This window comes from Taudactylus pleione, unplaced genomic scaffold, assembly GCF_031769625.1.
Source record: "Taudactylus pleione unplaced genomic scaffold, aTauple2 ptg000465l, whole genome shotgun sequence".
NCBI classification, from domain to species: Eukaryota; Metazoa; Chordata; class Amphibia; order Anura; family Myobatrachidae; genus Taudactylus; species Taudactylus pleione.
In genome coordinates this window covers 662,424-806,602 of record NW_028284867.1, presented here as the reverse complement: position 1 = coordinate 806,602, position 144,179 = coordinate 662,424, and the positions used below count along the sequence as shown (strand labels likewise).

Genomic DNA, 144,179 nt, shown 5'->3' with positions numbered 1-144,179 from the left:
GGAAAGTGGAGACTTGTTTAAAGTCTATCTACTCTCTCTCGGGGGCGGTTGCCCGTCCGTCCATGGCCATTTCTTGGGTGGCTTAGGCCATCGAGAGCTGGGACAATGCTTTGGAGGATACCTTTCCAGAAGATGCTCCGGAGATCCAGAGAGCGTTGATAGGACAAATGAGGGATGCGGCTTCCTACATTGGGGAAGCATCGTTAGATGCAAGCCTGCTGACCTCTCGGGTGTCGGCTGCAGCTGTGTCGGCGCGTCTGTCCTTGTGGCTGAGGTCCTGGAGAGCTGACGCAGACTCCAAAAAGGGACTGGAGGCCTTACCTTTTAATGGGGAGTTGCTTTTTGGTCCAGACTTGGACAAAATTGTGGATACTGTGGCTAAGTCTAAATCAGCCTTCCTCCCTTCAGCTTCGGCACCTACCAAAGTACGGAGGTCTGCCTTTCGGTCCTTTCCAGTTCAGGCCAAGGCCAAAGGTCAGTCCTTCCCGAGGCAATCGGCGACCAAGGCCGCTTCTAAGACCAAGAAGCAGGCCTGGAGTGCCAGGCGCCCTTCTTCCAAGCAGGAGGATAAACCTGCCTGATGGGACGGGCCTCCCTCTGGGGAACCCCAGAGTGGGAGGCCGACTTCTTCTATTTGGCCAGTGCTGGCACAATACCACCATGGATGCCTGGGTTCGAGAAGTGGTCTCCCAGGGGTACGCCCTGTCTTTTCGGCACAGACCGCCCCACCAGTTTTTCTGCACGAGTCCTTCTCAGGATACGACCAAGACTTTACAGATTCAGGAAGCTATAGAGTCCTTGCTAAAAGCAGGGGTCATTGTTCCCGTTCCTCAATTACAACGAGGGACGGGGTACTATTCTTCTCTGTTTCTGGTGCAGAAACCCAATGGTTCTCATCGCCCTATCCTCAACTTGAAGTCTCTGAACAAATTCCTCAGAGTTCCCAAGTTCAGGATGGAAACGTTACGTTCCATCATTCTGGCGATGGAACCGGGGGATTACATGGTGTCCCTGGATATCCAGGACGCCTACCTCCCTGTTCCGATAGCACCTTCGCACCAGCGGTATCTGAGGTTCGCTATCCTTCAACATCATTTTCAGTTCCGGGCGCTACCCTTTGGCCTCTCCACGGCACCGAGGGTGTTCACGAAGATTATGGCGGTCATGGCTGCACATCTTCGGAACCAGAATGTACGGCTGCTGCCATATCTGGACGACCTCCTGTTGCTGGCGAGCTCCCCGGAGGTACTGCTTCAACATCTCCACCTGACGATCGCTTGCCTGCAAGCGCACGGGTGGCTGATAAATTGGAAAAAGTCCTCCCTGATTCCATCACAGCGGATGGTTCATTTGGGAGCCCTGCTGGATTCTCGTCAGCAACAGATTTTCCTGACTCCGGAGAAGGTCTCCTCCCTGCAGCTGCGGATACACAGTTGCCTGAGCAGTTGCCGCCTGTCGGTCCATTCGGGTATGAGAGTTCTGGGGTCCATGGTGTCGACATTCGACATGGTGGAATTTGCCCAGAAGCACTTCTCCCCATCAACATCCTGGAACTTCGGGCAGTATACAGGGCCCTGCAGTCGTCCGGCCCCGCTCTTCACGGAAGGGCGGTTCAAGTGCAGTCCGACAACGCCACCACGGTGGTGTACATCAACCACCAAGGAGGAACTCGCAGTCGGGCAGCGATGTCGGAGGTGTCTCGCATTCTTGCTTGGGCGGAGTGTCACATTCCAGCGATCTCGGCAGTCTTCATTCCCGGAGTCCTCAATTGGGAGGCGGACTTCCTCAGCCGTCACGACGTGCATCCCGGGGAATGGTCGCTTCACCCAGAGGTGTTTCAGCTACTCGTGGACAGTTGGGGGCTGCCGGAGCTGGACTTGATGGCCTCCCGTCACAATCACAAGTTGCCCGTTTACGGGTCAAGGACAAGAGACGCAGGCGCCTGTCTGGTAGACGCGCTGTCGGTGAAATGGACGTTTCACATGGCGTATCTGTTTCCTCCGATATCCCTGCTTCCTCGGGTTCTGCGGAAATTCAAGCAGGACGGCGGCACGCTCGTGCTGGTAGCTCCGGCGTGGCCCAGACGTCCTTGGTACTCCGATCTGAGGTGCCTCTCCATCGACGCTCCGTACCTTCTTCCTCAGCGTCAGGACCTATTGTCTCAAGGGCCCTGCCTTTACCCGGATCTGGGTCGGCTGTCTTTGACGGCGTGGCTCTTGAGACAGCCGTCTTAAGGTCTCGGGGTTTCTCCAGTTCGGTCATTGGTACCATGCTTAGGGCACGCAAGCCTGCTTCCGCACGGATTTACCATAGGGTGTGGCACACTTACTTTCGGTGGTGTGAATCCAGAAGCTATGATCCTCAGGTGTTCCGGGTTTCCAGAATCTTGGAGTTCCTTCAATCAGGTTTGGACCTCGGCTTACGCCTTGCCTCTCTGAAGGTTCATGTGTCTGCTTTGTCTGTGTGGTTTCAGCGACGGATTGCTACACTGCCAGATGTTCACACCTTTTTCCAAGGTGTTCTCAGGATCCAGCCTCCCTTCGTGCCTCTGGTGGCTCCTTGGGACTTGGCGGTGGTACTACGGGTCTTGCAGGGTCCTCCTTTTGAGCCACTTGAGTCAGTGGAGCTCAAGTGGCTGACGTTTAAGACCGTTTTTCTCCTGGCAATTGCTTCTGCCAGGAGGGTGTCAGAATTGGGGGCGCTTTCCTGTCGCCCTTCTTTTCTGATTTTTCACCAGGACAGAGCGGTGCTCCGCACTCGTCCTGAGTTTTTGCCCAAAGTGGTCTCAAAGTTCCACATTAATCAGGAACTTGTTGTGCCAGCTTTTCAGTCACCTGATCTTTCAGCTGGTGAGGCTTCCTTAGATGTAGTCCGGGCACTTAGAATCTATGTGGACCGGACTGCTTCGGTTAGGAAGTCTGATTCATTGTTTGTCCTCTTTGGTTTTCACAAGAGGGTTTAGCCCGTTGGCTTCGTTCTGTTATTTGTGAGGCTTATGCACAGGAGGGTTTACCTGTGCCAGCCTCTGTTAAGGCTCATTCCACTCGCTCTGTGGGTCCCTCTTGGGCTGCTAGACGTGGCGCCTCCGCTGTTCAGCTGTGTAAGGCGGCCACTTGGTCTTCAATTCAAACGCTTTTGAGGTTCTATGCGTTTGACACCTTTGCCTCTCAGGATGCATCCTTTGGGCGCCGGGTACTCCTTTCAGCACAGGAGCGTCCCCGCCCTTAGTTGAACTGCTTTGGGACATCCCCAAGGTCAACCCTGTGGACCCCCTATGGACCCTGAAGTAGAAAACAAGAGATATGGTAAGAACTTACCTTTGTTATCTCTGTTTCTACGAAGTCCATAAGGTCCACAGGGCGTCCGCCCTGACGCACCTGGCTTCAAATGGGCTGTGTGGCTGGTCACCGGTTTTCCGTCTCCCATTTCTGTGAGTATGGTTTCTTGTGTGTTCCAGTCTTCCTTCTCTCTGTTTAGTCTCCTCCTCCGGCCTTGGCTGCTTACCAACTGAGGTGCCTGTGGCTCGGGGGCGGGGTATAGAGGAGGACGGACCCAAGTGCATCCTGGGAGCAGCAAAGCTTTAACTGCGTGGTGCCCGTGGATCCAGATCCAGCTATACCCCAAGGTCAACCCTGTGGACCCTATGGACTTCGTAGAAACAGAGATAACAAAGTTAAGTTCTTACCATATCTCTTGTTTTTCCTCTGAATAGCAGGAGAAAAGAAGGGCATTTTTTTTATTTTGGGGTGCAAAGGTGGGGAAACCTCTCAGCACCCTGGGGACAGCCCCCCAAAGGATAACTGCGTAAAAAAAAAGAAAAAAAAAGTGAGGAACGCCCCAAAAAAGTACTTTGAATTTGGGGGCGAAATAGCACGAAGTGGGGGGACAAATTCGCAAACTAGTGAAATAAGGTTCTGGGGGTGCACTAAGAAGGGGTCAAGTGTTTTTGGGACTGCTGGTGCTTTTATGAGGGAGTAAATTCACTTTTATTAAAACTGCACTTTAGAGACAATAAAATATGCTAGCACCCATTTTCAGGTACCCCAAATTTGCCAGGACTATTTATTTTCTGTAAAAAAATACTGCTTTATGCCATTCTTCACCACTTGTGCAAAGACGCTAATTAACCCAAACAGTTGTATTAGGACTAATCGGGCTCTATTACATTGATCCCCAATGTTTCTGCATATTTTTGGGGGGTTCAGGCTGACTTCCCCGATTCTGACGCCACTTTTCGCCCGTTCTGACTTCGCGTGTCTCCGTTTTCGCGTCTTTTGGAATTGAATAGGGTGAATCGCGGGTACGTGCACGATAAGTTTCCGCGGCTAAAATACGCGATGTAGGTGAAAAGTCCGACAGGCAAAACTTTATCGCATACGCAAAACTAATTGAATCCTCTTTTGGTTTTTACAGAATCATTTCTAGCAATAAAATATGGCAACATTTAAAGTAAATCAGGATACTATGACAAACAAATGTCAAGTGTACATTTAAAAATAAAATATATATATATATAATATGTATGAGAAAGGAGCAAAATTATAAACAAGTTTTTTTTCAAAGGTGATGGAAATGTGTTGCATATTTTATTCTAATCTCGGTATTTTGTGTTAATTCGACAGTTACTTAAACTGGGCAAACACGGCCAGATAAAATGCCTGTTGGAACGACAGACATTTTATCTGGCAGCCTGCCAGCCGCAGATGTCCGCGGCATACACCGAGATTTCTCTCACAGTATATTAGCCCGACATCTGCGCTCCGCTCCCGGTGGAGGAGACATTTCCCTGTTCCTTCCATCGGAAGGAACACAGGAAATGTCTGTCTGTCTGTCGGCCGTGGCTGGGCATACACTGCCCGATGCGGCCGACAGTTTACCCCATAAATATCGCATCGGACGGGCATGCTGGACAATCCGGCATGCCCGACCGAGCAATATTTTACACACGGTCACCCGCATACATGCTACAATTATCGGGGCGACCCGCGGATATCGGGCGGATCGCCCCGATAATTGTAGCGTGTATGGCCAGCTTTAAATTTTTTAATGTGCAATAATAAAATGCTCTAAATGAGACTATATTAAAAATGACGAATAGAAGTAAGACAGTGTAACACAATCAAAAGATGCTTAATTTTGTATAAGTGTACATGCTAATGTGTTCATACCGTACTAATGACAATTGCCCAGCGGTATTGTCTGCACCTGTCAGCTGCTGTGATTGCTAGGTTCCGATATCATCAATTGCTGCACAGAGGGCCTGATTCAGACCCGCTCGCGAGCGCTATGCGCTCGCAAGCGGGTCGATGGTGGCCCAGAGCGCATGCGCGAGACCCGGATAGCGCCATCTCACATAGGGGTCTATTTATAAAATAACATTTTGGGATATCCCTCCCAAAAAAAAACGTTTTCGGGGGCTACCTGCAAATATTAATGGATGTACCATGGAGGCATTGCAGAATAGGATCCCTCTCTGCTTGTGCCCGTTCACACATGTGCCGCCAGATATCGCATAAACAGTAGCGCAGCAGCTGCCCGAAATAGAAAGTAAAGTGACTAATAATACACTTAGGCTTCCTTATTACTGCAAATTGTGTTGGTATATTAATAATAATAATAATAATAATAATAATACAATAAAGTTGGCTGTGAGAACAACTAGCTGCACAATACACAACATGACTAATTTACAGGCTGCACGTGTCAGAAGGACATAATGATCCTTCTAGTGTGATAAGACTGTGCTGTCAAATCGTGCGGGATCTCAGCAGTCAGATAATGCTGCAGTTACAGAGTTTACACTACAAAACGCTGCCGTGCCTGTACAGTCAGTGTACACTGCAAACGCTGCTGTGCCTGTACAGCGCCCGCTCTGAATCAGGGCGTGTTTTTTTTTTTTTTTGTCAGGCGGCCTCGTGGACGCTCGCATAGCTGTGGGTTACCACCCACAGCTTATGCGAGCGTCCATGATGATGCAACGAGACCCTTGCAGTAGGGTATCGTCTGCTGCAAGCCCTGGAGTGATTTTGGCTCTATCAGAGCCAAAATCACTCCCACTGACATCGTGCGCATGCGTATTTGGGAAACATCGACCCGCTCGCGAGCGGGTCTGAATGAGACCCAGAGGCCCTGATTCAGAGCCGGACACTCTGACAGAGCGCTCGCTCTGAATCAGGGCTGGCCTTCTTGTTTTTTAGAGCGGCCTCCTGGCTGCTCGCATAGCTGTGGGTGACCACCCACAGATATAGTGAGCGGCCATGACGGGCTTGCGACGAGACCCATGTGGTAGGGTCTCGTTACCGCAAGCCCCATAGAGATTTCGGATGTCACAGAGCCAAAATCCTTCCCACTGACATCACTCGTGATGTCAGTGGGGCCGCCCCCAAACGGAGGCGTTCACATGGGAATGCCTCCGTTTGGGCAAGCACTCCCCTAGACCGGCCACCAAAGGGGGCGTGCTGTCACTCAACATCGACAACACACCCCCTTTGGTACGAGACCCAGAGCGACGGTTTGCCCGTCGCTATCCGGGTCTCGCGCATGCGCACTGGGCCACCATCGACCCGCTTGCGAGTGCATAGCGCTCACGAGCGGGTCTGAATCAGGCCCAGAGTTCACTGCAAAATGCTGCTGTGCCTGTACAGTGTACACTGCAAAACGCTACCTTGCCTGTAAAGTATACACTACAAATGATGCTGTGCCTGTCTAGAATACAATGAAAATCCTGCTGTGACTGTACAGCGTACACTGAAAGCACTGCTTGCCTATAGTGTATACTATAAAATGGTGCTATGATTATACAGTGAATGCTGCAAAACACTGTGGTGCCTGTACGATGTACGCTGTAAAAATGGACAAATAAGTTAATTTATGTTTTAAATCTTATAGATGTGTTTTTTAGCCATTTGTATGTCACTGCTGAATCAAAACTATTATCCATGACTGTATGACTGTGTATTATAATTTACAGGACTAGTATGTTCCTAATAAGGTTATATGCAATTATGTTTCTAAGTATGCAGTGTTAAAAATGGTACATACTGCTGCATTCTATTTCAGTCTTTATTTCATATACTGTACCATGACCCAAATGGTGGTCACCTGACCGAAGACTTTACAACCAGATATGTGTATATATATATATATATATATATATATATATATATATATATATATTACATACACACTACCGTTCAATAGTTTGGGGTCACCCAGACAATTTCGTGTGTTTTACATGAAAACTGACTTTTATTTATCAAATGAGTTGCAAAATGAATAGAACTTATAGTCAAGACATTGGCAAGGTTAGAAATAATAATTTTTATTTGAAATAATAATCTTGTCCTTCAAACTTTGCTTTCGTCAAAGAATGCTCCTTTTGCAGCAATTACAGCATTGCAGACCTTTGGCATTGTAGCTGTTCATTTGTTGAGGTAATCTGAAGAAATTTCACCCCACGCTTCCTGAAGCACCTCCCACAAGTTGGATTGGTTTGATGGGCACTTCTCGCGTACCATACGGTCAAGCTGCTCCCACAACAGCTCAATGGGGTTGAGATCTGGTGACTGCGCTGGCCACTCCATTACAGACAGAATACCAGCTGCCTGCTTATTCCCTAAATGGTTCTTGCATAATTTGGAGGTGTGCTTTGGGTCATTGTCCTGTTAGAGGAAATTGGCTCCAATCAAGCGCTGTCCACAGGGTATGGCATGGCGTTGCAAATTGGAGTGATAGCCTTCCTTATTCAAAATCCCTTTTACCTTGTAGAAATCTCCCGCTTTACCAGCACCAAAGCAGCCCCAGACCATCACATTACCGCCACCATGCTTGACAGATGGCGTCAGGCACTCTTCCAGCATCTTTTCACTTGTTCTGCGTCTCACAAATGTTCTTCTGTGTGATCCAAACACCTCAAACTTCAATTCATCTGTCCATAACACTTTTTTCCAATCTTCCTTTGTCCAATGTCTGTGTTCTTTTGCCTATATTAATCTTTTCCTTTTATTGGCCAGTCTCAGATATGGCTTTTTCTTTGCCACTCTGCCTAGAAAGCCAACATCCCGGAGTCGCCTCTTCACTGTAGACGTTGACACTGGCGTTTTGCGGGTACCATTTAATGAAGCTGCCAGTTGAGGACTTGTGACGCATTTATTTCTCAAACTAGAATCTCTAATGTACTTGTCTTCTAGCACAGTTGTGCACCGGGGCCTCCCACTTCTCTTTCTACTCTGGTTAAAGCCTGTTTGTGCTGTTCTCTGAAGGGAGTAGTACACACCATTGTAGGAAATGTTAATTTTTTTGGCAATTTCTCGCATGGAATAGCCTTCATTTCTAAGAACAAGAAAAGACTGTCGAGTTTCAAATGAAAGTTCTCTTTTTTTCTGGCCATTCTGAGAGTATAATCGAACCCACAAATGTGATGCTCTAGATACTCAACTAGCTCAAAGGAAGGCCAGTTTTATAGCTTCTCTAACGAGCAAACCCATTTTCAACTGTGCTAACATAATTGCACAAAGGTTTTCAAGGGTTTTCTAATCATCCATTAGTCTTCTAATGTGCTTAGCAAACACAATGTACCATTAGCAGGGCCGTAGCTAGGGTAGTGCGGCCGGTGCCATCGCACAGGGCACCACAAGTCAGGGGGCGATGTTTGGGCCTGTCAAATTTCTGTTTATTATCATTCTTGCTTGTAGCTTCCTGTTATTTCATCCCCAGCATCTCCTGGCCTCCCCTATCTCTTCCCTGGCCCTTCCCCATGAAGCCATGGCCCTTTTTTGGGTGCATTATGTCCCTTTGAAAAATTAGGGTGGCGCCAATGCTCTTTCTGGCACAGGGCACCAAAAAGTCTAGTTACGGCTCTGACCATTAGAACACTGGAGTGATGGTTGCTGGAGATGGGCCTCTATACACCTATGTAGATATTCCTGTAAAAAGCAGACATTTGCAGCTAGTATAGTCATTTACCACATTAACAATGTATAGAGTGTATTTCTGATTAATTTAATGTTCTCTTCATTGAAAAAAACAGTGCTTTTCTTTCAAAAATAAGGAAATTTCTAAATGACCCCAAACTTGTGAACGGTAGCGTATATATATATATATATATATATATATATATATATATACCACACATTATACTTTTTGGACACTTTTAGGAGCTCAATTTCCTCTCCATTGTTGGTTGTTTTTGTGTTATGTGCTCACCAGCACATACTGTACTTCACTGAGTAAGCAGCTACCACTCTTTTATCACATGAGGAGTGTCAATTAATGATATTACTTGCTTAAAATAAGTCATGTCCTATCAGCATCTGGACGATTGGCCTTAGCACAAAACAGCGTGGAAACATATGAAACACACCCACTGGTATCTGAGTGTCAGAGACTTTCACTTTCATTTCTCTCTCCTGCTGCCAGCGATGGCATCTGCTGATCTGAGACAGGAACTGGACTGTTCCATCTGCCTGAACATTTATACAGATCCTGTAACCCTGAGATGTGGCCATAACTTCTGCCGGGTCTGTATTGATCATGTGCTGGATTCACAGGAGAGGTCTGGAGTTTATACTTGTCCTGAATGCAGAGCACAGTGCCAGGAGCGTCCTGCCATGATACGGAACATTCCTCTGGGTAACATAGTGGAGAGATTACTATGTACTCGGCCAGATCAGGAGGAGACTGGGATCTTCTGCACTTACTGCATTCACTCTCCTGTACCTGCTGCCAAATCCTGTCTGCTGTGTGAGGCTTCTCTGTGTGATAATCACCTGAGAGTACACAGCAAGTCAGCAGAACACGTCTTATCTGATCCCACCACTTCCCTGGGGAACAGGAAATGCTCCGTCCATAAGAAGATCCTGGAGTATTACTGCACTGAGGACGCTGCCTGTATCTGTGTGTCCTGCTGTCTGATCGGGGAACACAGAGGACATCAGATGGAGTCACTGGATGAGGCCTCTGAGAAGAAGAAGGAGAAGCTGAGAAATGATCTGCAGAAATTGACCACAAAGAGAGAGGAGACTGAGAAAAGAGCCCAGAGTCTGCAGGAGCGCAGGAGAGAAGATCAAGGAAAAGCAGCTAGTGCAACAGAGACAGTCACTGCCCTGTTTAGAGACATCAGGAGACAGCTGGAAGACCTGGAGAAGAGAGTCCTGAGTGAGATCTCCAGGCAGGAACAGCACATTTCACTCTCAGTCTCTGATCTGATCCAGCAGCTGGAAATAAAGAAGGACAAGCTGTCCAGGAAGATGCGTCACATTGAGGAGCTGTGTAACATGCGTGATCCAGTGACTGTCTTACAGGAACCAGACACAGGTGACTTGTGTGATAATGAGGACACAGAGAGACATGATAACCAGGTCCATGGTGCAGGAGATCTGGATATGGGTCTCATCTCAGGGACATTACACACATTATCTGATATAATAACAGGTATAAATACAGGGATCTATGTGCAGGAAGCTACAGACCTATTACTGGATGTAACCACAGCTGGTAATAAGATAAAGCTATCTGGTAACAGGAAAACTGTTATCTGGTCATCAAACCAGAGATATCCAGTAACACCAGAGAGATTTCAGTATAATCAGGTAATAAGCACCAGGAGATTCTCCTCAGGGCGACATTACTGGGAAGTGGATGTCAGTAAATCAGAGAACTGGAGGGTGGGGATGTGTTATCCCAGTATAGACAGGAGAGGATGTCAGTCAGTCATTGGATATAATAACAAGTCCTGGTGTGTGTGTTGGTGGTATAATCAGCACGCATTGAGACATGATAATACAGAGATCCGGTTACCTGACAATATCCCCTGTGACAGAGTGAAGATATACCTGGATTATGAGGCAGGACAGCTGTCCTTTTATTCTCTGTGTGACCCCATCAGACACTTACACACCTACACTGCCACCCTCACTGAGCCCCTTCATGCTGCATTAGGTGTATGGGAAGATTCTATAACTATATCTGGAGGAATCAGAAGATGGGAGGAATTACCATAAGAAATCTGCCCAGAGACTGGTGACATCACAGGGAGGGGATTCTGATTGGTAGGGCATTTAGCCTATGGAATGATGCAGTGGGTGGGGCTACATCTGAGCTCTTGCTTCACTCTAGGAGGGGTATTCAATATGAAACGTTAACTTCACTGTCGAAGTTAACGTTTCATATTGGCGTTTTTACCTGCATTAATGTATCGGGCGCGCGCCCGCTTATCCCCGTATTCAATATAAATTTAACGAAAACGGGAGCCTCCAAAGTTGGATTTGCGTAAAGTTACGAATTTTTCCTTTAAATAGCCGCAGCAGGTGTTTTTTCCCGACATTGAAGAAGTGTTGCAGAAGAGCACTTAGGTTATTTTTTTAATTTTTTTAAGTGGTCCCATCAAATTTGGGGTACATGAAAATGGCTACTAGCATATTTTTAAGTCCCTAAAGTAAGTTTTTAAAAATTCTGCATTTGTGCACCTGCCGCTATAAATCTATTCTAGAAAACACGTGCCGCATACTTGCAGAATAGACCTGAACCTATTTCCCTATTGTTAATAATTTTTTTCCCATTTTTTTTTTTTCACCCCAATTTTAAAATTAATTTTTTGGGGTGTCCCTATTTTTTTAAAAACCTTTTTTTGACACAGTTCTTTTTTAAATGTCATTCCCAGGGGTGCAGGCTATTTTTTTTAAGCCTGCACCCCTAAACCCCAATTCTGCACTTTATTTCAACACCTATTCAATGGTGAAAAGTTATCACCGTTTTTTATCAAAGACTTTTCAAAACTGCGATAAGTCTTTGAAATTGAATACGGTGTAAAACTAAAACCTGCGATAATGACGTCATAAGTGTGATATTAACGCAAAAACGAAGTTATCGCTCCCATATTGAATACCCCTCTAGGTGTTGGGTTACCAGGTGCCCAATTCCCCAGCACTTGGCCTCTGGCTGTGTTACATGTGTGTCCAGCAGGTTCACATCAACTATCTGAGAGATTTCCAGCTTCCCCGTATCTGCGCGCAGCTGTAATAACTCTTAGCCAGTGTGTGACCAGCCTATTATATGGCATTATACTTGTTGTAGCTCTCAGATCACATTGTATTCTAATATAAAATAACTATAAGGGGTAAATTTACTAAGATGGGAGATCTATTAAGTGATGTTGCCCACAGCAACCAATTAGATTTAAGGTATTATCTTCTAGAAGGTGCGAGATAAATGAGAAGTAGAATGGGATTGGTTGCTATGGGCAACATCACTTCTTAAATAGAACTCCCATCTTAGTAAATTTACCCCTAAGAGTGTCTGTATAATAACAGTGTAACTGTAACTTCTGATTATACCAGTCAGTGACTATAATGTACATTTTTGTGTAACCGTTACACTGACTTGCAGAAATGAATAAGGTTATACACATAGTGCTGGGAGCTTGGTGTGCTGGGATTTCCTGTGCGCTTGGGGTAATGACACAAGAGACAACAGTCCCTGTATATTTCCTCCACACAGGTTCCCCACAGTATCCCCGAGATGTAGTTATGTGACCAGCGGCCACAAGGGTTAGGGGGGGAGAGGGGAGGGTTAGATCACTTACCTGCCACTGTCGGGATTTCCTGCTGTCGGGCTCATGCTGTTGGGATTTGAACCGGCAGCTGGATTTCAATCCCATTCCGTATCCCCATGTGGAGGAGGGACATAATATCAGTGACGGCCAGGACTCATCCTACAAGGATTATTATGGTCATTACTAGGCATGTCGGTGATACCCAGCTTGGTGTGAAAGGACATACCTGGGTATTCAACCCTGGTAGCTACCAGTGTCAAACCTGGCACAGTCATGGAGGAATGGTCCATCCCTGGTTATCCAACCTGGGTCACAAAAAAGCCTGTTTGGAGTTTCTGGTGTGCTCAGCGATGATGTCATCTCCAAGCTCCCTGCAGTGGGCACAGCATGGCTAATCGGGTGGAAATATTAGCGTTGAGTACTAGCCCTCCTCCTTTTCAAATAACTGGGCGTTCCTGGGAGGTACCAGTGGGGCGGCTGGCCAGACGCAGGTGCGTCACAGGCGTTTCATGGCCAGCAACTGCGGCATTTGATGCAGTTGCAGCGGAACCAGCGGCCATGTTGAGACATACATTCCGCGCCTCCATAGGACTGGTGCAAAGTCTGATGGTGTGCCTTTGTACGTAGAGTGGCCGGTGGGCATCTCAGGCCCATTGGCTGTTGCATTAGCATGAAGATGTAATCAGGGTGCATAAAAAGACGTTCATGGCTGTAATAGCATCCACCACTCAATTAGGCCCATAATCCACTTTTATGCCTATAGCCTAGTGATCTATCGTCTCTACAAGTGCCTCCACCCAAGCATGGGGGTTTTATTATATTAATTTGGGCCTGCTTGGAAAATACCACATACAAATGTTTGATTACCCTTTTTTTTTCTTTGCCAATGCAACGTGTATATTATTACATACAATTAAGTGATATTTATAACCACTTACACCACATCTGGAACGTTTAGTATGAGGTTATGTTTCTTTCTGCTGTACGATCACCTGCTTTACCACAATCACTCAAAATGGAGAACAGTTTTATTGTTACATTTAGCCTGGGGCGTCTTTAGAGAGGAAGAGGCCCGTGTGCCTCACCTGTTACGGGCCCCCTCCTCTTACTCTGGTGGCCGGCAGCCGACTGACTACTCTGGGCACTAGAGGGTGCCAAGTCTATTGCGCATGCGCAGATCACCGGGGAACTGGCGAGGCTGACATTTTCTTGGAGATCTCCTCACAGCGCATGCACAAAACACTGGAAAAATGGCTGCGGCAGTCATTTTCCGGCATTTGAACAGTGCTGGGAGACCCAACGCAGGACTTCGGAGAGGTAAGTATTACAAAGTTTATTTATACATGAGAACAGAGATCTATGTATCAGAGGTGTCACTAGGGTTCTAAAGCACAGTGATACCCCCCGGCTCCTCCACCAAAAAAGAAATAAAAAAATCGGGATCAAGGTGCGCAGCTCCGTGAACTCTCCCCCCTTACCAGTCCAGCAGTCACACTGTGCTCCTCCCAGAATGCCAGGCGCACCTGGCGGGAATGATGTCATGCCCGGCATTCTGGGTAGCAGTGCGCAAAGTGGTCCTAAAGAGGCGGTGCAGAAAAGGGAGCGTGGTCTCGAAAGAAAGGTGCATGGTCACACAATAGTATCCCCAATTCATGTTATGCCACACAGTAGTCCCTTATTCATGTTATGACACACAGTAGTGCCCCTTTTATACAATGCTCACTGTAGTAGTGCCCCTTATACAATACCCACAGTAGTGGTGCCCCTTACACAGTGCCCACAGCAGTGGTGCCCCTTACACAATGCCCACAGCAGTGGTGCCCCTTACACAATTCCCCCAGTAGTGGTGCCCCTTATGCAGTGCCCACAGCAGTGGTGCCCCTTACACAATGCCCCCAGTAGTGGTGCCCCTTATGCAGTGCCTGCATTAGTGGTGCCCCTTATGCAATGCCCCCATTAATAGTGCCCCCAGTAGTAATGTACCCATTAGTAGTGCCCCAATAGTAATGCTCCCATTAGTAGTGCCCCCAGTGGTAATGCACCCTATAGTTATGCCCCCAGTAGTAATGCCCCCATTAGAAGTGCCCCAGTGTTAATGCCCCCAGTAGTAATGCCTCAAAAAAAATACAATTAAAAATACAAATAAAATACTTACCTTAAGCCCCGCTCCTGCGTCCGCTGCCATCTGGTCCGACTGCTCCTTGGATCTATGGCAGAGACATCATGATGTCCGTGTGTATGCACCATTATCTGACCGTGTGTATGCACCATTAGCTGACCGTGTGTATGCACCATTATCTGACCGTGTGTATGCTCCATTATCTGACCGTGTGTGTGCTCCATTATCTGACCGTGTGTGTGCACCATTATCTGACCGTGTGTGTGCTCCATTATCTGACCGTGTGTGTGCTCCATTATCTGACCGTGTGTGTGCTCCATTATCTGACCGTGTGTGTGCTCCATTATCTGACCGTGTGTGTGCTCCATTATCTGACCGTGTGTGTGCTCCATTATCTGACCGTGTGTGTGCACCATTATCTGACCGTGTGTGTGCACCATTAGCTGACCGTGTGTGTGCTCCATTATCTGACCGTGTGTGTGCACCATTATCTGACCGTGTGTATGCACCATTATCTGACCGTGTGTATGCACCATTAGCTGACCGTGTGTATGCACCATTATCTGACCGTGTGTATGCACCATTATCTGACCGTGTGTATGCTCCATTATCTGACCGTGTGTATGCACCATTATCTGACCGTGTGTATGCTCCATTATCTGACCGTGTGTATGCTCCATTATCAGACCGTGTGTATGCTCCATTATCTGACCGTGTGTGTGCACCATTATCTGACCGTGTGTGTGCTCCATTATCTGACCGTGTGTGTGCTCCATTATCTGACCGTGTGTGTGCACCATTATCTGACCGTGTGTGTGCTCCATTATCTGACCGTGTGTGTGCTCCATTATCTGACCGTGTGTATGCACCATTATCTGACCGTGTGTGTGCACCATTAGCTGACCGTGTGTATGCTCCATTATCTGACCGTGTGTATGCACCATTACCTGACCGTGTGTATGCACCATTATCTGACCGTGTGTATGCACCATTATCTGACCATGTGTATGCACCATTATCTGACCGTGTGTATGCTCCATTATCTGACCGTGTGTATGCACCATTATCTGACCGTGTGTATGCTCCATTATCTGACCGTGTGTATGCTCCATTAGCTTTCAGTCATCATGCAACTCAGATAGTCCTTTGCTTTTAGTTACAACTGAACTCACACAGCTGCTCTCATTCACTACTTGCTGCATGTGAGTCCTACACTGAAGTCTGAGCTGTAATAACCTGGCACACCGGGGCCTATTTATAATGGTTGCAGGATGTGCGGGGCACACGGGCCCCTGGGCCCAGGGGGGCCCACACCGCACACCCAGCACCCATATTATACTCATCTCTCCGGAGTCCCACATCGGTGCCGGTGTCTGCGCTGTAAAAAACGGCTGGAAAATGGCCGCCACAGCCTTTTTCCCGTCATTTGCGCTTGAGGTTAAGTTTGCAGCATGGGTTAGGTCTAGAAGGAGAAGCTTTACTGGATCTGTGATGTCGCAATCATATGACCCGCGATCAAAGGGGGAGGGGCAAGGTTTAAAACTGGGGGCCAAAAGTGAACGCTCGCCACGCATCACTTGCCACAGGTTTATATTCCCCTTCTATGCCCACGTGGATAGTAACACTAGTAGCAGTCCGGCCCCTGCTGCAGCGGTCACGTGGTTGTGACGTCACAGGTCCATTCTTCAATTTGGATCTAGCAACAACCTTGCAGCCTGTGTGGAGATACTTATGGGGTAACTGCTGAAAGTCTCGTCCCTGTCCTCAGTCTGACATGCAGAGGTGCAGTGTTATTATACTGACCAAACTTGCCGGCTGTGCTGCTCTCCTATGAGCTGCTAGAACAGCTCCCCCAGCTCACAACTCAGCCTCCTCTAGGAGGGAACTCCTGGCTCTCAATCCCTGGCTGTCATTGGCTGCTCTTCTGCCTGTCACTTCAGCCCTTTCCTGCTGTGGCTGGGCTCTCCTGTCTCCTCTCTGTCCCTTGTTTGTCACAGAGTCAGACCAGGCTTCACCACAGCTTCCGTCTCCCCCAGCTCTGTAGGTGAGATCAGCTCCCTCACTGGCTTCTCTCCCCTGTGCCTGGCTGCCTCTGTGTCTATAGCTCTGGTCACAGCTCGGCAGCAGAGAGAGGTCAGGTGAGCACTTGGTAGGAAGGATGCACAAAAGACCCAGGATCTCATTCAGAGTCGGTCGTTGCGGCCGCACGGTCATACGCCACCGATGTTCGCTAAACTGCGCATGCGTAAAGTTCGCAATGCGCGTGCGCAAACTAGCGGCTATGATCAGAAATTTCTATCTCCTTGAACACAGCCAGGTCGGTAGTTTGAGTGACAGAATGAAGCGCTTGTGGGTGGTAACTGGGGAAGGTGCTTGAAAACGGGGGAGTGGAGATCCGAACGCAGGCGTGTCTAATTATGCGAACGGCGTTTTATGGGAGTGCATAATTAACAAAGTAGTGTCATAGCACACGTGACATGGGAGGTTTGTACACTGACTTGATCGTAGTGCTTAAGAGAGGGTATGGTCAAACTTAAGCACTACGACCAGTTCCGATAGTTCCCGATGCTCGCGATTAATCCTTATATCCCAGGAGATGACGTGTGTGGTGAACGAGAAGGGGGCGTTATTTAGTCTTACGGCCACTTCTTACCCTCGGTCGTTCAGCTAACGATCTCATCTTAGGACTGCAACTTGGGATCGCTTAATATGCATATCGGGCCCCTTTCCCCTACGACCGAGCGGCCGCAACGACCGACTCTGAATGAGGTCCCCTATCTATCTATCTATCTATCTATCTATCTATCTATCTATCTATCTATCTATCTATCTATCTATCTGTCTGTCCCATATCTATCTATCTGTCCCATATCTATCTATCTATCTGTCCCATATCTATCTATCTATCTATCTATCTATCTATCTTTCTATCTATCTATCTTACCCATATCTATCTATCTATCTATCTGTCCAATATCTATCTATCTGTCCCATATCTATCTATCTATCTATCTATCCATCTATCTATCTAATATATATCTATCCCATATCTATCTATCTATCTATCTATCTATCTGTCTATCTATCCATCTATCTGTTCCATATCTATCTATCTATCTATCTATCTATCTATCTATCTGTCTGTTTGTCCCATATCTATCTATCTATCTAATATCTATCTATCTAATATATATCTATCCCATATCTATCTATCTATCTATCTATCTATCTATCTGTCTGTCCCATATCTATCTATCTGTCCCATATCTATCTATCTATCTATCTATCTATCTGTCCCATATCTATCTATCTATCTATCTATCTATCTATCTATCTATCTATCTGTCCCATATCTATCTATCTGTCTGTCCCATATCTATCTATCTATCTATCTATCTGTCCCATATCTATCTATCTGTCCCATATCTATCTATCTATCTATCTATCTAATATCTATCTATCTAATATATATCTATCCCATATCTTTCTATCTCATATCTATCTATTTATCTATCTATCTGTCCCATATCTATCTATCTATCTGTCCCATATCTATCTATCTATCTATCTATCTATCTAATATATATCTATCCCATATCTATCTATCTCATATCTATCTATCTATCTATCTATCTGTCCCATATCTATCTATCTATCTATCTATCCCATGTCTGTCTATCTATCTATCTATCTATCTATCCCATATCTATCTATCTTACCCATATCTATCTATCTATCTGTCCAATATCTATCTATCTGTCCCATATCTATCTATCTATCTATCTAATATATATCTATCCCATATCTATCTATCTGTCTATCTATCCATCTATCTGTTCCATATCTATCTATCTATCTATCTATCTATCTGTCTGTTTGTCCCATATCTATCTATCTATCTATCTATCTATCTAATATCTATCTATCTAATATATATCTATCCCATATCTATCTATCTATCTATCTATCTCATATCTATCTATCTATCTGTCCCATATCTATCTATCTATCTATCTATCTAATATCTATCTATCTATCCCATATCTATCTCATATCTATCTATCTATCCCATATCTATCTATCCCATATCTATCTCATATCTATCTATCTCATATATATCTATCTATCTTTCTAATATTTATCTATCTAATATATATCTATCCCATATCTATCTATCTATCAATCTCATATCTATCTATCTATCTATCTGTCCCATATCTATCTATCTATCTATCTATCTATCTATCTAATATATGTCTATCCCATATCTATCTCATATCTATCTATCCCATATCTATCTATCCCATATCTATCTCATATCTATCTATCTCATAACTATCTATCTATCTAATATCTATCTATCTAATATATATCTATCCCATATCTATCTATCTATCTATCTATCTATCTATCTGTCCCATATCTATCTATCTATCTATCTATCTATCTATCTAATATCTATCTATCCCATATCTATCTCATATCTATCTATCCCATATCTATCTATCCCATATCTATCTATCTATCTATCTATCTATCTAATATCTATCTATCTATCTATCTATCTAATATATATCTATCCCATATCTATCTCATATCTATCTATCTATCTATCTATCTATCTACCTCATATCTATCTACCTCATATCTATCTACAGTATCTATCTATCTATCTATCTACCTATCTCAGCAGCCTCCTGTCCCCTGTCCTCTGCAGTCTCCTGTCCTGTGCCCTCACACAGCCTCCTGTCCTGTGCCCTCACACAGCCTCCTGTCCCCTGTCCTCTGCAGCCTCCAGTCCCCTGTCCTCTGCAGCCTCCTGTCCCCTGTGCTCTGCAGCTTCCTATCCCCTGTCCTCTGCAGCCTCCTGTCCCCTGTCCGCGAGCGGGTCTGAATCAGGCCCACAGCCTCCTGTCTTGTGCCCTCACACAGCCTCCTGTCCTGTGCCCTCACACAGCCTCCTGTCCCGTGCCCTCACATAGCCTCCTGTCCCGTGCTCTCACACAGCCTCCTGTTCCATGCCCTCTGCAGCCTCCTGTCCTGTGCCCTCACACAGCCTCTTATCCTGTACCCTCACACAGGCTCCTGTCCTCTGCAGCCTCCTTTCCCATGCCCTCTGCAGCCTCCTGTCCCCTGTCCTCTGCATCCTCCTGTCCCGTGCCCTCGCACAGCCTCCTGTCCCCTGTCCTCTGCAGCCTCCTGTCGCATGCCCTCTGAAGCCTCCTGTTCCCTGTCCTCTGCAGCCCCCTGTCCCGTGCCCTCACACAGCCTCCTGTCCCATGCTCTTACACAGCCTCCTGTCCCGTGCCCTCTGCAGCCTCCTGTCCCGTGCCCTCTGCAGCCTCCTGTCCCATGCCCTCTGCAGCCTCCTGTCCCGTGCCCTCACACAGCCTCTTGTCCTGTGCCCTCTGCAGCTTCCTGTCCCGTGCCCTCTGCAGCCTCCTGTCCCGTGCCCTCTGCAGCCTCCTGTCCCGTGCCCTCTGCAGCCTCCTGTCCCGTGCCCTCACACAGCCTCTTGTCCTGTGCCCTCACACAGGCTCCTGTCCCCTGTACTCTGCAGCCTCCTGTCCCCTGTCCTCTGCAGCCTCCTGTCCCATGCCCTCTGCAGCCTCCTGTCCTGTGCCCTCACACAGCCTCCTGTCCCGTGCCCTTACACAGCCTCCTGTCCCCTGTCCTCTGCAGCCTCCTGTCCCATGCCTTCTGCAGCCTCCTGTTCCCTGTCCTCTGCAGCCTTCTATCCCATGCCCTCTGCAGCCTCCTGTCCCGTGCCCTCACACAGCCTCCTGTCCCGTGCCCTCACACAGCCTCCTGTCCCGTGTCCTGTGCAGCCTCCTTGTCCTGGCAACATTTCCTCACTCCCAGATATGTGAGCCCATTGGCCGCATAGAGTAGCCATTATTTAGCAGCCTATATTATGAAGGCACAGCAGTGGCACGTCAGCGGGCATACGGAGCATGGGCAATACTATTTAGAGAGGAAATTCTACTTGTATAAATGAAAAGAATGCAGAAAGGGACTTCACAGGGACAGCGTGTTTACTCATAGTACGCAGTGAGTCACAAAACTAGGTGTACCCTTCAGTACGCACTGCACCCCCCATTATACCACTCAGTATACACAGCACCCTCATAACACCTTTCAGTATACACACAGCACCACAATACTCCTCAGTGCACACAGCACCACAATATAGTTCTCCAGTATTGACACCAGAATATAATTCTCCAGTATTGACAGCCCCCCCATACTACCCATCAGTACACACAACAACCCACTAATACACACAGCACCCCATATTACTCCCCAGTACACAATGCACCCCCATGGCACCCTGCAATATACACCATGTGCCCCATATTATCCCCCTGTACACAAAGCGCTCCCATATTACCCCCAGAACACATACCCACATATTACCCCCAGTACACACAGGACCACCATTCGCCCCAGTACACATAACACCCCATATTACCCCCAGTACACACAGCGCCCCCATATTACCCACAGTACACACAGAACCCCTATATTACCCCCTAATACACAAAGCACAATGTGATCTGTATGCAGGGGACGTGGGCCCTGAAGTCGGGCCTCCTAACGCCCCTTTCAGAGAGTCACCAGCCCTGGCTGATCTGCTGACAGCTATGCCCTCCTGGCAGCAGCCCCTTCATCAGTGTGGGCCACAGTGTGTTGCATTGGATGCACCGCCGGTTTCCTGTGGGGTATGTAAGGAGGAATATGACCACTTTTATAGAGGATCAGCAGTAGGAACAGACAGCAGGGAGAAGTTGGGGGAAAGGAAGACATTCCAAGGAGTTGTGCACAACAAGTGCACAAACAACATTTTGTTGCGCAACATTAATTCAATAGATAACGTGGCGGAGAGGGCACATTTTCAGGGAGCATAGCTTACCGCCAGGCTTGGACTGGCCTACCGGGGAGTTGGGTAATTCCTCAGTGGGCTCCTTTCTGTGAGGGGGTGGGGCTTAGCTGACCACTATGGGAGACAGGGCTGACCAGCATGTTCTGACTGACTCACTGTCAGAACATGACAATCCCAGTCTGTGCCAAAACTCCTTTTGCTGGTGGTGGTGGGTGCAGGCCGCAGCCTCCGTGCAGTGGACGTCCGCCTCCTCCCCTTCCCTCTCACTCAGTCATGCAGAGAATAAGTTCCGTCCCCATCAGACAACGTGGAGTATGGCTGGCCATCGTTGGGGTGTCCCAATCATAAATGGGGCGGGACTAAGCTCCGTCTTACCTAAAAAATACCATCGGTTCCCACTCAAAACTAGTTGACATCGGCCTAGGAACCATCAATGTTTTGGAAACATCGATGGTCGATGGCCATCCCTAATGTGGAATTGATCAAAATGGGGCTTAGCAGTGCCTGGAAAGAAGGGAGCTTTGAATGAAGATGAGTTCACGCAGCTCTACCTCTGCAGCTGCTACGTACAGTAAGCTATTGTTTTTTCTGTTTATTTTAAAGTATCATATTTTGATATAAGAGCCTAAGGATACCCAAGGGTCAGACTGGCAAGGTGGGGGTATGTGCCAGATTAAGGTCCACATGGGCCTTGAGCTGAAATTTATCAAGGGCCTATTGTGCCACTGCAAAGGGTATGATCAGCGCTGCAGAGATGTTTTCCCGGGCAGGCAGTGGGGGTGTGGTGGTGTATTTGGTGTATTATATCACTGCACTACCTCCCTACACTATATCACTGCACTACCTCCCTACACTATATCACTGCACTACCTCCCCACACTACATCAACACACTATATCACTGCACTACCTCCCCACACTACATCACAACACTATATCACTGCACTACCTCCCCACACTACATCAACACACTATATCACTGCACTACCTCCCCACACTACATCACAACACTATATCACTACACTACCTACCCACACTAGCACTGCATCCCCCATTATACCACTCAGTGGGGGTTAGTACGCTCGCAATTGGGTCGATGTTCCCCACTGCGCATGCGCATGACGGAGGGAGCTCCGTCGTGCGCATGCGCGAGACCCGGCGAGCGACGGGCTTTCCATCGCTCGGGGGTCTCGCACCAAAGGGGGCGTGCTGTCGATGTTGATTGACAACACGCCCCCTTTGGTGGGCGTGCCGGGGGCGTGCCTGCCAGACGGAGGCATTCCCATGAGAACGCCTACCGTCTGAAGCCGGCCCCACTGACATCACTAGTGATGTCAGTGGGAGTGATTTTGGCTCTGATAGAGCCAAAATCACTCCAGGGCTTGTGGCTGGGAAACCCGACCGCAGGGTTTCCCTCGCAAGTCCGATGGTCGCGATGGTCAAGACCATCGCGACCATCTTTTTGGACACTCGTATATGCTGTGGGTGGTGACCCACAGCATATACGAGCGTCCAGGAGGACGCTCCATTTTAATGGAGGAGGGCCCTGATTCAGAGCGAGCGCTCTGGTCAGAGCATCCGGCTCTGAATCAGGCCCAGTATACACAATACTACCTTCTCACACTACATCACTGATACATCCCCGCACTATATCACTGTACTACCTCCCCACTCTACATCACTGTACTACCTCCTCACACTACATCACTGTACTACCTACCCACTCTACATCACTGTACTACCTTCTCACACTACATCACTGTACTACCTCCCCACTCTACATCACTGTACTACCTTCTCACACTACATCACTGTACTACCTTCTCACACTACATCACTGATACATCCCCACACTATATCACTGTACTACCTCCCCACTCTACATCACTGTACTACCTTCTCACACTACATCACTGTACTACCTTCTCACACTACATCACTGTACTACCTTCTCACACTACATCACTGTACTACCTTCTCACACTACATCACTGATACATCCCCGCACTATATCACTGTACTACTTCCCCACTCTACATCACTGTACTACCTTCTCACACTACATCACTGTACTACCTTCTCACACTACATCACTGTACTACCTTCTCACACTACATCACTGTACTACCTTCTCACACTACATCACTGTACTACCTTCTCACACTACATCACTGTACTACCTTCTCACACTACATCACTGTACTACCTTCTCACACTACATCACTGATACATCCCCGCACTATATCACTGTACTACCTCCCCACTCTACATCACTGTACTACCTTCTCACACTACATCACTGTACTACCTTCTCACACTACATCACTGTACTACCTTCTCACACTCTACATCACTGTACTACCTTCTCACACTACATCACTGTACTACCTTCTCACACTACATCACTGTACTACCTTCTCACACTACATCACTGTACTACCTTCTCACACTACATCACTGTACTACCTTCTCACACTACATCACTGTACTACCTTCTCACACTACATCACTGATACATCCCAGCACTATATCACTGTACTACCTCCCCACTCTACATCACTGTACTACCTTCTCACACTACATCACTGTACTACCTTCTCACACTACATCACTGTACTACCTTCTCACACTACATCACTGTACTACCTTCTCACACTACATCACTGTACTACCTTCTCACACTACATCACTGTCATACCTCCCCACTCTACATCACTGTACTACCTTCTCACACTACATCACTGTACTACCTCCCCACTCTACATCACTGTACTACCTTCTCACACTACATCACTGTACTACCTTCTCACACTACATCACTGTACTACCTCCACACTCTACATCACTGTACTACCTTCTCACACTACATCACTGTACTACCTTCTCACACTACATCACTGTACTACCTTCTCACACTACATCACTCTACTACCTTTTCACACTACATCACTGTACTACCTCCCCACTCTACATCACTGTACTACCTTCTCACACTACATCACTGTATTACCTACCCACTCTACATCACTGTACTAACTTCTCACACTACATCACTGTACTACCTTCTCACACTACATCACTGTACTACCTCCACACTCTACATCACTGTACTACCTTCTCACACTACATCACTGTACTACCTTCTCACACTACATCACTGTACTACCTTCTCACACTACATCACTATGATTCATCCCCACACTATGGCCCTCATTCAGAGGCAGTCGCAAGAAGCGGACGCTCGTTCTGAATGAGGGCGGCCGCTTCTTTTTTTTATTGCGGCCTCCTGGTCACTAGCTACGCTGTGGGTTACCACCCACAGCTTAGCTAGCAACCAGGGTGATGGTCGCGATGGTCAAGTCCATCGCGACCATTGGGGCTTGCGACAAGACCCTAAGGTTGGATCTCGGCAACCGCAAGCCCCAGGGAGCTACCTGCTCTGATCGAGCAGGAAGCTCCCCACTGACATCACGCCTCCGTTTGTGTAAATACCCCCCCGCCCCGCCTACAAAACGGGGCGAGCTGTCGATCAACATCGACAGCCGCCCCTTTTGTAGAGAGCTCTGGAGCGAGAGAATTTCTCTCTCGCTCCGGGGCTTGCGCACACGCAGTGCGGCCGCTGCGCGTGCGCAGGACCAAAACATTGAGTCGGTTGCGAGCGCCAGTGGCGGGCTGGGCCGGGGGGCAGGGTGCCATGTGCCCCCCGGGCCGCAGCGTCATACGGGCCGCGGGCAGTCTGTGTCACTGTGACACAGACTGCACCGCGTGTATAGCGCTGACCGGACGGAGTTCGGTCAGCGCTACACAGCACAAACACACAGCCGCCAGAGCCGGCAGCTGTGTGTTTGCTGTAATTAGCAGCCGCTGAGAGTCTGTCAGACTCTCATCGGCTACTGCTGCTCCCACTGCGGGAGCCATCTTCCGGCTCTCGCAGTGGGTGATGGGAGAGACGTCATGAGTAATGACGTCTCTCCCATGCAAAGTGGCCGGAGGAGCTGTTAGCGGCGGGACCAGGACCGGGAGTTTCAGGTAAGTGATTTTTTTTTTTTTTTAATTAAGTCTCTCTCTACTGGGGGGGGGACTACTGGGGGCACTACCAGGGGGGATTACTATGGGGGCACTACCAGGGGGGGATTACTACTGGGGGCACTACCAGGGGGGTGGATTACTACTGGGGGCACTACAAGGGGGGGGACTACTACTAATGGGGGCACTACAAGGGGGGGACTACTACTACTGGGGGACCTACAAGGGGGGACTATTACTACTGGGGGCACTACAAGGGGGGGCTACTACTGGGGGCACTACAAAGGGGGGGACTCCTACTACTGGGGGCACTACAAAGGGGGGAATTACTACTACTGGGGGAACTACAAAGGGGGGGACTACTACTACTGGGGGCACTACAAGGGGGGACTACTACTACTGGGGACACTACAAGGGGGGGACTACTACTACTGGGGGCACTACAAGGGGGGGACTACTACTACTGGGGGCACTACAAGGGGGGGCTACTACTGGGGGAACTACAAGGGGGTACTACTACTACTGGGGGCACTACAAGGGGGGGACTACTACTAGGGGCACTACAAGGGGAGGGGACTACTACTAGGTGCACTGCATAGGGGGGAGGGGACTACTACTAGGGGCACTACATAGGGGGAGGGGACTACCACTGGGGGCACTGCATCGAGGGACCACTGCTGGGGGCTCTATATAAAGGGCAATACTGGGGGTACTGCATAGGGGGGAGACTACAACTGGGGCCACTATTTAAGGGGCATTGCATAAGGGTTACCACTATTGGGGTCACTGCATGGGGGGTGGACTGCTACTGGGGGCACTATATAAGGGGCACTGCATAGGGGGTACCACTATTGGGGGCACTATATAAGGGGCTTACTACTGGGGGCAAAAGGGGCACTGCACAGGGGGGACCACTACTGGGGGCACTATATAAGGGGCTTACTACTGGGGGCACTGCATAAGAGGGGATCACTACTGGGGGCACTACTGGAGGCCTGCATAAGGGTGTTCTCTCCTGTGGCACACGGGAGCACTGCATATGGGCACTACGACAGGGGGCTGCCCCATATCTTTATTTTTACCTTACATTAATCCCATATGGACCCGCCTCCTCCCTGAAACATTTGAGGGGGTGGGCGCCGTAGCACGCACGTTCTTCGGGCACCCTGGCTACACGCTACTCCTCTGCCAGGGCCGCCTGCATGTATTTGCCCCCCAGGCTAAAAGTTGCCAGCCAGCCCCTGGCGAGCGCTTAGCGCTCGCGACCAACTCTGAATCTCTGAATGAGGTCCTATATTCCTGCACTACATCCGCAAACTATGTTACTATACTAACTCCCCACACTATATAACTGCACTACCACCACACACTATATAACTGCACTACCACCACACACTATATAACTGCACTACCACCACACACTATATAACTGCACTACCACCCCACACTATATAACTGCACTACCACCCCACACTATATAACTGCACTACCACCACACACTATATAACTGCACTGCCACCCCACACTATATAACTGCACTACCACCCCACACAATATAACTGCACTACCACCACACACTATATAACTGCACTACCACCCCACACAATATAACTGCACTACCACCCCACACAATATAACTGCACTACCACCCCACACAATATAACTGCACTACCACCCCACACAATATAACTGCACTACCACTTTGGTTCATAATATGGACTTTTTATTTTGATATTCTTGAGATATATTTGTTGTTTTTTTTTCTTTAGTTTCTTTCTATTTAGGGACTGACTATTCCTTTTTACCAGCTGCGTTGTGACACCGCGTTTACACCCTCTGTTATTGAGTTTCCTTTAGACCTTTTCTTTATTCAGAATAAATAAAAATGATTACCTGTATATATGGCTCCTCATTTAGTGACCAATTTGATTAATGACCTAGTCATAGGAACGGAACTCGGTCGTTAAGTAAGGAATGTCTGTATGTGTGTGCGTATTTAACACACATGTGTGTATATATATATATATATATATATATATATATACTGTATATAAATATATACATATATGAAACCCCCAGAAAATCCTATATTTGCCACTGCCCGCACAGGGTAGGTGTGACCCTGCGTAGAGCAGGTGTCCAGTGTCCCCTGTTCCCAGATGGGGGCTAAGCTGCCGCTGATCTGTGTTCTGAATGCAGCAACACAGTCAGAGCGGATCCGTGTCCCCTCATCAGTGTCACATGACACATCATGTCCGTGACGCTGATCACTGTCGGGCTTCAGGAACCGCTCTGTGCTCAATGCAGCAGTGCTCTGCATTCACAACACAGAGCCAGAAGGTAAGTAATCAGGGGGGGTGAGGTTAGGCTCTATGTGGCAAGGGAGAGGGGTAGGCTCCATGTGGTATGGTGAGGGCCCCCACGATTTAGTTGCCCCAGGGCCCCCACAAGCCTTAATCTGGCCCTGTGCTCTGATATAGCAATAAGATCCCTATAGGGCCCCATACACAGTGCGATGTGCACCCAGTGATGCAATCCACGATCCGACGGCCGACATATCGGGGCGGTCCCCACACTCTTAGCGATCCGGTGCCTAACCGCCCGATATGCTGCCCCCCCATAGACATGCATAAGATCGTCCGTCGATTCTCCAGATCTCTCGTGCATGCAGAAATATCTGGGGGAGCGACGGACGACCCCATGAGAGCGTGCAGCAGATGATATCATGCCCACAAACGGAACAATATAGCTGCGATACCGTTCCAATCTGTCGGATCTGCCGCTATATCGCTCTGTGTGTGGGGGCTTTATTCTGTGATTGGGTACGTGCTGACCATTTTGCCACCCCGAAAGAAACTCATTCATAAATAATTTATTATTTTGTGCCACCCCACTCATTCCCTTATATATAAATGTTATGATTGTGTACCCCCCTTAATAATAATTAAAGTTTACTTTAAAAATATCACTTGGTTTAACAAGAGACATCAAATGTATCATCTTGATGCTCAAAATGCACTGCATTGATACTAAGGGGTCTAGTTACTAAGCAGTGTTAGGAGACAGAGTGAAAAGTGATAAGGTGCCAGCCAATCAGCTCCCAACTGTCATTTTTCAAACATAGCCTGTGAGATGACAGTTGGAAGCTGATTGGCTGGCACCTTATCACAGACATCACTTTTCACTCTGTCACTTATCACTGCTTAGTACATAGACCCCTAAATATCAGTAAAGTGATCAGTGCTAATATGTGTCACTTTCTAGATACACTGTAATGAAATTGTACAGACCCGTGTTAAGCTCCATGGAGCAAAGTTCTAGGGTTTTATGAGCAGTATACAGTAGGTGCTCTATGTAACAAGAACCTGCTATTTTCTGTATCTTAAAGTCTCAATATGGGGTACACCTTTGCCCTGCTAATCATAGGTGCTGAATACAGTCTTCTGCAGCATGTAGTGCTGATGTCTTCCGCTTCGTTTGCAACCTGTAGGTTACCTTACCTGTAGGTTACCTGTTGTGTTTCCTCTGGTCAGCTGTAGACTTTCTCCCTCAGCTCCGTGAGTCCTGTCAATGTGCCTGGGTCCTTTTTCCCAGTGTGACTGTGGTAGGTTCCTGTAGCTGTATGCAGGGTTAATTAATACTTGTGGGGGCCCCGGGACAACTAAGTTGTGGGGCCCCCCACCAATAAAAATGACAAAGACCCCCTCTGCCACAATTATGCCCAATGCATAATAGTAGTAATAAGATAGATATCTACATACTACAGATGGTACTTTGGGGAGCAGTGGGGCCAGCGTGGAGGGTTGTGTTTGGGCAGCCAGGTGCCACCTTGAAGTGCCAGGTTGTTGGCTGGACCCCTCCATCATAGCCACTGTCATTGCAAAGGGCAGGGGGAGGGCAGAGTGCGCACACACAGAAGAGGGCCAGGAACTGGGCACTGGTGCGTTACTTGTCAGGACCATGTTGGTCCCGATCTTCCTTCTCCTGGAGCTGCTGTCACCGGCCATTTACAGAGCAGCAGCAGCCTGGGTTGGGAGAGCTGGGAGCAAGGCAAGAGGGCCGAGCGCCGATCATATCCACCCCGGCCGAGCCTGGGCAAAAAGACACTGGACTGGAAGGTAAGGAGGTGGGAGGGGAGGGCTTTTGCAGTTAGAGAGACTGCAATGCTGCCGGGAGTTGGGCAGGCCTGGGAGGGTGCATTGTGGGTGGGGTAGGAGCAATATGTAGGCCCCCCCCAATTTGTGGGGGCCCCTGGGCAACCACCCTGTCCACCCTGCCTATAATCCAGCCCTGGCTGTGTGGTTGGTAACGGACCCGCTTAGTTCCAGTTGTTAGGCTCGGTGGTTCTCTGCTGCTAAATTAATGAAGGTGTGTGTGTGAGGAGGGGCTGATAAGTGACCTACTCCTTTCACCCAACACTGGGCTTCCTCAGGGTCATGGGTCATGACAATGTATCTAGGTAGTGACACATATTAGCACTGGATCAATGCATTGGATTTTGAGCATCATGCTAATACCATCGATGTCTCTTGTTAAACAAAGTGATATATTTTTTTTTTTTTTAAATATCTTTTTATTGAACAGCAATAAAACAATTATACATTGCACAATCCAAGAATTAAAGAAAATAAAATTATCTGATAAACGACTAGTCTGTTTCTTGGAACAAACAATATACAAACTACTGTTAATCTTTTCAAACTTTTTTGGAAAATAGTACAAATATAGATTGAAATTATGTCAAAGTACAAAGAAACAAAGTACTTGAATATAATATAATGTAGAAAATTACAAAATTACAAATACTGTATAAAAAAATCGATATAGTACACCGTATAGAAATGCAAGTAAATATACAATCAATGTCACTCAAACTATGCAACTTATAGAGCCAGTGTAAGCAGCGATTGAATTTTGAGTTAACCAATTATCACATCAACTTCGGTATATCAGTCAATCGTTGCGTCAATATAATCTACATCAATGCAGAATTATATTAGAAAAAGGGGGAGAGTTAGAATAAAATGATAAAAGAAACAGAAGAAGAAAGGTGAAATAGAGGGGGAACCACTGACAGAAGGTGAGAGATACCTTGTCTGGGGGGATTCACAGAGAGCTACATATAAATAGCAACAATAGGGGCATTTTAAGTGATATTTCTTAGCATAAACCATTCCGTGTGATCAAAGACTTTCCATATGTTATTCCGAATCTGGACCGGTAAACATTGTATGTATGGTTCCCATTTTTTGGAAAAAATCCGTACCCCTCTTTCGATGTTAAAGATAGCCATACGTCTCTCCGCATAAATTACCTCCAGCAGCGCAGTTTTCCATTCCATTAGTGTAGGTGCTGATTTTGAGATCCAGTAATTAAGGATAAATTGTTTAGCTACTGTAACCATGACTCTCAGAGCAGGTTTCCATGGGCCCAAGGAGGACTCAGACTCCCATATTGAAAATTCTGCGAAAATAAGAGCTGCCGCATTTTTGGACAATTTAAGATGTATTGTATTATTTAGATAACACAAAATTTTATTCCAAAATCTATGGATCTTTCTGCAGTACCAGAGGTTATGCGAGAGAGAGGCATTAGAGCAGTCACATTTCACACAATTTCCCTCCTCCAGTGGCACAAAATGTCTCCGTTGGGCCGGGGACATATATGTACGATTTAAAATTCTAAGATGAATTTCTTGAAGTCTCGCTGACTTAAGGCAGGGTAAAACACAATCCAGATTCGCAACAAATGGCTCCAAGTCACATAATTCGGGTATCTCTGTGTGCCAAGCTTCCGCAACTGGTGCCCAAGCATGTATAGGAATTTCAATCAGGTATTTATATAAATGAGCTATTCTGAATTTGGTTGAGCGACATAAGAGTAGAATGCGACCCATTGTATCTGTGTTAATTGAGATCCATAAAGGATTATCTAAGGATTGAATGAAATGACGTACTTGTAGAAACATAAAAAATTGTGTACGAGGGATGTCATATTTATCCTGTAATTGTACAAAGGAGAGCAAATTGCCACCCGGATCAAATACATCTTTGATGGACATGATTCCCTTTTGATTCCACATTTTAAAAAGAGGAATGTCAAGTGAAGGGGGAAAACAGGGATTACCCCATAAGGGGATGTACGGGGATGAAAAAGGATTTTTCCCCAAATGTGTATTAACCTTCAACCACGTAGTGTAAGTGTCCCAGAATAAAATATTAGAACGAAATATCTTAGGAATGTGTATTTTAGGGGTGTGTAACAAGGCTGCTGGGGCATATGGGTGAAATAATGCTTCCTCCAAGTCAGGATTAGTATAGTGATCGGTATGTAATAACCAATCAGTTATATATCGGAATATGGCAGCTTTTGCAAATGCAGAGATGCTTGGGATGCTCAGCCCTCCATCTTTTTTCAATAGGTAAGCTCGGGAACGCGGCATTCTGGGTTTCTTGTACTGCCAAATGAATTTAAAAAAGATCTGCGTAAACTTCAGTACATCCGCTCTTGTTAAAGTAATGGGTAAAGTTTGTAAAAGATAGGCTAGTTTCGGGAACACCACACTCTTTATTACAGTTACTCGTCCGAGTAGAGAGAGTTTAAGATCTTTCCAATTCTGGAGTTGGGAGTTTAATCTATTTAGCAATGGAGAGAAATTAAAAGCATATAGAGAGGATAATTGAGCTGGTATAAATATACCTAAGTATTTTAATTTATGTGTTGCAATTGTGAAAAGAGAGGCTATGTGGGGATGTGTAGCTAAAAAAGTAGCTGCATCAATAGGGAGCAACTCAGATTTACTCACATTGATGCGATAACCTGCAAATGATCCAAATGTGGTAATTAGATCCAGAAGTGTAGGGATGGATCGTAGGGGATCAGATATAAAAAGCATCATATCGTCTGCAAATAAAGACAATTTACATGTTTGGTTTCTGATAGTAATACCCTTTACCTCCGTTTCCTGTCTTATTGCTATCGCCAATGGCTCTAGCGCAATTGCAAACAAAAGTGGAGAAAGCGGGCAACCCTGTCTCGTCCCTCTCTGTGTACAGAATACAGGTGACAAATATCTATTAGTGAGAATCTGAGTAAGGGGAGAAGTATATAAGGATCGTATGATCTCAACAAAAAGGGCGGGCATACCAAACCGACGCAGAGATTCAAACAGGTGATCCCAGGTTACCAGATCAAACGCTTTTTCTGCGTCTAAAGACAACAAGAACCGGGGATCACCCGTCTCGCCCATATGCAGAGACTGCAGCACCGTAAGGACTTTCCTAATGTTTGTGACAGAATTTCTGCCACAAATAAACCCGGTTTGGTCCGGGTGTATGATAGACGGGAGAATCAACTTCAACCGCTCTGCTAAAATTTTTGTCAATAATTTATAGTCTACGTTAAGTAGAGAAATGGGTCTATATGATGAAGGCAAAAGGGGGTCTCTGCCTGACTTCGGCAGAACTTTTATAATGGCTGAATTAAAATAGTGAGGGATTATTTTACTATCCATTATGGAGTTAAATACATTAGTTAAAGTCTCTGTGATTTGGGGACGTAATATTTTGAAAAACTCCCCACTCAGACCATCTGGGCCTGGGGCCTTGAACGTCTTGAGAGATTTAACAGCCTGATCTACCTCTTCATGTGTAATTTTGCCAATCAATATATCAGCCTGTGCAGATGAAATCTGTGGCAGGGTGTGTGATTCCCAAAAAGCCTCCTTTTTAGTGATATCTATTGGGTCTTGGGAATAGAGGTTTTGGTAGTAACGGAAAAAGATATTCGCGATATCTTTGCCATTGAATTGTATGGCAGAGCTTTCATCTTTGAGAGCTGCAATATTATTATGTGGCTTGGTACCTCTCAGCATGTTTGATAGGAGTCGGCTAGGTTTGTTGCCGTATCGAAAGAAATGTAATTTACCTGAGTATACATATTTATCATCCATTTGAGTGAGGATTTGATCAAAGTGTAACCTGCACTCACCATATGCGGCTCTAGTCACCGGTGAGGATGAAGCTTAGAGCTTGAAATGCGGATGTTAAGGCCGTCTGTGCAGATCTATAAGTGGCGTCCTGTTCAGCCTTATATTTTGTCATAAAGGAGATAATTTCCCCCCTAATCACCGCCTTAGCAGTTTGCCAATATAAACCTGGGTTATCTTTATGTATTTGGTTGTTCATTTCGTAATTGGCCCAAGCAGACTCTAGCATTGACTTAAATTTAAGGGATGAGGCTAATTTTGCCGGAAATCGCCATTGGGAGTATGAACCCAAAAGGAATTTCCCCTGTACATCCACCCACACCGGCGCATGATCCGAAATAGCTATAGTTTCAATCGATGTATCGATAATCATTGGGGATATTGAGTTAGATAAGTAAAAATAATCAAGCCTAGAAAAGGCGTTATGAGTGGCTGAGTAGTACGTGTATTCCAGATCAGTGGGGTGTCTCATTCTCCACACATCTAATAAATTCAATTCTTTGGCCATATAATTTAAACCTATTTTTGGTTGTTTGGGGGAGGAATGAGAGAAAGTTTTCCTATCTAAGGTTGGGGAAGCGACCAGATTGAAATCACCCCCTAATATAATCTTAGAATCTGCAAAAGAATATAATTTGTTAATCAATCCTAGGAAAAAAGATTTATCATATATATTGGGACCATAGACATTACACAAACAATATCTAGTGCCGTCTAGCGTGACATCCATAAGAATGTATCGGCCCTCTTGGTCTACATCAGAGGAATGAATATCGAATTGAATACCCTTGCGTATTAGGATTACCACTCCACGTGACTTAGAACCAAATGATGATGACGCCAATACATGGTGGTGCAGTGTGTTTAGCTTGGCGTGTTCTGTGGGAGTTAAATGAGTCTCCTGCAAATAAGTGATATCAGATTTAAGCTTATTAAGGTATGTCAATATGCGCTTTCTTTTCACTGGTGAGTGAATCCCCCTGACATTCCAGGTGCAAAACCTAAGGTGGGAATGCATCACAAGGTGTGGAAATTAGGTAATGCAAATAGTAAAAAAGTGTAGTATAAATGTTAATATACTCCCCATAATACCGGTTGGTGCTAGGTAGGTTCATAATAATATGAATGTCGGCTCTAGTATAAGTCATAAATAAGCTATGAAGGGCATGAGCTTCGTGATTCATACAGTATAAAGAAACAAATAAACAAATGGACATAGACATAAAAAGAAAATAAAGATAGATACTTATATGCAGAGATTGCGAATCAAATGCAAACATATAACCAAAACTATAGTCATTGATCTCAGCCTATTGAAAAGAAAAAAAAAAAAGACAATAGTCTTAATAATAACTATAAAGCAACGTCACAAGTATATATGTAATTATAATCCTAAATCAGATTATAAACATATTTTTGAAGAAAAGGGTAAAACCTGGTAAAGGCATCAAAATAGGTATGGGACATCTTCCCGTAATCAATCATTATGATCCATCGTGGAGGGGTCCGAGGACTCTTTTACTTCATTAAGGAAAGCCTGGGCGTCAGCAACTTCTGTGAAATCTTTAGGGCCTTAAGATGAGAAAATGCGAAGTCTAGCTGGGAATAAGAGCGCGAAGCGAGTCCCTGATTGGATGAGCTGAGAGCAGACAGGGGACATATTTCTGCGTGCTCTGGCAACCTCCGCGGAGTAGTCCTGGAACAAGAGGATACGTTGGCCATCCCACTGAAGAGGGCCCTTCTGTCGAGCAGTTGACCATATCAGATCCTTGTGACGAAAATTTAAGCACTTGAAGATAACAGCTCTAGGGCGTGAGATGTTAGAATCGCGAAAAGGACCTAATCTATGTGCTCGTTCTATCTCAAAATTATTCAGTTCAGCCGAGATGCCGAGTAGCTCAGGGAGATCGGTTTGAAGAAATTTAGTGAGATTGTTGCCTTTAATCGTTTCCTTAAGACCCAGAAGTCGCAGGTTGTTGCGTCTGGACCTATTTTCCAGATCGTCTACCTTGGATAGTAATTGTTGTTGAGTGGTCGACATGGTAGCAACTTGTTGTTTTAGTTCCGAAAGTTCATGAAAGTTGACTCCGATCCTGTTTTCATTTTCACGCACTTGTTGTGAGACAGAAGACATTTGCGTCTTAATATCCGCCAGTGCCCCCATGAATTTATCCGCTTGGTTTTGCAGTAGTGGTTCCACTGTTTCTTTAATGGCTCTAACTATCTCTGCATATGAGAGAGGAGCAGGAACCGGGCCCATTGTGTTATGGGTAGTAGCGGGTTCGGAACTATGTGTATGTGGCATGTTTTCCACAGAGTCTGTAGGTTGATCTGTACGTTTGCTACTACCCCTGGCTCGATTTGCCTTGGGGGTGGGCTGTGGAGCCATGAACTTATCCATGTAGAGATTGGTCCTAATTTTCACCAGGTTATGATAGTACTGAGGAGTGTGTTGCTTAGAAATGGCTGTGATCACAGACAGAAGATCCTTTACATTTCAAATAATTGTGAAGTAACTTGAAAAATAGGGCTGGAGCACCATCTGGTGGTAGAAGCTGGCACTGTAACTATTCCCCAGAGTAAAGGATATGTACATAAATATTGCCAAATTTATCATCAGCTATAGCTGGGGATTCAAAAGAAGTATAGAGTTGCAAGACTTCTGTTTATAAGCAGCTGTACGTTCTCCAGTATAGGGCTTTAACTGGTAACACACAGTACCTTGTCTCCTGTATATGCAGTGTCTGCAAAATGGCGCCGTCTGTAAAAGGACCTTGAAGGGAGCCAGCGTCTGCCTTCTGCAATTATGATATGCGGTCGCGGGGACCCGTCCAGCGGCGTCCCCGTGTGTTCCCCTCGCTGCTCGCGCCCACCAGCTGACCGTCTGTGAGCCAGCGTCGCGGGGTTTGGCAGTGGACCAGGCGCGATGCAGGAGCCGGGAGGCGAGGGCCGGAACCCAGCACCACGCACCGCGTCTGCAGTAGGCCGTGAGGTCCGGCAGCCCGAGTCCGGGAACCAGGATCCCGCTAGGCAATGGGAACACCCGCCTTGGGGGCAGAGATGGCTTGTGGCGGTAGGAGAGCCAAGAAGCACCGCGCACGGCCGGAGGGACTGGATCAGCAGGCTCAATCGTAACGGAGCCCCGACTCCATGCAGCTTTCCTCCTCGGCTTCCAGGCCACGCCCCCACAAACACTAGGGTTTATATTTTCAAACAAAGTGATATTTTAATGTGATACTAAATTATTAAATTTCATATTGCTCTTAAACAAATAGCCCGTTTGTATCTAAAATAAATGTCTGTTCATTTTTAGAAGCTTTGAGTAGTGGGTATTTAATACAAAAATAGATTTATTTGACATTGGACATACATACACATAGTGCATATAAAGTGCCAGGTAAACTAAAATCTATATTATTTACCCTGTATCGAGATCCTGGGGGAACACTTGACCACTTTTCCTTTAAAGGCAGCTATGTATGCAGATCTATCACCTGCAGGAGAAGCATCAATATATAATTACACTACATTTAACTTTGGCTTACTGTGACTGGAGTGAGCTGGCTCGGGTCAGGGCGTGCTGCTAAGCTCTCTCTTCTTGCATGCCAAGTACCTGACTCTACTGCAGCCTGGATCAGCTGGGTGCCGGCTGCAGGACCATTAGGGCTGTGTGTGGGGGATAGAGAGTGCACCCTCCAGGTACTTGGATACAGGGCTGCTACTGTTCCATGGATACTTCCCCCGGCTCAGAGCAATGGGCAGAGATGTCATGATGTTATGATGTCTCTCCACATAGTGCAGGAGGTGGACCAGGGCAGAATGGAAGAAGAAGGGGGTTCCGGGGACAGCCAGGGCCGGGCACATCTAGCATATCATACAATGCAGCGGGCACCCAGCAACTGTACTTGTGGCGGTGGCTAGCAGGTAGGGGTCAGGCAGGAGAGCTGAGAACATATTGTATGATTTGCTATGGCAGGTGTCTGGCGCTCAGACCGGTTAGGCAGCATTGGAGCAGAGGCCATCCCATCCTCTCTGCAGCCCCAACTGTGAGAGAGGGAGGCCTGGGGCACATCTGAGCCAGCCCAGGCCCAGCGGGAAATGTCCTGACCTCCCAGTGGGCCAATTCATCCTGTGGATACTGCAAACACTGTGGTGCCTGTACAGTGTACACTGCAAATGATGCTGTGCCTGTATGGTGTACACTGCAAATCGCTGCTGTGCCTGTACGGTGTACACTGCAAATCGCTGCTGTGCCTGTACGGTGTACACTGCAAATCGCTGCTGTGCCTGTACGGTGTACACTGCAAATCACTGCTGTGCCTGTACGGTGTACACTGCAAATCGCTGCTGTGCCTATACGGTGTACACTGTAAAATGATGTCCGCGCCATGTTCCTGGTGACTTCTCTACCACACATGCGAATCTTTGAAGGAATCGGTGCTGCACCAGTTTCCCGATGATTGTTGTTCCTGCAGCACCAATGTGGGACTCTGTAAAAGTGAGTAGAATTATCTGTGTGCAGTGTGGGACCTCCTGGACCTGGGAGCCTGTGTGCACCTCACACCCTACAACCATTATGTAATATATATATATGCCAATTTCCTATCAGTACCTGTACAATTGGCCCCAGCACAAAACATCAGTGTGGAAACATATGAAACACACCCACTGGTATCTGAGTGTCAGAGTTCACTTACATTTCCCTTTCCTGCTGCCAGCGATGGCGTCTGCTGATCTGAGACAGGAGCTGGACTGTCCCATCTGCCTGAGCATTTATACAGATCCTGTGTCACTGAGATGTGGCCATAACTTCTGCCGGGTCCGTATTGATCGTGTACTGGATACACAGGAGGGGACTGGAGTTTATACTTGTCCTGAATGCAGAGCAGAATGTCAGTAGCGTCCTGCACTGATACGGAACATTCCTCTGTGTAACATAGTGGGGAGCTTCCTGTCTACTCGGCCAGATCAGGAGGAGACTGGGATCTTCTGCAATTATTGTATTCACTCTCCTGTACCTGCTGCTAAATCCTGTCTGATGTGTGAGGCTTCTCTGTGTGATAATCACCTGAGAGTACACAGCAAGTCAGCAGAATACATCTTGTCTGATCCCACCACTGCCCTGGGGAACAGGAAATGCTCCGTCCATAAGAAGATCCTGGAGTATTACTGCACTGAGGACGCTGCCTGTATCTGTGTGTCCTGCTCAGCTGGAAAACATCGGGGACACCAGGTGGAGTTCCTGGATGAGGCCTCTGAGAAGAAGAAGGAGAAGCTGAGAAATGTTCTGCAGAAACTGACCACAAAGAGAGAGGAAGCTGAGAAAAGAGTCCAGAGTCTGCAGGAGCGCAGGAGAGAAGTTCAGAGAAAAGCAGCTGGTGTAACAGAGACAGTCACTGCCCTGTTTAGAGACATCAGGAGACAGCTGGAAGACCTGGAGAAGAGAGTCCTGAGTGAGATCTCCAGGCAGGAACAGCGCATTTCACTCTCAGTCACTGATCTGATCCAGCAGCTGGAAATAAAGAAGGACGAGCTGTCCAGGAAGATGCGTCACATTGAGGAGCTGTGTAACATGTGTGACCCAGTGACTGTCTTACAGGAACCAGACACAGGTGACTTGTGTGATACTGAGGACACAGAGAGACATGATGACCAGGTCCATGGTGCAGGAGATCTGGATGTGGGTCTCATCTCAGGGACATTACACACATTATCTGATATAGTAACAGGGATCTATGTGCAGGAAGCTACAGACATATTACTGGATGTAACCACAGCTGGTAATAAGATACAGATCTCAGGTGACACAAAATCTGCATCTTGGTCACCAAAGCAGAGATATCCAGTAACACCACAGAGATTTGAATATCCTCAGGTACTAAGCACCAGGAAATTCTCCTCAGGGCGACATTATTGGGAAGTGGATATTAGTAAATCAGTGATATGGATGGTGGGGATGTGTTATCCCAGTATAGCCAGGAAAGGAGATCAGTCAGTCATTGGTAATAATAACAAGTCCTGGTGTGTGATTAGGAGGAATAATCAATACTCAGTGATACATGACAGTACAGAGATCCGGTTACCTGACAATATCCCCTGTGACAGAGTGAGGATATACCTGGATTATGAGGCAGGACAGCTGTCCTTTTACTCTTTGTGTGACCCCGTCAAACACTTACATACCTACACTGCCGCCCTCACTGAGCCCCTTCATGCTACATTATGTGTAGGTAGAGGCTGTATAACTATATCTGGGGGAGTCAGGAGCTGGGAGAAATTATCCAAAAACTGGTGACATTTACAGTGTGACAAGTGTATTGCTCCAGCCAAATATACATCTATATATCTATTATTAATTATGGGGATACACACGACTTGCTGACAATCAGTGTCGCACAAGCATAAAACCGTTTGCATAAAACCCTGAATCAGGCTCTATGTGTTTTGCCTGTGTTGGATAATTTAATACTGTTGGTGCAGATCCAGTTTTTGCTCATACAACAGAATAGTTTGATTAAGTAACCAAGAGCAACTTTTTGCATTTTCAGAGTGTGACCAGCCTATTATATGGCATTATACTTGTTGTAGCTCTCAGAATCACATTGTATACTAATATAAATATTATTAGGTCTGTATAATAACAGTGTAACATCTGATTCTACCAGTTAGTGACTCTAATGTACATTGCAAATGATGGGTTAGAACTGCGCTCTGCTGTATGGGCAGATGGGATGTGAGATGTATTGTTTGTGTCGGGGTGCTGCACCTTCCTAAAAGCAGGAGTACTGGGTCCTGTGTAACGATATAATGGGGTAGAGGGTGCGGAGGGTGCGCTCGCCCTAGGGGTGTAATGCTGGAGTAATAGTGTGTTGTGGTCTTTTGTGTTCGATGTTGTTTGTGGAGTGATGGGGTGTAGGGAGGGAAGGGGGTCTAATGGACTGGAGGTGGTGGGTGAGGAAATGAAGACAGAGGCAGAAATGGGGGCCAAAGGGTTTATTGGAAAAAAACAGTACTAATCCTGTTTGGTCCCAGGCACCCAGGTGGGGTGAGCGATCCACTTGGGGGTGTGTGTGGGTGGAGACTGGGGAGGTGAGTGGACCCTTTTAGGGGGCTCCTTTCCATGCAGTTCAATAGATCGGCACGTTACCCCTGCTGGACCTTTGGTCAACAGTCTTAGGATGTCTCGGGGGGAGGGGAGTGGTGGGTTGGCAGCGGGTCTGGCGGTTGTGGATGTACACCCTGGCGGCGTCCCGCGCAGGGGTATAAGTCTCGGAGTCACTTACCTACCGGTAGGATTTGTTGGTGAAAAAGGCTTGGGCTGCTGGTAGCTGGTGTTAGTTTCCTTTTGCAGATGCGGTGTTGGATGGCTGTTGCGGTGTCAGCGGTTGGAGGAAGCTCTGTGTGTGGTAGTGGCTTGCTGGTGCACTGTGGGGCTTGGTGCACCGCGTTGCTGGCGTTCTGTTCCCGCTGCCTGGTGGGTGCCTGCTGGTGTGGATCGCTTAGGGATTGCTGCTGGACGAACAGCTGTGAGTGGAGCTGGTGTTGGTGTTGGTTGCTCCCAGGGGGCGGTGCGTGGTCGCCTGGGTCTAGCAGGTGGAGTGGTGATCAAGAGGGGTGCGAAGGGCTTTGCTAGGTGTGATGCCCAGCGCGGCCCTGCGGGTGGTGGGTGGAGAGGGTTCTGGAAGCAGCAAGGCTCGACCGAGTTCTCCGCAGGAATGAAGCGCTCTGGTGTAAGCTGGCTGTGGTGTCAGAATGTAGGGGGTCTCCAACGCGTTTCGGCAGGGGCTCTGCCTTCTTCAATAAACCCTTTGGCCCCCATTTCTGCCTCTGTCTTCATTTCCTCACCCACCACCTCCAGTCCATTAGACCCCCTTCCCTCTAATGTACATTGCTGTATGACCAGCCTATTATATGGCATTATACATGTTGTAGCTCTCAGAGTCACATTGTATACTAATATAAATACTATTAGTGTGTCTGTATAATAACAGTGTAACATCTGATTATACCAGTCAGTGACTATATTATTATTATTATTAGCATTTATTTATATGGCGCCACAAGTGTTCCGCAGCGCCTTACAAAGTACAAAAACAAATTGTATACAAGTGACTTACAGAACAATACAATACAGGACATGGATAATATATATTGCTACATTAGTGACCATATCACCCAGATAAGCAACAGAGCATAAGCAACCAAGTGTTAGGTGCCCTAGTGGTGAGTAACAAGTAAATGACACTATAGTAAGGAGAAGCACAAGAGGGTAGCAGCCTATTATATGGCATTATTCATGTTGTAGCTCTCAGAATCACATTGTATACTAATATAAATACTATTAGTGTCTGTATAATAACAGTGTAACCTCTGATTATACCAGTCAGTGACTATAATGTACATTGCTGTGTGACCAGCCTATTATATGGCATTATACATGTTGTAGCTCTCAGAATCACATTGTATACTAATATAAATACTATTAGTGTCTGTATAATAACAGTGTAACCTCTGATTATACCAGTCAGTGACTATAATGTACATTGCTGTGTGACCAGCCTATTATATGGCATTATACATGTTGTAGCTCTCAGAATCACATTGTATACTAATATAAATACTATTAGTGTCTGTATAATAACAATGTAACATCTGATTATACCAGTCAGTGACTATAATCTACATTGCTGTGTAACCAGCCTATTATATGGCATTATACATGTTGTAGCTCTCAGAATCACATTGTATACTTATATAAATACTATTAGTGTGTCTGTATAATAACAGTGTAACATCTGATTATACCAGTCAGTGACTATATTATTATTATTATTAGCATTTATTTATATGGCGCCACAAGTGTTCCGCAGCGCCTTACAAAGTACAAAAACAAATTGTATACAAGTGACTTACAGAACAATACAATACAGGACATGGATAATATATATTGCTACATTAGTGACCAGGGCCGCAACTAGGGGGGGGCTAGAGGTGCACGTGCACTGGGTGGGGATTGCGGGGGAGGAGAAAAAAGCTGACTCAGCTATCCGGCGGCCATCCGAAAATGTCCGCCGCCAAAGAGGAGACAAATGCTAGAGGTCCTTACTGGACCTCTAGTGTCCGTCTCCTCCTTGGTGGCAGCCATTTTTGGATGGCCGTTTTCAGCAGATTCCAAACGGACTAGCCATCCGCATGGACTCTGCTGAAAACGGCCATCCAAAAATGGCCACCGCCAAGGAAGAGACAGATGCTAGAGGTCCTACTGGACCTCTAGTGTCTGTTAGCAGAGCGCAATGCACACAGCATTCCCAGAAGTGCCGGGAATGCTGGCGCTGCCTGGAGAAGATGCTGAAAGCTGCATCTTCTCCCGTGAAATCCCCTGGCAATGAGCATAAACCCCCCTGGAAATGAGCATAAACCCCACTAGAAACGAGCATAAACCCCACTGGAAACGAGCATGTAACCCCTGGAAATGAGCATGAAACCCCTGGCAACGAGCATGGCACCCCTGGTAATGAGCATAAATCTCCTGGCAATGAGCATAAAACCCCATGGCAATGAGCATAAAACCCCATGGCAACGAGCATGTAACCCCATGGCAACGAGCATGTAACCCCCTGGCAACGAGCATGTAACCCCTGGCAACGAACATGGCACCCCTGGCAATGAGCATAAGTCCCCTGACAATGAGCATGAAACCCCCATGGCAATGAGCATGAAACCCCATGGCAATGAGCATGTAACCCCTGGCAACGAGCATAAACCCCCTGGCAATGAGCAGGTAATTTTAAAGTAATTAGAAGCCTTACTGTAGGATATAAAATGATGTCGGGCAAATATGTAAGTGGCACTTTGGTAATAGACATTACAGTGTGTGGCATAATGTGTAATGAGCATTATGGTGCATGGAATAATGTAAGTCACTATACCAGAGACGTCTGGGTAGTGCACTGCCTTATGGAGGAGCAAGGACAAAATCCAGGTACAGGAAGGGAGGGGGCGCAAAATTGCTGTCTTGCACCGGGTGACGGATATCCTAGTTTCGGCCCTGTAGTGACCATATCACCCAGATAAGCAACAGAGCATAAGCAACCAAGTGTTAGGTGCCCTAGTGGTGAGTAAGAAGTAAATGACACTATAGTAAGGAGAAGCACAAGAGGGTAGCAGCCTATTATATGGCATTATTCATGTTGTAGCTCTCAGAATCACATTGTATATTAATATAAATACTATTAGTGTCTGTATAATAACAATGTAACATCTGATTATACCAATCAGTGACTATAATGTACATTGCTGTGTGACCAGCCTATTATATGGCATTATACATGTTGTAGCTCTCAGAGTCACATTGTATACTAATATAAATACTATGAGTGTCTGTATAATAACAGTGTAACATCTGATTATACCAGTTTGTGACTATAATGTACATTGCTGTGTGACCAGCCTATTATATGGCATTATACATGTTGTAGCTCTCAGAGTCACATTGTATACTAATATAAATACTATTAGTGTCTGTATAATAACAATGTAACATCTGATTATACCAGTCAGTGACTATAATGTACATTGCTGTGTAACCAGCCTATTATATGGCATTATACATGTTGTAGCTCTCAGAGTCACATTGTATACTAATATAAATACTATTAGTGTCTGTATAATAACAATGTAACATCTGATTATACCAGTCAGTGACTATAATGTACATTGCTGTGTGACCAGCCTATTATATGACATTATACATGTTGTAGCTCTCAGAATCACATTGTATACTAATATAAATACTATTAGTGTCTGTATAATAACAATGTAACATCTGATTATACCAGTCAGTGACTATAATGTACATTGCTGTGTAACCAGCCTATTATATGGCATTATACATGTTGTAGCTCTCAGAATCACATTGTATACTAATATAAATACTATTAGTGTCTATATAATAAGTGTAACGTCTGATTATACCAGTCAGTGACTATAATGTACATTGCTGTGTGACCAGTCTATTATATGGCATTATACATGTTGTAGCTCTCAGAATCACATTGTATACTAATATAAATACTATTAGTGTCTGTATAATAACAGTGTAACGTCTGATTATACCAGTCAGTGACTATAATGTACATTGCTGTGTGACCAGCCTATTATATGGCATTATACATGTTGTAGCTCTCAGAATCACATTGTATACTAATATAAATACTATTAGTGTGTCTGTATAATAACAGTGTAACATCTGATTATACCAGTCAGTGACTATAATGTACATTGCTGTGTGACCAGCCTATTATATGGCATTATACATGTTGTAGCTCTCAGAATCACATTGTATACTAATATAAATACTATTAGTGTCTATATAATAAGTGTAACGTCTGATTATACCAGTCAGTGACTATAATGTATATTGCTGTGTGACCAGCCTATTATATGGCATTATACATGTTGTAGCTCTCAGAATCACATTGTATACTAATATAAATACTATTAGTGTGTCTGTATAATAACAGTGTAACCTCTGATTATACCAGTCAGTGACTATAATGTACATTGCTGTGTGCCCAGCCTATTATATGGCATTATACTTGTAGCTCTCAGAATCACATTGTATACTAATATAAATACTATTAGTGTGTCTGTATAATAACAGTGTAACATCTGATTATACCAGTCAGTGACTATAATGTACATTGCTGTGTAACCATCCTATTATATGGCATTATACATGTTGTAGCTCTCAGAATCACATTGTATACTAATATAAATACTATTAGTGTGTCTGTATAATAACAGTGTAATGTCTGATTATACCAGTCAGTGACTATAATGTACATTGCTGTGTGACCAGCCTATTATATGGCATTATACATGTTGTAGCTCTCAGAATCACATTGTATACTAATATAAATACTATTAGTGTGTCTATATAATAACAGTGTAACGTCTGATTATACCAGTCAGTGACTATAATGTACATTGCTGTGTAACCAGCCTATTATATGGCATTATACATGTTGTAGCTCTCAGAGTCACATTGTATACTAATATAAATACTATTAGTGTCTTTATAATAACAATGTAACATCTGATTATACCAGTCAGTGACTATAATGTACATTGTTGTGTGACCAGCCTATTATATGGCATTATACATGTTGTAGCTCTCAGAATCACATTGTATACTAATATAAATACTATTATTGTCTGTATAATAACAATGTAACATCTGATTATACCAGTCAGTGACTATAATGTACATTGCTGTGTGACCAGCCTATTATATGACATTATACATGTTGTAGCTCTCAGAATCACATTGTATACTAATATAAATACTATTAGTGTCTGTATAATAACAATGTAACATCTGATTATACCAGTCAGTGACTATAATGTACATTACTGTGTGACCAGCCTATTATATGGCATTATACATGTTGTAGCTCTCAGAATCACATTGTATACTAATATAAATACTATTAGTGTCTATATAATAAGTGTAACGTCTGATTATACCAGTCAGTGACTATAATGTACATTGCTGTGTAACCAGCCTATTATATGGCATTATACATGTTGTAGCTCTCAGAGTCACATTGTATACTAATATAAATACTATTAGTGTCTGTATAATAACAGTGTAACATCTGATTATACCAGTCAGTGACTATAATGTACATTGCTGTGTAACCAGCCTATTATATGGCATTATACATGTTGTAGCTCTCAGAGTCACATTGTATACTAATATAAATACTATTAGTGTCTGTATAATAACAGTGTAACATCTGATTATACCAGTCAGTGACTATAATGTACATTGCTGTGTAACCAGCCTATTATATGGCATTATACATGTTGTAGCTCTCAGAGTCACATTGTATACTAATATAAATACTATTAGTGTCTGTATAATAACAGTGTAACCTCTGATTATACCAGTCAGTGACTATAATGTACATTGCTGTGTGACCAGCCTATTATATGGCATTATACATGTTGTAGCTCTCAGAATCACATTGTATACTAATATAAATACTATTAGTGTGTCTGTATAATAACAGTGTAACCTCTGATTATACCAGTCAGTGACTATAATGTACATTGCTATGTGCCCAGCCTATTATATGGCATTATACTTGTAGCTCTCAGAATCATATTGTATACTAATATAAATACTATTAGTGTGTCATCATCATGTAACAGAGGGCCAGATAATACATAGTAACATATGTTTTGGGGCTGGACAAAATGTGAGTTTCCCTTATTAAAATTTGCATCATTAATATGGTTTCTTTAGAATTGTTGCCTTACTGAAGATTACTGTCCTCCAGTCTTTTCTTCTAATAGTACCAGTGGTCCTACCATCCTATTTGTGTGTCTCCAGCCCATTCCCCCCATGTGCCCCTCCAGTGCTATTCCCCTGCTTTTTTCCAGTGCCACCCCCTGCTTCTCTCCAGGACCATCATCCTGTGTCTCCCCAGTGCCAGGGGCGTATCTATAATGGGTGCAGGGTGTGCGGGGCACACAGGCCCCTGGGTCAAGGGGGGCCCCGCACCGCACACCCTGCACCCATAGTTTTACTTACCTCTCTGGAGTCCCACGTTGGTCCTGGGCTGAAAAAACTATTGGAAAATGGCCACCGTGGCCATTTTCCCGTTGTTTGCGCATGCGCAGTAAAGGAAAAATGGCTGCCACGGCCATTTTCTCGGTGACCTGTGCATATTTTATAGACTCTGGGTGCACTCTAGTGCCCAGAGTCTATAACTCCAGCGCTGGGCGCGCACAACTCAGTGCGCTGCCGGCTGCCGGATAGAGAGGAGGGGGCCCATGTCGGAGACTGCACACGGGTCCCCTCCTCTCTAGAAACACCCCTGCCCAGTGCCATCATCCTGCATCTCCCCAGTGCCATCATCCTGCATCTCCCCAGTGCCATCATCCTACATCCCTCCCCAATGCCATCATCCAGCATCTTCCCTGCGCCATCATCCTGTATCCCTCCCCAATGCCATCATCCAGCATCTTCCTTGCACCATCATCCTACGTCCCTCCCCTTGCCATCTTCATGGTCTCCCCAGTGCCATCATCCTGCATCTCCCGAGGGCCATCATCCTGTATTCCTCCCCAGTGCCATCATTCAGCATCTTCCCTGCGCCATCATCCTGCATCCCTCCCCAATGCCATCATCCAGCATCTTCCCTGCGCCATCATCCTGTATCCCTCCCCAATGCCATCGTCCAGCATCTTCCTTGCACCATCTTCCTGCTTCCCTCCCCTTGCCATCTTCCTGCATCTTCCCAGTGCCATCATCCTGCATCTCCCCAGCACCATCTTCAATCTCCCCAAAGCCATCCTCCTGCCTTAGAACATAATAGCAACCTCCCAAGGTAGATCATAATCTCCCCTTATCAATATATAACCCCTCTCCACCTCAGACAGATCATTTCCCCCAGGCTGCACTACTAGCTGTGAGAGGCAGCCAGCGGGCAACCTGTCATGCAAGAAATGACCGGGTGATACGCTAAGGGGGCAGGGCCACAGATGACAAGTGGCCTCACACACCAATCGGCCCACTGATTGGTACAGTATGTGTGGCCACTTGTAAATAATGGCCAATCCACCCCTGTACATAAATATAGTATAGTATTTTATTTGCACATAGATACTGTATATATCTATCTATATATATATATTTATACACGGGTTGGAGCTCAGGTGCACAGCAGTCAGAATCTCGATGCTGGCATCCTCAACCCTCCCCCTAGTGCCTAACCTTAACCCCTAACCATTCCCCTAACCCCACTATTCACCTCATACCCGAATTTCAACTACCTCCCACTACACACATATGTAAGAGGGGTGCGGTGCCTGCTGCCGTGCAGGCGTACTCTCGTGGCTTACCTGGCATCGCATCATTCACCTTCAGGTCGTATGATGACCAGATGGTCCTGGTATACCAAACTGGACAAGGACACAATGATCTAGGAGGAAGGAGATGATGTGAGAGCCGTCCTTCCTCAACACAGACCGACGCAACCTACCGAACCGAGAACCACTTGAAACAGGGATTTGGGTTTTAAGTGAAGATCATCACTAGCACTTTTGGTCTGAGATCCCGAGTTTCACCTCTAGGTGCTCGAACACCAGTTGAAGACTCGTCCTTGCACCAGAATGTAAGGTCCTCTGACCGCCCCGAAGGAAGAAAGACAGGAAGAGACAGACAGTAAGAGCCAGTACACACATAGATGTTTCTCAATCGTGTCCTCTCTTGTTCTTCATCTGCTTACTTGCTTACAGGTGGCTGTAAGAAGATAACCAAACACCACAGCCATGCAGGGACTAAACCTAACTTAAGTGTGTCACACCACTACACTAACCACAACAACATCACCCTCAACCTTCTGTGTGTGTTGCGGCACAACATTTAACATCTATCAGTTCTAACACGTTTGCCCTGCATGTAATAACAACCACAATAATAGACGGGACCTTTACAACAAGAGTAAATCACAGTACTGTCCATTTAAGTGTTGTCTACTGTACCTGCCTAACTAGAGCTGGCCAGTTCCTCTTCTAGCTGTTAAAAAAAACATTGCTTTAGTGGGAGCCTGACAACTTTCCACAGGGTATAGGTTTCCTATGGGTGCAGGGGGCTGGGCCACTCCTCCACACAAGGTATACAACCAGAGGGTGGGAGCCGCAGAGGTGATGACACACCTCTGATACATGTATATATATTTATGAAGGCCCACTATCCAATTATAATTTTAGCAACCTGTGCCCTCTGCCCAGTCACTCTCAAGGGCTCAGTGCCCTGGGGCTAGTGCCCAGGGTCTTACAGGTGGCTTTGGTTATTAGCCTACCTATTTTTACCATTGGTCTGGGTCTAATGCCCAGACCCACTCACAATGGGCTCAGGCTCTTGGGGCTGCCTTGTGGCGTGGGCCTAATGCCCAGGGCCACTTTATACCTTTAGGGTGGACACGGGCAGGACCACCCACCTACTTACACAATTACTGACCTGGGCCTAATACCCAGGCCACTCACACCTAGTTGGGGCAAAGGCCTTCTATAAGGTCTAATGCCCTCTACAGAGCCCGGGCCTAGTGCCCGCCTATCAGTGGCACAAACAGTACCCTGGGCCTAATACTCAAAACACTATATCATGTGCACGTGTGGAAGGCTGTGCTGGGATCACGTGTTTGATCCCAGCATCAGCCAAGGTGCAGGGGCAGGCAGAAGGGATGTGTCCTCTGCGGGACACATCCGTTGCCGGCGCTGGGACAGTAATGTCCCTAGCGTCGGTACAGATACCGCGGGCACCTGGTGAAGGGACCGCCTGGTCCCTTTCACCAGTACCGGCGGTACTTTGGCGCCGGGAGAGGCTTGGCTCCGGGCGCAAGCTCAGCGGAGCTTGGCGCCTGGCAGCCAAGAAGCGGCGGGTAGCCGGCACCGGGAGAGAGTACCTGCTCCCAGCGCCGGTCAGGCGTTCCGTGCGACGGGCGTTTGGCTCTGGCCACGAGCCAAACCTGGCTCGCGGGCCAGCAGCCAATCAGAGGCGGACGCGACAAGCCAATCGCGGCTCGCCGCGTCATAGCCCCGCCCACTCGCGCCGTCTTGTATTAGACGGCGCCGAGCGGGAAAAGTCAGTTCGGCGGAGAGGGAGGAGAGAAGACCTCCCGAAGAGCGGAAGATCGGCGCGGCAACAGGGGCGGCAGTCGCGGAAGAGGCCAGAAGACGCCGCTGTCAAGAAAGAAGACAGGCGGCGCCGGCTGGAAGAAGAGAAGAAGAGGCGGCGCCGCTGGCCAGGACGGGCCAGCGGCCAAAGAATGCAGCTGGGGACTGGAGAGGACTGCGGGGGAGGAAAGTAAAAGAGCATCACGAAGTTCCCCCCCGCAGCCTCTTCCAACGTAGCAGGTAGGCCCTCCGTGAGGCCCACCATATACCCCCCTCCCTAGACTGCCAGGATTGTCGGGCGCTAGGCCCGTGGAGCATTGTCGGGCACTAGGCCCGTGGGCAATTAGTCGGACACAAGGCCCGGGGGACAGTAGCTGGCATTAGGCCCAATAAAAGGATTGGCCCGTAATAAGGTGTGAGTGGCCTGGGTACTAGGCCCAGGCCACTAAATGATCGAGTAGGCGGGCACCAGGCCCGTGGCCATAAATCAGGCGTAGGCCTGTACCCATACAGGAGGGCACTAGGCCCTATATCTGAGCCCCAATAAAAGTGGTCTGGACATTAGGCCCAGGCCACTACCAGAGCCCACCGTTAGGCAGGCCACTAGGCCTGAGCTGCAAAATAGAGCGGGACTCTGGGCAGTAGGCCCAAGTCCCTTGAGTACCCTGCAGTAGGCAGCCATAAGCCCTGAGCCGCTGGTAAGACCCTGGGCGTTAGGTCCAGGGCCCTGAGCCCATTAGGTAGCCCCCGCATAGATGATTAGAGGTGTGAGCAGTGGTGGAGAGCTGTACGGCTTCCACCCATGAGGTAGTGGTTTCCCCAGTCACCGAGAAGAGGAGCTGGCCAGCTCTAGGTAGGTAGCAGACATTTAAAGAGACAGTACCGTGTTTTGCTCTTGTATATTTGGTCTGTGATTGGTGTTCCGTGCAGGGCAAAAGTTTAGTTGTTGTTATATCTGTCGCACTACACACACCGTAGGTTGAGGGTGATGACGTTTAGTATGTGTAGTTGCTTGACATAGGTTTAGGCCCTGCACGGCTGTGTGGTGTATCTCCTTACAGGGACCTGTAGGCGAGTGAGCGGACGAATAGCAAGAGTGGACACGGTGAGGAATATCTGTGTGTACTGTCTCTCCCTGTTTGTTTGTCACTATCTATCTCTCCTTCCTTCTGGGCGGACAGTGAAACTTGCAACCCGGTGCAAGGACGGATCTTCACCTGGTGCGTGAGTACCGATAGGTGAAAATTCGGGATCTGAGGCCAAAAGTGCCAATGATGATCTTCACTTAAAACTTGAATTTATCCCCCGGTTCGGTAGGGCGCATCGGTCGACGTGAGGAAGGACGGTACTCACCTCGTCTCCTTCCCCCCCCCTAGGTCATCGTGTCCGTGCTCTATTTGGAGGTTCCAGGACCGTCTGCTCAACACACGGCCTGAAGGTGAGAGGGTGCGACGCAAGGTAAGTAACAGACGTACACCTGCACGGCAGCAGGCTTTGCACCGCACCCACCCCTCACACACGGGCCCATGATATAGTGTTTTAACGATGGCACAGGCCTAAGGCTTGACTTTACCCCCACGGGCCTAGTGCCGACACCTGGTGGTTTAGAGAGGGCTTAATGATAGGCCTCTCAGAGGGCCTACTTGTATGGTGGGAGAGGCTGCGGGGAGAAGCTTCTTTACCTATTTTACATTCCAGCCCCGCAGTCCTCTACGGTCCTCAGCTGCATTCTTCTGCCACTTGCACATTCTGGCCAGTGGCACCGCCTCTTCTTTTCTGCCTCCAACCACCGGACTAACTGCTCCCGCTCTGCAGTGTCTAATATAACACACCGTGACTGGGCGGGGCTATAATGCGGCGAGCCATGACTGGAACGCTGCAGCTGCCTGCTATTGGCTACTGGCCTGCAGCTTCCTCCACTGGACCATCACTGGCAACAAATACTCCGTCCCAGTGCCGGCTTCCCACCGCCTCAACTTACCCAGGGCTGGGAGCAGAAGCAGATACAGGTGGCAGAGGCACACAATGGGATGGTAGGAGCAAATGTACAGCTGAGGAACTGAATGCTATTATATAGTCCAGCCAGGTCAGCAGGGGGAGGAGGAGAAGGGAGGAGCTGTAAGGTACCTAGGGGTGGGGCAACATGTAGAGGCTTTGGGAGAGGAAAGTGAAACTAAAGGCTCATACACACTAGATCAGGGGTGGGGAACCTTTTTTCTGCAGAGGGCCATTTTGATATATATAACATTATTTGCGGGCCCGATGCAGACCACGCCCCCTCCTTGTGATGTCACACGGGGACATGGCCACAATTGCCAGTGATTACAGCAATGCCAGGAGCATCCTGAGGATGCTCCGGGGAGCTGTATGGGCAGCGGTGTGACATCTGTAGCATCCTAAGGACACTCTAGGTAGCACCGCTGCATAGATTCTGGCTGCTGGGTACCATTCCAGGCACACTGCTAGCCAGATGAGGCTAGCAGAAAAAAGCTCCGAGGGCCAGACCAAATGATTCCGAGGGCCTTATACGGCCCCCGGGCCTGAGGTGCCCCAACCCTGCCCTAGACCTTGTGCTGTATGAACGAAATTGGTGAAAGATTTCCCTTGAACTTTCTGTAGTGCAGGACAAATGATATTAAGTGTACACACTGAAAGATATCTTCAAAGATATCTTTCAGTGAAGTCATCATACCACATCTCTGAACAGGCAATTCTTGACGATATCATGTACGGACGACAAAAAACATCGTTAACGACCTGCTGGAGCACGCATCGTTGGTCGTTCACTGCATACACACTGATCGATATGAACGATATATCATTGAACGATATCGTTATCATCCATATTGGCCCTCATTCAGAGCCGCACGTTAACAACAGTACGCTCGTTGCGTTCCGATGTTGACTAACCGCGCATGCGTCGGTGTTACACCGCGCATGTGCGTACGGCAGATTGCGAGCTTTTTTTCTCTCGTTCCTAAAATAGCGTACAGGAAGTGACATGTCAAATGTGATTGACAGAACAGGGCGTTTTTGGGTGTTGACGGGGGTGGAGATGACAAAACGCAGGCGTGGCGAAGCGTTTTTGGGGCGTACATACATTAGCAGATGCGAACGTCAAATGTGTTCGGACCGTCTCATACGTCACTGAAACATCCGCTTTCCCTTCAAAATGCTCGCACAGCTTAGGGTCAGGATTACTCGACCACATTGGCGATGGCCTTCTCCTCCGTCCCGGGACTCCACGATGGTGCAGCGATTAATCGCGGCTGGTCAGTAAAGTAATTAGTGTTGGATTGAAATCCGGCTTGGTATGTGTTTGGAAAGCAGTTTATTGGGATAGCACAAAAGCGTACGCAGGTGGAAATCAGAGCTGCTAATGTCATGATTACATAATCAATTAGCGTACATTTTTGGGCTTTTATTTTGGCCACAATTTGGTGGTTATGGCCTATTGTAAAAATAATGTCATCATCTTTTAATTAGCTCCCCTTTTTTTTGGTTTACTGTGGAATTTGCATCGCTATGTGTTTTTTTAAACGTTCCTTAAAGAGGCCTTTTTTTTAACAAAAGAGGGTCAGTTTTTGCGTTTAAGGCCAGGATTAAATGTAACCCATTTGTACAATAATGTCACAATACAATGTCAGTTTTTTTTTTTAAATTTATTGTTTACACACAAACAAATTGGCATAATATTGTATTGCCTTTTTTTGTGGCCAAGATATTTGATAAAAAAAAAAAAAAAACATAACTACTAACATAATCGTAAATACAAAATTTAAAAACATTTCACAAGAAAGGAGAGGGAAGTTTTGACCAGAAAGGAATATGAGCCAAGCACAGAAGGAAAGTGGGAAAAGTCGCCATTGCTGTCACCGTTTTCTCGCCCGTTTGGCTGGGTGAGGGTGGGCGCCAGACCGGGTCCGGGATGCCATCGGGCTGGCCTGTCCAGAGGCAGATGTTGTGGCCTCTGGACTAGGCACAGGGCTAGGCACATTTGGAGGATTGCCTGATGTTGTGCCAGAGGTAGAGGATCTGGATGTTCCGGCAGGAAGGGAGGTCGGCTCCACCATGTGCTGGCGAACGAGCTGCTCCAGGGCATCGGCGATGCGGATGTTGGCCCTGGTATTTTCCGCCAGGGCCTGAGCAATGGTCACGTTGGCCGCAGCATTTTGCTCCAGGGCCTCAGCCACCCGTATCAGACTGGCGTCCATCCTCTGCAGAATCTCCGTATGGCAATCCGATTTAAAATTGAGTTCTGTGAGGAGGCCCACTGCCTGCGAGGGGGCACGCCCTGGACTGGCTTCTGCAGGGTCCTCAGCCGGATGTACTGGTTCCTCCCCTGCAGAGTCAGCAGAAATTCTGCGGCCAAGGCTCCCCTCTGGAGCAGACTCATCCGCCTCTGTCTCTGTTAGGAAATTGGAGAAAAGACTCACATTAGAATCTACATATTGGCACAATAGCATTTCTGAGTTGGTGACATCACAAAACTTACCTTGGCCAACATGAGGAGCCGCAAAGTCTGGCATGTCCGTATCCATGTTGGACACGCCAAACACCTCCACAGCCTGCACACACCCCTGTGCCATCTCTTCTAAGTCTGTCAACTCCAATGACACAGGGGTGGGACCCCCACCTGTCCCCCTTGCATGCCTAGCCCTGTCGGCAAGTTTTTGTTTTAGACGATATTTGAAGTCTGCCCATCTGTGGAATGAATTTGGAACCATTATCCTTTTTTTTACAATGGGGTTTGTTTATAGGATGGGAAAGTGTTTACTTACCGCCGTTTGACATCCCGGGCTAGACGGACATAATCACCCACCCTATTGACAGCAACGGCGACCTCCTCCCACATTCTCCACTTCTGGCTTTGGCTCCACTTCTGGCTTTGGCTCATATTCCTGGCTGCCTGGGGCAGGATGTCAACGCACTTCTGGATCAAAACCTCCATCTCCTTGCTTGTGAAATGTGGCTGCCTTTTTTTTTTTGCAGCTTTGGCGGGTTGACTGGGGCCAGCAGTCTCTTCCATGTCATCCTCCTCACCTATTTGGGTAAATATGCAGATTTAGCCACTTCACAACTTGCACAATATTATGTTTTAAAATACTCATTGACACAAAATGCATGAAGGCCTTACCGCCGCAATTTTGACCATTGTTTCCCTGGTTTGAAGCCATGTCTCTGCTTCCAGCATGAAATCATCCAGAAATTCTATGTGATTTCGTGACGTATTTATACATGCGTCGTTAGTTTGCGGCCGCATCATTGATTGTGCGTCCCTATGATTCATCCTTAATTTGTGCGGGAAAATAAACACTATTTATGGCTTGGTGTGTGTGGATTCGAGGTGGGGTTGTTGGAGTGTTGTTGGTTAAGTGGTTTGGATTTGGTTGGTTGGTTGCGTTTGGAGGATTTTGGAGAGTTGTTTTTTTGTTTGTTTTTGCTACATTTCTTTGGTTTTTCCGTTCGCATTTTTTTCATTTTTTCAACATCCTTTCCTGATTTGGTAAGTTTTGTGCATTCAAATTTGTGGCCAATTGGTGTATTCTTCTGTTTTGTGGTTAGTTAATTTGTTTAACACTCATTTCATCTTTTTTAGTTTTTTTTTGTTTTCGGACCCAAAGAAGTTTTTTGAGGACATCTTATATATTCGAGTTGGGTAAGTCCATTTTTTGTCTTGCATTTGCGAATGAATTACGGCATTTTTGACTGTTGGTGTAGCGCCTTGCATTTGCGAATGAATTACTGCATTTTTGACTGTTGGTGTAGTGACTTGCATTTGCGAATAATTTACCGCATTTTTGACTGTTGGTGTAGTGACTTGCATTTGCGAATAATTTACCGCATTTTGGACTGTTGGTGTAGTGACTTGCATTTGCGAATAATTTACCGCATTTTGGACGGCTTATTCATCATATAATCCAGTTTTGCTTTTCCCTTTTCCATTTTTTGGGTCCATTTGAACCCTATTTGACGTACGGTGTGCAATGTAGTTTTCATCGATGGCCAAATGTGTTTTTCCGTTATTTTCTGTGTTGGCTTGCAACAATTTTTAACCAAAAAAAAAACCCTTTAAATTTTTGACGTCTCATTGTTGCCTTTTTTACAGTTTATACGTATCATGACAATACCCCGGCATGTAAGCAGCTATGGATGGTATCAGAAAGCTAAGTTGTTTTTTCTTACTTTTGGGGTGGGTCAAAAGCCTTACATTGTAAACTTTGAATTTCAGGTAGATCTGGGGCGAATTGTTCTGGCCCTGCTCCCGGAAGACGACCAACCTCAAACTCGTCCCAGGCGTAGGCATCGTAGGCATGCAAGGCCCCAGATATTTCGAACACGTGTCACCCTTTTTGGAATGCCCGATGATGAGGTTTTAAGACGCTACCGTCTACCTCCCAAAATCATCATAGACACTCTCTCATTAATAGAAAGTGATCTTGAGCGGCAAATTGACAGTCCAACAGCAATACCACCACTGACGCAATTTATGGCGGTGTTACATTTCTGTGCCTCAGGATCGTTTCAAACAACGGTCGGAATAGTGGCGGGCATCTCCCAATCCTCCTTTTCCCGGATCCTGAGGGCAGTGATGGAGGCACTTTTCAAGCACCTCCATCATTTTATTAAAATGCCTTTGGATATGGGTGCCCTTAGTGTGGCCAAGGCCAATTTTTACCAAATAGCTGGCTTCCCACACATCATAGGGGTTGTGGATGGTACTCACATACCACTTCAGCCTCCAGCACGGCTGGAGGCCATATTTAGAAACAGGAAACACTATCACTCCCTGAATGTAATGGTGGTATGTGATGCCTCCCTCCAGATCCTGTCCCTGAATGCTAAATTACCCAGAAGTGCTCATGACTCCTTCGTCATCCGGCAATCAGGGATATGGCAGAAATTAACCAACCTACAAGCTGGTGATGCGTGGCTTCTGGGTAAGTGGAGACCTTTAGTACATAACAATGTTAAGCTTGATACACAGTGTTCCTGATGTGGTCTATTTTTGTTCACAGGAGACAGTGGATACCCTTGCATGTCCTGGCTGCTCACTCCTTATTTGGCTCCCACACCAGGGCCACAAAGTGCGTATAATTCCGCACTTACAGCCACCAGGCAAGTGGTGGAGCGCTGTATCGGCCTTTTAAAAGGCCGATTCAGATGCCTCCACCGCTCTGGTGGCGAGCTCATGTATGTGCCGGATATGGTGTCTAAAATTGTGGTCCTGTGTGGGATATTTCACAACATTGCCATAAGGAGTGGTGTCCCAATGCAGCCAGAGGATGCCTTACCTGAGGATGGCCCCCCCGAGGTTGGTCGAAGGTCAGTATGTGGGGGGGCCATACGCGATGATGTGGTGGCCAGATTTTTTAGGTAAGTTTGTTCAAAACTCCAGTGTTTATACCTAATGTGTTTGTTTTTTTTGGCAAACATCTAATTTATTTTTAATTTTCTCACCATCTTCTGTTTGTTCACATAATCTTTGGCACTCCAACGCTCACTACTTCCTGCTACCCTTACCAAACCTGGATCTGGTCCTTTTGGGCATATATTCTGGAACCCATATCGCAACGCCATGTTTGTGGAATCATGTTGGCATGGTCCTTCGTCAACCAGTTCTTGATTTTGTGTTTTTATTTATTTTTTTCTTGGTATGTGTTGTATTTGAATTTATCACTGTGTATTTTTTTGGGGAGTGACCACTTTGTTTTCTCTGTTATGTGGTGAATAAATGTTTGAAGAGTGAAATGGTCTTCCTTTTTTGGGACGTTAACAGCAAGTGTAACCAGGTTAACACAAGTTACATTTGACTAAGGGGTAAACCAGTACTGACGCCAGATGAGCAAAACTGAAATATGTTTTCAGCTTTCCAATCCACACCAAAAGGAAGCCTGGCCCAACCTTGGGATTTGTAAGATTGGCCTAAGCAGCTTGCGCACCAAGTAGGAACCTGGAAAATGTAGAAATCTGACATTGACACTACACCCAAAAAGGGAAATTACATTGTTACTGTTATGTGTTTCTGGTGTCTGTTTGACATACAAAGACAAAACACAATCTAACTTTTAAAAAAGGGAAATCCTTGCAGGAACTTATGTCAGGCTAAACTATCTTGGTTTTGGTTTTTAAAAATGAGCCACAACGTATATTTGTCTTTAAAATTTTATTGGGAAAATACAACAAAAAAAAAAAAACTAATGCCGAAGGAGGCCAGACAGCCGGTCGAGGGCCACCAGAAGGCCGATTACATGGTGGCGCATCTGCCCCACAACATCCGCCACCTCTTGCCGACGCCTCTGTTCCTCTGTGGGTGAGAAAAGTGTGTGGGTTAATACAACAATAGGGACTCCACAGAAAAACATTAATTAAAAAACTAATCACTCCTAAACCCAAAAACATAAATAAAAAGGGGGGGCTGGCAAAAATACAAGGCCTAGGTACAAATTCCCACAGGTATGATATGTGTATGCTTAAATCACCAGGAAGAGGTAAAGGCAAACCTTCACAATCAACAAAAGTCAAGCCACAAAAACACGAAGAAAGGCACGACACATGATTACATACAAACAGTTTGTGCTTTAAAAAAAAATAATAAAAAACATACCGGGAAACAAATCGGGAGCTCCGGCAAAACCTCCATGATCCTCCTCGGAGGATCCGTCATTCCCCAAAGAATGGGGCGGAGTTATGCAGGACTCCGGGGAGGGGGTAATTGGAAGAGGGGTGGGTGGAGGAGAGGGGGAAGTGGGACGGAGGGGAAGGAGTCCCGACATTTCCGGGAGAGGGTCTGGGAAGGATGGGGAGGAGTGGGGAATAGGCGAAAGATTTGGGGTGGAGTGTTGGCTGGGGGTTGGGGAGAGTGGGCGGGAACGCCGACGTTGACGGCGGAGTCTTGGCTGTCCCCCTAAAATATGTCAAATAAATTGCGTTTAGTTTATGGACAAATCCGGCCAAACAAACAAAAAAAACAAAAAAAAAAAAAAAAAAAAAATAGCAGTAGAATTAAAAATTCATAAAAAGAGGGAAAACATGCAGACGCAGATATGAGTACAAATAATAAATAGAACAGACAGGAAAACATGCACACGCAGATATGAGTACAAATAATAAATAGAACAGACAGGAAAACATGCAGACGCAGATATGAGTACAAATAATAAATAGAACAGACAGGAAAACATGCAGACGCAGATATGAGTACAAATAATAAATAGAACAGACAGGAAAACATGCACACGCAGATATGAGTACAAATAATAAATAGAACAGACAGGAAAACATGCACACGCAGATATGAGTACAAATAATAAATAGAACAGACAGGAAAACATGCAGACGCAGATATGAGTACAAATAATAAATAGAACAGACAGGAAAACATGCACACGCAGTTTGCCCCACAAACACAAACATTAAAACCACAATACATAACACTTACTTGCCAGGATCTGCATGCGAAAGCATGCCAGCAAGCGGGGCGTTCGCCGTTGCAGGTCGGACCACCTGCGCTCCAGCTGCCCGATGTTGCGGCGTGATCCAAAGGACCGCAGGCGGGACCGTACCTCCGCATACGCGGAGCGCTTCTGCCGGTTGGTCATGGGTTCTGGCTGGCTGGTGATCCGGCGATCCATGACCTCCGTAAGCACCAGCAGCTCACGCCTGGTGAATGCGGAGGCTCTCATGATGGCAATGGTGTTTTTCTTAAAAATCATTTTTGATAAAGTGTGTAAAAATTTTCTGATTGGCTAATGTATTTTGGAAATTAACAGGAGCAATTTTATTGGTTAGTGTATGAGTCATGTGTTCGACAGGGCCAGAAATCTATGGAGAGTTAGGATAGGCTTGATGCAGTGACATGCGTAAGCAAATTTAAATAAAGAAATGAACCCAGGGAAATATGCGGGGATACACAGCAATAGTACAATTGTTTAATTGTGGTTCACATGTTTTTTAAACAATACAAGCGAATGTTTCATCCGTACGTATTCTGCGGGTAAACACAAACACAGACAAGAGTAAAGTTTCTTGCATTGTGTTGAAAAAAAACAAACAATTAAGCTAATTGATACATTGATTGGCATGATACGATTGATGGAGGTAGGCAGAATAAAGGAGCAGGTAATCGACATCTGACAAGGCCACTTCCTGTTTATACTTGTGCGTGCGTTCCTTTCAAGCCATTTCGGAGATGTACGCTCGCTATTTCGTACGCTCGTTAGTTAGAGGAGGGGTCGTCAGAGTTTAGGGAGGAATTTTAGATGCGAACGAAAATACGAGCGAGCCATTGAATTTAAATATTTTTGTACGTACGCCTAACGTACGTGCGCCCGCTTGCGTGCGGCTCTGAATGAGGGCCATTGTTCATAAAAATCATCTATTGTGTATACGGCTTAAGCTAGCCCATACTCTGGACAGACTGATGTCCCCTGCAAGAGTGGGGGAGGGGAGATCACACCACCAATGCCCCCATTATATAAAACCTGGCTGGATCTAATGAGCAAAACTGACAGAAGGGCCGCTGGTGCTGATGATCCCAGCCCCAAACTGCTTGTGACTCACATGCAGAGACCTGTGTCTGTGAGGGAGAAGCAGGGTGCACCAGCGCCTTCTATGTCAGATCTGTACACTGGTACTTCCTGTACCTTCCTTTATGCCCCTCAGCCCATCTGCCACCCGCCTCTTCAGTCAGCCTGGACTCTCATCCCAGTCAGCTGACTTGGTGCTCTGCCCGGCCCCTCAGTCCTGCAGGCTGACAGAGTTATCATCTGCCTAGCCTCATACTTTAGCCGGCTGCCTGTCATTTAACGCGGTCCGGTCCGGCAGTATAGTGGAAGTGCATCCCCCCCAAAAAAGTCAGCGGCTGACAGGTTGCCCCACAAGCGCATCGGCCCACCGGGAATCTTCCCGCTGACTTCAACGGCCAATAACCCTTGTTAGCAATGCTGTAAATAGGCTTTTTTACTTTTTTCTAAAGAGGTCGTGGCTAAGCATGCCATGATTAGGCTACACCCCTTCTCCCGATACGGGCCGGCTCTATATGGCCATGTTCTCCAGCACCATCCCACTATGTCTCTCCATCACCATCCCCTTGTGTCTCATCAGCAACACACCATCTCTTTCCAATACCATCCGCCTGGGTCTCTCCAATACATCCCACTTTCCAGCTCCTCTTCGCCCCCAGGGCCATCTTCTTTTTGACCCAGCACCATCTCCTTGGGCCCCCAGTGTCTACCCCGCTGTCCCCCCAGCACCATCTCTTCTCTGTGCCCCGAGCTCCATCTCTTCTCTGTTCCCTCAGTGCCATCTATTCTCTATAACCCAAAGCACCACTTCCACTGTTCTCCCATCTCCTCAGTTCCCCCAGCTCTATCTTCTTTGTCCCCTGATCCATCTCCTCTCCACCTCCACATGTTTCTATCCGGCCCCATTCTCCGGGTGACAGGTCTTGTTCCGCGATCAGATAGATTAAGATTACTGGCGATGTGCTGCCAGTGCTCAGGAGTGGAGAAACTTCTGATGTGCTCTACTCTATTTCTGACGTATACATAGAATTGTTTAGTTTGGTTGTGTATATATAACCAAGCACGACGTTGCTATCTGTGTAGAATAAATCAATTGGAACATCCATTTAATCTTTTATAAGTTCAGCAATTTCTACTGCTAACACAGCTGCACAAAGCTCGAGTCTTGGTACAGAGGGCCTGATTCAGACCCGCTCGCAAGCCATTGCGCTCACAAGCGGGTCGATGGTGGCCCAGTGCGCACGCGCGAGCCCTGGAGCGAATGCAAAAAGCACTCGCTCTGTGTCTCACTACAAAAGGGATGGCTGTCGATGTTGATCGACAGCTCGCCCCATTTTGTAGGTGTGGCGGGGGGTGGCTTCACAAACGGAGGCGTTCCCATGCAAACGCCTGCTGTTTTTGGGGGCGGCCCCACTGACATCACCAGTGATGTCAGTGGGAGAGCTTCCGGCTCTATTAGAGCCAGAAGCTCTCTGGGGCTTGCGGCCACGAAACCCTACCACAAGGGTCTCGTCGCAAGCCCGATGGTCGTGATGGTCTTGACCATCGCGACCATCATCCTGGTCGATCGCTTAAGCTGTGGGTGGTAACCCACAGCTATGCGAGCGGCCAAGATGCCGCAACTAAAAAAACAAATGCCTGCCCTGATTCAGAGCGAGTGCTCGCAAGCGCCTCTGAATCAGGGCCAGAGTGTGCAGATCTTGGGGTTAATTTGGCCTTGCCCAGGACAAAACCAACAACAAACTACATGGGATTTGGAGTTGTTCTAATATCTTCAAAAACTTCTTCCACATCTCCCACCTTTGTTGTTGATCAATAGGTAATGGAGTATCCCAGTCTAAGTTCTCCTTGGTAAACTGTCTCAGCAACATCTTGCCATGGATGGTGACTGGTGCTACAAACCCAAGAGGATCATAGATACTGTTTGTGACAGATATAACTCCTCGTTTGGTGAAGGGTTTGTCATAGGCTGGTACTTGGAATGTATATATGTCCTGTTTGATGTCCCAGAGTAAGCCTAGGCTGCGTTGTATGGGAGGAACATCAGAACCAAGATTAAGATCCTTCAAGTTGGTGGCATGATCATCAGAGGGAAATGCTTCCATTACCTTCTGGCTGTTGGAGATAATCTTGTGGAGCCTGAGGTTTGCTACAGAAAGCATTTCTTGTGTTCTGGTGAGAAGATCAATTGCCTCATCACTTGTTGGTAAGGATTTTATTCCGTCATCAACATAGAAGTTCTTTTCAACAAAATAATGAGCATCAGATCCATAGTCCTTCTCACCTTCCTGGGCTTTTCTCCTGAGTCCATAGATTGTTACCACAGGAGAGGGGCTATTGTCAAATACATGCACCTTCATCCGATAATCCATGACTTCATTGTTGACGTTGTTGTCTTTGTACCACAGGAACCCCAGGTAGTTCCGATTGTCTTCCCTGACTATGAAGCAATGGAACATTTGCTGGATGTCAGCTACTACTACAACAGGTTCTTGTCTAAAATTAATTAGCATTCCTATGAGGCTGTTGTTTAGGTTTGGCCCAGTAAGGAGCCACCATCATACTGAGCACTGGAATCATAAACCACTCTAATTTGGTTGGGTTTCTGCGGGTGATACACTCCAAAGGATGGAAGGTACCAACATTCTTCCTCTTCCTTTACTGGTGGTGCAGGTTCTGCGTGATCTCTGTCCACTATGTTTTGCATGAAATCCACAAAATGTTTCTCCATCTCTGATTTCCTCTTTAGGGTTCATTTTAAAGAGGAAAATCTAGCAACTGCTTGCTGTAGATTGTTTGGTAGTTTCACTCTTGGAAAGCTAAAGAGTAAAGGTGCTACCCAGCTGTTGGAATCGTCCTGAGTGAAATTATCTTGAGAAATTCTTTATCTTCTCTTGCAGATGCTAACTTGTTGTCCTCACTTGTTGAATTGAACACTGTCGATCCAAAACTGTCATCCCAAGACAGGACCAAGTTCATGTTATCTTGATGGTCAAGCTGCAATTTACTGCTGCCCAGCTTTTCTTTCATCCGTAATGATGTGGGCATGGCTGAAAACGAGTGCTGCAACCATTAGGCAAGATGTTTGTCTTGTATAGGAAAGATTCCTGGGCTGCACAACCTGAATATATATAATGGGAGGTGCTACCTGTTGAGACTTCTTGTAGGCACAGAAACCGACAAATCACAGATGCACAACAAGGAGTTGTGCATCTGTGATTTGTCTGTTTCTGTGCTTGCAAGATGTTTGTCTTAACTGAGGAAATCCTGGTAGGCTTCTTCATCTTGTCTATACAGACAAGCCAGCCTAGATCAAGACGTTGGGCAAACGGAGCATCATTTGGTCCATTGATCTGCTGGCGTACTTTATGAACCCTGAGAATGTCTCTCCTGAGCAGAAGTAAGATCTCTGCTTTTTTTGTCAAGGGCTGGTATGTCATTGGATATAGGCCTTAGGTGAGTGTGATGAAGAGCGACTTCTGGTGTAGGAATCTCCTCTTTGTTGGATGGTATCTGGTTACACTCAACAAGTGTGGGTAAGGCTATCTCAAGATTGTCCTTGAGAGAAGCTACAACCAGTCCACTGGCTCTTCTTCCAAAGACCTCTGTAAATCCACTACAGGTACCCAAGGTGTAAGGGTAAACATCTCCCTTTATGTTTAACAGATCAAAGAGTTCTGGTCTTGCAAGTGATCAGTTGCTCTGGTCATCCAAGATGGAGTACACCTTTAGAATCTTTTCTGGCTGTCCCTTGGGGTATACATTGACTAGACATATCTTTGCACAAGACTTGTCACAAAGATCTTCCCCAGAGACTTTAAAGCATGAAGAAGATACAGTAGTAGCACTTGCAGTTTGATCTGCATTCTCCCTGCCATGCTATGGTGCAGAAGGGAAATGTGCAGGCAGTGTAGGATTGGATTGAGATGGGTGAAGTGCCTGCATGTGGTCCTCACAGCCGCACTCTATGAACTTAATAGTGATTTTACAGTCCTTAGCAAAATGTTCAGTAGAGGCACAACATCTGAAACATACCCCAAATTTCTTTAGAAGCTCCCTGCGTTTCTTGAGTGGTTTCTTTCTGAAACCAATGCATTTCTTGAGGGACGAGGCTTCTTATGAATGGGACACAGGCAATTGGGGTTTTCAATCATTTCACCTTGGTTGCTCTTGTCAGGAGCTGATGTTGGTGTGGGAAGGATTTCAGTCTTTTTCACTGACACTGGACCTCTGTGGTTCTTGTAGTTAGAGCATGGACTGTCATACTTGGGAGTAGATGAACCATGATGACTTGACTCACTGTAGGAGATGTTTGGGTCATTCATGGATTCTGTGATGTTCCTGACAAACTTCACAGAAGTATGAAAAAAGAGGAAAGGAGACTCGATTTTCCCTTTTGTATCTTGACCCAAGTGTAGTCCACTTTTCTTGAATACCGTATGGCAGCTTGGAAACTATTGGGTTTACCCCATGAGCTGTGTCCAGGTAACTGAGGCCAGGTAAGTGAGTATCCATTTTGGCCAGCTGGAGCTCAAAGAGTAGGTCACTGAGCTCTTGGAATTTCTCATTATCCTTGATATATTTTTGGAAAATCTTGCAGCCTTTTGAACAGAGCATTCTTTATGGCTTCAGGACTTCCAAAGCTTCGTTCTAACCTTTCCCAAGCAGCAATGAGATCTGTCGCAAGATTATCAATGTGAACAGATCTGAGTCTCTTGACACGTTCTGTAGACTCTGGGTCGAGCCATGTGATCAGCAGATTTAGTTCTTCAGCAGCAGTAATGCCAAGATCACTAATTACGGTTCTGAAGGCACATTTCCAACCTCTGTAGTTCTCAAACCTAGTGAGGCTGATCTTAGTAAGTTCACGGCGAACCATGTATCTTGCAAAGCCTGACATGTCTGTTTTCTCTGACTTTGGGCAAGGATTTGCTGGCTGAGTAGTGCTGTTCATATTATTTGTGGTGTTCTGGGTAAGAGACATAGGGAGATACGGGGGTGCATAGGCATTCAGCCTAAGAGCTGGTTTAAAGTTTATTAGTCTCGCTGCATGTGGAACTGTGTGGTTGCCAGGTACCTGGTGACTTACTGGCATATTGGTTTGCGACCAAGCATTTGTAAATTGGGCTAGTTGAGGTGTTGGGCCTTGGTGCACTATGGTGTGTGAAAATGGGTCAGGATGACAAAGTGGTTGTGCATTATACTGACCTTGGATGTGGCGTGTTGCATAGGTATCTGAGTTTCTTTGTTCTTTGTCCGCACTGTCAGGAATGTTTGCAGCAACCAGGGGTTCACTGGCTTAGGACTGCTGTCCCTTTTGCTTCCACTGGCAGCTTGTTCCAAAACCTTTAACCGTACCATTGCTGTGGCGTGCTCACATTGTTTTTCGAAAGCTTCTATTTCTGCCTTTTCTCGTGCTGCTCTGGCTTCCATTTCTGCCTTTTTTTGTGCAAAGTCGGCTTGACAGACATCTAAAGTAAACATCAGTAGCACCAATGTTTTTAACATTGGTCAAAATACATTGTTTAATCCTAAACATCAGTTTGGAAACAGATCCTGCAGCTGGCAATGCAGATGATAGACATGGACAGAGTCGCCTCTGACACTGTCACCTTCATGATTGTGGTGAAGCCCATGAAGACACTGGCCACATGTGTCCCCACTGCCACAGTTCGAATGCACCAAGAGCCGGTCCTACAGCCACATGCCCCATAGGTTTCTATTGGGGATGCGATGCTGCCAGATTTACAGACATCCGGAATGTGATGCATTCAGGATATTGGCCCCCGCAGCTGATGCCATCTGAAGATGGCGTTAGCCCATTGTTGCTAATGGACTACACATCCAAAAACTTACTGGGAACCTATGGAGCCCTCCCCTGGCAATAGTGGCTGCGCATGCACAGTAGCCCTGACTACATGACGGGCACATCGCAAGGCCAGGCTCCTTTTCACGGGCCTGTAAGGCTATTTTAGTGAGTATTTCTACTCCTATCCCTAATCCCTATGCCTCCCTCTGGTGCCTAACCCTAACCTTGTCACCTCCCCATGCAGCCTAATTGTAACTTCCCCCGCATCCTAACCTTCCCGGCACAATGCCCCCACAGCCACATACACTGCTCCCATAGCCACACACACTGCCCCCATAATCTGCTCCCATAGACACACACACTGCCCCCATAGCCACATACACTGCCCCCATAGCCTGTCCTCATAGCCACACATGCTGCCCCCATAACCTGCAAACCATAGCCACACACACTGCCCCTATAGCCTGCTCCCATAGCCACACACACTGCCCCCATAACCTGCTCCCATAGCCACACACACTGCCCCCATAGCCACATACACTGCCCCCATAGCCTGCTCCCTTAGCCACACACACTGCCCCATAGCCACATACACTGCTCCCATAGCCACACACACTGCCCCCATAACCTGCTCCCATAGCCACACACACTGCCCCCATAACTTGCTCCCATAGCCACACACACTGCCCCCATAGCCTGCTCCCATAGCCACACACACTGCCCCCATAACCTGCTCCCATAGCCACACACACTGCCCCCATAGCCACATACACTGCCCCCATAGCCTGCTTCCTTAGCCACACACACTGCCCCATAGCCACATACACTGCTCCCATAGCCACACACACTGCCCCCATAACCTGCTCCCATAGCCACACACACTGCCCCCATAACCTGCTCCCATAGCCACACACACTGCCCCCATAGCCACATACACTGCCCCCATAGCCTGCTCCCTTAGCCACACACACTGCCCCATAGCCACAGACAGTGCCCCATATCCTGCCCCCAGAACCACACACACTGTCCCCATAGTCTACCTCCATAATTACCCATACTGCCTCCATAGCCACACATATTGCCCCATAGCCTGCTCTCATAGCCACACACACTGCCCCCATAATCTGCTCCCATAGCCACACACACTGCCCCCATAGCCACATACACTGCCCCCATAGCCTGTCCTCATAGCCACACATGCTGCCCCCATAACCTGCAAACCATAGCCACACACACTGCCCCCATAACCTGCCCCCATAACCTGCTCCCATAGCCACACACACTGCCCCCATAGCCACATACACTGCCCCCATAGCCTGTCCTCATAGCCACACACCCCTGCCCCCATAACCTGCAACCCATAGCCACACACACTGCCCCTATAGCCTGCTCCCATAGCCACACACACTGCCCCCATAACCTGCTCCCATAGCCACACACACTGCCCCCATAGCCACATACACTGCCCCCATAGCCTGCTCCCTTAGCCACACACACTGCCCCATAGCCACATACACTGCTCCCATAGCCACACACACTGCCCCCATAACCTGCTCCCATAGCCACACACACTGCCCCTATAACTTGCTCCCATAGCCACACACACTGCCCCCATAGCCTGCTCCCATAGCCACACACACTGCCCCCATAACCTGCTCCCATAGCCACACACACTGCCCCCATAGCCACATACACTGCCCCATAGCCTGCTCCCATAGCCACACACACTGCCCCATAACCTGCTCCCATAGCCACACACACTGCCCCCATAGCCACACACACTTCCCCCATAACCTGCTCCCATAGCCACACACACTGCCCCCATAGCCACATACACTGCCCCCATAACCTGCTCCCATAGCCACACACACTGCCCCCATAGCCTGCCCCTATAGCCATGCACACTGCCCCCATAACCTGCTCCCATAGCCACATACACGGCCCCCATAGCCTGCTCCCATAGCCACAAATGCTGCCCCATAACCTGCTCCCATAGCCACACACACTGACCCCATAGCCTGCCCCCATAGCCACACACACTGTCCCCATAGACACACACACTGCCCCAATAGCCTGCTCCCATAGCCACACACACTGTCCCATAACCTGCTCCCATAGCCACACACACTGCCCCCATAGCCACTACACTGCCCCCATAACCAGTCCTCATAGCCACACACGCTGCCCCCATAACCTGCAACCCATAGCCACACACACTGCCCCCATAGCCTGCTCCCATAGCCATGCACACTGCCTCCATAGCCACACATATTGCCCCATAGCCTGCTACCATAGCCACGCACACTGCCCCCATAACCTGCCTCCATAGCCACACACACTGCCCCATAGTCTGCCCCCATAGCCACACACACTATCCCCATAGCCACACACACTGTCCCCATAACTTGCTCCCATAGCCACACATACTGCCCCCATAGCCTGTATCACTCACTCACTCACTGCCCCGTGGTTCTGGGCATATGTACCTCCTCCTTCAGCTGCTCTGGGCCAGCTCCAAGTCCACTCCCAGCACTCATCTGTGTGGTGAGGTGAGCCGGGAGGAGCCTGCCTGAAGCCGCAGCCTACAATGAATGAATGAATACAGAGGAGGAGACAGGTCATGCTGGAGGTTACAGAGAGGGCAGTCAGTGATGTACTGACAGTGATGTCGCCTAAGGGTGGCCATCGGTAGGTTACCCATCGATGGTACCATTGGTGGATTGCATCCATGGTATGAAACCAATGGCTCTGAACCATTGATGGTTTCTTCTACCGATGGTCGTCCCTGTTTATTACTGGTCAGGCAGTGGGCCAATCAGGGAGTGGGGGTGGGACTTCACAGGTCATATCAGGGAGGGGCAAAGTTAAACCCCATGTCCTGGCACATGGAGGGAAAAAAAAACCTTGCTTGGTTCATCAATGGTGGTGAACCAATGGATCACTGCCATCGATGGCAAAACCATAATTTATCAGTGGTTAACAGTCGATGTTGGTCATCCCTACCTCAGCCAAGCTAAACAGATCAGCAGAGCTTCTGCTAGGGGAGCAGGGCTGCCCAGTCATATATATACATCAAGGGGTAGATAGGGTAGTTTGCCATTATCCCCTATTTCATTGGGTTTCTGAACTTTAGCTGACCCCGATAGCCAGGCTGTCACTGAATCTGTGCTAAGGTGGCAGATCATCTCCTGGCCGGCCAGCAGCAATGCCGAAGAAAAGAATATTAAACCCTGTGTATTGATGGCCAGGTCTCATGGCAAAATTCCCCTGCGGCTGGATACCTTTGGGGAGCCAGATCCAGCATTGAAGAAGGGACCAGGGAGCTGAGGCGGTCTTACAAGTGGAGCAGAGGATAAAGAACAGTGCCGGCATGTGACAAAGCCTGGGCAGTGCAGGCAATACCCCTTCCATCAGGTACAAAAGGCTCTGGTCCTGGACTTTCCACTTAATTTATGATTACCCTCACCTGTGTTTAAACACCCTTCTCATCAATTAACTAGTTTAACATAGGTGACTGCAAACATATACTCTTTTAAGTAGGAAGCCCAGGAGCAGAGCATTTTGTGCCTGATGGATCGGGACATCTTGGAGGGTCTGTGCTGGTGGTCGGGGTGTTGCTGATCAGTGAAGGAGTTGAGAAGCCACCATGGTGAGATACAGGAGGTGAGCTAAGGTTTTCCCCAGTGGTAAAACCCCTCCAATGCTGGTCCATGCTGCAGGGCTAGCAACAGACATCTCGGGGCCTGGTACACTGATGTCTCTAGGGTCCTTCCCACCACCACCACCCCTGATCCCACACATCCCTCCCCTGCATGTGTGATATGTGAAGCATGATAATGTAAACTGAAAGATATGCCAGCATTTACATAAAGTAAAAATACACTTTGACTTACCACACTGCCTCTCTGTCACTGATGATACAGGCTGCAGTTCTTCTCTGCCATCTCTTGCAAGGTCTTCTTGATGTCAGTACTGTGGATGCCTCAGGGGTAGGAGGGATGGTGTCCCCAGGCACAATCACCTTCCTGTTTCCAACCCCTGTCACCTTCTGCCCCCAGCACCTTCCTCTGCCCCAGCCTCCTTCATCTTCCACTGCCCCTTCACATTCCTCCATTCCCAGGCACCATCACCATCATCTGCATCCAGCCCATCACCTTCTGCCCCCAGCCCGCATCACCTTCCTCTGCCCCCAACCCCCTTCATCTTCCTCTGCCCCCTTCACCTTTCTCCATCCCCAGGCACCATCACCTTCCTCTGCTTCCAACCCCCATCATCTTCTTCTGCCAACAGCCTCCTTCATCTTCCTCTGCTTCCAGCCCCTGTCACCTTCTGCCCCCAGCTCTCATCACCTTCCTCTGGTGAACACTTTCAACACATGCTATGATTTCCTCATGTTTCTCATAGACCGAGGTCTGTCTGTGTCACACGTGACACCCCTGAAAGATTCCCCAGGGAAAGCAGGGGTTAATTCCCTGACAGCCTTTCACATGAATAGCACAGAACTGCAGTGTGCTTGGAGGAAGGAGGAGGACTTTAGGACCCAGAGCTGGCTGTAGGAAAACAGCACGTGTAAGCAGCTTGTGCCCTGACTGAGAAAGAGATCTCAGGAAGTGTGAGGAGAGGGGAATGCATGTGGTGGAGAGCAGGAGTGCTGTGTGTTTGGAGCCCCTGTGGTAGCAGAGTGAACCTGTGGCTGCAGTGTGAGAAGAGCCAGACCCCTGGAGACAGGCAGTGGATGGCTAGGAGAGCTGCATTATCCTAACAGCAATCACACCAGGGTGCAGACAGCAGAGTGGATGACACTTCTACAAGCTATCTACAGCAGTCATAGCTGTGAGCCTTTCCCCCTATCTTTGCAACTATTGTACCACATCCAGGGCCGCCGACAGCCGCGTCGGACCCAGGTGACAGGGGGCGTTGCCTAATCACGGGAGGCGTGGCCATGCCCCCTTTAAAAAAAAAACATTTTTGCAGCGACGCTGCGCACTGGGGAGGGGGGCGCTGTGTCCCTCAGCCCGGTGCACAGCCAATGGGGGGCGTGATCAGCGTGATCGCTCCCCCCATAGTCATAGGAGACTGCTCCGGCTACTGCTTTAGCAGCCACGAGCAGTCTCCCAGTGCAGCCCAGCATACAGCAGCGTGTGCTGGGCTACTGTGATGTAAGAGGGAGGGGGAGCGGTGCCGGACCCGGGCTCACGCCTGGCCCCTCCAGCAAGCCCAGGCGCAGGTAATTAGTAACTGCCCCCCGCCCTCTCGGCGCCCCTGACCACAGCAGTGAACGGAGGCTGCAGCTCCTCATTAAAAGAGTCAGCCAGATCCACCAGAGACAGACTACACAGAGATACAGCTAGCAGTGTGGTGAGTTCTGAACTTTGTGACATTAAGCACACTCACATATGCCCAGGACACTATTATTGCCAAAGTACTTCGGGACAGCCTGTTTCTGGAGCGAAGGTAACTTTCCTGGTTAATAGCTATTATACACTATCCCACTAGGACATTGTCACCTGGTAGTTATAACCGGAATCATCAAGGACATATGTCATATAAGGAGAATAAATCACCTCTCATACATACCCTTGGGCCCCAACGTGCTGATCAGCCTAGAGAGTATTGACATTATCCCCGTGCGCACTAGTCAAGGGTTGCGGGATTGTTTATCAGAGTTTTGCAATGTTAACTATTGGTTATGTGTTGTGAAGTAACAATGAAAATGGTAACTATGCAGTATTAACGGTAACTGTGAGATCACTTGAAGTGTATGTTGCACACCATATTTGCCGTCAATGTGATGATGTCATTAAATGACCAACTGTTTGTTGTGCATAGTAAATTGCCAAGTGAATGTACTGTGAACAAGTTTATGTAAAATTATTTTTTTTTTTACTAATCTTTGAGAATTACACTCTGTTTATTAATAAAACCGTGCTCTACGGGAAGAAATTGTTTATCCGTACCTCTGTGTGACTCCCCTCCTTGCCTCTCCGAATCCATCCGAAGAACCTGCTACGGGCATACAGGGTGTAAGATAATCTGTTTAGTATTTCCCTGCTGGGTGCAACACACATTTCACTAAATGACTTTAAAAGTTATAAGGAAAAATTTGGGGCCAATAGCGAGTGAAACACCCTGTATTTAAACTGTGTGATTAAATACTAAACATAATAGGTGACTTTTGTCTTCTCACCTTCAAAGATCAAAAAAACCCAGAATAACAACGGGATATTGCAGATCAGCTGCCACCATGAAATTCTGGGGGGGGGTCTTCATTCCTATATACAGATGCGTCCTCTTACATCTTTGCTGATATCGAGGCATTCCGGCTTCCCCGCCGCGGAATGTAAATATGCGTTATGGCGAGGCATGGCATACAGTACTGTACACCACGATACAATATACGCCCTGCAATACACAGTTTAACCGCTGGGTGGCGAATGCTCCATGGTTGAAAACTACAGTGGACGGTGATCCATGAGAGACTGGCCAATCACGTTCAGGCAGTGTAAACAGTCACTGCTCCAGGGACGCTGCTTGAAATGATCACTTTGTGTCAAGACTAAAACACTATAGACATTATATTGTACTCATTACGGGTCTTCTGTAGTACACTGTCCTTACATGGTGTAAAGACGCCTGGACTAAAGACGCACGGGCCGTGTTTCATAAAGAGAGATCATTTCAGGTTCAATATTCTTAAACTATGTAGAGAAAAAAGATAAATAAAGTCTGCGCTGGGATTTATACTAAATATAAGAACAGTACCGATGTGCTAATAGAAACAATGTATTAATGTGATACTATATATAAACAATTGTCTGCAGTCAACAAATTGCTAATAAATACATAAAAGATGTACAGCCAATGGGGGGCGTGATCATCTAGCCATAAATTTCCTTGTGCAAAGTGTCAATCCACCTATAAAGGGGACAATAAAGGCAGTCTCGTACCAGTTATTAATATGGCTGTAGATATCCCGTCTCACGTTACTGGCCGACAAATCCTGAGCATGGGATATAATATAATCTCTAAACAGAGGATCCGTAAGTGCAGGTATGAAGTGTCCCATCCAACGGGGAGAGCCAATTTATAAACAGCTCTCACCTTATCCATTGTCACTCGCCGGAGCCGGAAAGTCACGGAGAGTGAGAGAGCTCTGTATCTTCTGCTGTTCCACCCTTACCGCTACCGAAACACGCAAGTCACGGCAACGGAATGTATTGTGTGGCTGTTCGATTGTTCACTCGCCGCAGACCACTGCAAACATCAGCGAGGATCTTTAGCAGACATGGGGGAACAGTCTCTCCCTGATTGAAGGTAGTACCAGGAAACTGATGCGTTTCTCCTCTCTTCTTGTCAAAAGAAAGTATGCCTATTCCGGCTCCGGCGAGTGACAACGGATAAGGGGGCCCATTTATCAAAGTGCATTTGAGGTAAATTCCCCAAAAACACCTGTTTTCGGGGGTTTACCTCAAATACTAAGTAGCCCCCGAATGTATGAAGGAGAGACCTATCTCCGCTACCTGCTGTGATCCCTCCATTGCCGCCGGCAGCCGCCTCCCCCATAGGTTTCTATGGGGGATGCGATGCTGCCAAATGTATCAATATCGGGAATGCGAAGCATTCCCGATATTGGCCCCAGCAGCTAACGCTATCTGAAGATAGTGTTAGCCGCTGTGTCCTATGGGCACTCACCGCATTTCAGCCGGTGGAGGGATCTTCCAGATCCCTCCGCCGGCAATGGGCGCCGCTCATGTGCAGTCCTCGGGACTGCATATGTGCAGCAGCCCGGAATGCGCTCCGGCCACATCGCAGGGACGGGCTCTTTTCGGAGCCCGTCTCTCTGCATGTGCCGGGTCATACATTCGACCGGTATGATCGCATTTTGCAATGCGATCATGGGCGGTACTGCATGCCCTGATCGCATTGCAAAATGCGATCCTTAATAAATGGGCCCCTAGGTGAGAGCTGTTTATAAATTGGATCTCCCCGTTGGATGGGACACTACATATCTGTACTTACGGATCCTCTGTTTAGAGATTATATTATATCCCATGCTCAGGATTTGTCGGCCAGTAATGTGAGACGGGCTATCTACAGCCATATTAATAATTATATATAGTATCACATTAATACATTGTTTCAATTAGCACATTGGTACTGTTTTTATATTTAGTATAAATCCCAGTACAGACTTTATTTATCTTTTTTCTCTACATCATTTTTGGGGGACATAGGCAGGAAGCCCCTTTTTTAGAGTCAGCAGCTGTGGATTTATGATAGTTTGCACTCAACTAATTAGCGCACCTGTTCTTTTCAGATTAGTATCAATATTCTTAAACTACTCTGATCAAGTCTATGTATTGCTCCGCACTTTCCTCATCCCTTCATCTCTATGGCATGCCATCCAGCTGTATTAGTCTTGTTCTAGATCATTAGTCAGAGAGGTAATCAGTAATACTTTTTGGAATCAACAGCAGAGCCACGGAGAGCATTTGTCAGCGATAAATTTGTGTTCCACCTAGTCCTGCACATTTCCATAGTGGCTGATTGCATGCCCGTGGCATAGGTGGTTCATTATTCATTGGAGATAACCAGCAGCTGAATTACACACAATAATTGCTGGCACAGATTGACTGTATAGATAACTACTCAGACCTTCTCCTGTAAGTACTGTGATCCTTTCAGACTGAGGGCCCGATTCAGACCCAGTCGCAAGGCTGCGTTCGCACGCAGCCGTCCAAAGTCAAAGTATGCAAATCCCGCAATCGCAAGCAAGATATTGGCACGCCCATTATGTTTTGCCGTGCGATCGTGGTATGAAATTAGACGTATTAAACAATCGGTAACATCGGCTGATATCGGACCCATACACAGCACTTGTGGTTGACCCTACCCTACTGCAAGCACTGCGAGTGCTGCTGTTTTTAACTCAGCCATGTGACGTGTACGCTGACTATGCGTCTTAATTATGTACGCCCCTGAAATGGCGTTCAGACTCACAGACACGCCTGCATTCGCACCACCACACCCCCGTTACCATCGACCTCCCCCCGTCATCACCCACAAATGGCACGTCCTGTCACTCATGCTTGCGAAGCAACTATGTACTGGCTGCGATTGCTTCCCAATCACAGTGGCTGGTACGCGCACTGCGTCTTATATGTGTGCGCAGATTGCAAACATCGTCTGGCTGCGTGTGAACGCAACCTGGCAACCAAGTCTGAATCGGGTCCTGAATGCGTGCTGTTGTCAAGCTGATGCTATAAGGACACTCTAGGTCAAGGGTGGCCAGACTTTTGGACTTGGTGATCTACTTTTAAACTAAAAACCTTTTGTGATCTACCAAGCCTGAAAAAGGGGGCATGGGATGCAAAAAATGGGGCAAAAAATGGGGCGTGACCTCACAGCAAGGGACGTGGGGTTTGTCCTGCCGAAACCACACATAGTATCCCTAATTCAAATACTCCATACAGCAGCACAATCTTTTTCACATTACACCACATAGTAGTTTCCCTTATTCACGTTATACGACACACAGTAGAGCCCCTTATACACAATGACCACTGTAGTAGTGCCCTCTATACAATGCCATCAGTAGTAGTGCCCATTATGCAATGCCCCCTGTAGTTGTGCCCCTTATGCTATGCCCCCAGTAGTAGTGCCCATGATGCAAATCCCTCTGTATTAGAGCCCACAATGCAATACCCTCTCTATTAGAATCCCTTATGCAATGCCACTGTAGTTGTGCCCATTATGCAATGCCCCCTGTATTAGAGCCCCTTATGCAGTGCCCCCAGTAGTGCTCCTTATACAGTACCCCCAGTAGTGCCCCTTCTGCAGTGCCCCCAGTAATGCCCCTAGTAGAGCCCCCTCCCCTGTGCAGTACTTACCTCTCTTTGCACTTTCACTCCTAGACGTCCGCTGCCTGCCACTGACTGTCGCGTAGGCTTTTCACATCGCAGGAGATGCGGGTGTCATCATGAAATCACCCACGCACTGCATCACTGGGAACGCTGGCCTCTGAAGCGATCAGAGGCTTCTTTAGTCTCTGATCACTTCAGAGACCAGCGTTCCCATTTTCTGCAGAAAGTTGGTCACGAGCTACCGGTAGATCGCGATCGACGTATTGGCCGGCTCTGCTCTAGGGTCGTCTGTCTGTAAGGGGTCTCAGCTGGGTCACACCCGGAATCAGTGTGTGAACATAGGGCCCGATTCAGACCCATTCGCTAGGCTGTGTTTGCGCGCTGCTGGGCGATCGTTGCTGTCTGCACATGCGTATGCGGCAAAATGCGCATGCGCGAGCCAGTCTGGGCGATCGGGAAGCGATCGCTCGGAATACCCAGACGGCCCGCTAGCTTGATTGACAGAATGTGACGTTTGTGGGTGGTAACAGGGGAAGGTCCTGGAAAATGGGGGAGTGGTGGTGCAAACGCAGGCGTGTCTGAGCGTTAAAACGGCGTTTTATGGGCATCCATAATTACAAGGCTGCATCATTGTACACGTCAACTGGCATTTTTTTTTGACTGAAGCACTCACAGGCCCTCATTCAGAGCCGCTCGTAAGCGGCCGCTCGTTCGTTATGAGCGATGTTCGCTCATCTGCGCATTCGTATTGATTGTGATACGCATGCACGAACCAGTCAGTGCAGCCGAAAATCGTTTGTTCGCTAAATAGCGAATGCCTGCTATTTTGAGTGACAGGAGGAGGCGTATGTGGGTGGTAACAGGGGAAGGTGCTTGAAAACGGGGAGTGGAGATCAGAACGCAGGCGTGCTTAAAGGTCAAAACGGGCATTTTATGGGTGTGCATAATTAATACAGGAGCTTCATTGACCACGTCACTTGGTTGATTTATAGTCAGAACTGCTCGCAAAATAGCGGTAGGAAAAACCAACCACAAAAATAGCGAGCAGTTCATACGCTGTTCGATGTACTCGATTAATCTATTAAATAGCGGACATGACGTATGGTGCGAGCGGGAAGGGGGCGTCTTTTTCAAAATTACGACCACAAGTTTTCTTCGCTCGTTCAGACATAGAGGCGTGAACAGACCGCAAAGAGCGAACGGTTCATTTGAATAGCCACCCCTTTTTCCAGAACGAACGACCACAAATAGCGTCCGGCTCTGAATCAGGGCCACAGTCCTTTGATCATTAGACTGGCTTGCGATTGCACTACCAACGCACGCTAAGACATAGTGGGCGTCCTGATGTCTTGCTGTGCGATTGCGGGATTTGCAGTCTACGGGAACGCATCTTAGCGAGTGGGCCCGAATCAGGCCCCTAATCCAAAGTGCGACCCAGTAGTCAAATGGAAAAGAGGTATAATACTGAAAGGACACTAGAAGATATATTTGTTTTATAAGGGAAACCATAGTCCTGGTGAAATTCATACACTGATAACTGAATAAGATAAAAATCATATGTTATAGGATGTGGATGTAAAATGGTCATCACTGCATAAAAAGTGATTACATCTAATACTTTTAATATACCTATTTGAATTAGACATATGTCCGCAAGGTACTCATACTATCTTTATATATAAAAATCATTAACGATATAGAAGCTCTCTTGCAGAACTCTCTTTGGGGGATCATTTACTAAAGTGAGAGTTTTTAGAAATGGAGATGTTGCCCATAGCAACCAATCAGATTCTACTTAACTTTTAACTAGCACCTTCTAGAAGACAATACCTAGCATCTGATTGGTTGCTATGGGCAACATCTCCACTTCTAAAAACTCTCACTTTAGTAAATTTGCCCCTGGGTGTTGAATAAGGATGTTGAAACTATTGGGATGCTGTGAGGATCCAGACGAGCGGGGTGCCGTCTGCCGGAACCCTGGCATCGGAATCCCAAACACGGAGATAACACTGGCACTGAAATCCCGACATAACTCGAGATGCCGACGTCGGGATGACATCCCGATTGTAAGGACACCACAGAAAGGCGAGTATCAGCCGTGACGAGATTAGCGTTAGGCTCTGGGCAGGGGGAGTTAGGTCCAGGTACCACCGAGGGCGGGTTAGGTTTAGGCACTAAGTGGGGAGCATTAGGCACTCACCAGGGGGTTAAGGTGCAGGGTAGGGAGGGTTAGTATTAGGATACAGGAAAGGAGGGTTAGGGGGTAAATAGGACAGGGGAACATTACTTACCATTCCCCTGTCTGAATTTTAACCATCAGGATACCGCTGTCAGTGTACTGACAACCGTCATCCCATCCATCGGTATTTCATACCGATTCCACTAGAAACACAACTGGATAAATTACATTGTAAACCAGTAGAGCTGAATGTATGCTCATATTAGGTTATGACATGTGTTGTGATGATTGAATAAGCTGCTGTTTCATGAGCCAATCAGATGCTCCCAGCCTAAGAATCAACTTGGATATGCTGATTATTTTACTGCTAATTCCAAGTGGCAGCCTTTAGAATATGGTGTAGTTTTGACATCAGAGATTGTTTCAGTCTGAGCCCAGGCATACATTTGTGCCCCTTTAGTACATAGTAAATGCCGGCAGCATAAATAATATATTGATGCCGCTAAACATTGGCTAGTTATCACCCAACAGCGTTATTTATTGTAAACTACCTTGGGAGCTGTGTATTGTTGGGCGAGTATTTGTTTAAAGCAATTTCAAATTAACATCCTGCTAGAAAAAGCTTTAAATATATATAAATGGACTAATGCATTTCTGTGCTGCTAATTAAATTTGCAGCTACCTCACCATATCATTTATGCACATTTGAGACTGTTTAGTTTAGGCCAGTGCTTCCCAAACTGTGCAACTTGGCCAGGGCCGCCATCAGGGAGGGACTGCCGGGACTCTAGTATCAGGCCCAGAGAAAGGGGGGCCTGGCTGACAGCGGTGAAGAATGCACCGGGCGTCTGGCAGGGGCCAGGGAAAAAGCATCAGCGCTGTGGCATTTCAACTATGTAGTATGTACTTTAGCCGGCCGTGAACTGTGATTGGCTCGCGGAACAGCAGCCAATCAGGAGCAGCAGCTCCTTATCAGCCAATCAGGAGCAGCCGCTCCTGATTGGCTGCCTTTCCGCGAGCTGTTATTGTCTCGCGGCCAGCTGCGTAGTTCAAATGCTGCAACAGCGCGGATGCTGGCGGACGGCTCCAGTCTGACTCCATAGTGAATTCCACAGCGCTGATGCTCTTTCTTTCTCCCTGCCTGCTGCCCGCTGCATTTAGCCGGGCCCAATCTCTCTCAGGACAGGAGAACGCAGGTATGTTGACCCTGCCCTGTGCCTCCCCCTTCTCTTGGCCAGCCAGCGCTGTTCCCCCCAGTCCAGTCCAGCCAGTCTATCCTGTGCCCAGCCCCCCGTTCAGCCAGCCAGCCTTCCCTGCCTTACCCGTCCCCCAGTCCAGCTAGTCTTCCCTGTGCCCCCCTCCTAGTCCAGCCAACCAGCCTGTCTTCCCTGCACCCCCTCCCCATGTCCAGCCAGCCTGCCTGTCTTCTCTGCCCCTCCGCTACTGTTCTTTGCTCCCCCAGACCAACCAGCCTTCCCTGCCCTTTGCTAACCCAGTCCACTCTTCCCAGCCCAGTGCCCCCACCTGTCCAGTGTTCCATGCCCTGTGCCATGCCCCACCTCCTCCCCCATGCCTAGCCATCCCTGGTTTTTGCACCAATTGAGGCAAAACCCCTGCTATAGCTCCACCCACATTGTCCACCACTCTCCCCAACTCTGCCTTATACCTGGGGGGGGGGCTGCCTATTTTGCTAGTACCGGGTCCCAAAATTTCTGATGGCAGCCCTGACCTTGGCACCCTGGGGTATCTTGGGCTTAGGTTGGTTGTCCAGCACCAAATCAAATTATTTATGGTCAATGTAATGTAAATATGTGGACAAAAAGAAGCTCAAACCTGTCCACCACATTACTGGACCTAAGGATGACAGGTCAGCACAATATACTTCACTTTACTACTTTACAAAAAAATTTCTGATTTTCTCAAAAACAAACTTTTGGCTTAGGGGTGCCGTGAAAACAATGCTGATACTCTAGGGCACCGTGATTCAAAAAAGTTTGGGAACCACCAGTTTAGGCATATGATCACAGTCAGTTTACACAGAGTGAATGTCCGCAATATCATTTTAAATTAGAAATGACTTATAGACATCAGTTACTCCACTGTTCAACGAATAGCCTGTAATATAGCTTGGATTAAATATTCATTTTTTGTTTATATCACGACACTTGTGAAATAAATATATAATAGGAGTACTTATTAGTTTATACCCATTAGCGCTATTGTACTGGAGCAGAATACTAAACTAAACAATGCAGGCTAATTACCACAAACAATCAACTCCAGACCACATATAATTATTGCAGTTTAAATGAGAATAAAGGAACAAGAATAGCTATATAACTTCATTAATGAAGGTGTTTTAACACTGTGATCAGCATTTACTGGATGTCACCCTAGAAAGGACACAGCGAAAATAGGAGTGAGATTCTGCAACATTGTGGAATCTAGTTTGCAGTGTTTTGAAACTGTTGCCAGCTTGAATATAATTTATTGTAACTAGAGTTTACAGAACAGAAACAAGGTGTTTATAAATAGAGCACACATAGTTAAGCTGGGTACACATTAGACGACTTGCAAACAATGCGATGTTGTCAATGATTTCCCTGGAACTCCCGGACAAACGATCTAGTGCATACACACTGTGCAATCTTACCAACGACCAAATGATAGATCGTGCTTCGTTAACGATTTCTAAATCATTACATTGTTAACGATATATCGTTTGCTGTACCCAACACCTGACGACCATCTTAAAGAATGGATTTTTGAGGTTTTTTGAGGTTTTTCTTATATATCTTTCTTTCCTTGTGTGTAAAATTAGCACCTTTTCTAAAGGAGTTGCTATCGTTTTATTTTTATATTTATTTTTATATTTTATATTATATTTATTACCATTATTATTTTCCTATGAATAGGTTTATTATAATTGTTATTATTTATTTATATTCTTATTTATTCTCATTTTCACAATTGTTAATTTTTCATTTAATTTTTTATTTGTTATTATCTGGTAGTATCATTTTTATTATTGCTAATTTGGTGTACTCTTTATATACATGTTCCATCCATAGTGTGACATCATTTAGTATGAACCTTTTGACATTCCCTGTGGCTGTATGATCAAGTTTTAACTCTAACTTCCCCCTTGGAACAGTAATGGTTAAAGAAGATTTAACCCATAGAAAGTGTCCCTCTATTCCATCTAGATATCAAAATAACGACTTGTTTATTTAATTATTTATTAGTATCAATATTTATCTTCTCTGATCCTCAAGTTCATCCATTACTTAATTCCTATCTCCTAACTAAAGCAGCCCATACACGGTACGTTTTTTTGCACGATGTGGACGATTTCGATCGATCGTAACGATCAATCGTGCACATCGTGTGTTGTTTCTGTCCGTTTACGATGCCAACGCGCGTCCCTGCCGTCGCGTAGCTGGATCGTAGATCTTATGGCAAAACCGTAAGATTGTGATCTATTGTGTACAATGTGATACACATGTATGCATCGGATCACATGATCGGAACGATCAATCGTACACCATTTCACCACATCGAATGGAGAATTTCAATGGAAGAATCTCAAGGGAAATCGTACAACACATCGTGACGTTTCTAAATCACAACGTGTATGGCCGGCATTAGGTTAATTAATATTTAGGATGTATAGTATTCATGATTGTTTTATTCTTTTCAACAAATAAGAAAGAAAAATAGACTATGCGCTTATTTATTTATTTTATTTATTAACAGTTTCTTATATAGCGCAGCATATTCCGTTGCGCTTTACAATTGGAAACATAAATAGAACAAAACTGGGTAATAACACACAGATATATAGGTAGGAAGGCCCTGCTCGTAAGCTTACAGTCTATAGGGAAATAGGCATTGATACACAAGGATAGGTGCTATATATTGCAATTTTGGTCCAGCCAGAATGAAGAGTTTCTTGGTGGGCTGCATGATCCAGTCACACAGGAATGTCGGCCAAATATCAGGAGGATGTGAAAGAAAGACAATGTGTGAGGTTGTGTGTGGACTGTGAGAGGGGATGTAATTAGATATGGAAGCTATGAAGGTTATGTGGGCGGGTGGAATCTGATAAGCTTGCCTGAAGAGGTGAGTTTTCAGGGAACGCTTGAAGGATTGGAGACTAGAGGAAAATCTTATTGTGCATGGTAAGGCATTCCATAGAGTGGGTGCAGCCTGAAGAAAGTCCTGTAACCGTGAGTGGGAGCAAGTAATGCGTGGGGATGAGAGACCAGATCTTGTGCTGAGCGGAGAGGTCGGGTTGGGAGATATTTTGAAATGAGTGAAGAGATGTATGTTGGTGTGGTTTGGTTAATAGCCTTATGTGTAAGTAAAAGTATTTTATATTGAATATGGTAGAAAACCGGCAGCTAAAGGAGGGACTGACTGAGTGGTGCAGCAGACGATGAACATTTGGCAAGGAAGATAAGCATCGCAGCTGCATTCATAATGGATTGTAATGGCGATAGCCTGTTTTTGGGAAGGCCAGTAAGGAGACTATTGCAATAGTCAATGTGGGAAGTAATTAGTGCATGGATTACAGTTTTAACAGTGTCTTGTGTGAGATATGGTCGAATTTTGGATATGTTTTTTAGATGTATGTAACATGATTTTGAGACAGATTCAATGTGGGAAACAAAGGACAGTTCAGAGTCAAATATGACACCTAGGCAGCGAGCTTGTGGGGCGAGGTGGATTGTCGATTTATCAACAATGATTGAGAGATCAGGTTGGTAACTGTTATTGGCCGGTGGAAATATAATTAATTCTGTTTTAGAAATATTAAGTTTCAGGTGGCGAGATGACATCCAAGATGAAATGGCAGAAAGACATTCAGTGATATGGACCAATACAGATGGTGATAAATCTGGGGAGGATAGGTAGATTTGAGTATCATACGCATACAGATGGTACTGAAATCCAAAAGAGCAGATTATTTTGCCAAGAGAGGTGGTATAGATTGGAAATAGTAGAGGACCTAAAACAGAGCCTTGCGGTACTCCAACTGATAGAGGAGGCAGAATCAGAAAAACGAACAGTAAAAGAGCAATCAGATAGGTAGGAAGAGAACCAAGAAAGAGCTTTGTCCTTAAGACCTAGGGATTGTAGTGTTTGTTTGAGAAGAGAGTGGTCAACAGTGTCAAAAGCAACAGAGAGATCTAGAAGAATTAGGAGTGAGTAATGACCTTTAGCCTTGGCAGTGACCAGATCATTTACTACCTTAGTCAGTGCTGTCTCTGTGGAGTGTTGGGAACGAAAGCCAGACTGAAGTGCATCCAATAAGTTGTGTACGTTAAGAAAGTGTGTGAGGCGGGTGTAGACAAGTCTCTCAAGTAGCTTGGAGAGGCATGGGAGCTGGGAGACAGGACGGTAATTTGAGAGAGTGTTAGGGTCAGAATTTTGTTTTTTCAGAATGGGAGTAATCATTGCATGTTTGAACAGTGATGAAAAGATCCCAGTAGAGAGAGAGAGATATTACAGATTTTATTTAGGGTTGGGATGAGCACTGGAGGCAGAGCTTTACTGATTTGTGAGGGTATAGGATCTAGAGGAGAGGTAATAGAGTAGGAGGATGAGAAGAGTGTAGATACTTCATCTTCATTTGTGGGGTCAAACAAAGAGAATGTGGGTTCAGGTAGGGAATTGAGCAGGTCATTAGCTGAGGAAGAGCATACCATTTCATTTCGGATCTTATCAATCTTGTCCTTGAAATAGGAAACAAAATCTTGTGCACAGATAGTAGCAGGTGGCTTGGGTGAGGGAGGGGAAAGAAGCAGTTTAAATGTATTAAAAAGTTACTTGGGGTTAGAGGCTTTGAGCAGAGATTAGAAATTGGAAATATGTTTGTTTGGCAGTGTCCAGAGCAGTACGATAAGAATTGTAAATAGTCTTAGATGTGAGGAAGTCACTTGGAGTACGAGACTTATGCCACTGACGTTCTACTTTACGTGAGAGTTTTTGTAGGCATCCTGATAAGTTAGAATGCCACGGTTGACGTCTAAGTCTACATGGTGTGTGATGGGTAGCTGGAGCAACTTCATCAAGGGTTTTTTCTAGAATCTGGTTTAGGTGTGATGCAGCAGTCTCAGGAGAAGTGACTGTAGAAATTGGTGAGAGTCGTTGTTGTAGAGAGGTAGCTAGTTGTTGAAAGTTAATAGCATTATATTTCTGCGTGTTTTAGGAGTTTTGGTTGATTTCAATGACACTGAGGTTGATGTAATGGAGGAGAGCGTGCAAGTGATAAGGTTGTGATCTGAGGGAGGGAAAGGAGCATTAGTGAAATCAGAAACTGAGCATAGTCTGGTAAATACAAGATCAAGGCAGTGGCCATCCTGATGAGTAGAGGAGTCAGTCCATTGGGAGAGGCCAAGAGAGGAGGTTAAAGAGAGAAGTTTGGAGGCATGAGGAGATTGTGGACTTTCAATGGGGATATTGAAATCCCCCATAATGATGGTGGAGATGCCTAAGGATAGGAGGCTTATTGCCTTGAGAGACCAGTAACCCCACGTCAGCTGTGCCGCCTCTGCACTAAGCAACGTACAGAACACTTGCACTTGTGGTCTCCCAAGAAAACCCTTAACGCCACTTGTATTTCCAGCAGGACTGACATTGTTTCCTATAAGGAGACACTATTGTGCGGCATTGTCAGTGATACATTATGGACTCAGAATTCAGTCCAGCAGCCCTGTATTGATACGAGGATATATCACCCTTTGTTTGGAAAAAGCAATACTTGCTTACACTATTGATTTCTCAGTGCTATTGAGATATATGCAAACAGTTGTATTCAATTAACCTCAAAGAGGAATTTCCATGCTGGTGAAATCAGACTATAAAAAACTAATCAAAAGTGGGCTTGCATTATATGTCTATTTGTGTGGTGCAAATATGCTATTTTAGTTATACATGCATGATTTAGGTTTTATATTAGAGATTTGTTATTTGTATATAAGTAATGACTAGCAATTTGGTTAAATATATGCAATTAGATGTTTAAATGTGTTTTATGAATACAATTGTACATTTACCCATATAAGATCGATTCTAGCTATAATTATTCTGCCATTTCAGATTATTATTAGGCAATAAGCGCATAGTCTATTTTTCTTTGTTTTTCTGTCTATGGTTATATGGGGCAGCTCCAGCCCGTATAGGGACTTTGCAGCTGCCGTTAATGAATTGAGATTGAATTTTATAAATTATATTTTTGGAAAAGTCTTATTTTTGGAAAAGTCTTCTTTTCAACAAATAAGAATACTTTGATTAAGCAGCAGTTTTGATTTAATTAGGTGGTGTTTGTCTCTGGAGCCCATTTCCCTACAGGTGTAATTTATTCTCCTTAATGCGATGAGGGAATACTGCAATATGAGGGCTAATGTGACTCACTAATACCCCTTTTACACCAGAGCAAAAACCTGGGTTTTTGCTGGGTCTACCCGGGTCACAGCTCAGTGTAAAAGGGTCCCAGAAAAATAACCCGGGTCAAGTGACCCAGGTAGCTACCAGGGTTGGACCCAGGATGGACCCGGGTACTGGTGCAGTGTAAACGGTGCGGGTTATCCGACCTGGGTTATGCCTTAAATTAGCTGATTGGTGGTTGTGGGGCATTCACCTCCCACTTTTTATGATCTCACAGGTTTAGCAGGGCAGACCTGAGTTCGGTGTGAACAGGGCTGACCTGGGAGTAACCCAGATCGAAGGTGCAGTGTAAATGGGTCTGACCTGGGTTGGAACCATGTCCAAAAACCCAGGTCGGACCTGGGTTTTGGTGGAAAAGAGGTATTACACAGCTAACCTTCTGAGGAAACTGGGGGTTGTAGTGCCCGGAGAAATGCGTCAAGGATATATGCTGCTTTTCTTTTAACCGTGACTTCCATCTCTTATTGCCTACTCCATCAGCTCATATTGCCGAACAGTGAGCCGCGAGACACCGCTCCTTAACGCTGATTAGCGTGGAGGGTCCATTGAACAAAGGGACACTAGAACCTCCCCTTTCCTTTTCACAAAGTATTGATTCCCGGCTGCCTCACACGGAGACAGTAAAGGAGACCAGCTGCCGACAGTAATCTGCCAGCGCAGCCGTGTCGAACAGTAAGCTGTGAAATACTGCTCCCAACTAACGTAAAGTGCTTATTGAACAAATAGGACATTACCTTTGTTCTCCCTCCCTAAAGTGCCGGCTCACGGCAGCCTAAACACGGAGACATTAAAGAAGACCAGCCACCAGCAGTGATTTGCCAGTGGGGCCGTGTTATAAACAGGTACTGGGAGTTAGGATTGCATAAAGCCCTTGCTATCGATCTACACGGAGTGCCATATTTGGAACCACACCAGCCGATTGAACAAAAGTTTTCTTCCTTTAGACAGGTAACATTAACAGTGCAACCAGCACCCAAGGAGAACTTCTATATTATTAACCGTTTTTTTGTTTCACCATTACCTCTTTGTATAAAGATTCAGCGGTAAGAAACGTTTTATCTCATACAACAAAGAGATTTTATTTATTCCAAACGGCTTTCTAGGAGGAACATCCTTACTCCCTAGACTGATCAGTGGATCCTAAATTGTTGCTAGTGACTGTTATATTGTGTCATATTATTAAGCTACAATTTGCATTGGATTGAATACTGCTGCAAAGGATTATGGCCCTCATTCAGAGGCGGTCGCAAGAAGCGATCGCTCTCTCTGAATGAGGGAGGCTGCTTCTATTTTTTAGTGCGGCCTCCTGGTCGCTACCACAGCTTAGCTAGCAACCAGGGTGATGGTCGCGATGGTCAAGACCATCGCGACCATCGGGGCTTGCGAATAGACCCTAAGGTTGGGTCTCGGCAACCGCAAGCCCCAGGGAGCTTCCTGCTCTGATCGAGCAGGAAGCTCCCCACTGACATCACTGCTGATGTCAGTGCGGCCGCCCACAAACGGCATACGTTCCTAAAGGAAGGCCTCCGTTTGTTCAGCGACCACCCCCGGCCCGCCTACGAAACGGGGCGAGCTGTCAATCAACATCGACAGCCGCCCCATTGGTAGCGAGCCCCGGAGCGAGAGAATTTCTCTCTCGCTCCGGGGCTTGCGCACGTGCAGTGCGGCCTCTGCGCATGCACAGGACCAAAACATCGACCCGGTTGCGAGCGCACAGTGCTTGTGACTGAGTCTGAATGAGGTCCCATGATCTATGGGCCTGATTCAGAGGCGCTCGTTATTTGCGAGCGCTCGCTCTGAATCAGGGCGGGCCATTTTTTTATTTTTCACCAGCCCCCAGGCCACTCGCTAAACTGTGGGTGACCACCCACAGCTTAAGCGGGCGGCCTGGCGATGGTCGCGACCATCGGGCTTGCGACGAGACCCTTGTGGTAGGGCCTTGTCCACCGCAAGCCCCAGTGAACTTCCTGCTCTAATAGAGCAGGAAGTTCACTGCTGACATCACGTGTGATGTCAGTAGGGCCGCCCACGTGCCCAAACTCCCCCAGCATCTCTGTCTCCCCCAGCAGCATCTTCCCCACAATCCCCCTTGTGCCCAAAATGCCCCCAGCTGTCCCCCAACTGTATGCTCCACATATGCCCCTGTGCTCCAAATGCCCCAGCACCTTTTTCCCTACCACCTATACCCCAGAAGTCTATGACATGCCCCCCACCTATCAGTTCACCACATGCCCCACTTTGTGCCACAAATGCTCCCAGAGTTTGTGACCAGCTCCCCACAGCAGTATGTTCCCCAAATACCTCGAGTCTCCCTGACATGACCCTTTGTGTGCCCTACAGTATATGCTACAAGCATTTACCCCCCATCTGCATGTTCCCAACATGTCCCCAAGTGCCATGCACCCTCCACAGCAGTGGGCACTCCACATGTCCCACATCCCTGTCAGCTTCTTCCCGTACTCCTCTCTTGTGATGAACTTGACAGCAGCCCGCAAAACTATGCTGCTGCAGCTGCCGGACCCGGGGACACTATATGTAATCTATGACTGAGATTGGTCACATGGACTGATCACATGTTCGGATAACACCATAAGACCCGGTGCCTGTCTGTCTGCCGCACCATCGCATTCCCTGTTAGTGCTGCTGCAGGGCGATGATGGCGCAGCCAGGGTTGGACTTGCCCACAGGGGAACAGGGGAAATCCCCAGTGGGCCCCACTGCCTGTGGGCCCACCCCTCCTCTAGGTGTCAGGTTCCAGACCTCAAATTATAGATTGTTACTCTATTAGATGGTCAGTTACCAGGAACACTGATCAGCATGGGGGCTTGGTTCTCTTCTACAGAAACTACACCAAGATTTGCCCATTGGTTAGCCAAGCATCTGTGGTGGCTGGCCACACCCCCTCTGGTGGATGACCACACCCTTTTAAGCATGGGCCCCTACCACTGTATTCCCCCGATGGGCCCTTCATGTCCCAGTCCGACACTGGGCGCAGCCTCCTCACTATGGCACTTTACATGGCTGCATACCAGGCGCAATGGTCAGGCTGGCCCTCACCATGACCACAGAGTCAGCTGACAGGTTGCACTGCCCGATCAGAGCTGGGCTCCAATCATGGCAGTGGGGGGGAGTGGGTGGAGCTGCAGAGCCGAATGCCCCTAGGCTTAGAATGACTATGCCTAGGGCCGGCTCTGCGCATCATCCAGGTCTGAACGACATATTGTTCGTCGTTTGATAGTACGTACAAACTGCACGATAAGAGGGGAATCATTAATGAGATTGACAGATCTTCCTGCATGTACAAAAGATCTGAAGATGCAACCAACGACCCCCGGGAACACGCATTGGGATTGTGATAGAGCGTACCCACTGGACGATATGAACGATTTGTCTTTCTGATGCGTTGGAATCGGCCAAATCGCTCAAGTTATTGTCTAGCATGTAGGGACCTTTACTAACATAGGACATCATTCCTGCATTTTCTCTGATCCCTTTGTTTCTTTCTTGAAGTAATCCCTGACACGTCATTTATATTTTTTATAGAAAATGTCACCATTATTGTATATTGTTTGTTTTCGATTCACAACAATTTTAAACAGTAATAATAAAGGTCATAGTTTAGTGATGGGTGTGACCTGTGTCCCTTATCACTATCTGTTTTCCTGGCACTTGATTATAGCGGGTAGCACCTCTCCAGTAGTTTATTCTAAAGTAAGGTATTACTGGAAGGAAGGTCATGCCAGGGGAGAGGATTAGTGATTGTGTCATTTGTAACCTTCACTCTTTGTCTAGTGTGGTTATGTGAAGTGATGCTTAAAATGTGGATGGGTTAATGTGTAAAAAGACTCTGGCCCTCATTCAGAGCCACTCGCTCGTTCCGAGCGATGTTCGCACATCTGCGCATGCGTACGGATCGTTATACGCATGCGCGAACCAGTCAGTGCGGCCGAAATTCATGTGCTCGCAATATAGCGAATGCCTGCTATTTTGAGTGACAGAATGAGGCGTATGTGGGTGGTAACAGGGGAAGGTGCTTGAAAATGGGGAGTGGAGATCCGAACGCAGGCGTGCTTAAAGGTCAAAACGGGCGTTTTATGGGTGTGCATAATTAATACAGCAGCGTCATTGACCACGTCACTGGGTTATTTTATAGTCAGAACTGCTCGCAAGATTGTGGTAGCAAAAACCAACCACAAGAATAGCGAGCAGTTCATACGCTGGTCGATGTACTCGATTAATCTAATAAATAGCGGACATGACGTATGGTGCGTGCGGCCAGGGGGCGTTTTTAACAAATAAACGAGCGTATGTTTTGCTCGCTCATTCAGACTTAGAGGTGTGAACAGACTGCAATTTGCGAACTGATCATTTGAATAGCCACCCCTTGTTTTTGAACGAACGACCGCAAATAGCGAACGGCTCTGAATCAGGCCCTCTGTCAGCATCATATATAAACCATCAGGAAGGCAGAATTACATTAAGCCCAAAACACAGAGACAGAGACCAGATCACACCTGTCCTGAGGCTGCTCTGTCCCTGTAGTGATGAAGGTGATACTCCCTCTGCTGCTGAGTCTCGCTGCTGCGTTTGCAGCACCTAAAGGTAAATAGTGTATTTACTAATATATATATTTATTAGGGGTGTGCACCGGCCACTTTTCGTGTTTTGTGTTTTGGTTTTGGATCTGGATCTTTCTTCGTGTTTTGGATCTGGATTGGTTTTGCCAAAACCACCCTTCCGTGTTTTGGGTTCTGGGTTTTGTGTTTTGGATCTGTATTTTTTTTTAAAAAAGCATAAAAACAGCTAAAATCACAGAATTTGTAGGTTTTTCTGCTCCTATGCTATTATTAACCTCAATAACCTTAATTTCCACTCATTTCCAGTCTATTCTGAACACCTCACACCTCACAATAGTGTTTTTATGTCCAAAACGTTGCACCGAGGTAGCTGGATGACTATGCTAAGCGACACGAGTGGGCGGCACAAACACGTGACCCATCTAGGCGTGAAACTGCAGTGGCAGACAGGATGGCAGTTTGAAAAACTAGGCCCCAAACTGTACATAATGCAAAGAAAAAAAAGAGGTGCAAGATGGAATTGTCCTTGGGCCCTCCCACCCACCCTTATGTAGTATAAACAGGACATGCACACTTTAACAAACCAATCATTTCAGCGCCAGGGTCTGCCACACAACTGTGGCTGAAATGATTGGTTCGTTTGGGCCCCCACAAAACAAGCTGGCAATTAATGTGTCCCTGCACAAACTGGCTCTATGGAGGCAAGATGTCATCCTCATCCTCCTCATCCACCGATTCCTCACCCTCTTCAGTGTGTACATCCTCATCCTCACAAAGTATTAACTCGTCCCCACTTGAATCCACCACCACAGGTCCCTCTGTACCTTCTGGAGGCTGGTCTCCCTGGAAGAGCTGATAATTCATTTTGATGAACATCATCTTCTCCACATTCTGTGGAAGCAACCTCCTATGCCTTTCGCTGACAAGGTTCCCGGCTGCACTAAACACTCTTTCGGAGTACACACTGGAGGGGGGGCAACTCAGGTAAAATAGAGCCAGTTTGTACAGGGGCCTCCAAATTGCCTCTTTTTCCTGCCAGTACAGGTATGGACTGTCTGCCATGCCTACTTGGATGCTGTCACCGATGTAATCCTCCACCATTCTGTCAATGGTGACAGTATCATATGCAGTGACAGTAGACATGTCAGAAATTGTTGCCAGGTCCTTCAGTCCGGACCAGATGTCCAAACTTGGTCCTGCCTGCCCTGCATCACCGCCAGCGGGTTACTTAGGATACCTAAGTTTTTTCCTGGCAGCCCCAGTTGCAGGAGAAAATGAAGAAGGAGCCGTTGACGTGTCACGTTCCGCTTCAGCTGACAGTGTGTTCACCAGCAGGTCTTTGCACCTCTGCAGGCTTGTGTCGGCCGGAAAGAGAGACACCACATAGGCTTTAAACCTAGGATCGAGCACGGTGGCCAAAACGTAGTGGTCTGATTTCAACAGATTGACCACCCTGGAATCCTGGCAAAGCGAATGAAGGGCTTCATCCACAAGTCCCACATGCCGAGCGGAATCGCTCCGTCTTAGCTCCTCCTTCACTTTCTCCAGCTGCTTCTGCAAAAGCCTGATGAGGGGAATGACCTGACTCAAGCTGGCAGTGTCTGAACTGACTTCACGTGTGGCAAGTTCAAAGGGCTGGAGAACCTTGCACAACACGGAAATCATTCTCCACTGCGCTTGAGTCAGGTGCATACCCCCTCCTTTGCCTATGTCATAGGTGGATGTATAGGCTTGTATGGCCTTTTGCTGCTCCTCCATCCTCTGAAGCATATAGAGGGTTGAGTTCCACCGCGTCACAACCTCTTGCTTCAGGTGATGGCGGGGCAGGTTCAAGAGTGTTTGCTGGCGCTCCAGTCTTCGGCACGCAGTCGCTGAATGGCGAAAGTGGCCAGAAATTTTTCGGGCCACCCAAAGCGTCTCCTGCACGCCCCTGTCGCTTTTCAGAAAATTCTGCACCACCAAGTTTATTGTGTGAGCAAAACATGGGACGTGCTGGAATTTGCCCAGATGTAATGCCCGCACAATATTGGTGGCGTTGTCAGATATCACAAATCCCCAGGAGAGTCTAAGTGGGGTAAGCCACTGGGCGATGATTTCCCTCAGTTTCTCTAAGAGGTTGTCAGCGGTGTGCCTCTTACTGAAACCGGTGATACACAGCGTAGCCTGCCTTGTAACGAGCTGGCATTTCTGAGATGCTGCTACTGGTGACGCTGCTGCTGTTGCTGCGTAAGGTGATACATCTACCCAGTGGGCTGTCACAGTCATATAGTCCTTAGTCTGCCCTGTTCCACTTGTCCACATGTCCGTGGTTAAGTGGACATTGTGTACAACGGCATTTTTCAGGACACTGAGGACACTTTTTCTGACGTTTCTGTACAGTCTCGGTATCGCCTGCCTAGTGAAGTGGAATCTAGACGGGATTTGGAACCGGGGACACACTACCTCCATCAATTGTCTAAATCCCACTGCACTAATGGCGGATACCGGACGCACGTCTAACACCAACATAGCGGTCAAGGCCTCAGTTATACGTTTTGCTTCAGGATGACTGCTGTCGTACTTCATCCTCCTCGCTAAGGACTGTTGGAGGGTCAATTGTTTAGTAAAAGTAGTGGTGTTCCTACTTCCTCTCTGGGATGATGAACGACTCCCAGCAGCAGCAACAGCAGCAGCGGCAGCAGTAGGCGTAGCAATGCAGGATCCTCCAGAGGAATCCCGGATAGGAGAGTCAGTCATGCCAGTGACATGGCCTGCAGGACTACTTCCGATCCTGACTAAGGAGGAAATTGACGAGGAGGGAGTTGACGGTGTGGTTTGCAGGCGCTTGGATACAACAGGACAACGGGATTTAGGTGTCCCTGGACTGCTTACGGTCTTAGCCAAAGTTTCTGAACTTGACAGTAACTTTTTATGAACGCGCTGCAGGTGCCGTATAAGGGAGGATGTTCCTAGGTGGTTGACGTCCCTACCCCTACTTATTTCACCTTTACATATGGTACATATGGCAAGACAGTTGTTGTCCGGATTTGGATAGAAATATTGCCAGACCAAAGAGGTGGAATGTTTGGTCTTCTGCCCAGGCATGACCGTGATGGGCTTTTTCATCCCACGGACAACAACTGTCTCCCCCGGAGCCTGATTTAAACAAACCACATCACCATCAGAATCCTCCTCGCCAACTTCCTCCTCAGCGCCAGCTACACCAGTATCCTCATCCTGTTGTACTTCAACAGTGACATCTTCAATTTGCATATCAGCAAGTGGACTGTGGGTGCTCCTTTCAGCACTTGCAGGGGGCGTGCAAATGGTGGAAAGAGCCACCTCTTCCCGTCCAGTGCTGGGAAGGTCAGGCATCGCAACCACCACCACACTTGGACTCTCCTTGGGGATTTGTGATATCTTCTTAGAAAGCACAGTTCTTCGCTGTGCTTTTGCCAGCTTAACTCTTTTGATTTTTTTAGTGGGAGGAGGGCTTCCATCGTCATGTGAAGCTGAACCACTAGTCATGAACATACTAGGGATCGACCTTAGCCGTTCCTTGCCACTCCGTGTCGTAAATGGCATATTGGCAAGTTTACGTTTCTCTTCAGCTGATTTAAATGTCTTTTTCAAGGTCATTTTCCTGAACTTTGCCATTTGGGATTGTATGTGCCCTCTACTATGACATTGGGCATCGGCCTTGGCAGACGACGTTGATGGCATGTTATCATCTATGTCATGACTAGTGGCAGCAGCTTCAGCACTAGGAGGAAGTGGTTCTTGATCTTTCTCTATTTTATTTTTATCGGAGAAAGTTTGGTCCTCCATTTATGTTATATCGATTTGATATATACGTGCGGCTAAACACAGAAAACGGTCAAGCCAGCCGGCCCTTTACTTATGACACAGGCGCACGCTTGGCACTACTTTGTTGATGCACGTGCGGCTACTGCGCACACAATTCACAAACACAGAAAATATTTTTTTTTTGGTTTGGACTGGAGTGTACTTTCGGGGGTTACAGCACCCTTTAACGGTCAAGCCAGCCAGCCCTTTACTTATGACACAGGCGCACGCTTGGCACTACTTTGTTGATGCACGTGCGGCTACTGCGCACACAATTCACAAACACAGAAAATAATTTTTTTTTGGTTTGGACTGGAGTGTGCTTTCGGGGGTTACAGCACCCTTTAACGGTCAAGCCAGCCGGCCCTTTACTTATGACACAGGCGCACGCTTGGCACTACTTTGTTGATGCACGTGCGGCTACTGCGCACACAATTCACAAACACAGAAAATAATTTTTTTTTTGGTTTGGACTGGAGTGTACTTTCGGGGGTTACAGCACCCTTAACGGTCAAGCCAGCCGGCCCTTTACTTATGACACAGGCGCACGCTTGGCACTACTTCGTTGATGCACGTGCGGCTACTGCGCACACAATTCACAAACACAGAAAATAATTTTTTTTTGGTTTGGACTGGAGTGTACTTTCGGGGGTTACAGCACCCTTTAACGGTCAAGCCAGCCGGCCCTTTACTTATGACACAGGCGCACGCTTGGCACTACTTTGTTGATGCACGTGCGGCTACTGCGCACACAATTCACAAACACAGAAAATAATTTTTTTTTGGTTTGGACTGGAGTGTACTTTCGGGGGTTACAGCACCCTTAACGGTCAAGCCAGCCGGCCCTTTACTTATGACACAGGCGCACGCTTGGCACTACTTTGTTGATGCACGTGCGGCTACTGCGCACACAATTCACAAACACAGAAAATAATTTTTTTTTTGGTTTGGACTGGAGTGTACTTTCGGGGGTTACAGCACCCTTAACGGTCAAGCCAGCCGGCCCTTTACTTATGACACAGGCGCACGCTTGGCACTACTTTGTTGATGCACGTGCGGCTACTGCGCACACAATTCACAAACACAGAAAATAATTTTTTTTTGGTTTGGACTGGAGTGTACTTTCGGGGGTTACAGCACCCTTTAACGGTCAAGCCAGCCGGCCCTTTACTTATGACACAGGCGCACGCTTGGCACTACTTTGTTGATGCACGTGCGGCTACTGCGCACACAATTCACAAACACAGAAAATAATTTTTTTTTTGGTTTGGACTGGAGTGTACTTTCGGGGGTTACAGCACCCTTAACGGTCAAGCCAGCCGGCCCTTTACTTATGACACAGGCGCACGCTTGGCACTACTGTGTTGATGCACGTGCGGCTACTGCGCACACAATTCACAAACACAGAAAATAATTTTTTTTTTGGTTTGGACTGGAGTGTACTTTCGGGGGTTACAGCACCCTTAACGGTCAAGCCAGCCGGCCCTTTACTTATGACACAGGCGCACGCTTGGCACTACTTTGTTGATGCACGTGCGGCTACTGCGCACACAATTCACAAACACAGAAAATAATTTTTTTTTTGGTTTGGACTGGAGTGTACTTTCGGGGGTTACAGCACCCTTAACGGTCAAGCCAGCCGGCCCTTTACTTATGACACAGGCGCACGCTTGGCACTACTTTGTTGATGCACGTGCGGCTACTGCGCACACAATTCACAAACACAGAAAATAATTTTTTTTTGGTTTGGACTGGAGTGTACTTTCGGGGGTTACAGCACCCTTTAACGGTCAAGCCAGCCGGCCCTTTACTTATGACACAGGCGCACGCTTGGCACTACTTTGTTGATGCACGTGCGGCTACTGCGCACACAATTCGCAAACACAGAAAATATTTTTTTTTTGGTTTGGACTGGAGTGTACTTTCGGGGGTTACAGCACCCTTTAACGGTCAAGCCAGCCAGCCCTTTACTTATGACACAGGCGCACGCTTGGCACTACTTTGTTGATGCACGTGCGGCTACTGCGCACACAATTCACAAACACAGAAAATAATTTTTTTTTGGTTTGGACTGGAGTGTGCTTTCGGGGGTTACAGCACCCTTTAACGGTCAAGCCAGCCGGCCCTTTACTTATGACACAGGCGCACGCTTGGCACTACTTTGTTGATGCACGTGCGGCTACTGCGCACACAATTCACAAACACAGAAAATAATTTTTTTTTTGGTTTGGACTGGAGTGTACTTTCGGGGGTTACAGCACCCTTAACGGTCAAGCCAGCCGGCCCTTTACTTATGACACAGGCGCACGCTTGGCACTACTTCGTTGATGCACGTGCGGCTACTGCGCACACAATTCACAAACACAGAAAATAATTTTTTTTTGGTTTGGACTGGAGTGTACTTTCGGGGGTTACAGCACCCTTTAACGGTCAAGCCAGCCGGCCCTTTACTTATGACACAGGCGCACGCTTGGCACTACTTTGTTGATGCACGTGCGGCTACTGCGCACACAATTCACAAACACAGAAAATAATTTTTTTTTGGTTTGGACTGGAGTGTACTTTCGGGGGTTACAGCACCCTTAACGGTCAAGCCAGCCGGCCCTTTACTTATGACACAGGCGCACGCTTGGCACTACTTTGTTGATGCACGTGCGGCTACTGCGCACACAATTCACAAACACAGAAAATAATTTTTTTTTTGGTTTGGACTGGAGTGTACTTTCGGGGGTTACAGCACCCTTAACGGTCAAGCCAGCCGGCCCTTTACTTATGACACAGGCGCACGCTTGGCACTACTTTGTTGATGCACGTGCGGCTACTGCGCACACAATTCACAAACACAGAAAATAATTTTTTTTTGGTTTGGACTGGAGTGTACTTTCGGGGGTTACAGCACCCTTTAACGGTCAAGCCAGCCGGCCCTTTACTTATGACACAGGCGCACGCTTGGCACTACTTTGTTGATGCACGTGCGGCTACTGCGCACACAATTCACAAACACAGAAAATAATTTTTTTTTTGGTTTGGACTGGAGTGTACTTTCGGGGGTTACAGCACCCTTAACGGTCAAGCCAGCCGGCCCTTTACTTATGACACAGGCGCACGCTTGGCACTACTGTGTTGATGCACGTGCGGCTACTGCGCACACAATTCACAAACACAGAAAATAATTTTTTTTTTGGTTTGGACTGGAGTGTACTTTCGGGGGTTACAGCACCCTTAACGGTCAAGCCAGCCGGCCCTTTACTTATGACACAGGCGCACGCTTGGCACTACTTTGTTGATGCACGTGCGGCTACTGCGCACACAATTCACAAACACAGAAAATAATTTTTTTTTTGGTTTGGACTGGAGTGTACTTTCGGGGGTTACAGCACCCTTAACGGTCAAGCCAGCCGGCCCTTTACTTATGACACAGGCGCACGCTTGGCACTACTTTGTTGATGCACGTGCGGCTACTGCGCACACAATTCACAAACACAGAAAATAATTTTTTTTTGGTTTGGACTGGAGTGTACTTTCGGGGGTTACAGCACCCTTTAACGGTCAAGCCAGCCGGCCCTTTACTTATGACACAGGCGCACGCTTGGCACTACTTTGTTGATGCACGTGCGGCTACTGCGCACACAATTCACAAACACAGAAAATATATTATATTTTTAGCACTTGGGGGGAGCACCCCTGATGGACAGAGCACCCCCTGGACAACACTACAGCACCTCTTTAGGACTGGGACACTGCACAGGACTTTGGAGTGGACACAGCCCCTATGGAGAACTGACTGCACAACACAGTCCAGCCAGCCCCTATGGACTTTGAAGTAGTGGACACAGCCCCTATTAACAACAGCAGCACAGCACAACACAGCCAGCCCCTATGGACTTTGAAGTAGTGGACAACAGCAGCACTACACTACACTACACTACACAGCCCTAACTCCCACCCTCCCTCTTCACTGTCCACAGCCGAGTGAGAAAATGGCGCCGACGTGGGTACCTTATATAGGATCCAAAACCCGCGAGACTCGGAAGGCGGGAAGATGACGTTTTGCCTCGATTTCAGAATCCGAGTCAGGCGGGAAAAGTCGAGCCTGACTCGGATCGGACTCGGATCGGGGGGGTTCGGATTTCAGAAATCCGAACCCGCTCACCCCTAATATTTATATATATATATATATATATATATACATACATATACACTGCTGTATCACCTCCTGTAAATGATGAAGATATAATAATTTGAGAGTTTCTATACAGGTCATGGATGAATCTAGTATAATATGCATTATACATTACAGTAGGAGGTTACATTACACCTGTGATACTCACATTTTTTTCATGAACATAAGTGGTGACATCAAAACTCACTGTTTGTACAGATATCGGCATCCCCTGTATATTATGTACTGTGTACACCGGATGGATATATATATATTGGCATCCCTGTATATTATGTACTGTGTACACCGGATGGATATATATATTGGCATCCCCTGTATATTATGTACTGTGTACACCGGATGGATATATATATTGGCATCCCTGTATATTATGTACTGTGTACACCGGATGGATATATATATTGGCATCCCTGTATATTATGTACTGTGTACACCGGATGGATATATATATTGGCATCCCCTGTATATTATGTACTGTGTACACCGGATGGATATATATATTGGCATCCCTTTATATTATGTACTGTGTACACCGGATGGATATATATATTGGCATCCCTGTATATTATGTACTGTGTACACCGGATGGATATATATATTGGCATCCCTGTATATTATGTACTGTGTACACCGGATGCATATATATATTAGCATCCCTGTATATTATGTACTGTGTACACCGGATGCATATATATATTAGCATCCCTGTATATTATGTACTGTGTACACCGGATGCATATATGTATTAGCATCCCTGTATATTATGTACTGTGTACACCGGATGCATATATATATTAGCATCCCTGTATATTATGTACTGTGTACACCGGATGTATATATATATTAGCATCCCTGTATATTATGTACTGTGTACACCGGATGCATATATGTATTGGCATCCCCTGTATATTATGTAATGTGTACACCGGATGCATATATATATTGGCATCCCTGTATATTATGTACTGTGTACACCGGATGCATATATATATTGGCATCCCTGTATATTATGTACTGTGTACACCGGATGCATATATATATTGGCATCCCTGTATATTATGTACTGTGTACACCGGATGCATATATGTATTGGCATCCCCTGTATATTATGTACTGTGTACACCGGATGCATATATATATTGGCATCCCTGTATAGTATGTACTGTGTACACCGGATGCATATATATATTGGCATCCCTGTATATTATGTACTGTGTACATCGGATGGATATATATATATTGGCATCCCCTGTATATTATGTACTGTGTACATCGGATGGATATATTGGCATCCCCTGTATATTATGTACTGTGTACACCGGATGCATATATATATTGGCATCCCCTGTATATTATGTACTGTGTACATCGGATGGATATATATATTGGCATCCCCTGTATATTATGTACTGTGTACATCGGATGGATATATGTATTGGCATCCCCTGTATATTATGTACTGTGTATATCGGATGGATATATATATTGGCATCCCCTGTATATTATGTACTGTGTACACTGGATGGATATATATATTGGCATCCCCTGTATATTATGTACTGTGTACACTGGATGGATATATATATTGGCATCCCCTGTGTATTATGTACTGTGTACACCGGATGGATATATATATTGGCATCCCCTGTGTATTATGTACTGTGTACTCCGGATGGATATATATATTGGCATCTCTTGTGCATTATGTACTGTGTACACAGGATGGATATATATATCGGCATCCCCTGTATGTTATGTACTGTGGCCCTGATTCAGAGCCGGATGCTCTGACAGAGCGCTCGCTCTGAATCAGGGCCGGGCTATTTTTCTTTTGGAGCGGCCTCCTGGCTGCTCGCATAGCTGTGGGTGACCACCCACAGCTATTGCGAGCGGCCATGATGATGGTCACAATGGTCAAGACCATTGCGACCATCGGACTTGGTACGGTCTCGTGACCGCAAACCCCAGAGAGCTTTCGGCTCAATTTGAGCCAGAAGCTCTCCACTGTCATCACTTGTGATGTCAGTGGGGCCGCCCCCAAACGGTAGGCGTTCTCATGGGAAAGCCTCCGTTTGGCCGGCCATGCCCCCGGCCCGCCTACCAAAGGGGGCGAGCTGTCGATGGTGAGTGACAGCTCGCCCCCTTTGGTAGGCGGGCCGGGGGCATGGCCGGCCAAACGGAGGCTTTCCCATGAGAACGCCTACCGTTTGGGGGCGGCCCCACTGACATCACATGGTTGCGAGACCCGGAGCGACGGAGTGCCCATCGCTATCCGGGTCTCGCGCATGCGTGCGACGGACCCGGCTCTGTCGTGCGCATGCCCAGTGGGCCACCATCGACTCAGTTGCGAGCGCTCAGCGCTTGCGACCGGATCTGAATCAGGCCCTGTGTACACCGGATTGATATATATATCGGCATCCCCTGTGTATTACGTACTGTGTACACCGGATGGATATATATATTGGTATACCCTATGTATTATGTACACTGGATGGATATATATATCGGCATCCCCTGTGTAATACGTACTGTGTACACTGGATGGATATATATATCGGCATCCCCTGTGTAATACGTACTGTGTACACTGGATGGATATATATATTGGCATTCCCTGTGTATTATGTACACCGGATGGATATACATATTGGCATATCCTATGTATTATGTACACTGGATGGATATATATATATCGGCATCCCCTGTGTATTATGTACTGTGTACACCGGATGGATATATATATATATTGGCATCCCCTGTGTATTATGTACTGTGTACACCGGATGGATATATATATATTGGCATCCCCTGTGTATTATGTACTGGATGGATGGATATATATATATACAGTATATTTGATTAAAAAAAAACAGAATCTGTTGCGCAGATGTAAACTCAGTCCCAGTCTCATTTAATCCAGCTTCTTAAAAAATTCCACATTAGCAGGTGCAGCTCACTTCTTTGGCCCCGCTCATGGGCAATAATTTCTAGAAGCAAATAGACAAGGAGCGCACCATAGTGAAGTATGTAAAAAAGTAACAGTTTTATTACAAGTAGTTCAGAACACTCACAATGTAGCAGAATAATAACAGAATCAAGCAAGGCATCGGCAACCATGCCACATAAAAGCGTGCACCCTCAGGGCGCGTCGCAGCAGGACTCGTGGACCGGACCTCCTCCTTAGCGCCAGCTGAGACACCAAACGATGTTAGCTCCAGGCAACCCCGAACATGTTTCGTCACACAAATGGACTTCGTCAGTGGGCGTGTCTGGTGCACACCCTGCGCCCATAGTATAACTTACCTTTCCGGAGTCCCACGTCGGCGCAGGGGTCTGGCGCTGTAAAAACTACTGGAAAATGACTGCGGTGGCCATTTTCCAGTCGTTTTTACAGCGGCAGGCCCCCGCGCCAACGTTGGACTCTGGAGAGGAAAGTAATACTATGGGTGCAGGGTGTGCGGTGCGGGGCCCCCTTGGACCCAGGGGCCTGTGTGCCCCGCACACCTTGCACCCATTATAGATACGCCTCTGTATTATATTGGAGTGAAACCTGTGCATTCTGTATTAGCAGAGGAGGTGTGGAATGCCAGGTTTTCACATTTACACAGACCCAGCTGGAATAATCACTGGAGCACAGGAAGGGTTTAAAACTCCCACACACCTGATGCTCCTTGCTCCTGATGCTGGATAAGCTAGCCAGGCGATAGGCTGGGGGTGGTGGTTAGCACAAGGAGTGCTGAGACATTTACTTTTATGTTGTTTGCTTATTTTCTGTTATGTGCCTGTGTGCGTGTGTCCAGGCCTAAACACACGTATGCCAAGGTGCAGTGTCTGCTAACATTAAAAAGACACTACTTTACCAAGTACCTGCTTGTCTGGAGTCCTCATTTCAATACCCCATGTTACAATATTAAATGCATATTATATACATATATATTATATTATATATATATATATATACACACACACAGATGTATATAGTTACACAGACATATATATGCAAAGAGACATACATTCAGTTAAACAGACACATATATACATATGTTCATCTTCCATAGTCACCACTCCAGAGGAAGAACTTCTGCCTATTGGGACCTACTCTTGGTCCAGAAGGAGTCGTATATCTAACACATTCCTATCGTTGGAGTGATATATGTGTTATCTTTATGCTAATTATCAAGAATTTATACTGCACATGCTTCTAATTACAGTTTTAGAGATTGTAAAATGATCACATTGAAAGTCTTTCATTTGTTTGGTGCTGGGCTGTGTTACAGATGCGAAGACCACAGAAAGTGGACAAAAAAGTGCCCTAAAAAGACTTACCATCCCCAAAGTGGTTATTGGAACGGACAAGCACTTCCCCATTTGAGAATAAGTACGTAGAACATTTATTTATTATCCAAGAAGTTTTTTTTTTTAACGTACCATATTGCTAGAGATGTGCAGTTCGGTTTCTTGAAATACGAACACCCCCGAACTTAAGGGTACCGAGTCAAATCAAGTCCCGTCTCAGGTCTACTCGCAATTCAGGAACTCTGCTTTAAAAACCGATCTCAGGTTTTGTATTGCATGTAAACAGGTCCACATTACATGATTTTAGCTGGGACTTTTTTTATAATTTTCTTTTTTTTTTTAAACCCTAAACTTCTGATTGACACACAAACAAAAAACTGAATGCTCACCAAACTATACTTAAAATCAATTTTGACAAGTGACTCATGTTGCATATGAATGTGACTCACGTTACATTTCTGTTCCGAGTCAAAAGGCTCAGATACAAATTACTCAAACCTGTAGAATCCATGTGAATTAATCAGTGTTTATCTTCCTGTTTGACTGTGAAGATGTATAGAATATTTTATCTGGTGATGATGGCCATTTCCAGTTGCTGCCAGCTTGCTCCATTGTACTCACTAGGGGCCTGATTCAGACCCGGTCGCTAGATGCGTATGCAAATTTTTCAAAGTGACGGCATGGGAAGCCATCGCTCTCTAAGGCATAAGCACGCCCTTCATGTCTTAGCGAACGATCACTTTGTGTATGCAGACGCCCATTAGAGTACGGTGAGCCGCCCAGTAGCCCACGTCATCTCCAGGAAGTGTTTAAAAACATTGGTATATCGAGGACTATCGGAAGCGATCGCAGTGCTTGTGGTTGACTTTACCCTACCGCAAGCACTGCGAGGCTTTCAGTGTAAAAAAATAAGGCTGGTGACGTCTCCTATGACGCTGCCTCTTAATTATGCATGCCTCTGAAACGGCGTTGAAACACTCAGGCACGCCTGCGTTCGCATCTCCAACCCCCCCCCCCCCCCGTTTTTACTGGACAACACCCACAAACGGCCTCTCCTGTCACTTATTATACTGGGCTGTCTGTGCTTGGCGAGCGAGCGAGCGGGATGCGATCGCAATGAGTAGTCTGCATGCGCAGAATAGCTAAAATCGGCAGCTGCGAGCTCACTGCTGATACCGACCGGGTCTGAATCAGGCCCTAAGTATTCACCATCTCTGATATCCTTGATCTGAACTGGGTTACTTTTTCCATCATATTCAACAAAGTTAACTACATCATCTGAAGTCACTGTGACCGTTACATTAGGTTCATCAGTGGAAGGAAATGAAGATGAAAATGACTTGGTATCTGCCTTGATACAATGATACCATGGATTGTGTCCTATAATTCACGGAATGAACTAATATATATACATAATATATATAATATATATACACACACACACATACATATGATATATATAATATATATATTAAAAACAGATTAATGCCCGGCACTTTGCTGGCCACTGTGGGCCATTACATTGCTCCGGGTGCCCTCCTTATAAGGCAAAGCCATACAAGCATATAGAAGAAAATCAGGGGGCACTCCAGGAGACTTTGCAAAATTAGTTAACCGCCAATGTGTTTATTCGACGTTTCGGGGTACGGCGACCCCTTCTTCAGGAACACACATTGCGGGTCGATAGTCGGCCAGTGCGCATGCGTGGCGTGCGCAATGCACGTGCGCGAACCCCGGAGTGAGTGAGAACTTCACTCGCTCCGGGGCTCGCTACAAAACGGGGCGGCTGTCGATGTTGATCGACAGCTCACCCCGTTTTGTAGGGAGGGAGGGGCAGTGGCTGGACAAATGGAGGCGTTCCAGAAGGAACGCCTGCCGTTTGTGGGCGGACCTACTGACATGATTCGTGATGTCAGTAGTGAACTTCCTGCTCTATTAGAGAAGGAGGTTCACTCGGGCTTGCGGGAGCCGAGACCCTACCACAAGGGTCTCGTCGCAAGCACAGATAAAAGAAAGAGATTAACCAGTAAAGATAGTTTTAAAAAAACTGTGTATATGTATACTTTGCTACATGGGTAATCGTTTATATGCAAACACAAATTGCTTTGCACACATGAAAAATTAAATAAAGTAAAAAAATTAAAATATATAAAAATATACTAATAAGAAAGGAGCAAACCTCACAATAATCCGATACAAGGGAGACCATTTGAACAAACTTCCAGGTCAATAGGCTCACTTCTCGATAGCATTAGGGTTTGCATTACAATATATCTGGTTAGAAGGAAAAGTAATAGTACATATACTGACACAGATAAAGAAGAATGTCAGTGAGATCATTTTGGGAAACCAATGTATACAAGTGAACTAGAGGTACCAGCGGGCCCTTAATGTCCCGCATGCTGGTACTTGTGGTTCTCCAAGTACCAGCATGCTCGGGAGGCTTGCTGGGACCTGTAGTTCTCATTTAAAAGACAATGGCCCTCATTCAGAGCCGCTCGTTAGCGGCAGTACGCTCGTTCCGAGCGATGTTTGCACATCTGCGCATGCGTACGGTTTTTAGTACGCATGCGCGAACCAGTCAGTGCGGCCGAAAATCCTTTGTACGCTATATAGCGAGTGCCTGCTATTTTGAGTGACAGAATGAGGCGTATGTGGGTGGTAACAGGGGAAGGTGCTTGAAAATGGGGAGTGGAGATCCGAACGCAGGCGTGCTTAAAGGTCAAAACGGGCGTTTTATGGGTGTGTATATTTAAAACAGCAGCGTCATTGACCACGTCACTGGGTTATTTTATAGCCAGAACTGCACGCAAATTTGTGGTAGCAAACACCAACCACAAGAATAGCGAGCAGTTCATACGCTGGTCGATGTACTCGATTAATCTAATAAATAGCGGACATGACGTAGGATGCGTGCGGCCAGGGGGCGTTTTTATCAAATAAACGAGCGTATGTTTTGCTCGCTCGTTCAGACTTAGAGGTGTGAACAGACTGCAATGTGCGTACGGATCATTTGAATAGCCACCCCTTGTTTTTAAACGAACGACCGCAAATAGCGAACGGCTCTGAATGAGGGCCAATGTTATTCTATTTTTTACATACACACTTTACACAAATCAACCTGGCACCCACCGCCCAGGGGTGCCGGAGATAGCCCTAGGCTATCAGACCAGGCCCGGGGTGCCCCGGAGAAAGGGTTCCCCTGGCTGTGGCATTAGACCCTCACTAAAAAGAGTCCCGTGATGGTTATGGAAAATACGGGGGACCTCTACTCATTTTGTCCCCTGTATTTTCAAAACCAGGAGCGGCTCGCTGAGCCCAGTGCTGGTTGTGCTAAATATATACATGTTTTGTCCCCTGTATTTTCACAACCAAGACTGGCTCTCAAAAGTCTGGGGCTGGTTGTGCATTTAGGGGTGGACCCTACGTCGTTTTGTTTTACTTGACAAGCATTTTTTTTCTAAACACAGATGCATGCATGGGTCTCATTGATCTGTGCATGCATCTGTGTCATTTGGAAAATGCCTGTCAAGTGGCGTCCGCATCGTTCCGGTCGGGACGACATCGTTTGTCATTCGGTAGTGTATACATACTGAATGATATGCCACAAATCGTTAACGAGATTGCCAGATTTTACTGCATGTGGGGAAGCTCTGAGGATATGACCAAAGACCCACGGGACAGCAGATTGGCATCATTATCATTCGTGGGCACTGCACGATTTGCAAAAATTCGTCTAGTGTGTAGGCACCTTAAGGCCTCCTTGGCCGATTAAGTTAATGCCATGTATTCTTCTTCTGTAGTACACAATGCCAGAGTGGGCTGCTTCCTACTTACCCAGCTGACCACTGCGCCTGCCAGTAGGAACAAGTGTCCTGTGTAGGAATGGCGATCATCTTCATCTGACCCAGTCATCATCACAGAATAACTCTAATCCATGGTTTCCGGATCTTGTGAACTCTAATTCATAGAAGGAGTCCCTTTCAAGTACCTCAGGATCCTTTTACAGTTATCCAATGCTGACAATAGATTTTCTGTTTCGCACTATACACTGGCCTTTAGTGAAGTGGATTCTGTGACCTCTCTGTTCTAAGAGACTGATGGCTATAAGATTTGTTCCCATCTCTGGTACATATAGCATGTCTTCGATTTCTGTGACTTTCGCTTTAGTCCCAATTCTCAAGCGGGCTTTAATTGTTCTACCTTTTGTAGCTGTAAGCACTTGATTGCCAGTCCCTTTGACTGAGATAGGTTCATATTTGGTTAACGTGGTGAATCATTCTTCATAGCAGCTGAAATGCCTTGTTTCACCTGAATCACCTGAATCAAAATACCAGTAATCTTTTCTGTGGCTGTTTGTAACATTCAGGACTAATTAATCTCTGCTATTCTATTTCATGCTTTGCATCAGATCCACATTTCTTAACTTGATTAAATGTGTGTTTTCACTCTTTGTATGCAATGCAGTAATCTCAGCATTTGTGTACACACTCTTGGAACTGTAGGAACTTTGCTCATGTCTGTGGCTAACTTTGCTGTGTTTCCTTCCAATGCCACAACCAGGAAATCAAAGCTCAGGCATCAAGTTCTGTAGCATCGCTGTTTTCATCTCTTCATTATCTACTTACACTCTACTTAGTTGCTGTGAAACAGACATCATGTAGTCAGTCATGCTGCTGCATTCACACAACTTGATGTTGTACAATACACATCTTAAATTAATGGGTATGCTGTCTGCTGTGCTGTCCACATGTCTTTAGATTACATCTTCCCATGTATGATAGAGTACACAACTTGCTCTACATTTAATCCAGTAGAACCCATGGCTCTCTCTACATCTAGACTGTCACCGGAATATACTGTCATTTTCTATAATCTTTCACTTTTCATTGCATTTCCATGGCAAACTTCCATGTTGTATAATTTTCTGCACATTTTGGCTTGACAACCCCCATTCTGAGTGTGGTTCTTGTATGCATGCTTATTACAGACATAACTGTGCAGCTTCTGTGCTCTAATTAGATTCTCTGCTGTCACACTGCACTGGAAACACTTTGAGCTGTCCTCACTCTGTGTTCTGTGGCAGTCTGTGCTGTGCATGTACAGTATCTTAGATGGTGTCTGCATGCTGCTCTAGGCGTTCTAGTGACTTGGGGCTTGTGTATTTGAAACTTGTGTCTGGGCCCATATCCTGTTGGAAATATGTGTGTAAATGCTTGAGGATGTAGCATGGTGTCTGTATACACCAGCAGATGTCTTGAAACTATGCCACAGCCACTGGCATCACAAGGGGTGTGCGGGGGATGCGGCCCGCCCCGGGTGACACCATCCAAGGGGGTGACACCAAATTAGCAGAGCTGCTTTGCTATTTTGGTGTCACCCCCTCAGATGGTGTCACCGAGCAGCCAGCCACACTGCAGTGAGAGGCAGGGGCTGTTGGCTGTCTAGCAGTTGCTGCTGAGCTGACCCGAGATTACTCAGCGGAGCAGCACAGCAGCTACTGGGCAGCCTAGCCTCTCCCCTGCCCATTGATTGCTGAGGAAGGGGGGCGTGACATGCGGCCACACCCCGAAGAGTGTCACCCATGAGTGGGCATGGCTTTGCAGGACAAAGCCATGCCCCCTTCCACCTGCGCACCTCCGGCAAGCAAGAACGTGGATCCCGGACCGACCACCGCACCCAGTTACTTAACCAGTGCAGTAGTTTTATTAAAGGTAAAGCAGGTACAACTGTACTCACTGTTATCACTGGCAGATGGAGCGAAGTTTGAGCGTAGTGGGCTGTCATACAGCTCACCAGCCAGTGAGTGTATGCAGCTAGCGGGTAGTGGTGCAGGAACACTGGAAAGCGTTTAGGTTGCAGTTATTTGCAGGTCTCTCTGATGCTAAGTGGAAGATTACTATCTCCCACTGTGACGCTCTAACACAGTGACAAGATGGTGCTATGCATGTGCAGTACTTAGGTTGGTGGCCATCTTGGATCAGGGAATGAAGCTTCCATGGAGGCGTAACATTGACACTCCACCTTCAACATGACTGACTTTCACTACTATCTTTCATGTTCAGCAGTAACTCCTACCTACCAATAAAGACAACTGTGTATTTTCTGTGTTATGTAATGTTAATAATATATAACTATATTTTTTTTCTTTAGAAAAATGGGTCAATAATTATGATCAGGAGCTGAACTTCCAGTGCCCACGTCACCAGAGCATTAGCTTAATTATCAGGTAATAAAAATATGCTTTAGATTATAAACTTTCCCTTCACAGTTGATTTCTGCAGTTATTTCAAGGGCTGAACAGATATATAGCAGCGGATCATTCTTCTCAGAGCCAATGACCTCTCTAAGACAGGGCACATGATGTGATTGGTTCAGCCCCTAAATGGCCGCCTAACCCATGAGACAACGTACACAATGACAGTTTTGATTCCCACTTTTCTAGAATGTAAGTTAGTATTTTAACAGTGAACTTAGATCTCAGAAATTACATTTCTTTTCCTCTTACTGTAACATATTGAACAGAATTTAGTAATTCATACTTTGCAGAGCATGACTTTTGTGAAGTATTTGTAGATTATTGTCCCTCTAACCTCTGTAGATTGTCCTGTTCCCTGGGGTGCCGAGAGGGGGGGGGAGCGGGTAGAAATTACCCGGGCCCGGGCTTGCTGCAGGGGCCCGGTGGGGACCCAGGTCCGGCACCGCTCCCTCTCCTTCTTAAGTCACAGCAGCCCAGCACACGCTGCTGTGTGCTGGGCTGCACTGGGAGACTGCTCGTGGCAGCTAAAGCAGCAGCCGAAGCAGTCTCCTATGCCTATGGGGGGAACGATCACGCTGATCACGCCCCCCATTGTCTGAGCGCTTGGCTAAGGGGTACAAAGCACCCCCCTGCCCAGTGCCTCCTGGATAATGAGCCACAATTCCCTAATATTTGCCGGTGGCGGAACCCTGCCATTGATGGCATGTTGAACAGCATCCCACATGTTCTATAGAGTTCAAATCGAAGAATTAGGAAGGCCAACTCATGATTCCAAACTATTATAAAGTACATATAAACATTCAATTCATATGAGGTTAAAAAGGATTATAACATGTGTGTTTCAAAACTATAAGAACATGCTAATATACCATAATTAAAAAACACAATTTATATATTCAATATCCCATAAAAATAACCAGGAGGGTTCACATACTTAGAATCTCGATGTAAATAACAAAGTGCACATGCTGTAATATAAAATGTGATATAAAACACATAAATTTTAATTTAAACAACAATAACAGCCTAAATCTTTCAAGACAAGGGACAGTAATAATTAACATACAGGTCAAGGAAAATACAACTTCATATAGCTTTTAAAAAAATACGAGAAATAGATAATAAATATTAAAAAGTCAGCTTATCTGCAAAAAAACTGGAAGTCTATAGTTCATGCGGCATGAAAAAAGGAGCACCCAGCGTGTTTCGTCCAGCGGGGACTTCTTCAAGGGGTATATACAGACATACATACTAGCTGAAGTTCCCGGCATTGCTCAGGTTTAAATCTTTAAGTTATTAAGTTTTATTATATGATGTTGTCCAAATCCTCCAGGGGAAGGCCCAGAACAGGCTCGCTGGGTCAAAGTTCTTCCCAGCACACTCTGCCTTGAGGTCCAACCAGTACCTCAATTACTCCATTAGGCATCCCAAATGAATTGCTACCCCTCTGTGAAGTTTCCATCTAAATCCATCCAGTGCAAGGCCCTGAATAGGCTCCCCGAGTCAAAGTTCTACCCAGCATCCCTGGGTCAAGGTTCTGCACAGCGTACACCAATGGTGAGGTCTGACCAGGACCTGAACCCCCTAGTATGTCTTCTGGGATCCAATGTTACCACTCTGTGAAGTTTTCATCCAAATCCATCCAGTGGTAGGCTCAGAGCAGGCTCCCCGGGTCAAAGTTTTGCCCCGCGTACACCAAGCCGAGGTCCAATTGGGACCATCTCGAGTTAGTTTCATCCCAATTAGTGCAGGGGTGTCTGAATGCATAACAGGACAGACAGACAAACAAATAAGAGCAGACAAATGAACATAAACATACATATACACACACACACACACATTATATATATATATATATATATATATATATATATATATATATATATATATATATATATATATATACAGGTTGAGTCTCCCATATTCAAAATGCTTGGGACCAGGGGTATTTTGGATAACGGAATATTCCGTATTTTGGAATAATTGTATACCATAATGAAATATCTTGGGAATAGGACCCAAATATACACACATAATGCATTTATGTATTATATACACCTTATACACACAGCCTGCAGATAATTTTATACAATATATTCAATAATTTTGTGGCTCAAACAAAGTTTGTGTACAGAAATGAAATTCATTTATGTTTCATATGCACCTTATACACACAGCCTGAAGGTAATTTTATACAATATTTATAATAATTTCTGCCTTAGACAAAGTTTGTGTACATTGAACCATCAAAAATCAAAGGTTTCATTATCTCAGTCATGCCAAAATAATTCCGTATTTCGGAATATTTGGATATGGGAGACTCAACCTGTGTGTATATATATATATATATATATTAGGGATGTGCAGGCTCGGATAGGTTCGAGTTTGCACGTGGAGTTCGGATTTTTCCCTCCAAAAAAACGGAACTCAGAACGAGGCAAAACGTCATCTTACATGGACGAACATCATCATTCCTGGACAAAAGACAAGGAATGATGATGTTCGTCCATGTAAGATGACGTTTTGCCTCGTTCTGAGTTCCGTTTTTTTGGAGGGAAAAATCCGAACTCCACGTGCAAACTCGAACCTATCCGAGCCTGCACATCCCTAATATATATATATATATATATATATATATATATATATATATATATATGTGTGTATGAACATTGTGTCTCTCGGTTCAGGCGCAAAAACGCCTGAACCGATTTTCATGGAAACTGCATCATTTTGTAGTGGAAACTCCAGAAATAACCTGCACTTTATTTTATCTCCATCCATCAAGTTACAGCAATGACCGGGGTGTAACACGATGACTAGTTGCCATCAAGGATGTCTGGCAACCACTCGATACCAGGCTTCCGATGTCCTTACATAATGCAAGCTTAAATGTTTTGATCAAAATATGACCTAAAACCAGTGACGTCCCTGCATTGGGTGACACCTGGTGCGGTTATTAGAGTAGTGGGCGTGGCAAAGCCGCCCACTGGTAGAAGGGGCATGGCCTAGTGGTAAGAGGACTTGGGCACGTGCCCCGAACTACTCCACTTTAGTCTTTCCACGGGTCAGTATTTGCAGTGCCGGCTCACTGTGTCAGGAGCCGAGTGTTGCACGTAATGCTACAGTGCAGTACCCAGCTCTTGTTGGCACTTTGGTATCACCCATCGGCGGGTGACACCCAGGTGCAGCCCGCACCCCTTGTGACGCCCCTGCTAAAACCCGTGCTTTATTATAGTGAGTGCAAAGCATCTGTGTTTTTATATATATACATATATATATACTGTGTAATATAAAAACATATATATATATATATATATATATCTTATCTCTAGCCATGTTAAATATTTTTATTTTAGTGATGTATGCAAAAGGTAATATATAAAAAATATATTTCTCTCATTCTTTATCTTCCTGCAGCATCCATCATAATGGAGCTGAGGATCGCGTCTGGGACTTCAGCTGTAAAAACACCTTTAAAGATCCAGGGATGTGTTTCTGGACAAACTATGGGCCTGATTCAGACCCACTCGCGAGCGGCTGTCCGCTCGCAAGTGGGTCGATGGTCTGCACTGAGCATGCGCACGACGGAGGGAGCTCCGTCGTGCGCATGCGCCAGACACGACGAGCGAAGGACTTTCCTTCGCTCGTTGTGTCCGATCAAAGGGGGCGTGCTGTCAATGTTGATTGACAGCACGCCCCCTTTGGTGGGCGTGCCGGGGGCGTGCCTCCCTGACGGGGGCGTTCCCACGGGAACGCCTCCCGTCAGAAGCCGGCCCACTGACATCACTAGTGATGTCAGTGGGAGTGATTTTGGCTCTGATAGAGCCAAAATCACTCCGGAGCTTGCGGTTGAAAACCTCAACCGCAGGCTCCGGCTCGCAATTTCGATGGTCGCGATGGTCACGACCATCGCGGCCATCAAAATGCACGCTCGTATAGCCTGTGGGTGGTGACCCACAGCTATACGAGCGTCCAGGAGGACGCTCCATGAAAATGGAGCCCGGCCCTCATTCAGAGCGTGCGCTCTGCTCAGAGCGTACGGCTCTGAATGAGGGCCTATATGTCAATAACTGGGATGAAGAGTTTGAATTTGTCTGCCCATTCGGCTCTGTCCTGAATGGCATGCACAGCCGCCACAGCAATGACCCCGAGGACAGACGGTAAATTCATCTAGTAATAATACAATCATAAGGAAAATGTACAACAATCATCTACAGACGTTTAGGTTACATGCCCACTGAGAAACAAGTGACTTCTATCAAATCCTAGTTGCCTACTATTGTGGTGCTTTCTTCCTTGGAATGGGAGGTCCCGGGGGGCAACTTCGGACGGCATGACGCAGTGAGTCAGGTCTCGACAGCCCCGCCCACTCTGCATAATGCCAGAATGGGGCTATCCACAGCAAATCTTGTCATCACGGCTGACCCGTCCCCTTCTGTAGTCAATGTGGGAGGGTGGACTACGCTGTCGTGATCTTGGGAGCACTGCCCAAAATCCAGGAGCCTCTCGGACATTCCAGAGGAATAGCAAAGCGTGCATTAGATCTGTTAGGCCCAAACGTGCATATTCAGCAACACTGCTTGGTAATTCTGAGCTTTAGGGGTCTATTTACTAAGCAGTGTTAGGAGACAGAGTGAAAAGTGATAGGGTGCCAGCCAATCAGCTCCTAACTGCAGGGTTGTCTTAACAGCAGTGTGGGCCCTGGGCAAAGCAATGCGCTGGGGCCCCTACCCACCCATTCACGGGAAAAAAATGTAAATGGTCAATAAAATGAAACCCTCCTGCATGCCCATCAGACCTCCCACACATGCAGAGAGACTCTCTGACTGGTCTGAAGCCAGCGGATGAAGTGAAACTGGGACTGAGATGAGTACTCGTCAGGGGTGTATCTAGGAATCCAAGCGCCCCTGGCAATGTAATGGACTGGCGACCCCCTCCCCTCACTATGCAGTGCCCCCAGTAGTAATCCCCCAGTAGTAATCCTCCCTATGCTGCATTGCCCCCAGTAGTAGTCCCCCCTATAGTGCCCCCAGTAGTAATCCCCCCTATGCTGCATTGCCCCCCGTAGTAGTCACCCCTATGCAACATTGCCCCCAGTAGAAGTCTCCCTATATAGTGCCCCCAGTAGTAGTCCTCTCTATACAGTGCCCCCAGTAGTAGTCCCCCCAATGCTCTCTATACAGTGCCCCGAGTAGCAGTCCCCAGTAGTAGTCCCCTCTATACAGTGCCCCCAGTAGTAGACCCCTCTATACAGTGCCCCCAGTAGTAGTCCCCTCTATACAGTGCCCCCAGTAGTGGCCACCACCCCCTAAATTGCCCCCAGTAGTGGCCACGCCCCCTAAATTGCCCCCAGTAGTGGCCACTCCTATACAGTACCCCCAGTAGTGACCACCCCCCCATAAAGTGCCCCCAGTAGCAGCCATCCCCTATTTCACTGCCCCCCTCCCCCCCGCTGTGCCAGGCTTACACACAAAGAAAAAAAAAATACAACTTACCTGATCCCCGTTTCTGACGCGACCGCTGCTGTCCGCTCGCAGTCCCGGCCCGCTCTGCTCCTGCATGGGAAAGACGTCATGACGTCTCTCCCATCACATGCTGCGGGGGGAGCCGGAAGACGGAGCTCATGAGTGAGCTCCAGCCGGCTCCCTCCGCGGACAACGCAGAAGCAAATGAGAGTCAGTCTGACTCTCATTGGCTGGCTGTTATTACAAACACACAACCGCAGCTGGCAGATGTGTTTGTAAACTGTGTAGGGCAGACCGCTCTCACTGCGGTCTGCCCTACACTTGTGGGGCTGGGGGACTAGTCCACCCCTTGGCTGCTGTTGGCACAGCCGGACGGCGCCCCCCCTTTGATCGGCGCCCCTGGCGAGTGCCATCCTGGCCAATGGGTAGATACGCCCCTGGTACTCGTCACCGGGGGGGGTGGGGGATGGGGAGGTTAGATCAGAATACAATGCACCGTCGGCTGGCTTATAAAAATATCACAAATTTACCAACTGGTCGCAGCTGCAGGGGGCGGGTTGGCGGGCCCCTACAAGCTTCAGGCCCTTGGGCAACTGCCCAACAAGCCCAATGGAAGAGATGGCCCTGCCTAACTGCCATCCCACAGGCTGTGTTTGAAAAATGACAGTTGGGAGCTGATTGGCTGGTACCTCATCACTTTTCACTCTGTCTCCTAACACTGCTTAGTAAATAGACCCCTTAGTTTGGAAGACACAGAAACGCCTGTCCACATGCGGAGCGATATTCTTTAGCTATTACCCTGGATTACAGAAACTGCTCAGCAGACTTAGGACTGGCTTGTCCTCTCCCTCTGCAATCCCCATTCCGTGTTACCTTTTCTGCACTCATTGGCCCTGTGGAGGATTGTCCATGCAGGCTGCAGGCATGTGTGATGTGATGTTGTTACACGGGAGACAGGCAGGGCCGGATTAACAGGGGGGGGCGACAGGGGCGGTCACCCCAAGGCCCCAGCACATAAAGGGCCCCCACAAACTGTGCCCAAAATTCCTGGATCCCGGGGTACGGCCATTTTGCCAGCGTTCTGCACATGCGCAGTAGAGTCCGGGCACACTCTAGAGCCCGGAGTCTACTAAGGCTCCGGTGGCTGGCTAGCCGCGTCAGTCGGCCGCCGGCCACTGGGGGGAGAGGGGTGGGGGGCCTGCACGGGGAGTGCACACGGGCCCTCTCCTCTCTTAAGATGCCGCTGATTGTATTGTATTGTAAGTCGCTTCTTACTTATTTGTTTATGTACTTTTTAAGGCACTGCGGAGCACTTGTGGCGCCATATAAGTAAATGATGATAATTATTTATTATTATTTATTTATTTATTAACAGTTTCTTATATAGCTCAGCAAATTCTGTTGTGCTTTCCAATTTGAATCAACATTAACATTTTACTGGGTTGTAAAAGGCGGACAGACAGACATAACAGACACACGTAAAAGACATACATAAAGGTAAGAGGGCCCTGCTCGCAAGCTTACAATCTATAATAATAATAAATGCTAGCTATAAGCTGATTGTTTGCTACAGAGACATAACAGGGCATACATGCGCACTGTGCCAGCCCGCCCACTCAGAGCGCCCTGACGTAATGACGTTGCGTGTGTGACGTCATTACGTCACACAAAGGGCGAGGCTGGCAGCTCCGGTAACAGTGCTGAGCTGGCAATGCGGCTGATCGGCTGTGGCAGGGTGCATGGCATGCCTGGAGTGTCCTGTGGACACTCCGGGCAGCTCTGATGCAGTGATCCTGGCTGCAGGGTGCCATTCCAGGCCCCGTTAGCTAGAAGGCACCGTGGAGTGGGGATAGTGCTATCCATAGAGCCTCGCGCACACCCCTAGTTATGGCCCTGTTATAAGTAACTTTTCCACTCTTTAGGTTTGATGCAATTACCCCAGAGATACTGACTAGTGCTGCAGTAATGCATAAAATGCATCACGACAGCTGTAGCTTCCCCCACCAGCACTGGGAGTCTCCTACAACAATGTATATTTTTGGAGGCCACATTTATAATTACGGTAAATCTTAACTTTACCAAACTGGCATTATAAAGGGGATCGGTATGATAAGCTTGCGGCTGAAAAGCCGACAGTGGAAGCCCGGCTGGTTGAGAATTCTGGCAGCGGTAAGTAAATACTTTAACCTACCCCTACCTAACCCTAACCCTCCCTTGGTGGCGCCTAACCCTAACCTATGGAGGTGGTGCCTAACCCTAACCTACCCCCTAGTGGTGCCTAAACCTAACCCCCCCTCCCCGCACCATAAACCTAAGTGGTGCCTAAACCTAACCCCCCTCCCCGCACCCTAAACCTAGCCCTCCCGGGGGCTGCCTAGCCCTAACCCCCCCCTTTCCCTAGACTAACCCTGCCGGGGGGTGCCTAACCCTAACCCAGTGTTGCCTAAACCTAACCCCCCCCTTCCCCGTGGACTTCGGCGTTACTTACCCATCTGGATAATCGGGATTCTGGAGCTTCGAGATACTGGCGTCGGTATCCTGTTCACTTTCGGGATATCGTCACCAGCATTTTGCCGGATGTCGGCATTCCGTCGGTGAACAATGTGACCACATACCTTATAAAGTTGGTATATTTTTATATTGGTACTGTATATTTTTTAAATGGGAAAATCCCTTCTTACTGCTAAGACAGTTACAGATGGCGGCTTCATTATTTGCTGTTGATATCTATAGAGAACTATAAGATATCATCCAAGCAATAGCGCCACCTGCAGGTTTTAAGCCTTGTTTACTAAAACTGTGTAAAAATCGTTAAGAATAAATGATAATTAGTGTTATGCTATTGGCACTATATCACACTCTATATGATAGTGCCAATCCGATAAACTCTCCGATACACCGGAGTGATTATTGGATCGGTGGGCACCTGTACACACCAATCAATTTCTTGCTTTGTGTGTACTTTCTTTTGAACTATAAAACAGGATTGGGAGATCAGAAACAACATATTGTAGTGCGTGCAGCTCATGCTTTATTGTTCACACGATCAGGAGCATTTTCTTCGATAATTGTATAGTTAGTAGTTAGTACCTAGCTTAAGAGTTATTTTAAAACTTAATTCCCTCAATATTTCATTTGTAGGTGGAAGTTTAATTGCTGTCAAGGAGAGAAGTCGGTATCGCGTAACTGCAGGTGGAGTGATTACGTCAACAAATTTGATGAGTACCTGAGATGGGACGCACCCACTAATCACCACCTGACTGGGGCTCAACAACATTAGAACACAGACAAACATAGGGCCTTATTTATCAACGAGTTTTATAATTCAAACTAGTTGCTTATGATAAATGGTGCTCCAGCCAATCAGCTCCTAACTGTCATTGTTCAAACAGATGACAGTTGGAAGCTGATTGGCTGGAGCACCATTATCATACACAATTAGTTTTATCATTCGTTGTGAATGATAAAACGCGTTGAAAAATAAAGCCCATAGTATATACACCATAATTTCGACTGGTACATTATGTATACAACCAAAATGTCACCATGGTCTATACTGTATGTTGACAATCATTATGTCAACAGTCACAATGTAGACATCGATATAATGTAGACAATATAGAGAGAGGTTAAAATCTCGACAGGGTCAATGTGTAGACAATCAAAATATAGACATGGTCAGAATGTCAACATGGTAATAATATAGACAGGGTCTATGCTTTGTGTGTCGATATTTTAACCATGTTGATATTTTGATATGGTCATAAATGTTGACGGGCCAAAATTGTGACTGCATGTTATACTACTGTGTGTGCAGTGCTCTATATTTACAATGTCTAAATCACAAATGAAAAAGTACATCACCTGGACAAACTTTTAAAATGTATCTGCCAGTAATATATACAACTGTACATGAGATATGACCAGTGGTGGCTCCGAATCCGGGAGCCACACCAACTGCCAGTGAGTCTAGGCTGGCCATGTTTGGCAGCGTTTGGGGTGGCAGTTGGTGTGGTTCCCCTATTTGAATTTTGAACTGTGCTGCAGACCCACTTCTGGAGCCGCCACTGGATATGACATCTTGCCGACATGCACTGATACTCTTATTATTATTATTGTTATTAATAGTTATTCTTTCAAAACAATGGCTATATACTATTATCATATCAACAGAATTAGAATAACTGCAATATGAAATTAATTTATAATGATAGAAGGGGATGTAGTTTAAATCCCGACTGTTGGGATGTCGGCACCGGAATCCTGACACCAGTCATCCGGTTTTACTTCAAGACAGATGATAAAATGGAATCCCGGTTTACCCTCGTTATAAAATATCCTTGTATATTTTGAGTTCACTTTACATATCTTCAAAGTACCTAAAAATGGGTTAATCTTACTGTGTTAATTTTGTCTAACGCTATGAATTGTATTATGTGTTCCAGGGACAGACGGTGGAGATACCGGTCATGTGAGATCTAACGCCAGGAGAATTCTCACCCAGAGCCAGAATCTGTGATGTTATTTTAAGTTTTGTTCATAGGTGTGATATTTGGGGCTAAGTCTACTCTTCAGCGCTTTCACTGTCGCAACTTACTACTAGGTAGTTTCGGCCGCTGGATTTAAAGCGGCAATTATATTCAATACAAAACCATGTGTGTTATGTATCAAATATACTCGCCCCTTTAAATTCAGTGTCCGAAACCGCCATTGATACAGGGGCTTTAAATAGCTCCGCATAGTGAACTTAGCCCTTGGGCTTTAGTTTGACTTCTTGTTTTGTGTACTATTACAACTAGTACAATATCATGAGATAAACCTGAGGCCACTATAGGTCAGTTTCAGAGAAGCAATGTCTGGTTGCCCAATGGCAAGATGGGCGAGGATCCAACAATTGGTCGGCTGCAACTTCATATTGAGGTGTCCACCCTCGAGTCTAGCCAATGCCAAGCAAAGTGCTACACCTATGCGTACATGTACTGTGCACCAATAAATCTGTATAATTATGTCATGTGTGAGCGTATTGTGTACCTCGTCAGTTGTATGTGCATCACGGAAACTAGAGAGATTGGGAGAAATTAAAAATAAAATAAAAATAAAGCCCTAAAAATATTTTTAAACCATAAAATAAAAAAAAATAAAATATATATATATATATATATATATATATAATATATATATATATACAAGGGATAAAGTAGGGATGTCCATCTGTGACCGATCATTCACAAGTGCCCATATTTTCAGTCCGATGAGGTGACAGTATATATGCCGCTCAGTAAAGAGTCCACCTGTAGGGTCTGACTGACGCGTTTCTCCGTGTATCACAACTTCGTCAGAGGCATAATGATCCACTAGTCCATGAGTGCAATAAATACCCTCTCTAAATGTCATAATTGAGTACAGCTAGGAGGTGAGGGGGAGTGGAAGTTTCTATGTGCAATCAGCTCTTCTCACACAGTGTTTAGTTATAAACCGTAGTCGAAGACAGAATATGTAAATGTGTATATATACAAGACAAAATGCGGCAGGGAAGGATATTTAGACCTATCTGTAAATATAAAAGGTACTCACAGATTTCTTGTTTCCCTCAGGCCCGGACAGGAGATAGTGCTGTTTGAGTAAAAATTTGCCTCACTTCTGGGTTGTCAATGCGACCAGTGATGGATGAATCACATGACTTGGGAGGCATATAATGATAATGAGTGTTCATACATTACCTCTGATTTTTTGAGTACCTGTGATGGGTGACCTGACCCAGAGGGGGCTTATGATAATACATATGTTTCGTAAATATTAGGTTCCTAGGCAACCAGCAAAAACTGGATGTGAGTTGTCAAGGCAACTCATGACGCGGATATCACCTGACCAGGATAGGTCTGTGAATAACATTCCTTTGCAAGTTACTATGTTGCAGGTAACCCGCATCAATTTAAAAAAAAAATATATATATATATATATAATTATATATATATATATATATATATATATATATAGAAGTAAAAATAAATATTGAATAAAGAGACTGTTTTCTTTTTAATAAAAAAACACATAGATATAACAGTGACTCGCGGTGAGGTCAATGGCTGGGGAGGCACACATGGAGATGGGTCTGAGTGCTGGTAACCCCCTACTCACTGTAACTCTCTCCCCTCACTACTCTAAGCTTTAGTGTCCATTGATTCTCCTACCTGCAGCACTGTATCTTCTCTTGCTGCTGCTGACTGAGCTCCAATCTCTAAACACTGAAGGGTACTTCCTGGTCACATGACACATCCAAGGTGTCCATCAGTGCCCCCCTATACGCAAAGGCATGTGCGCAGTGTCAGCTTCTGTGGGAAAGAGATCAGAAGATTTCTCTACTGTTTGTAAGCCTCCATAGGCTTAGAGCAGTAGATGGTGTAAACCAGTGGTGTCAAACTCGGGTCATCCAGCTGCAGTGGAACTACACATCCCAGCATGCACTGCAACAGTTTTGCTATAAGGGCATGCTAAAACTGTTTGCAGGGCATGCTGGGATGTGTAGTCCCACTGCAGCTGGATAGCCCGAGTTTGACTCCCCTGGTGTAAACTTCCAGGGCCAAACTTTGAAAAGCTTTGCTTTTTGGAGTTTGGTACATAGGGGTCAGATCATGCCCATTGATAATAATGGGGCCTGCGGTCTGTAGCGCCTATAAGCATTCTGCCGGAGATTTCTGTACATTGCGCTATTAGTACATGGCGACAGTTTATAAAAGTATGCAGAAACTGCAGTTTATACATAATTTTATGAAAGAAAAGCGTGCTACATAGGCCTCTGCCCAATAGTAACTCCTAATAAATATTGGCAGAAATAACTACTATTTATGACTTGTGTGGGACTGATAAGCAGCTGACCTGATAAGACTGATGTTATGAGAAGCCAGTGGGAGGCAGTGCACTCAGAAACAGGATCACAGTCAGTCCCACTCATTAGTGGTTAGATGATTAATTAGGGGTCAAAAGTTTAAAGCACCACATGGAGAGACATAAAATGGAGACAGGCTGTGATTGAAAAATGATAGGAGCTGATTGGTTAGTACTTTACCTCTCTCCACTTTATCTCCCTCCAAGGCTTAGTATATCTACCTCGGATGTCAGTACCTCACCTCAGAATCTATAACATACTGACAGCTCAATATTTCTCAGCTGTACCATCTGCGTCTTCATGCAAATACTGCATCCAATTTTCAAACAACTGAGACGCCCACTTGTAGCGTTTCAGGCCAGTGGATGCCCCTCTGACACGATCACCTCCAGGGGCTCCTGCCGGTGGTGCTTTTGCAGTTGGCGGCTACACAGATTGCTGACTGCCACAGTGTGTCATGTCCCATGAGCTGGCTGCCATCTTGAATTTTCGACTACAGCTCTCTCGGCCCATGAGGGTGCCTGGAAGCCTCCCTCTCTACCTTGAATATCAAGGGACCACATCAGGGGCGTATTAAGAGAGGAAGGTGCCCTTGTGCAGTCTCTTTCTGGGGCAGCCTTTTTCCCTGCGATTTCCCTACTGCACAAAATGCCTGGAAAATGGCTACCCCACCATTTAGCCGGAGATTTGTACAGTGGTGTTTCCACTGAAGCAGGGCTACGGAGAGGTTAGTATTGAATAAATGGGTCCAGGGTATGCAGTATGGGCCCCCCTGGGCCCAGTGGCTTGTGTGCACCCTGCACCCAATATAGATATGCCCCTGGACTACATCTATGATGCACTCGGAGCATGTGAAGGAGGCCCTCAGCTGACTACCCTGTATGTATGTTTGCCTTATCTTGTTATAGTACTTTACTCCTCCCCCTCTCTCACCTCATACTGGCTGCTGGCAGAGCTCTCCCTGGGTGAAACCATATGATGCCGTAGACTACATACTCCTCCATACATATAAATGGGGAGGAGAGTCATCACTGTCCCTGGAGGGTCCCTCTCCATCCGTGCACCTGCTCCTGGGCTGAAGAGGGATCCCAGCCGTCTATCCCAGCCGGCTCAGCTGTCTTCTCACAGGCTCTTCCGTATTTCTACAAGCCTCCCTAGAGGAAACTATTATTATAGTAACTTGGCAGCTACTGGTCCACCTGTAGGCTTTGGGGGCTCCCTCAGGCACACCATGACCTGTCTGTGCCTACCTACCCACTTTCTGCATCTGATGGCACCATGGCAATGTGCTAGCTCCACAATGGGGGAATTTGTCCTGTGACAGCATTGACTATGGTTCATTTCCTAGCTCAACCTGCATTCTGGTGACTACTTCATCAACCTCTCTGTCTTCCCTCCTGTCCTTCCAATGGGTAAAGATAGAAAGGCTGCTACCAAGAAGGACTCTGCCCACTCGTCAGGCACATCCTACTTTCAAGATTTTGCTATGGGGCCCACAAAGTTCTAGCTACACCCCTGCCTCCAGATCTCCAGTTCTACATCTACGGGAGTTAGCCCTCAAGTACTCTCTCCACCACATTCAATATCTTCAGATACGCTTTTTCAGATTGAATAACTACTCTATCCAATCATGGCCACAGAGGAGGAGAGTGGCATCACCCAGGTCTTGCAACTCCTGCATTATATGTCAACAAAACAAGAACATAGGATTCAGTATACAATTCATACAGAGTTAACTACCATCCAGGCTGATGCGGCGCATTTGGACACCAGACTGCACATGAGATGTTCACGGATGCTTCCATTGCTTCTCATGGTCTGCAAGAGTCAGTGATACCAGTAGACTGAATTTAAGCTCCTTCAGGGAAGCCATGACCTTGATAATAGGGGATGGAGGAATAACCTACAGATTTGAGGCATTTTAGATATCCCTACCCAGGGCCTCATAGACTTTCTTACCAGAATCCTTAATGAAGTTCTAGAACAAAACCCTAACTCCACCATAATGTTTGACAGAGCGCAGAGGGCTTTCTGACCTAGAGGCTCCCCGTCAAACTGACCTAGAGATGTAATTTATCGTCTGCATTATTACACTCAGAAAGAGGACATCCTCTGTAGGATTCACCCTCTTGATGGCATTGATATCAAAGGGCAGGGATTGAAGCATCCTAAAGGTCATCAGACCCTGGCAACTTAACTGGCCTTATCCATCATCATGTGGCCCCTTTTCCTGGTGTGAAGCAATCCCAGTTATCTAAAGAGGCATCCTTTGGCTCCCCTGATTGGGTCATTGAAGCTGCTTCTTGTGGAGCTCATGTTACCTGCCTCGCAAGTGCCTTAGGTTTTTTGTGAGTCATGTATGCTGCCAGGGCAGATAACACATTTTAAATGTGATACCGCCCCTTCCCTCTTCTTAATGGTCTCAATTTTCCTATGGCCCTCTTTAGTAATAACAGTAAGAGTAAAACGTTAACATTAGAGGTTGCTATACTTTATTCCCACCATCTTCCTTACCAGGCCTTGTAAAGGTTTAGTTTAGTAGAAGACAGGGCACTTTTGGTTAAATACCAACTGTATGAACAAATGTACACTTTTGTAAACCTTTATGTTCCTTACCAAGACCAGCCCCATTTCCTTACCAGAGTTTTGGAGCAGGTGGACTCCCTGACTGAGGGAATTCTAGTTGTTGGGGGGATTTGACCTGGATCATCCAGCCAGCGATGGGCTCCTCTCGCAACTCCACCAGATGCTACCTGAAACCACACCATGCATGAACATCAACTGGTTGACACATGGAAGTTCCAGAACCCAGGGGGTAGGGACCATACATTTTATTCCAACCCACATGATGTATACACCATTCTTGACTACTTCTTTCTCCATCAGAGATTTTACACCAAATCAGGCCCATCTCTATAGGTCTCACTACATGGTCTGACCACACTCCGATATCATTGACGCTCCCATCCTTTCATTAAACAGTGTATGTGGAGAATTATTGAGTGCCTTCATACATATTCGCACTTTAAGTAACAATTAAACAAGGCTATTAATGATTACTTTGACCTTAACGAGACGCCTGGGCTGCCGATGGTCACGAATTGGGAAGCAGGCGGAAGCTTATCCAACTAGGCTCCGCACTTAAAAAAGGAAAGGAGAGTCATAAACTGCAACTCTTACAAAAGCTTAAGACTTTGGAATTATTCCATATGGCCTCCTCATAAGAACTGGTCCTTGCGGAGTTGGAAAATACGAAAGCGTCATTAAATAAATGTCTTTCTGATAGAATAATACAGGATTACCGCATTTGTCGGAATCGGTACTTTCAATTGGACAATAAGCCTGGCAATTTACTAGCCTGGGCTTTACAAGCCCAACTAGCCACTTATATATACAAGTTATCAAAGACTCCAAAGGCACAGAACGCAAACTCACTTTAGACGTCGCAGATGCCTTTCATGACTACTATACTAAATTATATAATTTTAATGATAAGGTAACACCGTTACCTTAGTAAAGGTAAACCCGCACCTTAGTAAATGTACCCCCAATTCTCAAATCCATGAATCCAGTGTCGCATTACATACGTTATCTTATAGCAATGTAATAGCCGATGAAAATGCCTATACCATTTGTGTGTGTGTGTGTGTGTGTGGGGGGGGGGGTATATTTTTCTGATAAGCATAAACTACTGTATTACTTTCTATACGCACAGTGGGAATGATTCAGACCCACTCGCAAGTGCTATGCGCTCGCAAGTTGGTCGATGGCCGGGCAGTGCGCACAGCCCGGAGCGAGCTAGAAATCACTCGCTCCGGGGCTCGCAACAAAACGGGGCGGCTGTCGATGTTGATCAACAGCTCGCCCCGTATTGTAGTCGGGGAGGGGGGGTGGGTGGCCAAACGGAGGCGTTCCCGAAGTAGTTGTCAGTAGTTGAGCTTCTGGCTCTATTAGAGCCGGAAGCTCACTGGGGCTTGCGGGAACGAGATCCTACCTGGTGGTCATCCACAGCTTAGCGAGCGGCCAGGAGGCCGACTCCAGAAAAAAAAAAAATACCCTGATTCAGAGCGTCCAGCTCTGAATCAGGGCCTGTATCCTCAGGCTTCTATGTATGACCTGTATCACAAGTTACTTTATACACGTTCTATCCAAAAAATTGTCTATTACCAGACATATTATATTATATGATCATTTAGTGCAGTGGCGTAACTAAGGGGGGTCGAGCGGTGCGTGGGGGGCGCCGCCGGCCACGGTACCAGCCCACCCTGTTTAGACTGTGTAGCGCCGACCGCAGTGCGTGCAGTCAGCGGTACACATTTACACAGGACCGACGCTAGGCTTCCCTGCGCCCAGCGCCGGTCCTGTGCTGCACAGCTGAGCCCCTTCCCTCCCCCTGAGCACTTACCCAATAGCGCCAGGAGGAGGGTGGGAGGCGGGCTCAGGCTGTGCAGTTTAACACACACATCGCTGCCAGCGCTGCGGCGATGTGTGTGTTAACCAGCAGCCAATGAGAGTCAGACAGACTCTCATTGACTGCTGCAGCGCCCACTGCAAGAGCCGGGCTGGAGCTCACTCATGAGCTCCGCCTTCCGGCTCCTACAGTGGGTAATGGGAGAGACGTCAAGACGTAAAGGGGTGTGTGTCATGTTGACAAGCCCCATTTTTAAGTGACCACGCCCATTTTTCACTGTGTGCGCCGGGGCTCCATTTTCACATTTCTCCTGGGCTCCAAATACCCCAGTTACGCCACTGATTTAGTGCTATACACCTGATTCCATGCTCTGTGAAATTAGTCTCCCTCCTCTACATCCATAGAGTGTAAAGCAGTGTTGGCTAACCTTGACACTCCAGCTGTTATGGAACTACATAACCCAGCATGCACTGCTACAGTTTGGCTATTAGGGCATGCTAAAACTGTGGCAGGGCATGCTGGGATATATAGTTCCACAACAGCTGGAGTGTCAAGGTTAGCCAACACTGGTGTAAAGGAATGAACAGCACATCCCATCTCTGCCTAATTCTAGATTTGAAATTCCACAACCTCTCATCGTTAAATTGGTCATATATACAGTACATATACTGTACAGTACTGCTCACTTCATACAGTACTGCTCAATTAATATATACAATACATATACAGTACTGCTCACTTCATACATATAGTAAAAATACAGTATTGCTTGGTTCATATATACAGTACCACTCATTTCATATATACAGTACATATACAGTATCGCTCACTTCATATATACAATATATATACAGCACTGCTTGCTTCATACATACTGTACACTACATATGCAGTAGTGCTCGCTTCATCATTACATTACATATACAGTACTGCTTGGTTCATACATATAGTACATATACAGTACTGCTATGTTCATACATACAGTACATATACAGTATGTGCTCGCTTCATACATACAGTACATATACAGTACTGCTTGGTTTATATATACAGTACATGGAATTGGTATGAAATACCGCCGGCCGCATTCCCGGCAGCAGCAGCCCGACATCAGCAGAGATCCCGGCAGTGGAAGCCCGACTGCGCTGGAAATCCCGATCGTGGATAGGTAAGTATTGTCTAACCTAACCCCCCTAACCCTAACCCTCCTTAGGGGTGCCTAACCCTAACCTCCCCCCCAAGTGCCTAACCCTAATCCCCCCTCTAAGTGCCTAACCCTAAGTCCCCCCCGGGAGCCCTAAACCTAACCCTCCCCCTCCCCCCCGTAGCAGGCCGCTCGCGGCGCCCGACATCACTACGATCGGGATGCCGGGCGCCGGTCTCCCGGCGTCGGGTAAATGCCGGGCATCTACATCTAGACACCCCGCATTTCACCCTTGCCGGGATATGACAGTCGGGAAGCCGGCTGCCGGCATTTAGACAGTCGGCTTCCCGATTCCATACCCAGTACATATACAGTACTGCTTGCTTCATATATACAGTACATACACAGTATGTGCTCGCTTCATACATACAGTACTGCTTGGTTCATACATATAGTACATATACAGTACTGCTTGGTTCATATATACAGTACATATACATTATGTGCTCACTTCATACATACAGTACATATACAGTACTGCTTGCTTAATATATACAGTACATATACAGTATGTGCTTGCTTCATACATACAGTACATATACAGTACTGCTTGCTTAATATATACAGTACATATACAGTACTGCTTGCTTAATATATACAGTACATATACAGTATGTGCTTGCTTCATACATACAGTACATATACAGTACTGCTTGCTTAATATATACAGTACATATACAGTATGTGCTTGCTTCATACATACAGTACATATACAGTACTGCTTGCTTAATATATACAGTACATATACAGTATCGCTCACTTCATATATACAATATATATACAGCACTGCTTGCTTCATACATACTGTACACTACATATGCAGTAGTGCTCGCTTCATCATTACATTACATATACAGTACTGCTTGGTTCATACATATAGTACATATACAGTACTGCTATGTTCATACATACAGTACATATACAGTATGTGCTCGCTTCATACATACAGTACATATACAGTACTGCTTGGTTTATATATACAGTACATGGAATTGGTATGAAATACCGCCGGCCGCATTCCCGGCAGCAGCAGCCCGACATCAGCAGAGATCCCGGCAGTGGAAGCCCGACTGCGCTGGAAATCCCGATCGTGGATAGGTAAGTATTGTCTAACCTAACCCCCCTAACCCTCCTTAGGGGTGCCTAACCCTAACCTCCCCCCCAAGTGCCTAACCCTAATCCCCCCTCTAAGTGCCTAACCCTAAGTCCCCCCCGGGAGCCCTAAACCTAACCCTCCCCCTCCCCCCCGTAGCAGGCCGCTCGCGGCGCCCGACATCACTACGATCGGGATGCCGGGCGCCGGTCTCCCGGCGTCGGGTAAATGCCGGGCATCTACATCTAGACACCCCGCATTTCACCCTTGCCGGGATATGACAGTCGGGAAGCCGGCTGCCGGCATTTAGACAGTCGGCTTCCCGATTCCATACCCAGTACATATACAGTACTGCTTGCTTCATATATACAGTACATACACAGTATGTGCTCGCTTCATACATACAGTACTGCTTGGTTCATACATATAGTACATATACAGTACTGCTTGGTTCATATATACAGTACATATACATTATGTGCTCACTTCATACATACAGTACATATACAGTACTGCTTGCTTAATATATACAGTACATATACATTATGTGCTCACTTCATACATACAGTACATATACAGTACTGCTTGCTTAATATATACAGTACATATACATTATGTGCTCACTTCATACATACAGTACATATACAGTACTGCTTGCTTAATATATACAGTACATATACAGTATGTGCTTGCTTCATACATACAGTACATATACAGTACTGCTTGCTTAATATATACAGTACATATACAGTATGTGCTTGCTTCATACATACAGTACATATACAGTACTGCTTGCTTAATATATACAGTACATATACAGTATGTGCTTGCTTCATACATACAGTACATATACAGTACTGCTTGCTTAATATATACAGTACATATACATTATGTGCTCACTTCATATATACAGTACATTTGCAGTACTGCTCTCTTCATGTATACAGTACTGCTCGTTTTATATTATACATTACTAATTGTTTCATATATACAGTACATATACAGTACTGCTTGATTTATTTATACAGTACATATGCAGTACTGCTCTCTTCATGTATATAGAGAGTACATATATATTGCTTCTTGTTTCATATATACAGTACATATGCAGTAATGCTTGCTTCATATATACAATTCTGCTCACTTCATATAAATAATACATATATAGTGCTTCTCGCATTATATATGCAGTACAGCTTGTTTAATGTATACAGTACTGCTCATTACATATATATACAGTACTGCTTGCCTCATATACAGTGCTGCTCACTTCATACATACAGTACATATACAGTATTGCTTGCTTAATATATACCGTTCATATACAGTGCTGATCACGTCATATATACAGTACATATATAGTACACATACAGTACTTGCTTTATATACACAGTATTGCTTACTAGATACAGTACATATATAGCACAACTCCCTTCATATATATACAGTACTGTTCACTTCTTATGTACAGCACTGCTCGCTTCATATATATACAGTACATATACAGTGCTGCTTGCTTCATATATACAGTACATATACAGTGCTGCTTGCTTCATATATACAGTACATACACAGTGTTGATCACTTCATATATATACAGTACACAGTATACATACAGAGTACTTGCTGTATATATACTATTGCTTGCTAGATACAGTACATATATAGCACTACTCCCTATATATATATATATATATATATATATATATAATTATATATATATATATATTTAGTACTGCTCACTTATATACAGCACTGCTTGCTTCATATATACAGTACATATACAGTACTGCCTGATGTATATAATTAGTACATATACAGCACTGCTTGCTTTATGTATACAATACATTACAGTACTGCTTGTGCTTACAGTATATACAGTACATACACAGCACTGCTTGGTTCATATATACAGTATTGCTCAGTTCATATATACAGTACATATACAGTACTGCTCGGTTCATATATACAGTACTGCTCGGTTCATATATACAGTACATATACAGTACTGCTCGGTTCATATATACAGTACATATACAGTACTGCTCGGTTCATATATACAGTACTGCTCGGTTCATATATACAGTACATATACAGTACTGCTCGGTTCATATATACAGTACATATACAGTACTGCTCGGTTCATATATACAGTATTGCTCAGTTCATATATACAGTACATATACAGTACTGCTCGGTTCATATATACAGTACTGCTCGGTTCATATATACAGTACATATACAGTACTGCTCGGTTCATATATACAGTACATATACAGTACTGCTCGGTTCATATATACAGTACATATACAGTACTGCTCGGTTCAGCTTCAATTTGTTATGATAGCATTTTGGCGCTGTTGGAAAATAAGAGGAATATCGGGACTGTTCTTATTTCTGGGGTCATATTTCAGAATGACATAAAAGCGGTTCATTTGCATTGAGCTGTGGACATAGGTTATTTTCCCCGACCCAACCCTTAAAAATAACCCTTACATATAGAGAGAATTTTGTATTTTCTGTGCTATGCAATGTTATTAATATATAATTATGTTTTTTCCCCTTTAGAAAAATGGATCAATACTTATGATAATGATCTGGACTTCCAGTGCCCAAGTCAACTCAGCATTAGCGTAATTACCAGGTAATAAAAATATGCTATAGATACTAAGCTATCCCCTCAATTCCACACAGTAGATTCAGCAGACATTTTATGGGCTGGACCAATTTACGTCAGAACGCAGCTGATCATTCCACTAAGAGACAATGACCTCTCTGGAACATGATGCAATTGGTTCACTCTCAAAATGGCTGCCGCACCTGTGAGACAATAACGTGTACACATTAAGGGGTGATTCAGAGGTGGACACTATTGCTGTAGCGGCTGCAGCTTATGCCGCAGCACCTACAGCATCTTTATGCTAATGCTACAGTCGATGGGCATCCTATTGATACACCCACCAACTGCGGTACAAATCCGCCAATGTACATACAAAGACGCACTACCGGCAGGCCATTGGCAGCAACATTGGACATTGCATCTGCCCTATGGCAGGCGCAGTATCCGACTGACCATGGCCGCCGGTGTCAATGTCTAAAGATGCAGTTGCTGACATCACCATGCTCGCCACAGTCAGCCATTCCCCCCCCTAGCCACCACTCAGAAATGCTCACTGAAATTGCATGGATCTGCCTGCGATTGTGCTGTAACCATAGCGGCGGATGAGCAGTGCGGCCCGGATGCATACAAAAAGGCAAACCATCGGCAACTTGCGCCCGATGCCTTCCCCGCGCCCTCTTCTGAATCAGGCTCTAGATTACAGTTTAGATTCACACTTTTCTAACTTTCACGTTGGCATTTTGACAGTGAAGGTTGATCCCCCACACGGGCCCCTGGGTCCAGGGGGGCCCACACCGCACCTCATATTTTCTAATACATACCCCTCCGAAGTCCCGCGTCGGGTGTTGCAGCCCTGCACAAAACGCCTGAAAAATGGCCACCGCAGCCATTTTACCATCGTTTTGCGCATGCCCAGTGGGGAAATCGCGGTGACCTGTGCATGCGCAGTAGACTCTGGGCACAGAATAGTGACCAGATTCTACTGCTGCGGTCAGTCCGGGTTGCCTATTGAGCAGGGTTTCTCATTCTAAACTCTAGAGTTGAATGACAGGAACAGCAGATGTATAGATATATATGCTATATATATGCTATAGTTTCTTAAAATAGACAGCTGAAGGTGCCGTTCTCAGGTATTTAACATTTAACACTTAAATCTTCATATTGTTGCAAATAATAAAAATCCCATCTCACCAAAAGCTGCGCTGCTGGGTGCCTTACTGGGCAACTCCACATCATGGCCTCTCTCTGTCTGTGGATAAGAGTCCTGTGGACTCCTCTGTCTCTGCTGTTCTGCCGTCCTCAATGGCTTTTATAGTCCTGGGCACATCAGGTGGTAGTTTGGCACAACTGGTGGTTCAAGCCCCCCTCCCCACACACACACACACACACACACACAAACATACTCCCCCCACTGAGTCACCCACGCTGAGTGGGCTTTTGAACCAATAGGCAGGAGTCAGCGTCCATTTTTAAATAAAAAAAAACATCTTAAAAAGTCTACTTTTCCCGATTTTACCAAGTGTTTCCCTATGGTCCCAGCAGGGGTCGTTTTTCACGTTTTTTGGAAACAAATACGGTAAGTGGAAACACTTGATCGTAGGGTTCGTTTTAACAATGTACAACATTGCCAAAAACAGCCATAATAGTATGCCACTGACAGAGCACTTTCAGAACAGGTTAGGGAGAGCGTCTGACCATGAATTGAGGAGGGCCTGCACAGTGGGAATGCGTAAACGGTCGTTACTTTCTATATTTAGTATACTGTGCCATTTTAATTATTTTTATTACAGTGATGTACAGAAATGGTAGTATATAAAAATATATTTTTCTCGTTCTTTATCTTCCTACAGCGTCCATAATAATAAATATGAGGATCGCGTCTGGGACTTCAGCTGTCAGAAAACCTTCTACATTACAGAGACGTGTACCTGGACCAACTACTATGTCAATAACTTTGATGAACAGTTTTCATTTACCTGTCCATTGGGCTCTGTCCTGAGCGGTATGCACAGCACACACGATTTTACGGAGGACAGAAGGTGAATAGGCCGAGTAGTAATACATTCATAAGGGAAATGAACAACATCTATAAACATTTAGGTTACATGACCACTGAGAAACAAGTGGCTTCCATTAAATCATAGTTATTGAGTACTCCCTTCCTGAGGTTCTCGGTCCCAGGGACAATTTTTGGGGCGTCCACTTCTATAGCTCATGTGGGAGGGTTGTCTACGCTGCCGTGATCTTGGGAGAGCTCCCGGAAAATTCAGTAGCCTCTTTGACAATCCCGGAGAATAGGCGAGTATGCGTTAGATCTGTGAGGCCCAACCGTACGTATCTGCCAACACAACATGGTACCTCTGAGCTTCAGGAGTCTATTTACTAAGCTTTGGATGGAGAGAAAGTGAACGGAGATAAAGGTACCAGCTAATCAGCTCCTAACTGCCATGTCACAGGCTGCGTTTGAAAAATGACAGATAGGAACTGCTTGATTGGTACTTTATATACATTCATTTTATCTCCATCCAAGGCTTAGTACATATACCCCTTAGGTTGGAGGACGCAGCAACACCTGCCCACGTGCAGAGTGATATAATGGTTCAGCTATTGCCCTGAATAACAGATACAGCTCAGCAGCCCCAGGACTGACTGGTCCTCTACCTGCTTCTTCAGTCCCCATTCTGTTACTTTCTTTGCAACGGTAAAGCCGCCCATACACGGTGCAATAGGCGATGGGGAATGCGACGTTCGACATATCGGGCGGTCCTCACACACAGAGCGATCGGGTGGCCAATAGGCCGGCTCCCCCACCCGCATAGCACTGTATGGGATCACACATCGCATCACCAGATCGACTGAACCTGCAGTAAGATCTGGGGTGCGATGTACAACCCCACGGTCGTATGGGGGCCTTTAGCCCTGTACAGCCGATTGGCCATGCAGGCTGCAGGCAGTAGTGATGATGTCACATAGGAGACAGGAGATTTATTAAACCTTCTGAAGAGTGAAGTGGAGACGTTGCCCGTAGCAACCAATGAGCTTCTCCCTATCATTTTACTGAACATACTTGGTAAATGCTAGCTAGAAGCTGATTGGTTGCTCTGGCTGCTCTCCACTCCTTAGACGCGTAGCTACATACTGTATCTCCCAGAGATAATGACTAGTGCTGCGGTAATGTATAAAATTCATCATGGCAGATGTAGCTTCCCCCACCAGCACTGGGAATCTCCTACAGCATGTATATTTTTGGAGGCCACATTTATAATTAAAAACAGACACGTCTTGGATAAATCTTAACTTTATTACGCATGCATTATAAAGTTGGTATATCGTTTAAATGGAAAGGTCCCTTCCTGCTGCTGAGACTGTTACAGATGGTGGTTTCATTATTGGATGTTGGTACCTATAGAGAACTATAAGCTGTCAGCCAAGCAACAGCGCCGCCTGCAGGTTTTAACTAGGCCGTAAGCCTTGTTTGATAAATCAGTGTACAAATGTTCTAATACAGAGATACCACATAAATCATTAAGATTATTTTTTACAGTTAGCGTTAGTTATTTTTTTTATTGTTTTAGATTGTTTCCCTCAATATGTCATTTGTAGGTGGAAATTTTATTGCTGTCAAGGAGAGTGGCCGGTATCGCACAACTGCGAGTGGAGCCACTACGTCAATGACTTTGATGGGCTCCTGAGATGGGAAGCACCCACTAATCACTTCCTGACTGGGGCTGAAAGTACACATGACAACCACTCAGATTATGGCCCTGATTCAGAGCCGGACGCTCTGACCAGAGCGCTCGCTCTAAATCAGGGCCCACCTCCATTAAAATGGAGCGCCCTCCTGGACGCCCGTATAGCTGTGGGTCACCACCCACAGCATATACAAGCGTGCAGGATGATGGTCGCGATGGTCTTGACCATCGCGACCATCGAAACTGCGAGCAGAAGCCTCCGGTTGAGTTTTTCAACCGCAAGGCCAGGAGTGATTTTGGCTCTATCAGAGCCAAAATCACTCCCACTGACATCACTAGTGATGTCAGTGGGGCCGGCTTCAAACGGTAGGCGTTCCCTTGGGAATGCCTCCGTCTGGCAGGCACGCCCACCAAAGGGGGCGTGCTGTCAGTCACCATCGACAGCACGCCCCCTTTGATCAGACACTCCGAGCGAAGGAAAGTCCTTCGCTCGTCGGGTCTCGCGCATGCGCACGACGGAGCTCCCTCCGTCGTGCGCATGCGCAGTGGGGACCATCGACCCACTTGCAAGCGGACAGCCGCTCGCGAGTGGGTCTGAATGAGGGCCAATGTGTTCTATCAGTGATTAGTTTCTGCAGAGAGTGCCTTTTTACACCAAATGTAAATGTTTCCTTACATTAGATATCTATCCTCTGATTTTGGCTCTGCCGTTTCTTCCTTTGAAAAGATTTCAGTTTTGTTTTTACGTAGCTGCTTTTTATAGAACTCCAACTGCTGCAGTGCCACCTACAGCCAGTAAAGGCAATACAGAGCCAAAATCTAGACTGAGAGACAAAATCTAGACTGACAGACACCCGTGAAACGCCAGATAATTTTAATAATACTATCAAAACGGAATGCGTATGTAATCCCGGTGGACGGAATGCCGGAGGTCAGAAGACCGACCGCGGCATCCTGATGTGTAAAATACCGACAAGTGCTGGTAAGTATATTAACCCTCCCCCCCCTAACCCCCCACAGTGGTGCCTAACACTAACCCCCCCTTCCCACACCCTAATCCTCCTGGGGGGTGGGGCGCCTAACCCTAGACCCCCTCCCCATAGCCTAACACTAACCCACCCCCGGAGATCTCTAAAGTTAACCCCCCCATCCCCAGCCTAAACCTAACGCCAACCCGTATACTTACCTGCGGGATGACGGGGGTCTGGATGCCAACACGGTATGTTGATTCTCTTCTAGATTTGGCGTCGGCATTCTGACAGGCGTCGGGATTCCGGCATCAGTATATCGACGTCCGGGATCTCGTCCGCCGGCATTCTGAACGCATCCCAATCAAAACTTTGTTTAATATCTTGTAACATGCATTCCTTTTTCTTCTTTTATCTTTTTTTTTTAGGGTGGGTGGTGGTGGGGATGTGGGTGGGTTGTAATTTAACCATTTAATGAGCGGTGAAGTTTTGTGCATGTTCACAGCATTTTAAAGTAAGTGTGACAGGTGGCAGACATACCACCACAATGTGGTATGTCCTTTGCTGCGGGGAAGCAGCATTTTGTGGCTCGTTAACTGTGCCGTAACATGACTATATGGGAAGATAGGTGGCAATGTGGCACAGTGCATAATTTTATTACTAGAGAATGGTTATGCGTAGTGAAGGTCTCAAGATCAGATAAGAGGGAGAAGTCAATAATATGACAGGATACAGAAACCAGGATGCTGAAGCTAGACCCAATACTCTGCCATGGCATGGTGCATATAGTAGGATTTGAATAGACAGTGCCCCATTTGAATTGGGTCCAGCAGTCACGTGACAACAACTACATTACTGCACACCTTCACCTATAGGGAGTTTCCAGCAAGAAGTTGTGTTGTGTCCAGAGAGTCTAAAAGGCAGCAGTGACCGATTAGGATGTAAATTATCTGAAAAACTTAAATGCTAACACATTGGTAGCTAAATGTGAGTGCTAACACATTGGTAGCAATTCTCTAAACTCTTGTCTCTATTGCAAGGCCAAAAAGTTTCATAATACATCATAACACAGATCAGCAACTTGCTTTATTATTATGGGGCACTTAATTATTACTTAAGTGCCCCATACATCTGCTGGCCATTTCACAGATTCCCTGATTCGAAATGCAGATTGTCGCTGATGTATTTTTGGCCTTAACTCATGGTACGTAGTGAGACCTAGTGCTTTATTAGGGGTTATCTTTAACCCTTGATAAAGATAAACAAAGCTGGCGGTAAGGATCTTCATGTGACACACGCTAATGGGCCAAATTAATCCTTTGGAACACTATAATGTGTTCTAGCTTCCTACCTTTCGCAAATATATATATTCAGATTGTAAGCTCCAATGGTGCAGGGACTAATGTAAATTATTAAAATATTCTCTAGTTGTGATATATAAAGGATAGTAATATATTATGCAGAGATATATATGTACATATACTAGAAAAATGAAACAATTCTGGCGCTGAAACAATGGTCCAATATAATATAATATAATAAAGACTGCTGCAGATATCAAACTCCGTGTAAGTTTGAAGAAAAGATCAAAGAAAAAAGAAAGGGGGAGAATCTGCGCTGTGTATAATGTGTACTGGTGTTAATATTGTATGAAAATTCAAAAACAGATGGTGACAAAGAGCATAAAATGACATATATTTAATACATATTAAAAAACACACAACAATGACAATAATTTCATGAATCAAGAAACCATTAATAGGAAGATAATTGCCAGTGACCGAGATAAAGCATCTCTGCAATCTATCCCAATTGAATGAAGGTAATAGCTGCTGGCATCTGGTATTATGAAAGTCTCTATTTGTGTCTAGTGTCAATAATTCCACTGGAAATTGATGGAAACTATCAGTTCACTTGTAACATATAGGAGATCACCGTTGTGATTGTCTTCAGCAGACACAGCTGATATAAATCAATATATGAGAATCATGTCACAATTCCTGCAGCAATTAAAGGGTAGATCGCATTTAAATTATTGAAGCATATATAATGTTCCGACTTTTATAGTGGCTCTGCTGGGATATTAATATTGAATAAAAATCATACAAGTCCAAGATAACCCCAACGTTTTTTAGGGGAATTATCTTATTATATTAGAGGCACATGTGTAACCGCTTGACTGTTGTTATATTGATAGATATTCATCCCAGACGTCCGTACTGCATAATTAGAGCGCTGCTCTGAGTACTCACGGATCAGTAAATCAAACGGTATGGGGGCCCCCTATTTCCAGTGCCGTCCTCAGTGCCCAGTGGCCAGGGTATCCAAGGTGAAAGCTGCTGGTGCCGTAAATAGCAATGCTGGGGCGTATCTCCGTTTATTCATCCAGCAATGCGTTCAAGCCGGCCGAGTCCTACTGGTACACTGACCGGCTCCCAGACAGAGATTCACAGGTGTCGGAGTAATGTCAGCTGGCAATGGTATGTCAGATCGTGAATAGGTCCCGGCTAACGCGTTTCGTCACAGATCATATAACTTTTTCAAAGGTAATGGTATGGAACACTCCAGATCTAGATATACCTGATACCACAGGTGTTTTTTATGTAAGGTCAATCAAGAGGAATCAATGTTTGATTAAGTATCCACCTGATGCATGTAGGTGCCATCTGATTTAGACATGACATATCTATACTAGTTATTCAGAAAGATAACTCAAATAATATGACAAAATATATATATATATATATAAAAAAATAATAATAATACTGTATATATGTAGGAAAGAGGCAGGGAGCACACACAAGTTAAGAAAACAATTCCCAATAATCGTGTCTTCACTAATACATACACTAAGGTAGTGAAAAAACAATTCGATTAAGCCAATGGTAAATATATAAACATTGTTTAATTATAAATTGCATAAATAAATATGGGATATGATCACAGTCCCCTGATATCACAAACTCGGTCAAACATATAAGCTTATATGAAGAAAAAGGGGGGGAGATATTAAAATATAAAAATGAAAATAAAAATAGATAATTATAAAAAATGGAATGTCTCTCAATAGAGTAGTTCAGAAACAAAGGTAAAAAAAAGCTCTTTTCAGGCATAGCACATGTTATCCATATACCCTTTGTTCAAAATCCACCGTATTGTGGGCCTGATTCAGACCCACTCACGTGCGCTGAGCGCTCACAAGCGGGTCGATGGCGGCACAGTGCGCATGCGCACGACGGAGCCGGCTCCGTCGTGCGCATGCGCGAGACCCGGATAGCGACAGGCAATCCGTCGCTCCGGGTCTCGTACCAAAGGGGGCGTGCTGTCGATGTTGAGTGAAAGCACGTCCCCTTTGGTGGGCGGGGTGGGGGCGTGGCTGTCCAGACAGAGGCGTTCCCATGGGAATGCCTACTGTCTGGGGCCGGCCCCACTGACATCACAAGTGATGTCAGTGGGAGCGCTGTCCCCACGCTGTCCCAACACGCTGCAAAGCACATTCATTCACTGGTGAGAAACTTACCCTGCTGGACACTGATCCAGGGTTTGAGGCGGCCGCCGATTACATCTGGAAACACCCTCACCAGTCCCTGTTACACGCTTGGGAATGTGTGGACTATGTAGGTATGTTTAACGGGGAGACGGCAAGTTAAGGAGCAGACACTGCCGTATGTTTTAAACATACCAAGGTCCATACATGGTTGCTGCAGCAATTTAAAATTATATACTATATACCTGCTTCCTAAATAAATAAAAGAGACACCAACACTGGATGATTTTAAACCCCTGGAGCAGGCTATTCCGATTGAGGAGGAAAAATACGTATTGGTGCATTTAGCACAAATTACTAACTACATGTTAGTTACAAAGATCTATTGGACACAATACGGTGGATTTTGAACAAAGGGTATATGGATAACATGTGCTATGCCTGAAAAGAGCTTTTTTTTTACCTTTGTTTCTGAACTACTCTATTGAGAGACATTCCATTTTTTATAATTATCTATTTTTATTTTTATATTTTTACATTTTAATATCTCCCCCCCTTTTTCTTCATATAAGCTTATATGTTTGACCGAGTTTGTGATATCAGGGGACTGTGATCATATCCCATATTTATTTATGCAATTTATAATTAAACAATGTTTATATATTCACCATTGGCTTAATTGAATTGTTTTTTTCACTACCTTAGTGTATGTATTAGTGGAGACACGAATATTGGGAATTGTTTTCTTAACTTGTGTGCCTCTTCCCTTTGTTTTTCCATACACCCATTAGCGGGGCAGACTACCCCTCATGCGGGAGCAGCATCAAGCTAAGAATATATAAGCAGAGTGTTTGGCGCCCATTTATATATCTTTTTCTCCTGCATATATGTATATAAACCACGTGTATATGAAAAATGAATACGCAAAAGTAAATTTTTGATAGGATTTCTTATTTTATTATTATTATTTTCTTATACTTTAGAGTATTTTAAATGTTTTCTATGTAGAAACAGTACATGTATTCATTAATAATAATATGACGCCATAATCCAGTTTTTTTCAATATCATTTAACAGTGAGTAAATATCAATTATTCCTTCCATTGCATTACATAATGTCATTTTATATTTAGATTGTTATTGGCCTGATATCCATAGCCTACACTAAGTCTCACTATTGACTACTCAAGGGGAGATGCATCGATCCTTGGAGAGGGATAAAACTGGAGAGGTTGCCTGAAGCAGCCAATCAGCTTCTGTCATTTCAAAGACGGTGCTAGATTCTCTCTCCCAGGCTTAATACATCTCCCCCTCAGTCCGTTCCCAGCTACGTGACATTAGTTCATTATTACACCGTTCATGGGTTCATCATTTTTATTGTCCAACACTATGAAATTGTAATCCAGGGACAGACGGTGGAAATACTACTCCTGCGAGAAATGCCAGAGGAATTCTCGCCCACATAGGGGTCTATTTACTAAGCAGTGTTAGGAGACAGAGTGAAAAGTGATAAGAAAGTGATAAGGTGCCAGCCAATCAGCTCCCAACTGTCATTTTTCAAACACAGCCTGTGAGTTGACAGGTGGAAACTGATTGGCTGGCACCTTATCACTTTCTTATCACTTTTCACTCTGTCTCCTAACACTGCTTAGTAAATAGACCCCTGAATGTACTATTCAGCGCCTTTCAATGCTGCCACATCTTAATTGGTTTCGGCTGCTGGACTTAAAGCGGCAATTATAGTCAAACGGCAATTATATTTAGGCATGTTCCGTATCATATATAATTGACCCTTTAAATCCAATGTCCAAAACTGCAACTGACAAGGGGGCTTTGAAAAGTGCAGCATAGTAAATGTAGTCCTTGTGTTATGAGGGAACAAAATGGCTGCCAAAGAGCCACACTTTGCTTTTTATGTATGTGTCAGGATTCAAAAGTGTATAAATAGAAAATCATTTGTACCAGTGAGGGAAAGTGTCCTTTGGCCCACATTCTCATCATAGAGTTGTATGATTCAACACTATGGACCTGATTCAGACCAGCTCGCTAGCGCTGTGAGCTCGCAAGCGGCCCGATGGCTTGCGAACGAGCATGCTTCATTCTGCGCGTGCGTGAACTACTCTGTGCGATCGCAGGCCGCTCGCTCGCCCTGCAAAGACAGCCCAGTGAAATGAGTGACAGGAGAGGCCGTTTGTGGGTGGTAACAGGCACTAATAAAGGGGGGTTGGAGATGCGAACGCAGGCGTGCCTGAGTGTTTCAACGCCCTTTTTAAGACATGCATAATTAACAGGCAGCGTCATAGTACACGTCACATGCCTGTTTTTTACACTGAAGTCCTCGCAATGCTTGCTGCAGGGTAAGGCAACCACAAGCGCTGCGATCGCTACCGATGGTGCTCGATGTAAGAAATGTTTTAACACACTTCCTGGAGATGACGTGCGCTAGTGGTCGTCTCAACATACGCTAATGGGTGTCTGCATACACAGAGCGATCGCTCGCACAGCCAAAATGGGTTTGCTAATGCCTTGGCGAGCGATCGCTTCAGATGTCGTCATCTTGAAAAATTTGCATACGCTGGACGCGAGCGATCGCATCTAGCGAACGGATCTGAATCAGGCCCTATGTGTCTTTTGCTTGCAGTAGCACACAGATATATACAATTGTAACATTAGATGTATTAAATGTTGCTATTCACACATTCTCATGCAGAGAGAACAATAAACATTTTACACATTGTTAAGCATTGTAGGTCATAGAAAAAGATCTAGAATCCAATGGTTATAATTCCTTTATTAATAATAATAACTTATGGTGCATACACAAGGAGCGATAGCTATCATCCAGCACACCACTAAATCACGGACTATGGGGCATATTCAGTTTGGAGCGAAAAGTCAGTTGCCGTAGTTTTCACCGTCATCGCTGGTTTCTGGTGCGAAAAAGTACCGCGTGCGTGCCCGCGTATCACCATATTCGATTTGAAATAGGCAAAAATGGGACCCGGTGAATTCGTAATCAGCTAAAAGTCCTGTCATTTTGGGGGAAATCAGCCCGACGCCCCCTCCCCCAAAAGATGCTATGACATGGGGGTTAACTTTGGGTAAAGGTATGTGGGGGTCTTTAAATGGTCTCAATAGCTGCTGTTTTGCGTTTTTAAGAAGGTGGTGAAGAATAGCATTAAGGAAGTTTTTTTTTAAATAAGTAGCCCCATCAAATTTGGGGTATATGAAAAAGGGTGCAAGGATATTTTAAAGTTGCTAATGTGAAGTTTTAAAATACGGAAAAAATCCACCTGCCGCAACTACCTGCAATGAAAAAAAAACCTGGGGCAGAATTGGGGACCCCCCTCCCCCCTGAGTCTATTTCACTAGTTTAGAAGTTTGTCCCCCAACTTTGGTTTTTTTTTCACCCCCAAAAGTACTTTTTTGGGGTGTCCTAAGGTACTTTATTTAAAAAAAAATTAACATAGAATACCTTTGGGGGACTGTCCAAAGGGTGCAGGGTGGTTTTTGACAGTCTGCACCCCAAAACCCCAATTCTGCACTTTTTCCCCACCACCTATTCATAGGTGATACTTTTTCGCCAGGTCTGATGCATTAACTTTTCGCACCGGCGAAAAGTCGGACAAATTGAATACAGGGATAAGAGGAATTGACGCAAAAGACGTCATCTGCGAAAATGTTTAGCTGAGAACGGCTTTTCGCTCCTAATTGAATACGGCCCTATAGCGACCCGCGATCAACGATCGCGGGTCCCTACAGTAACCTGCTCCATATCGAGCAGGTTGGCCTGCATGCACGGCCGATAGACGATATTGCTATTATCCATACATGCCCGCACATCGCTGGTTGTTGGAAGGGGCCAAAAAATGAACAATATCGTTCAAATTGTGCATTATATTCGCTCCGTGGGTATGCACCATTAGGCAATGATGCCCCCTGTTGATATTATAGTACTAACACATGGACCATTTTTAGTGAGATCATATTCTCCCTGCCACGCCCACCACACAGGGTATAAACTAGGTTTACAGGTGTAACAACCTGGCCTCGTGTGAAAAGCATAGTCGGGCTGCGTGTCTTCCATTTGAATCTTTAGACCGTTGCCGGGAACAGGGGTCGCTAGCGTCATTGTTGGTGGCCTGGGGGGATAGTGTGAGTGCACGACGTGTCTCCTGCCTAAAATCTCTGGTCTCATTTCGAGAGGAGGGCACCCAGAGTGTGATTTGCCGTAACACTTGCTGCATCCCGAAGAGAGCATAGCAGCTTAACTGCAGTTTTTGGGCATAGTTTGTATAGTTTATATTCACATTAGTATCCATATTAATACAGTGTTTTTTTTTTTTACTTTACTAACATCTTTTTGGTTGGTTACTTATATTCATTAATACTTGTACAGGTACTTACCCATATACATATCGTTAGATAAGGTGATTTATACTGTTTTCAGTTATACTTCATAATATTCAGTGTGTTACTTATATTCCGATAATTAGTTGTTTATAATCATTTACATACACCTTTTAAAACTTCTCATAACAAGTAACCTTAATTGGAACGACTGTCTTGCATGGTGTAATTAACCTTTTGTATCCAATTAACTTAAACTCAACTGGTTACACATTGCTCTTTAATTCCTCGCTCTTTTCATAATTCAATATAAATATATATATAAAAACTTCTTGTTTTGTATATTATTCCGTCCAATACAATATTATGAGATAAAACTGGGTGTGCCGTAGCTCACTTTCAGAGGAGGAATGTGTGGCGAGAATCCAAATCCGATTGGTCAGCTGCAGCGTTCATAGTGAGGAGCCCACCCGCTAGCCAATACCAAACAAAGTGTTACACCTATGCGTACATGTACTGTGCACCAATGAATCTGTATAATCATGTGTGAGCGTATTGTGTACCTTGTTAGGTGTATGTGCATCACGGAAACTGGAGGGATTGGGTGAAGTGAAGAATAAAAAATACAACTAAAGTCCTAACAAAAATAAAGAAATAAATGAAAATACAAAAAAAAAATAAAAAATTATGAAATAACTCCCAATATGTTCTGTGATAACAGATTATATGAGTTCTCTGCTTTGCGAAATAAAAGTCTTAATAAACACTGTCCTAAATTACA

The 144,179-nt window shown here is 46.0% G+C and overlaps 2 protein-coding genes and 2 pseudogenes across 2 annotated transcripts; all 4 read left to right on the top strand.

The window, feature by feature from the left end:
- The first annotated feature begins 9,419 nt into the window (after positions 1-9,419).
- On the top strand, positions 9,420-11,023 carry LOC148504594 (E3 ubiquitin/ISG15 ligase TRIM25-like; annotated as a pseudogene).
- A 27,261-nt stretch (positions 11,024-38,284) lies between these two features.
- On the top strand, positions 38,285-39,348 carry LOC148504593 (E3 ubiquitin/ISG15 ligase TRIM25-like; annotated as a pseudogene).
- Positions 39,349-70,228: 30,880 nt separating this feature from the next.
- On the top strand, positions 70,229-119,180 carry LOC148504592 (hemagglutinin/amebocyte aggregation factor-like). The gene is made up of 7 exons (XM_088448757.1): positions 70,229-70,251; positions 102,945-103,045; positions 109,117-109,192; positions 112,640-112,727; positions 113,282-113,382; positions 117,829-117,879; positions 119,133-119,180. The coding sequence occupies exons 1-7, from the start codon at positions 70,235-70,237 to the stop codon at positions 119,167-119,169; spliced, it is 471 nt and encodes a 156-aa protein (XP_088304883.1). The 5' UTR covers positions 70,229-70,234; the 3' UTR covers positions 119,170-119,180.
- Positions 119,181-123,203: 4,023 nt separating this feature from the next.
- Positions 123,204-140,539, top strand: LOC148504591 (hemagglutinin/amebocyte aggregation factor-like). The gene is made up of 5 exons (XM_088448834.1): positions 123,204-123,399; positions 130,850-130,925; positions 132,752-132,940; positions 134,505-134,657; positions 140,455-140,539. Exons 1-5 carry the CDS (start codon positions 123,204-123,206, stop codon positions 140,537-140,539), a joined length of 699 nt encoding a protein of 232 aa, XP_088304960.1.
- Positions 140,540-144,179: the final 3,640 nt, after the last annotated feature.

Coding starts and splice junctions, on each gene's coding strand:
- LOC148504591 (XM_088448834.1), top strand. CDS start 123,204: ATGGCCACAGAGGAGGAGAGTGGCATCACCCAGGTCTTGCAACTCCTG. Junction 123,400..130,849: donor GCTTCTCATGGTCTGCAAGA/GTCAGTGATACC, acceptor TTTCCCCTTTAG/AAAAATGGATCAATACTTAT. Junction 134,658..140,454: donor ACACATGACAACCACTCAGA/TTATGGCCCTGA, acceptor ATTGTAATCCAG/GGACAGACGGTGGAAATACT.
- LOC148504592 (XM_088448757.1), top strand. Junction 103,046..109,116: donor ACTTCCCCATTTGAGAATAA/GTACGTAGAACA, acceptor TTTTTTCTTTAG/AAAAATGGGTCAATAATTAT. Junction 117,880..119,132: donor TCGGTATCGCGTAACTGCAG/GTGGAGTGATTA, acceptor TATGTGTTCCAG/GGACAGACGGTGGAGATACC.